Below are 114105 nucleotides of genomic sequence, written 5' to 3'. Positions count from 1 at the left end.
TGTGACTAGCCCAAGGTCACCCAGCTGGCTTCATGTGTAGGAGCGGGGAAACCAACCTGGTTCACCAGATTAGCGTCCGCCGCTCATGTGGAGGAGTGGGGAATCAAACCTGGTTCTCCAGATCAGAGTCCACTGCTCTTAACCAGTACACTACTCTGGTAGTAACAGCAAAATTTTTGGAGTAGCTACAAGTGATTAGATAGACGCCTTGTAACCTCTGGTGCTTTGCACATTTTTTTTCTTTGTCTCCTATCAAAGGTTTCTCCCCCTTCTTTTTCCCTTTATAAAACATGTTTCTGGGGGAAGCAGCCGTGACCGTGATGTCAGAGCCTAAATTACTGATCAATGAATTAATCTCGAGTTCCAGAGTAAGAACTTGTAGAATCACAACATGGACTTGTAACTTAATAATACCCATTAACCACCCTGTCAGATGGAGGAAATTGTTAGAGCCAATTTGCCTGTTACACGAAATAAGGTGCTAGAATTGTAGACTTTACCTCTTCAGATGCAGGGGCGCGGGGAGGAGAACGTCATGATTGTTTCTAATAGTAAACTGGCTGGCCCCTTTTGCTTGTACATATGTAAGCAAAACAAATTGTACAAAGACCTCGCAGGTCTGCAGGCCTCTCACCCCAAGGAAACCAAAGTGGCAGTCCTACGCACGTTTACTTGGCAGTAAGCCTCATTGAATTCATTGGGAGTGACTTCCAAGAAAACATGCATAAGTTCAGGCTACAAACTCAGTCACACTGGCCCCTCAAACTCAGAAATGGGGAGTGCAGAAGCGTTGTTATCCCAGATCAGTGAATCCAGTGTACAACGGCATGATTTTGTATGTGTGTGCGTGGGGTAGGGGCCTTCAGAGTCCAAAAAGTAACATAGAGAAAGGGCGACTGGTCAAGATTTTATTGTTCCGCAGAGATTTTATTGTTCCGCAGTCCAAGAGAGTTAATTGTTTGCAAGGATCTCATCAATCCAGGACCGAAGCTCTGTGACACGGGCGTAGACCCCAGGGCTAGATGTTGCACAGGAACTGCTGCCCCAGGAAACGATCCCCGCCAAGGTCCAGGCGCCGTTCTTCTGGCACACCAAGGGTCCACCAGAGTCTCCCTGCAGACAGGAAGCACAGCAGAGTATCAAAGGAGGTTCGGTGGGAAGGCCCTGCCTCACATATGGGGGTATGGGATGCAGCCATGCGGTGAAGAAGGAGGTTAGATGGCCATTTGTCAGCAATGGTCGCTTACTCTTCCCTATGTATTTCTGACATCCTACTAGCTGTGCGTGTACTGATAGTTTTTCTTTTCTTCCTATTCTTGCTGGGTAATTGCCTACCCTCATTCCCTTAGAATTCAGGATTTCCATTGCAGGGAAATGGCTCTCAGAAATGCAGCACAGGTCTATCAAAGGACATGTTAGGGAGCAAGATGAACAAAGGAATGCACACAAACCTATGAATCAGGGTGGCATGGTCTGCTCTATCCAGTAGCAGCTCTCCAAAGTCTCAGGTTGAGATCTTTCACATCACTGCCTACCTGATCCTTTCAACTGGAGATGTTGGGGAGAGAACCTGGGACCTTCTGTATGCCAAGCAGATGCTCTACCACTGAGCCATGGCCATTTAAGAATAAGCTGGCTCCACTTCTACTGAGACTGTCAATTGGTTGGTCAAGGTCAATACTGGCTGCTTTGATTGGCAGGTCGCAGTCCTTCAACATCATCCTTTCAACTGGAGATGTTGGAGATTGAACCTGGGACCTCCTGTATGCCAAGCAGATGCTCTACCACCAAGCCATGGCCATTTAAGAATAAGCTGGCTTCTACTGAGCCTGTCCCTTGGTTGGCCAAGATCAGTATTGCCTGCTTTGATTGGCAGGTTGCAGTCCTTCACCCCGCCCACTGCCTGATCCTTTCAGTTGGAGATGCTGGTGGTTGAACCAGGGAATCTTCTGCATGCAAAGCAGATGTTCTGCCACACAGCCACAGATCCACCCCAAAACCAGAGAACGGTAGAACAAGGAGATGTCTGGAACCAGTTCAGATCCTGGCAAGAGGAGGTATGCTGCTGAGTGTCCACAAAGGTAAATGGAGATGGGACAGCTGTGGACTTTCTAAGGATGCAAGGTAGGGACATACCATGCAAGAGGAGGCTCCCGCAGCACCTGCACAGACCATGACATCAGCGATGCGGTTGCCCCAGTATTTCTTGCACTCTTCGTTGGTCAGCAGAGGAAGGGCCACCTGCTGTAGCTTCTCTGGGGTGTTCTTGTCTGAAAAAAGACCCAACAGCAAATAAGGTTCTCAAGGACATTTCTTAAATTGGCAAGCTGCGGCATTCCAGATGAAATATAATGCAGCCTTCCAACATCACGTTTATCCACATTCATGAGCTTGAGCCATTTACATAAGAAACATAATTTCATACCCCTTTCTGAGCTTGGTAGAGCTCAGAAGCTAAGCTGGATCAGCCATAGTTAGTATTTGGCAGGAGACCACCAAGGAAGATGATGAAGGCAATAGCACATCCTCTCTGCTAATCTTTTGCCTTGAAAACCCCATGAAGGGGGTCTTCGTAAGTTAGTTGTGACTTGACGGCACTTAATTATTATCATTAACTGCCATGGCTCTCCCCAGAGAATTGTGGCTTGCTAGTGAGAATGTTGTGATTTCTCTGCAAGAGATCCTAGCTTCTGAACTACCGTTTCCAGGATTCCTTGGGAGTGAGAAACACTATTAGACCAGTTTGTAAATATGCCCTTAGAGAACTGACAAAGAATGATGGGCCTTTCCAAGATTACATGTTACCATTTTCATCATCAAGCAATACCTCCTGCCTGCCTTAGCCTGGAAGATATTGGCCAGAAATGGAGGCCAAAGAGGGACAGCCCCACCTGGAGACTTCCCAAAGAGCTACCCCATCTGTTTCTGAAGGCAGTTGGTTTTGCTGAACCTGGCGGTGTCCTGAGTACAAAGACCTAAAGTCCAACAGAAATAGTGGCCTCACAGTGGCTCTAAACCAGTGGTTCCCAACCTTTTCCGAGTCGCGACTCCCTTTTACAATTGCCAAGTAACCTGCGACCCCCGCCACATTCGCATAAAGCCATAAAATGACATTTTCAATAGGATAAAGAAAACACATTAAAATAGATTTTTCAGAATATAATTCCAGCGTAATATTTAATTAACTAATTTCATTAAATAATTAATTAATATTTAATGTGATGGTTGTGCTTGCATCTGGGTAACCAGCTTCAAAATTCGTGGCTGAGTGTTTGTTAAAGCCAACCTCATGTTATCCTCAACATCCTCAATAGGTAAAAGGTAAAGGTCCCCTGTACAACCACCGGGTCATTCCTGACCCATGGGATGATGTCACATCCCGACGTTTACTAGGCAGACTTTGTTTTATGGGATGGTTTGCAGTGCCTTCCCCAGTCATCTGCACTTTACCCCCAGCAAGCTGGGTACTCATTTGACCGACCTCGGAAGGATGGAAGGCTGAGTCGACCTTGAGCCGGCTACCTGAAACCAACTTCCCTGGGATCTAACGCAGATCATGAGCAGAGCTTGGACTGCAGTACTGCAGCTTACCACCCTGTGCCATGGGGCTCATTCGCATTTCTTAAGAGCCCCTTTAAAGTGACCTTTTGTATTTGCTCTGCCCTGCATCGAAGCATTTACTGAAGAAACCATGAAATCACAGCCGCGGCTTAGCTATGCAAACGACCATTGCTAACGGCTATGCAAAGGAAGGAGCAGGCGAGCAGGGTGGTGGTTGTGGTGGTGGTGGAATTTGTTTGACTTTCTCCTCTTGCATCAGGACCCTGAATAGTGAGCGTCAAAACCGAACCTGCATAAATGGCCTGCCCTGAGATCTGCCCCAGTCGGGCAAAAAACTCGCCCATGTGTCAAACTGCAGCAAAGGGACCACTAGTTCAAACGACTCGGGCGACTGCCAAAGCCGGGGGGCCTGCTCCCTTCTACGCGAAATGGCACGTCTACGTCACCGGATGTCATGGGCCCTGCCTTCGGAGCTGAGGACCCGGAGGACTCTGAAGCTGAAGTGGAGGAACAGGTTGCCTCTGGGCCTTCAGTACCTCCATTGCAGTCAGTAGTACAGGAGCCTGAAACAACTCAGCAAGAACCACAGCTAGGCAGAGAGATGGAACAAAGGCAGACAGAAGCTACTCGTCCCCCAACTCCTGCAGTGGAAGCTGAGAATGGCAGCCCTCCAAGCTCACCTGAACCTGATAGGCATATCAGGACTCGCCAGCGTATAGTTTTGCAGGGTAGGCGAAGGAGTGCTCGCCTGGAAAGCCTAAGCAGACAGAGAACTGGTGCTGAGTCGTTGCAGGATGAAGCCTAGCTTGGAAGTGCACTGAGTGATAAAGGCAGTGCAGGCACGCTTTCACTTTGCGGAAGCAACCGTGCAATTTCCCTGCCTTCTTGCTACTGCTATGATTGATCTTTCCGGCCGTTGACTCCTGCCTGTTTTGACGACGCCTCTGAATAATGACCTTGGGAGATAGCAGAATCTTTGTTGACTACTCCGAAAGGGGCTAGATACCTCCGACATGTCTGAGGACTGCGGGCACCGCCCAGCCCTTGGCCTACGCCGGCACACCAGAGGACACGAGGGAGCGCGTCTTTCCCCGCACCACGCCCCGCGGTCCAGAGTTCACTCCTCCTCCTCTTTCTCCTCCTTTCTCACCTTGCTCTGGCTTGCTTTCCTGCGAGACGTGGTGACGACCCCCCAGAAAACACTTCGCGACCCCCTTGGGGGTTGCGACCCATAGGTTGGGGATCACTGCTCTAAACTATCTGGTTCCTGAGGGTATATAGCCAGGGTTTTTTTAAAAGACTGGCTGAATTAGACCAGGATTCAAGTCCCCCCAAATAGTTCCCTCTGCCCATTTCCAAACAGGTATTGAAGCCTGACAGTGGTCTTTGTGTCAACTCAATAAACCCATCAGCGATTGTCTCCCGGATCTCCCGGAATTGAGCAAAGCCCACAGGTTCTAGTTAGCCCGTCTAAATCACCCATCGCCACACCCTAGTAGCCGATCATTAACGCTATTGTCTGCCTTTTGTTTGACATGGGAACCACGAGGGGGTAAGCCCATCATCCCCCAGCCCCAAAAGAGTATAACTGGGGTCGATCTCAAGCCATAAGGACCCTTTCCTTTCCCCCCTCATACTTGCTGTCACTCTATCAGAGTGGGCAGCGATGCTCGAACACACAGGGGACCCCCCCCAGCCCCCATTTTATTCCTCTCTGCTGCATGGAACCTTGGATGTCCCCCTCCCCACGGGACCAGGTACAGTATTGCCCCTCTTCACAGGGAAATCTGCCACATGGGCAAACGTCTCTACTCTACCACCTTTTTATTCTCTAGGCTCTCTCTGTGTGTGTTTTGTAAAAATCTGTTTTGTTTGTGTGTGAACATATAATCAAGTAAACACCTTTTAATTTTAACTCCATTGCTTCTGCCTTATTCTTTGAACCACAGAACGGACTCTGGTAGACACCGGCTTAGATCCTGCAGTTATGCCTATTGCCGGTTATTGATTTGCTAATTCCCCCATATAAATATTCGTAACCGAGCAATTTGGCTAACAGGATGTAGTGTTACCATTGTGGTGGGTAAGGCCCCATCCGGTGGTGACGCAAGACAGGCCCCCAGGGAAGTTATCATTGGCTTCGGGCAGACACACAGGAGACACGCGGGCAGTTATCCTGGCCGGGGTGGCAAGCTTTAGCAACATGATGTCATTTTTGATGGTGAAGATGTTAAACTTGGGATTCTTGAAGACCTGCCAAAGAAGACAATTTGGTTCAAGCTGATGAGTCTCAGCAATGCAACTCTGTCTGCTAGAAAAAACTGCACAGGTCTTGATATTTCTGAAACCAGAGACCACACTTCAGGCCACGTACGTGAAAATAGAAAGCTGGCGTATACCAAATCAAGCCACTGGTCCATCTCCCCCTGCCCCCTGCCCCCAATATACATTGCCAAAGATCCTTTTAACTGGAGATGGAATTTGGGAGATTGAACCATTGAGGTTGCTTCTGCACTAGCACCCTTTTGAATTTCTTACGGTGTTATCCTAAGCAGAGTTACACCCTTCTAAGTACATTGTCATTGACATTAATTACGGATTAAATTTGGAAGGGTCCACCCATCCTGGCATATAGTTTACATCCAAAACATTGTCCTGTCCTAGTTTGCAGTCCATGTGGTGTGGTGGTTAAGAGCGTGGTGTAGAGAGCCAGCGTGTTGTAGTGGTTAAGAGCGGACTCTTAAGTGGTTAAGAGGTAGTTGGTTTCCCCACTCCTCCATTCGCAGCCTGCTGGGTGACCCTGGGCCAGTCACAATTCTCTCTGAACTCTCTCAGCCCCATCTACCTCACAAAGTGTCTGTTGTGGGGAGGAGAAGGGAAGGTGATTGTAAGACACTTTGAGACTCCTTAAAGGTAAATAAAAAGCGGAGTTTAAAAACCAATTCTTCATGTTTTTGAGTGCCTCATACAGCAGTTGCTTAACTTTACCAGGATGTTTCTTTAGGCCTAACATTGGTCATTTCAGACAGAGCCACCCCCACCCCATTTTTGTCACTCTTACCATCCTAGCCCCACCCCCTTCTCCATCATTTTTTTAGGTTTTTCTTTTCAAGACCTCCAGGTTGAACAGAATATATATTCTGTTCATTTTTCAGTAACTTGCACAGATGTCTTTGCAACGCACACTAACACATTTCTCTTTCAGCCTTTGCATATCCCTGCAAATTTAGCAGTGGAGGAAAGAGGCATGTTGCTGATTTGATGTAAAGTTGGCATGGTGTTGGTTTTATTTTATTTTTAAAAACGAAACAAACCATCAATTCGCCCCTAAAATAGCAAAGACAGTCCAGTTGTTTTTGGAATAAGGAAGCACAGATGTACTGAAACTAGAACGCAAGTTGAAAGCTCCTTGAGCATGTTGTGGAAGACCAACAAGGATGTATGGGGGCAGAAGAGAAGTTGGTAACAGGTGGGTCAATTGCAACAGACAGTCATGCACAGTCTCAGTGGGAAAGTTTGCTAAAAGATCTGGGAAGACAAGGACTGGGCAGCATTTGAACTTGGAAGACCTAGATTGTCTGTACCCCCAAAAAAGAGCAAGCACCCTCTGGAGATCGGAAGTCTTGTATTACCTCGGCAATCTTTAGGACTTGAATTTCTTCCGAAGGAGAGCCTTGGTCAAATTCACCCAACACCACGCGATGAGTTTTCCTGCAATGGGGAGAAGGGAAGTTCACAGATGATCCATTAGCCATTACTGAGAATGCCCAAGGTGCTTTATTCCAAGCATCACAGTAATTTTTGCAACAGCTGTGTTACACAGGTCAGTATTATTATTCTCATGTTGTCTGAGGGCTAGGCAGGGAGTGAGTGGCTGTAATATTGTGAGCCACCTTGAACCACAAGGAAAACGAGATGTGTGTGTAAAGTGCTGTCAAGTCGCAGCCAACTTACGGCAACCCAGTAGGGTTTTCAAGGCAAGACACTTAATAGAGGTTATTCGCTAATGCCTTCCTCTGTGTAGCAACCCTGATATTCCTTCGTGGTCTCCCATCCAAGTACTAACCAGGGCTGAACCTGCTTAGCTTCTGAAGTCTGATGAGATCAGGCTAGCCAGGCCAGGACCAAAGGCAAGCTAGAAGTGTTTTAATAAAAATAAATAATAGGACACTTATTGGGGAGCGTGGAGTAACAATTAGGGTGTCGGACTAGGATCAGGGAGACTCAAGTTCAAATCCCCACTCCGCCATGGAAGCTCGCTGGGTGACCTTGAGCCAGTCAGACTCTCTCAGCCTAGCCTCCCTCACAGGGCTGTTGGTGTGAGTGATTAAATGGAGGATGGGGAGAAATGATGTACACCCCCCTGAGCTCTTCGGAGGACTGGCAGGATAAAAATGTACTAAAATAAACACCAAATAAATACTGAATTTATGGCAGAGGTAAGGGGAGCTCAGAGCCTGAGGCACTGCTGCTGTCTCCCCCGGATGATCCCAATGCTTGGGCTGACCCAAGATGCAGAAGGGAAACCTTGACCATGTAAAGTCTCCTTCTATAGGTCCATTTCAGCCGTAGCCGTCTTTACAACCAAGAAGCTGAGCAGCAGAGCACAATAAACATCCAACAGCACAGAGGATGCATGCATGTTTTATAAAGCATTCACTGTCTGAGGTGAATGACTGATTGTTCGACTACTTCTTTAATATTGTGACCGTCTCTTTTCTTTTCCCTCATCTGAAGAAGAAGAGTTGGTTTTTATATGCTGACTTTCTCTAAAGAAGAAGAAGAAGAGTTGGTTTTTATATGCCGACTTCCCCTACCACTTAAGGGAGACTCAAACCGGCTTACAATCACCTTCCCTTCCCCTCCCCACAACAGACACCCTGTGAGGTAGGTGGGGCTGAGAGAGCTCTAACAGAACTGTGACTTCCCCAAGGTCACCTAGCTGGCTTCGTGTGTAGGAGTGGGGAAACAAATCCAGTTCACCAGATTAGCCTCCGCCACTCATGTGGAGGAGTGGGGAATAAAACCCGGTTCTCCAGATCAGACTCCACCGCTCCAAACCACTGCTCTTAACCACTACACCACGCTGGCTCTCTTAAGGAAGACTCAAACCGGCTTACAATCATCTTCCCTTCCCCTCCCCACAACAGACACCCTGTGTTGTAGGTGGGGCTGAGAGTGTGTGACTAGTCCAAGGTCACTCAGCTGGCTTCATGTGGAGGAGTGTGGAAACCAACCCGGTTCTCCAGATCAGAGTCCGCCGCTCCAATCCACCACTCTTAACCACTAAACTATGCTGGCTCCCTGCTGCCACCTGCCATGAGTAGAGCTGAGCTGGTTTGGGGCATAAAATGACAATGTGAAAAGTCAGTTCAGGCAATTGTGCAAGTGGTCGGTTTCAGTAGTTGGCAGCCATACAACTGGGCCAGACCACGACCACACCAGCGGACATTTGCATGAACTGATACGATCACGTGAGCAAACCCTGACAAAGCCAGGATGCACACCGTTGTATCTCAAGCTTGTCACTGGCTTAATTTGGACCAATCAACCAACCAAGTTTCAGCCTCAAATGTGCAAAGTCCAAGGTTCTGAAACGGTAGGGTGGACAGTTAGGAAGGCCTTCTTTTTGGTGCTGGAAATTGCGGTCACATTGCAGCTGGCTTATGGCAACTCTGGAGGGGTTTCAAGGCAAGGAGAGAGAGCCAGCGTGGTGTCGTGGTTAGGAGCAGTGGACTCTAATCTGGAGAGCCGGGTTTGATTCCCCCACTCCTCCACAAGAGCAGCGGACGCTAATCTGGTGAACAGGGTTGGTTTCCCCACTCCTACACATGAAGCCAGCTGGGTGACCTTGATCTAGTCACAGCTCTCTTAGAGCTCTCTCAGCCTCACCTACCTCACAAGGTGCTGTGGGGAGAGGAAAGGAATGTGATTGTAAGCCGGTTTGATTCTCTTTAAAAAGGAAAAGAAAGTTGGCATATGAAAAACCAACTCTTCTTCAAGAGGAAAACAGAGGTGGTTTGCCATTGCCTGCTCTTGCGTAGGAACCCTGGACTTCCTTGATGGTCTCCCATCCAAGTATTAACCAAAACTGACCCTGCTTAGCTTCTGAGAGCTGACGATATGGGGCTAGTTGGGTCATTCATGGCAGGGCCACCTATTTGATCGGTCTCATTCCAGGGCTCTTTAGCAGCAGAGGTTAGCTAACTGTTATGGTTATTTCAATGCCATGGAAACTTTTGAAAGCTGGTTTCTGTATGCCAGCTTGATGTTCAAGGCGCTGTAATAGAGATGTAATAGAGATTTTTTTTTTTTTAATGGAGACCGTAGCAAGCAGTTTAGGGACTGACAGCTGGAACTATGCTTTCGAACACGTGCCAAAACACACAATCATCCTGAGGTGAGAACATGGTGAAAGACATGGAAAAACAATCCACCCAGCACAGAGAGTGCGTTTCTATTCTTCACAACCTCCTAGAAAAATTGGGACTGTAATAAAGAATGGAGGGAGGGAACGGCAGGTCGATGGCCACATCTGGAATCCCACCCACCCCGGTCATAACTGCACGGACAAATGATGGTAACGGTGAAGAAGAAGGAGGAGGAGGAGGAGAAGGAGGAGGAGGAGAAGGAGAGTTGGTTTTTATATGCCAACTTTCTCTACCCCTTAAGGGAGACTCAAACCGGCTTACAATCACCTTCCCTTCCCCTCCCAACAGACACCCTATGAGGTAGGTGGGGCTGAGAGAGCTCTAAGAGAACTGCGACCAGCCCAAGGTCACCCAGCTGGCTTCATATGTAGGAGTGGGGAAACCAACCCAGTTCACCAGATTAGCCTCTGCTGCTCATGTGGAGGAGTGGGGAATAAAATCTGGTTCTCCAAATCAGAGTCCACCGCTCCAAACCACTGCTCTTAACCTCCACACCACACTGGCTCTAATTGTGCTACATTTTGGGATCACTCTGAGGCAGTCCAGAGTGCAACACTCCTGACTATCCCATATGTGGGGTTGGGGGGAGGTCACAGCTGCCAGGGGGTACAGCTGCTTTGGAATCTGGAGCCCCAGCACCTCTGAAATGAATCTCTTGCCCCACTCTTCCAACGAAAACATCTTCTCCTACCTGACATTGCAGTGGGCAGCGGTGATCACCCAGTTCTCCCTGATCAGAGAACCACCACAGAAGTGGAAGCCGGTGCTGTCCTGGAAGGAGGAGGGGAGCAGATGAGTACCAGGAAGGGACCCCCTGAGTGCAGTGCCGGATTTACGTATAAGCTAAACAAGCTATAGTTTAGGGCCCCACTCTCTTGGGAGTCCCCAAAAAATTTAAAGGGAAAAAAACTGGATGTACATTTCCAAAATATAAGATAAAAAACAAATAAAATAAAACCTACATACAGCAACAGTGTTTTGTGTTGTGTAGGCTCCTATGATGTAAGTAATGGGCCCTGCCTGCTATCCTGCTCCCTAAAATATCACTGGTTTGCTCATTTCTATATATAGGGTGCCTACATTCTGCATGGACTGGTTGCATGGCAACATGTAGCATGCAGCTGCAGACTGCAGTGCAGCACAGTTGAATGTAGGTCAAGCTGTTGTACCTGTTATCTGAACATTTAAAGGGCCCCATTACCTTCAATAGCTTAGGGCCTCATCAAACCTAAATCTGTCCCTGCCTGAGTGCTTAGTCTCTGGTGAGGGCAACACAGTGGTCCTCTCTGTCAGTTGTCCAGGGTTGTGCAGCGAATCAGCGCAGTCTAGACTTAGGTTGAATATTGGCAGATTTGTATTGTTGTGTAATGGCAGGTTTGTATTTGTGCATGCCTTACCCAATGTCCCACTCCTGCCAAACCACCCCCACCCCACATAAAGGCCAGAACATAGTAAACAGTGGCATATGACAACCATTAACGTGGATGAATGTTAGACTTGGACTTGAACACTAAGTGGTAAGGAATTTTTATAAAAAATTACACCACATTTGTTGATATGTGACTTTTTCTTTATTTAAGCAATTGGCGGTAGAGCGTGCCAAGATAGGCTGAGGGTTAATGTGCGCAGTGAACAGCTGTGTGTAGAAATTAACCCGGTGAACAGGTTCGAACTTCTCACAAGCAATCGCCGCTTTTCATTTTTGCCACCAAGTCACAGCCAACTTATGGCCCCTCCATAGTGTTTTCAAGGCAAGAGATGGTGGTTTGAGGTGGTTTGCCATTGCCTGCTGCTGTGTACCAACCCTGGACTTCCTTGGTGGTCTCCCATCTGGGTGCTGCCCAGTGCCAACCCTGTTTAGCTTCCTTCCACTATCAGATAAGGTTGGGCTGGCCTCGGCCATCCAGGTCAGGCCATCTCAGCTGCCTGCTGAAAAACCAGCTCGTGATTGGTGAGGGATGTGAGCTGAAGTGGCAGGCTCTCAATCATCTCTACTACTGAACCCTTGATTTCAGGGTCTGCTAGACATCCATTGGCACATGTCGCTGTCACGTGCTGAACCCCTTCTTCTCCCCCGTGGTCTTCCACACTTCCAGCATAGGCTACCAGTCCTGGATTCTTACCTGTAGAGAAACCTGCCAGGGCCATGATCCGGGGACTGCCTCCTCTCCGTTGACAATCCGTGAATAGCCACTGAGGACAGGTTGGATGGCAGGAACACCACAACCTGATGTGAAAGCAAGGGTTAGGGGTTAACCCCGGAGGGATTCCCTAAAACCTACCGTTTTAGGAATTAAGCCCTGGTTCTGTGGCTGGATGAAGCAGGGCAACATCTATTTCTACCAGTACTGGGAAAGAGACCAAGGTGGCCCAAGCAGGCACCCTGCAGATGCCACCCTGGACAGAATGTGTCCAGCCACGTAGGTAGTTCCTTCTTCAGCGATGCCAAAAAGGGTCCGAATCATACAACCTATCCTGTCAGGCAGGCCTTTTAGCAGCACACAAGGCAGAAGCTGGCTCCGGCTCTTAGTCCCCCTTGTTTTTGCCTCACCCTCAGCAGGCCTAGCTGGCACTTACCCCAGGCAATGCCAAGGAGGGCCAGGCAGGACAGGATCCAGATGGTGGCCATGTTGCTTCTTGAAGGGGTTGAGAATGAAGCAAGAGTTACAGACCTTTATATATGTGGCATGGACATGATCCACATGGGTGGCAGGGGATGGGAAAGTGAAGTTTTTCCCCCATCTCCTATCTGAGGACCTTGAAGATAAGCAGAAAATTCCATAGCTTAGCTGTGGATAAAGTGTGGGCAAAGGCCCAGGTGGCCTGATGCAAGGACAGTCTCACCGGCCTATTGCTGAGGCGGAGAAGAACCGGAGCCAGGGCTGGACCCGACCACCACGCAAACCTAGGTGATCTCCTAGGGCGCCACTACACCATGCTGAATGCTGAAGGGCTGCATAGCTTTGTAACTGGCAAAGCTACTGGTTTTAGTTTCAAATCAGGAAATCATGAGCACAGGACGCGCGCCATTTATCGAGATGACAGCAGTTAGTCCACCCAGGAGGGAAACGGGCACAGAAACTGTTCAAGAGGTTCAGCCGAGGCTATGGCATCAGATGCAGCTGCCACTGTTGATGGAATCAATGGGCCGTCTCTGGGCTCTGGCAATACACCTGTCTTCAGGTAAACCTTTCCCAGCCACAGGTGCCCAGAGCAACATGTTCGTCCAGGCATCAGGCAGACTTGACTGGGAGGAGGAGGAGGAGAAGAGTTGATTTTTATATGACAATTTTCTCCACTACTTAAGGAAGACTCAGACTGGCTTACAATCACCTTCCCTTCCCCTCCCCACAACAGACACCCTGTGAGGTAGATGGGGCTGAGAGAGCTCTAAGAGAGCTGTGAGTAGCCCAAAGTCACCCAGCTGGCTTCATGTGTAGGAGTGGGGAAACAAATCCAGTTCACCGGATTAGCATCTGCCACTCATGTGGAGGAGTGGGGAATCAAACATGGTTCTCCACCACTCCAAACTACCGCTCTTAACCTCTACGCCATGCTGGCTCAGCAGTTAGTGCCAGCCTGTCTGAGAGTGAAGAGCATAGAAGCCCGAAGGGGTCCTCTTGACCACAGTGCCTTAAACCATTAGGACCATGGTAGCCAACCTCCAGGTGAGGCCTGAAGATCTCCTGGGATTACAACTGCTCTCCAGACAACACAAATCAGCTCCCTTAGAGAAAATGGCTGCATCGGAGGGTAGACTCTCCGGCATTACATCCCTGCTGAGGTCCCTCCCCAAAAACCACTCTCCCCAGGCTCCACCCCCAAATCTCCAGAAATTTCCCAACCCAGATTTGGCAACCATACAGGGGACTTCAGGGGAGCATATCTATTTATTTAGAAAATGAATACACCTCCTGTCCAGAGACCTACTCAAGACGGCTTACTAGTAAAACAATATAATAAAATAATAAAACAGTAGCATAAAAAAGACAAGCCATATATGTTATTTAAAGTAAATTTATAGAACATGTCTATTATAGAACATATATATTATAGAATTCAAATTACAAGTTACCCTCTTTGCTTCCTGGTGTTTCAGTCATTACAAAATTGCAATTTAATGAATGTTGAAAGAGACAAGAATGGCACAGATACACCCAGATAAATGTTTGCTGTATGTTAGATTGGATTAGAAAATTAAGGCACTGCTGTTTGCATTGTATTCGTGTATTTAATGTATGTTTTATGTGTTTGATGTTTAATGTGATGTTTTGAAAATAAAAAAAATACAAAATAAAAGAAAAGACAAGCCATAAAAAAAACCCAGAATGGAAACAAGCCAGGCCCTAAAAACACATCCAGCAGCTTAAAATGGTAGTCATAATAATAGATTAGAAAATTAAGTTTGAAGTCGGCCATGAAAACAGCCTGAAAAAGATACAAACACTCAGTCAAAAGCCTGGACAAAAAGAAATGCGGTGGCCTGCCACATAAAGGGCAGAAAACTAAATGCCAGGTGAGCCTCAAGAGGGAATGCATTCCAGGGACAAGGTGCCACCACTGGAAAAGCCCTGCTTGCTACCCACCTCAGCTCTGTAGCTGGGGCATGGAAAGCAGGGCTTGTGAGGAGGACCTTAACTGGCAGGCAGGACAGTATAGGAGGAGGCAGTCCTTCAAGTACCCTGACCCCAAGCCATTTAGGGGCTTAAACACAATGCTTTGAACCATGCCTGGGACAGATGGACAGTGCAGGTCTTTCAGCCTCCGAGTGAGATTATTCTTGTATAAAATCCCACCCTCACCTCCTGGATGGCCTAGGCAAGTGGAAGCTAAGCAGGACCGGCACTTGTTAGTATTTGGATGGGAGACCACCAAGGAAGTCCAGGGTCGCTAAGCAGAGGCAAGCAATGGCAAACCACCCCTGAACATCTCTTGCCTTGAAAACCCCATGAAGGGTTGTCCTGAGTCGGCTGCAGCTTGGCTGCACTTTCCACTACCATAAATATCCCAAGCCTGGCAGATGTTTTGGGGGTCAATTAAAGTTTCCAGACATAAGAACACAAAAAGGCCATGCTGGATCAGACCACGGTCCATCAGATCCAGCAATCTGTTCACACAGTGGCCAACCAGGGGCTTCTAGGAAGCCCACAAGCAAGACAACTACAGCAGCATTGTCCTGCCTGTGTTCCAAAGCACCTAATAATAATAGGCATGCACCTCTGATCCTTCACGAACTCCCCTCTTAAAGCCTTCCAAGTTGGCAGCCATCACCCCAACCTGGGAGCAGGGAGTTCCACAAATTAACTATGAGTTGTGTGAAGAAACTGGAAGCAAAGTGTCTTTGCCTGGCACTTTTCTGGTTGTGGTGCCATCATGAAAAAAAATACCTGGTCATTTTCATGAGAAGTAAGCTGGAGTGTGGGGTGTGTTTTAGAGTGCAGAGTCCTTCGCAACATGGATTAATTCCTTAGTGAGTACAAAGGAAAGCAAGAGGGAAGAAAACATTGGGGTCCGTTCCTCGCTGGATTCTGAAATATCTCAAAAAGACAGTGCTGTGGAAACCCTTCAGCTGTGATCAGCCTAAAAATAACTCCTGTTTTCCCACAGCGGGCACTGTGACCAACTCTTGCCAGTTATCGACCACCTTATCGAGGGCCAGCCTTCCTTCTTCCCAAGTAACTGCTGGCTCCCAGCCACCTTTACTATGGGCATTCAGTATAAAAACGATGGTGCCTCTGGCAGCTTTTCTAGATGTGTCACTTTCAGAATTAGCATGAGTATCTTGTGGTTCCTCTCCTGCCTGGCACTTGCCAGAGCGGCACAGAGTAAGTATCTGGGCTGGAAGGTTGGTAAGTCGGTCTTTCTGCAGCTGTGTAATCCAGGTGTGAAAACTGGAAAAGGGTAATTTCCTTGTCCTTTCCAGACTGTGGCGTCCCTGCAATCGAGCCAGTCATCAGCGGCTACACCCGCATTGTCAACGGAGAAGAGGCAGTGCCTGGATCATGGCCCTGGCAAGTCTCTTTGCAGGTAAAAACTGACTGGCAATTTCTTAGGATCGTGTTTGGGTGCTTTGGAACGTACAAAGAAAAATAGAGTTCAGCCCTCGAATCTGGAAAATAATAAAAGGACATTGCTTCTGATCATGCGCAGAACGCACTCCCCCAGTACAGAGCAACTACAGCCAATTTGACTCCTCTAAATCCACTGTTTCTTTATATACAGCATTCATAGATCTGAAATCAGCCTTCAACTCAATATCTACAACCATTTTATGGAATAAATTGGAAGCTTCTACAATTGATAGACGCCTGTTATTTCTGATTCGAGCCTTATATGAAAATACTTCCATACGGATAAGATGTAATCCCTAAGGCCATTTGACAGAGGCTATAAGAACAGAGAAAGGGGTTAAACAGGGCTGCATTCTTGCACCTCTTCTGTTTAAATACAGCCAATTTGTACCTAAACATCTGGGTATCAAAGGTCAGAAGGATGGGGCTTCCACCTTTGCCCTTCTGCAAACAAACTGCCCCTCTCTCCTTGAATCGCCCCCTGTCCCCGATTCCCGTTATCTCTTATGCCTAGTCTCTTCCTAGGCTCTGCCTCTGTTTCCTAGCTCTGCCAGACTTTGGCTGCTTACAAGGGAGTAAGTCCCATTGAACTCAGACTTACTCCTGAGTATGGGTGCATTGCACTGCATGCTTCCTTCCCCTTTTGTGTGTAAAGTGCTGCCAAGTCACGACTATGGTTTTCAAGGCAAGAAACAAACAGAGGTGGTTTGCCATTGTCTTCCTCTGCGTAGAGCCCCTGAAATTCCTTGGTGGTCTCCCACCCAAATACTAACCAGGGCCGACCTTGCTTAGCTTCCAAGTTCTGACGAGATCGGGCTAGCCTGGGCCATCCAGAATAGACTTGCCCTTAGACATCCCTCCCTTTTTGACGACAGAGGGCTGGTTAGATGGGGGGTGGCATCAGAGTGCTCATCAGTGATGCCTCGAACCCCACACTCTTATTTATTTAAAATATTTATACACCTGCCCAGAGTCTAGGGTTGCCAACCTCCAGGTGCAGTTTTGGGGGCTGGTGCTTGGGGAGAGTGGGATTTTGAGAGGGGAGGGGCATCAGCCGGGTACAATGCCATTCCATACAGCCCACCCTCAGAAGCTGTCATGTTCTCCAGGGGAACTGATCTGTGTCATCTGGAGATCCAGGGGAACTCCCAGCCCCACCCAGAAGTTAGCAGAAAAAACAGCAACTTAAGCCACCAACCATATATGTGATTACATTCACAAATACTAAGTCAAAGTTGAATTACATGCAACACAATACCATGTTTAATGCATACCATCAATCTTAGAGAAAGAACTTGTGCAAACGACACTTTGCAACCGAAATGAGATAATCTGAAAAAAGCCTTGCAGTGGTAAGTTCCGTGGAGCAATAGATGCCAGCACAAAATCTTGAGACAATTCCAAGCAACACAAAAACTATAAGTTGTGATGCTAAGTTCCTTGTCAGCACGTTATTTCATTGTTTTTGCTTGTCTCCCACCCAGAAGTTGGCAACACTAGTCTAACCTTCTCCTTCTATTGGCCTACCTTGCAGGAGCAGAGCGGGTGGCACTTTTGCGGTGGGTCTCTCGTCAGCGACCGCTGGGTGGTGACTGCTGCCCATTGCGGGGTGACGTGAGTACAAAGTTCCTGCTGCTCCATTGTTGGGGTATATTATATATATTATATCTGAGCAAGGCTGTTAAAGATAGGACGTTTTGGAGGACATTAATTCATAGGGTCGCCATGAGTTGGAAGCGACTTGACGGCACTTAACACACACACACACACAGGTAGGGTTGCTGTTCCCGTTAACTGTCGTGTAACAGGCTGTCCTCGTTTTGTTCTCTAGGAAGTCCAACGTCGTAGTGCTTGGAGAACATGACCGTAGCTCTTCTGTGGAGAATGTACAAAAACTGGCTGTTGAACAGGTGGGTGAGGAAGTCTTACAGCTTGCTAGGCAGTAGGAATGAAGTAGCTCCTTGCTGCGGTCACCCCTGGAGAGTGCTACCTTTGCAAGTGTAAGAAAGAAGGGCATGAGAGAAGGAGTAAGAACACAAGAAGAGCCTGCTGGATCAGACCAGTGATCTATCTATTCTGGCATCCTGTTTCATACAGCCAGCCAGTTGCCCTGGAGAGCCAACAAACAGAAGAAGAGTTGGTTTTTTATATGCCAACTTTCTCTATCACTTAAGGGAGACTCAAACCGTCTTACAATCACCTTTCCTTCCCCTCCCCACAACAGATGCCCTGTGAGGTAGGTGGGGCTGAGAGAGCTCTAACAGAGCTGTAACTTGCCCAAGGTCACCCAGCTGGCTTTGTGTGCCGGAGTGGGGAAACAAATCCATTTCACCAGATTATCTGCTCATGTGGAGGACTGGGGAATCAAACCCGGTTCTCCAGATTAGAGTCCATCACTCCAAACCACCGCTCTTAACCACTATACCACGTTGGCTCTCAAACAGGGCAGAGGCCAGGGCCTTCCCCTGATGTTGTGTCCTTATACTAGGGTTCAGAGGTTGGCTTTGTTTGATTATGGAGATTCCCTTTACTCACCATGGCTAGTAGCCATTGATGGACCTTTCCTCCATGAATCTGCTTGCAGGCATCTTTGGTCGCGTGGCACACAGTGCGGCACAACCCCCAGCATTAAAAAAAATCAGCTTGCAATGCAAGAAACAGTGGCCAGGAGAGGAAAACAGAAGCCCCCTCCCCATATAACTGAATCCCAGCCTAACTCACAGCGTGCCTCTTTTCCAACCAGGTCTTCACCCACCCAGAGTGGGACCCCGTTGCTATCAACAATGACATTGCCCTGATCAAGCTGGCTACACCTGCCGAGATAGATGCTAGGGTGTCCCCCGTGTGCCTGACAGATGCTACGGACCATTTCCAGAGCGGTGATCTCTGTGCCACCAGCGGGTGGGGCAAGACGCGCTACAACGGTGGGTCTTGCAATGGACTTCCATATTTCTGAGAGAGTTGTGGGATTGCTGCTTTGCCACAATTTTGAGCCAAGAGAGATGTGCCGGTTGCATAAGGTGCTGCAGCCGGGCTGCATTCCAGAGCAAAATGCCTTCTTAGGGTCCACAAAACAAGCCGGGAGGCAGGGATTAGCAGCTCCAGACGACGTGGAGGAGCTGACGTCAGTCTACATTGGCCTACGAGATCTGCTTTGGCCACACATGTTTTCAAAACCGAGTGCTTGTTCTTACCTTGAAGGCCCTAAAGCAGGGGTGTCAAACATAAGGCCCGCGAAGCAGATCCTTGAGAGCCCCTTGAGAGCTCTTAACCAGCCCACAAGCCAGAACAGGCAGCCCCCCACCCCTCAATCTGGGCTGGCGAGGCATGGCACAGCCGACCAAGTGACATTCATATCATATCTGGCCCTCGTAACAATTGAGTTTGACACCCCTGCCCTCAAGTGATTTGGGACCAGCATATTTCAGGGACCCTCTCCACCCATCCTCCCAAGCCCATCATTTAAGACCCTCTTCTGATTCCCTGATCTTTGTGCCCTGCCTGCAGAGCTGATGGGAGTGGGGATCAGAGGCGGGGGCTGTTCAGTAGTGGCCCCTCGCCTTTGTAATGCCCTCCCCCTTGAGGATCACCTGGCATCCACCTTATTTTCCTTTAGGGGCCAAGACAAAAAGTTTGTTCCCTCTCCAGGCTTTTAAGCAAAGGTGTTTCATCTTCTTTTAAGCTGTTTTATTGTCTGCTCCTAGCCTGCGAACTGTTCAATCAAGCTTGTTCTACACTGCTATGAGTCGGTCTACATGTTACACATAATTCTGTGGCAAAATTCGGGACAGTCTCATGTAAGATTGCAGGACATTTCGTCGAAGGCTCCCCCACATTTAAAAATCTTTTTGTATGTACAGAGCAAAACCATATCAGAGAGAGGGGTTTAGTACCTGTTATGCTGATGTATTGAATTTATGGTGGAACATTTTAAAAAAATGGACCCCCTCCACTTACAGTCAGAAGTGGTACAGCCTCCTATCTTCTGCCTTACACTACACATTGTCTCCAAATCCAGGATGGCCAATTGGCAGTCGCTAAACCGGATATGGCTCCAAAGCAATTCTATTTGGGCTCGGAAAGTCCTACTGAAAGTTCTCCATCCCTGGAGAAGAGGGTTACCTGCCCAGAGACCTAGGGATCATCCAGATGGCCACTATGACAGGGACTGGGAGAGCTGCTCCTTCTCCTGTTTTCACATAGTTGAGATTTGCTGGATGCTTCCCTTCACACCACTCCGCCAAGTTTACAGAGTCCAACAGCTGGCTTTCTTGCACTCACCGAAAGCCCTGTCCCTATGTTACAGTGAACATAAGTACATCATGAATGTATGTACATACATCTGTTTGTAAGAAAGCGCCAATGTGCGTTCAGTTAGCAACTGAAACCAGGGACCGGTTTACCTGGATAAACGTGGGGTTCGTATCCCATATAGCTGTGCACGAGTTGAATGTAATTCCTCTACGCATGTATTAAAAACAATGAAGTGCCCACTGTACATGTATTGTATATGCATTCACAATAACTTGTGAATAGGGCTCCTAGGAGTGCATATCGGGTGGAGATTCCTGGGGGAATTAGGCCAATTTTTCTCCAGAGCATTTCCTGTCCTTACCAGGATGAATCTTCAGAGGACTAAGCAAACAGTTCAGTGCTCCGAAGGTCCTTCTTTCAAACTGGATTTTGTTTTGTCATCTTTGTAAACTTGGTGTGTGTGTGAGAGAGAAAGACACACTGATGTTAACCCCGAGCAAGGCTTGCTGGTCCTAGCGGCATACCTGGGCTGCCTGCTAACAGCCGGTCTTCAGCCACCTGGGGGAGGTCTGAAGAAAAGGGTTCTGCATTCTTTGGGGGTGGGGCATGTGCAGGCTGGAATATTTTCTTTCAAGTTTCCACTGTAGGAGTATTTCACTGATTCACTGTAGGAGCATTTCAATGTGGAAGCCCCCCTGTATTCTGACTTGATCCTTTCCCATGCAGCCTTCAACACCCCCAGCAAGCTGCAACAAACAGCCCTGCCCCTGCTGTCCAACGATCAGTGCAAAGACTATTGGGGCAGCAACATTTCGGACCTGATGATCTGTGCGGGTGCGGCTGGCTCTTCTTCTTGCATGGTGAGCGTCCGTTCCCTTCTCCCTTGGAAAACAGTGGAGGGCTGGCACTTCCCATAGGAAGACACTAAATGTGGAATGACTGCCTTCCTAGAGGGAGTACTCAAATTGTATGAATGTAAGAGCACCCCTCATGGATCAAGGCCCTGGAGGGGCTGTGGCTCAGTGCTAGAGCATCTGCTTGGCATGCAGAAGGCCCCTGGTTCAATCCCTGGCATCTCCAGTTAAAGGGAGCAGGCAAGAAGGTGATGTGAAAGACCTCTTCCTGAGACCCTGGAGAGCTGCCGTCGATCTGAGTAGACAATACTGACTTTGATGGACCAAGGGTCTGATTCAGTATAAGGCAGCTTCAGGTATTATTCTTGGGAGGGGCTGTGGCTCAGTGGTAGAGCATCTGTTTGGCATGCAGAAGGTCCCAGGTTCAATCCCTGGCATCTCCAGTTAAAGGGACTAGGCAAATAGGTGATGAGAAAGACCTCTGCCTGAGACCCTGGAGAGCTGCTGCCGGTCTTAAACAATACTGACTTGGATGGACCAAGGGTCTGATTCAGCATAAGGCAGCTTCATGTGCTCATGTGACCACCCCTCACAATGTTTCCAGCATGGTGTAGTGGTTAAGAGCAGTGGACTCTCGTCTGGAGAACCGGGTTTGATTCCCTGCTCCTCCACATGAGGGGCAGACTCTAATCTGGTGAACCGGGGTTGGATCCTCCACTCCTGCACGTGAAGCCAGCTGGGTGACCCTGGGCTAGTCACAGTTCTCTCCGAACTCTCTCAGCCCCACCTGCTTCACAAGGTGTCTGTTGTGGGGGAGAGGAAGGGAAGGAGATCGTAAGCTGGCTTGAGATTCTTTAAAGGTAGAGAAAATCGGAGTATAGAAACCAACTCTTCTTCTTCCACTATGTTGTGTCTTGCAGGGAGATTCTGGCGGCCCCCTTGTGTGCCAGAATGATGGCGTCTGGAAGCTGGTGGGCATCGTGTCCTGGGGCAGCAGCCGCTGCTCTGTCACCACCCCTGCCGTGTATGCCCGTGTCAGTGTCCTCGGTGAATGGGCTGAGAAAACCATGGCAGAAAACTCGGCAGCCTGAGCTGGGAATGGTGGAAGAGCGCAGGGAGTCCAATAAAAGTTTGTTTTCCTTCATGTCCTGCGTGTGTCCTTTTCATGCGACCTTCTTGTCCCACACAACACAATTTAAACACAGACTTGTGCTGCAGCACAACCTGGTCATCCCCCCCACCCCCATCTTTAAGTTTCCCTCTGCAGGGAATAGAAAAGATTTTGAAGTGTAAGGATGTGTCACTGGCCACCAAGACTAGATTAATTCATGCCATCGTATTCCCTATTACTATGTATGGGTGTGAAAGCTGGACAGTGAAGAAAGCTGATGGGAAGAAAATAGATTCCTTTGAAATGTGGTGTTGGAGGAGAGTGTTACGGATTCCTTGGACTGCCAAAAAAACCAATCAGTGGGTTATAGATCAAATCAAGCCTGAACTGACCCTAGAAGCTAAAATGACTAAATTAAGGCTATCGTATTTTGGTCACGTCATGAGACGACAAGAGTCACTGGAAAAGACAGTCATGCTAGGAAAAGCTGAGGGCAGCAGGAAAAGAGGAAGACCCAACAAGAGATGGACTGACTCAATAAAGGAAGCCACAGCCTTCAATTTGCAAGATCTGAGCAAGGCTGTCCAAGATAGGACATTTTGGAGGACTTTCATTCATAGGGTCGCCATGAGTCAGAAGCGACTTGACGGCACTTAACACACACACGCTGCAGGGAATATGGCAACTGCTGGGAGTGGGGTGCTACTGAAATCCAGAAAATGCCATGAGGGAAAGGCGTAACTACTACGGCTAGGGTTGCCAGGTCCCTCTTCGCCACCGGCAGGAGGTTTTTAGGGCAGAGCCTGAGGAGGGCGGGGCTTGCGGAGGGGAGGGACCAATGGCCAAAGCGGCCATTTTCTCCGGGTGAACCGATCTCTATCGGCTGGAGATCAGTTGCGATAGCAGATCTCCAGCTAGTACCTGGAGATTGGCAACCCTAACTACGCCCCCCATCCCAATTGCCTCCCAGTTGTTTTTACTTAAACAAGGGGAGAGAACATGCTCATCCACCTCTTGTATCATATTTTTACTCAGAGGAACTACGCTGACCCCCTGGGAACTGCCCATGACAAACAGCAGCACGGACCTAATACATCTCTTTCAGTGGAGAAAAAGTTAAGGCAGGAAACGTCAGCCAGGGCACGTCTTCCATTACAAACTCAATTTTGTCTAATGCATTTACCCCATCTCACAAAGAAACAGGTAGTGCTCTCGTCTTAGGGAGATGCACAGTGGGGTGTGGGAACCAAACTATTGTTAGGAAGGTTTCAGGGAATTAAGGAGTATTTTGACTCCCCGCTCCCTTTTCCAACATGTATCACCAATTGTTGAAAATCTCTGAACAAACAGGGCCAGTTTCTCAGCTTTTATACTCTCGGAGCCCTGCAAGATGTTCCCTCCTGGTTCTTTTCTTTCTTCACGATTTGAGGCTGTCATCATGCTTTGGTTCAACTGCCGCGCTTTATTTTTAGAGCAGATTTTAAAATAGTTCAGAGTTCTTCCCCGCTCTCAGTGTTTTGGTTCTCCTTTATAACAGAAACAGCTTTTTTTTTCATTTGCATCTATTTCCAGCGTGGTGTAGTGGTTAACAGCAGTGGTTTGGAGCGGTGGAGTCTGATCTGGAGAACCGGGTTGGATTCCCCACTTCTCCACATGACCGGAGGAGGCTAATCTGGAGAACTGGATTTGTTTCCCCGCTCCTCCACACAAAGCCATCTGGGTGACCATGGGCTAGTCACACTCTCTCAGCCCCACCTACCTCACAGGGTGTCTCTTGTGGGGAGAGGGGAAGGGAAGGTGATTGTAAGCCAGTTTGATTCTGCCTTAAGTGGTAGAGAAAGTCAGCATATCAAAACTAACTCTTTCCTTTACTGTAGAGCTGTGTGCATCAAGGCCAATTCATTTCCATGTAACAGAATTTCCCAGCCAATTGTGCCCCATGTAGAGGTAAAATTTGTTGCCTTGGTCAAAGTAGGTAGGACAATGGAAGATCTGTATTGGTATGTTTCCACCGTTGGGCAAATAACTCTTGGGGTTATTTAATCTGGAAAACTGTGCAGGGAGTCCCTTTCCGAATCTCAATCTGATTCCCTCCCCACCCCAAAGCTATTTTTGAGAAAATCATGTTTGGCCCTATGATGGATCAGCTGCATCTTGTCTTCTTGGGTCATTGTAGCAGGCCCACTTTCAATGACTGGAATCAGGAGAGACTTTACCAGTTTCTTCGGAGGTATTCAGAACCGAATATCAAACTACATTGATTTTACCGTAGAAGCTGTTCAGAGTTCAGCAAATACTGGAGTCCTTTTCTCTCCTGCATACATATACAAAAGCCAGGAGCCAGCAGCGCTCCACGATAGCCTCTCTGACACACGGTGCGTGGATAGACAAGCCAGGGCAGGGGTTGGCCAAATCATAGAATCGAGTTGGAAGGGACCACCAGGGTCATCTAGTCCAACCCCCTGCACAATGCAGGAAATTCACTACCCCCCCCCACATCCCATGACCTCTACTCCATGCCCAGAAGATGCCCCCCCCAAAAAAAACACAACCCTCCAGGATCCCTAGACAATCTGGCCTGGAGGTAAATTGCTTCCTGACACCAAAGTGATCAGCATTACCCTGGGCATGAAAGGATGGGGCACGAGAGCCAAACACTGATGCAAACATCACTGCCCTCCCTCTCATGATCTGCCTAAGGTCACAGAATCAGCATTGCTGACAGATGGCCATTTAGCCTCTGGAGAGAGAGGGGGAAGGGGGAAAGTCTGTGGATAGCTTTCCTTGCAGTGGGGAGGGAGGGATTGTAGTCCACCTACTGGTGGCTGAAGGTAGTGCAGAGTGAGCTGCAAAGCTGCCTTCCCTTAGTGAGGCAGGAAGAAAACTGGAATCAGAGGGCGATTCTGGCATGAAACAGGAAGGGGGGAAAATTTATTACTTCCTGCCTACCCTAGCACAGGGAAGAGGAATCACCCATCTGTGTCCAAGATGCCCTCTCTGACAGAGTGAGAAAGAGAGCCCACCACCTGTGGCTCAGTGGTAGAGCATCTGCTTGGCATGCAGAAGGTCCCAGGTTCAATCCCTGGCATCTCCAGTTAAAGGGACCAGGCAAGTAGGTAATGTGAAAGACCTCTGCCTGAGACCCCGGAGAGCCACTGCCAGTCTGAGTAGACAATACTGACTTTGATGGACAAGGTTGGATTCAGTATAAGGCAGCTTCATGTGTCATGTGCCTCTCACCTCGTCTTTGGATGTTACCTTTGGGGGCTATTGCTAACGCAGGTGTTTGGGATCCTGGGAGCTGAACCTTTGAACACATGAAGCTGCCCTATACTGAATCAGACCCTTGGTCCATCAAAGCCAGCATTGTCTACTCAGACTGGCAGCTGCTCTCTAGGGTCTCAGGCAGAGGAGGTATTTCCCATCATCTCCTCGCCTAGTCCCTTTAACTGGAGATGCCAGGGATTGAACCTGGGACCTTCTGCATGCAAAGCAGAGGCTCTATCACTGAGCCACAACCCTACAGGAACCTATTGCCCCTAAGTGAGCCCCTTGCTCTACCTTTCTGACCTCGAGCCTCCCACCTAATAATACACATTGCACAGTGTGTGCCAGCATCCGAAATGCTCAATAATCTGGGCATTCTGGTATTATTGCTGAGCGCAGGGGCGAACTAGCAAGTTCAGAGGAAAGCCCAGCAAGCCCAGCAGCCCCCGTGATGCTACAAGGTGGCACTTCGCAAACCAGACCAGCAGTGCCAACGACGGGTGCTGGCTCACCCACAGTCACCTCCTGCAAACTGTCAGTGGCATAAAGTGAGGACACCGGTGAGTCAACACCAGCCATCCATCAGTGCCACTGAAGGAACTGAGCCAACTAGCCTGTGGCATTATCAGATTGATGGGGGCTTGGCTCTGCTCGCTCCTGGCGAGTAGCCCTGCAGGGTGGTGGTATGCCAGTACCTTTCCCAGCAAGTTAAATGGCCAGTCTGCTCCAGATGTATGCTTGATAGTATTATGACTACTTGAACTGGATAATTACAAGGGTGGGGCCTGCAGGGACTTGTGGGGAGCACCTCATTTGCTCCCTGTATCCCTTAAGAACATAAGAAAAGCCCTGCTGGATCAGACCAAGGTCCATCAAGTCCAGCAGTCTGCTCACACAGTGGCCAACCAGGTGCCTCTAGGAAGCCCACAAACAAGATGACTGCAGCAGCATTGTCCTGCCTGTGCTCCACAGCACCTTATATATTGGGCATGCTCCTCTGATCCTGGAGAGAATAGGTATGCATCATGACTAGTATTCATTTTGACTAGTAGCCATGGATAGCCCTCTCCTCCATGAACATGTCCAAAAGCCTTCCAAGTTGGCAGCCATCCCTTCCTCCACAACTGTCTCTTTCCCTTTCCAGGAAGCACCCATAGTCTCTTCTCTTTTCCTACTTCTTTCATTTTCACCCATTAGTTCGCCTACCTTTATGTGTACCTGTCTTCAACTTTCCCTCCCCCTGGCATGATGGACAGGACAGGAGACGGGTCAGGAACAGGCTGTTTTTGCCTCCAAGTCCACCTCTGCTTCCACACCTATGGGTTTACTTTACAGAAACCAAGGCTTGGAAAGCTCAGCAATATTGTTGTGAGTATTGTGGTTGCTTAGCAACCTCTAAAAGGCAACTGAGAGCTCAATAGGCATTATTTTCTTGCAGCTACAGGTGTTGTTTCTACTATTTTGGAGAGTTTTAATCCCCTGATGTATTAGTACTATTATTCAATGTCAGATTTTTATGCAAACCCAGGACTACTTTAAGGTTTGTAGAGAAATCTCCCCTATTTGTTCCTAGCCCCATTATGTGGATCTATTAATTCACACTCTATGGCCTGGTTCAGACAGATAATGATTCCCCTTAATAAACTACCTCTGATTTCATGATATCTGGATTCTCAGTATTCTTTCCTAACTTATACAGGAGCTTCACCCCATTGTGGTTGACCTCTTTATTGTTGTACGTGGCTGCTGTTGCTCAGATTGGGCTCAAGCTGTGTGCGAAACCTAAAGACAACATCTGCTTCAGTATAAGAGGGAGGTGCAGTGGAAGGATACTTCCCCCCTTGCAATTTGGTGACCCATTGTGACCTTGGACCAAACTGAACAGTGGGACACATTCACTCAGACGTGTGTCTAGGGTACCCTGGTCTTCTTGACCACACAAGATAACAAAAACGCACAACACAAACCTTTCTCCCTCACCCCTCTCACTGCTTCAATTCTATGTCTCTTTATTTGATTTAAATAGTGCCCATTAACCAAACAATTTCAGAATCAGACAGGGAAGGGGAAAAAAAATAATTATTTGCCTTCTGTGACCCTGCCCCTGCCTGCCGTCGGGACTATAAATGTTACTCCTTGCCAGCAGGACAGGATTGGGCCTGCATCAGACTCTCTGGAACTTGCTGGCATGGAAGTCTGTCTACAGAACAATTTGGGGAAAGGGAGGAAGAGGGAGCAGCCAGCCAGCCAACCAAGCCACCCCTCTGTGTAAGGTCAGTTCAGTTGTCCGGTCAGGTATTTACAGGGAATGGCTTGTAAGCGGGCCTCCTCTTCACAGGGTGGGGGGGGGGGAGACGGACAGGTACGAATGGCCTTCACATAGCTGCCAGCTGCCCCAGCACCATCCGGAACTGCTGCGTGCTGTTTGCCAGCTCATGGACCCGCTCCACCATGTCCTTGGCGGCCGCAGGGGAAGGGTACAGGAGGGCAGCCGTCTTGGTGGTCGCCACGATCTCCTTGAGCATGTCGCAAAGCAGGTTGCTGTAGTGGGTGACCTTGTGGCGCACGTCCTGGGCCTTGGCCTGGCGTGACAGAGTGTCCCCGATGAAGACCAGCTTGTGGGCACTCAGGATGACGAACTTGCTGTGCGCCACGAAGATCTTGGGCGGCTGGTTGGTGCTGATGGCGGTGAAGAAGGCGTCCACGGCGTTGGTCAGGGTGGTGAGGTTGGCCTCGCACTGCTCCAGGTAGAACAGCAGCAGCTGCTGGTCGGAGGGGCAGAGGGCGGTGCCGCCCCCACGCACATGGGCGTAGTGCTGCGGTGGCGTCCAGTTGGAGAGGTCATTGTCGATTGGCTGGGTGACCTCCTGTTGCAGCCGCTCAAACTGTTTCAGCTGTGGGCAGAAAGAGTAGGAGGTTGGTTTGGCAGCAACAATCAAATGCACGAAGCTGCCTTGTGCTAAATTAGACCACTGGTCTATCAAAGCCAATTTTGTCTACTCAGACCGGCAGCGGCTCTCCAGGGTCTCAGGCAGGGGTCTTTCACATCACCTACTTGCCTAGTCCCTTTAACTGAAGATGCCAGGGATTGAACCTGGGACCTTCTGCATGCCAAGCAGATGCTCTACCACTGAGCCACGGCCCCACCCCACCCCCACTGGTTCTCCAGCGGTCTCAGGTCGAGGTCTTTGCCATCACACCTACGACCTGACCTTTTACTGGACAGAGCAAAGGTACCAGAGGTCAACAGCAAAGATTCAAAGAAAGAGAATTTTACAAAAAATGGTGTATAAAATTTATGAAAAGTGAAATACAAGAAGAATTAAATTTGTGTCACAAAATTTGAAATTTTGCTGTTTGTAATTTTGCTGTGTGACTGTTTATATTTGTTAAGAATCGTTACTTACTGTGAATGCAATTTTGGATGTGTGACTTTGTAAATAGTGGTCAAGTGTTTTCGAACATTAGATACTGATGTACCGAGGAACAGCACGCACCAAGTTAAAATGGATACTAGTCATGCTGCATACCTATTCTCTCTAGTATCAGAGGAGCAGGCCTATTATTTTAGGTGCTGTGGAATACAGGCAGGACAATGCTGCTTCAGTCGTCTTGTTTGTGGGCTTCCTAGAGGCACCTGGTTGGCCACTGTGTGACTGGACTGCTGGACTTGATGGGCATTGGACTGACCCAGCAGGCCTTTCTTATGTCCTTATGTTCTTAACTGTCTGTCATACTGTGACACAAATTTAATTATTCTTGTAGTTCCATAAATTTTACACACAATTTTTGTAAAATTCTTTTTCTTTGAATCCTTGCTGTTGACCTCTGGTAACGTGTTGCTTTGCTTCTCTGACATTCTGGGGTCTTCCTTTACCTCTTTTCTATTTCCTTTTTTACTGGAGACACTGGAGACTGAACCTGGGGTCTTCTGCATGCAAAGCAGCTCCTCTGCCACTGAGCCGTGGCCCTTCCAACCTCCACTGACTGTGCCTCCATCCACAAGAGCAAACTTGAGACCTGGGCTTGGTCACCGAGCGTCATTGCAGGCCATGGATCCTCACCAGGCCCGACTTAGGGATGAACGACTCAGACAGCCCAAGAAAACAGGCTAGCTATTCACACACACATACACACATTCCCAGCAAACATGGGGAGAGAACCATGGGGTGAGAAGGGTGTCTATGGATGGCTTCTCAAGGTTGGAACCAAACAGAACAGGCCTGAATAGGGGAAGGCAGCATGCATGATTCTTCACTAGGTTCTGTGCTGTAGAAAAGTTACATTTCACTAGCTTGCAGCCCAATCATGTGCAAGTTCAGTCCAAAGCAATGGGACTTATTCCTAAGTGAGCACGCATAGCTGAAATGATTCCCAATGGCACACTGTTTTTTTAACTGAGCATATTCTATACTTGATTCATTTATTAAGGAAAAGACAGATTCACATAGTAGTAAAGGCAAGCTGTTGGTGGAACTGTACTCGTTGGTGTTGAAATACAATTAAAATGTTCCCAACTGGGCCAAGCTCAAAGGGAACCTAACCCGGCTTTTGGCAGAAGCTGGGTTTGCACAGCGCTGACTGGCCAGTCCCAGTGTCAACTGCAAAGCGATGGAAACCCTATAAGTCCATCCTACTGACCTGCTGCTGCTCCAGTTGGCCTTTGCCTTGCCGGATGATGTTGCCTCTCTCAAGCAGCTCCTTCTGGGTCTTCTCAAACTCTTCCTTCCCCTAGTTTCAAAGGATGTAGAAAGTCAGGGGGGCCTGGAGGTCTCCTGGAATTATAACTGATCTACAGGCAAGAAAGATCAGTTGCCCTAGAGAAAATGGCCGCTTTGGAAGGGCCACTCTATGGCATTATACCTCGCCGAGGTCCTGTTGCTCCCCAAACACCTCCCACCCCAGAATCCACTCCCAAAATCTCCAGGAATTTCCCTGCCTAGAAATGGAAACCCTACCCAAATGTCACTTGTAACACAACAAGTTTATACAGCCCTGTGTTTAGTGGTGGCAGATCCCAAAGACATAATCTTCCCAGACCCCAAACGATCAGTTAAGTACAGACTGGGCCAAGAATAGAAACAGCACTGGGATATATTGAGAGATGCTAACTTGAGCCAAATTCTACCCCAACAGCAGTGCTGTCAGCACTAAAAAGGGTGCCCCAAAACTGCTGGGCCCCTAAGGGTGTCGCCTTCAGATGGTGACCTCTAGAGTGGAAGCCCCAGTACAACCAGAACTGGTGGTGCTGGTAGTGGAAAGCTCCCTTTGTGTATCCAATGAAGAGGGCATTAGTACACAACAGGTTGTTGGTGGTGGAAAATGCCGTCAAGTCGCAGCTGACTTATGGCGACCCCATAGGTTTTCAAGGCAAGAGATGTTCAGAGATGGTTTGCCATTGCCTGCCTCTGTGTAGCAACCCTCGACTTCCTTGGTGGTTTCCCATCTCAGTATTAACTAGGGCCAACCTTGCTTAGCTTCCGAGTTCTGACGAGATCAGGCTAGCCTGGGCCATCCAGGTCTGTACTGAATGGGGAACAAAAATGAATAACTGGCATACTCAGGTGGGGAGCCAGATTGGTGGTGACAATGGAGAAGCTTAAGCCACGCTGCTGAACACCAGCTCTCCACTACTGAGTACCTATGTCCCAAATAAGAGGCATTCTTGTGGCCACTGCACCTGGTCCAAAAACGCCACAGCTTCAGGAGTTGAGAGACAGTATGGTGTAGTGGTTAGACTATCAGACTAAGATCTGGGATAAGAACGTAAGAAAGGCCATGCTGGCTCAGACCAAGGTCCATCAAGTCCAGCAGACTGTTCACACAGTGGCCAACCAGGTACCTCTACACCTGCAAGACAACTACAGCAGCATTATCCTGCCTGTATTCCACAGCACCTTAGGCATGCTCCTCTGATCCTGGAGAGAATAGGTATGCATCATGACTAGTATCCACTTTGATTAGCAGCCATGGATAGCCCTCTCCTCCATGAACATGTCCACTCCCCTCTTAAAGCCTTCCAAGTTGGCAGCCATCGCCACATCCTGGGGCAGGGAGTTCCACAATTTCAGATCCTCACTTTGCCATGGAAGCTTGCTGGTGACCTTCAGCCAGTCACTCTCTTTCAGCCTAGCCTACCTCACAGGGTGGTTTGTCATGAGGATTAAACGGAAGAAGGTAGAACGATGCTTTGGGTCCCCATCTGGGGGAGAAAAGCGGGGTATAACAAAATAAGAACAAACAGCCTGGCTTTGTGAACTGCAACGGGAGCAACCCAGTGGGAACCAGAGACAACCGAGGTGGGGCCTGGCCTCCCCGTAATTCCGCTCTTTTGAGCCACGCTATGGAGGGGACAGGGGCAGTCTCGGCCTTCCCTCCCACGATACGGCCACACCTCCCCACCCTGCCTCCTCAGCCCCACCTGCAGGTGCACGTAGTCATAATCTTCCATCCAGCCGCCCTCGCTGTTCTCGTATTGCCCTTCGGGCGAGTCCTGCGGCAGGAACTTGGGCGGAGAGGGCAGGGGCCGGGACTGGATGCTGCTTGCCTTATCGGTTGGGGCGCCGTGGCCGAGGCCGCCGTCCCCCAGGGAGGCAGGGAGCGCCTTGGTCTGTTTGAAGAGGAGGGAGGCGTTGCCGTGCAGGAAGGAGGCCAGGTGCTTGGTGTCGTCGGGCACCCCCCGCGAGTACATGACAAAATGCTCGAGGTCGTCCGGGGTGCCGGGCTTGCTGGGCACCAGGGCGCTGGGCGCCCACCCGCAGCTGTCCAGCGCCTGGCTGTGCCGCAGCAGCGCCTGGTACACCTCCTCCATCTTCTGCAGCTGCTTGCTGAGCTTGGAGTAGAGGGAGCGGTCGGAGGCCTGGGCGGCGTTGCTCACGGCGCCGCGGGCAAATTCCAGCAGTTCCCTGAGTGCCCCCTTGACGCTCTCCGCCGCCCCCTGGAGGTTGGCTGCTTGTGCCTCCAACTGCTCCGGGCTGCGCCAAGCGCCACTGATAAAGGACATGAGGTAGGAGATGGCTGTGCTGACGTTGTTCTGGAGCCGGGCCAGCGTCTCCATGGCAACTGCCTGGTCGAGGTGGAGCTCCTTGTCTGGGGCCTCCTTGACGGGCACCATGTCCAGAGAGGAGCTGGAGAGGTTGCTGCGGGTGCTGCCCGTGCTGGAGGCCGAGAGGCGCTTGCCGTCGCTCATCTTGCCCTCCCTGTCCACCTGGGGGGGCACGTCGTAGATATAGTCGCCATCCCCGTCCTTGCTGCCCACTGGCACCTCTCGCGGGATGTCGTAGACTTCCTGGCTCGCCATCTTTCTCAAGCCAGGTGGGACGTCGTAGATCTCCTGGGCCTCGGGAACACCCTTGTTGGCAGCCGGGGGCACGTCATAGACATCTTCAGGCAAGTAAGGTTCGGCAAGCGGCGCTACATGGTGGGCTAGGATAAGTGGATGCCGAGACGGGTCAAAGGGCTTGGGCTTGCAGAAGGCAGGGGGTACGTCGTAAGTCTCCTCCCGCGTTGGGCCGTCTGGGACATCCTTGCTGACTGACGGGGGGATGTCGTACACCTGCAGGGACATATCGAAGACAGCACTGAACCCAATGTGTTCCATAGCCTACCTCATCCTTTCCTTTCCTTCTTTGCTCCTATGACCCATAGGTCCTGAGCAGTTATTTCTTAGAGTAAATGTTATATTTGAGGAGCCCCATGGTGCAGAGTGGTAAGCTGCAGTACTGCAGTCCAAGCTCTGCTCACGATCTGAGTTCGATCCCAATGGAAGTCAGTTTCAGGTAGCCGGCTCAAGGTTGACTCAGCCTTCCATCTTTCCGAGGTCAGTAAAATGAGTACCCAGATGACTGGGGAAGGCACTGGCAAACCACCCCGTAAACAAAGTCTGCTTAGTAAACGTTGGGATGTGATATCACCCCATGGGTAAGGAATGACCCGGTGCTTGCACAGGGGACCTTTATTTTTTTAATGTTGTATTTGGATCTCTATCCATCAGCAAAAAGGGGACTATGTTGTCTCTTGTTATGGGGGCAGGAATTCTCACCGATATGGGGGTGATCCATTTATCTCGGGTGTTTAAAGAAGGGGCATTCCATCATCTTATGAGATAGGATGTCAATTTTCTTTGAATTGCATGAGCAAAGTCTGTCAGAATATAGTAGATTTCTATATTTTCCGTTTAATACTGCTGAGGGTGCAGCATTTAAACAGGTGCCATAGCCTACCTCAATTACCCTAAGATCTTTAGCTTCTACTCACAGAAACTGCGGGCCATAAAAAGCTGCTGGGCAAACTCAGGATACCAGCTCTGTATCATCTTATGGATGGCTGGGTTCCCCGAACAGCAAAATAGAAAGACGGCACATTGGGGAAAACCCCAGGACTGACTAGGCCCAGCTAGATGGACGAGGCTACATGTACTAAACACTACACAAACAACAGGCAGATTCTTAGACGTCAATATTAGTATGCAGAAGAATATTTCAATATATTTTCCTATTCTTGCGCAATTTATTCTGCTTTGGCCAGCCAGTCAAAGTTTTATAGTCTTGCACACTAGTGGCTTTCAAAGGAAAAATGAGACAAATCTGTGGAGGATTAAGAAGAGTTGGTTTTTAAATGCCGATTTTCTCTACCTTTTAAGGAGAATTAAACCGGCTTACAATCTCCTTCCCTTCCTCTCCCCACAACAGACACCTTGTGAGGTAGGTGGGGCGGAGAGAGTTTTGAGAGAACTGACTAGCCCAAGGTCACCCAGCTAGCTTCATGTGGGGAATCAAACTCGGTTCTCCAGATTAGAGTCCACCGCTCATAACCACTACACCACACTGGCTCTCTTAATGGCTACTGGCCATGATACTTCGTCCCTGACTCAACATTCACAGATGGTATACCACTGAATATCACTGCCTATGAGGAAAATACCAGGGGAGGGCCTCTGGCAGACCACTTTTCGAATTTACACTAATCTGTGAAAACTTCAAGAGTTAGAAATTCATTTTCAAAATCAGCCTGGAGACCAGATACTTGAATCTTGCTGGCCATGCAAAATTTCTGCAATTGTGATAATGCAGAATGCATTGTCAATCTGAAAACCTTGTGCTTGTGTTGATGCAAAGCGGAAACCCAGCAGCCACACATATTGGGAGCACGCGTATCCCTGCGATGCACCTGATTCACATGATTGCTGTATCGTGTAAATAGGGCGAAGCGTGGATTTTCCACGGGGATATAGCTTCTATTTACACAAACCAGAACCCTAAAACACCAGGGTTCTGGTTTATATGAATGGAAGTTGTACCTGTATGGAAAGTCCATGTGTTGCCCTATTCACAGGACGAGTGAATCACGGTCCTCAAAACACTTGGCTGGCAGGCTTCCATTTCTGTGCAAACGGAATGCAGAAAGCCATAGTCTTGCTTGTGTTTAGCCAATAGTGCCAGCGAGGTGTAGTGGTTAAGAGCGGTGGTTTGGAGCGGTGGAGTCTGATTCGGAGAACCGGGTTTGATTCCCCACTCCTCCACATGAGCGGCAGAGGCTAGTCTGGGGAACTGGAATTGTTTCGCCACTCCTACCCATGAAGCCAGCTTGGTGACCTTGGGCTAGTCACACTCTCTCAGCCTCACCTACCTCACAGGGTGACTGTTGTGGGGAAGGGAAGGTGATTGTAAGCTGGTTTGATTCTCCCTCAAGTGGCAGAGAAAGTCAGCATATAAAAACCAAGTCTTCTTCTCTGCAGAATAACCATTGTGTGTTTCCGGAACACTGTTAGCCAGCCTTACCCCCCGATTTCTCTGCCCCCCTAATAAGTATTTGCCACCTGAGCCAATGGAAATGCCATTCCTGTCACTTACCACCTGCAAGCCCTTTTCCACGCTGGGTGGCACGTCATAAATCTCCTGGGAATGCGATAGATCCCGGTTGTTCAGGCCCTTTGCTGCCAGGGTGGGCGTGTCATATACCTGGGAGAAGGAAGAGAACAGTATTTAGATGCTTGTTCTCGCTGAACGCTGCAACAGAGGCCCTGTTTCAAGTGCTGTGGGCCAGTGAGGGAAGAATTAGGGTGACAAGAAACAGGTGCTTTTGGGTGGCGGCTCCATCACTGTAAACTGGCCAGGATAACATGTCAGGAAGGCTGGCCAGATAACCTGTCCTGCTGCTTTTAGATGTTGGTTAAAACCTTACGTTTATTTTAGAAGGTGATTGGATGTCTTCATCAAATACTGTTTTATACATAATTGAAAAAATACATTCCCATATCCCACCGGCTCAGACCTGCGAACCTAAGTAGCAAAACTGTGGAAACAGGGGTTCAGAATGCTCTTCCATGTCCCAAAATGGGGGGACGATGACAACCCCCCCATGCAAACAGAAACCTAGCACAGCAGGAAACAGGGTGGGGAAGAGATACCGCCCCCCCCCCCGATATGAGGTTCTTTTTTCTTCCATGGAGGGAGTTGCTGGGAGGGGGGGGGGTCATTGTTTTGAAATGTGGATGAGAATTCAAAATTGGGAGAGAAGAACTCCTTGTTAGGATCTAGCCTAGCAATTTGGGATCGGGGCCACCCCCATACTGCCACTCCCCGACCCTCTAAAGCAGCGCAGTCTGCTCTACCTACTATGTTTTCTTCCCCCCTGCCTCTGTGCACCCATAGGGAAAGGGGGCACCGCTTACCTCTTGACTGCACTGATTGGTCAGCAGGCCCCGTGTCGGTGGCACGTCGTAGATTTCTTGGAGGTGGCGGGGAACGTCATACTCATCCTGTTCTCCTTTGGGGGAGTCGTAGACGTAGACCTGCCCTACGCGGGTTGGGACCACCACCTGTGCAAGAAAGAGACAAAGACCCCTCTGAATTATAGATCACCTCCAGTCGACAGAGGTCAGTTCCCCTGGAGAAAACGGATGCGTTGGAGGGTGAACTCTATGGCATTGTACCCCACTGTTAGGGAGCCAGCGTGATGTAGTGCTTAAGAGCGGTGGTTTGGAGCGGTGGACTCTGATCTGGAGAACCGGGTTTGATTCCCCACTCCTCCACATGAGCGGCGGAGGCTAATCTGGTGAACTGGATTTGTTTCCCCGCTCCTACACACGAAGCCAGCTGAGTGACCTTGGGCTGGTCACAGCTCTCTTAGAGCTCTCTCAGCCCCACCTACCTCACAGGGTGTGTGTTGTGGGGAGGGGAAGGGAAGGTGTTTGTAAGCCAGTCTGAGTCTCCCTTAAGTGACAGAGAAAGTCGGCATACAAAAACCAACTCTTCTTCTTCACTGAGGTCCCTGTCCTCCCCAGGCTCCATCCCAAAATGAGGAGGAGGAGGAGAGTTGGTTTTTATTTGCCGACTTTCTCTGCCACTTAAGGAAGAATCAAACCGGCTTACAATCACCTTCCCTTCCCCTCCCCAGACACCCTGGGAGGCAGGTGGGGCTGAGAGAGCTCTAAGAGAGCTGTGACTAGCCCAAGGTCACCCAGCTGGCTTCGTGTGTAGGAGCGGGGAAACAAATCCAGTTCACCAGATTAGCTTCCGCCGCTCATGTGGAAGAGTAGGGAATCAAACTCGGTTCTCCAGAACAGATTCCGCCAACCCGGATCTTGCAACCCTACATGGAGAGTACATTCCTGTCCTTAAAAATTCTCCTTTTCAAGGCCCCAGCGGCGCATGGGATGTGTTTAACCCTTATTCCAGGAGAGGGCACTGCTCACTCGCAAACAACGTGTGACTGGCTGGAAGGAGCCTGGGCCACCTTGCAGCAGGCTCTCTGTCTTCAGGGAGGGCCGGGGAATGACATCATGTTCTATTTCTGGATCCGAGTAAATGAGGGGCTTGGAGACCAAAGGCTCCCAAGCGCAATCAGTGCTCCTTCCCCCTTGTGGGCGGCCCCTCCCCGAGAGGAGGAAGGCGGGAGACGGAGCCGCCTTCCCGGGCCGCTGAACCACTCTGCAGAGAAAAGGGCCAGCTAGCGCATGCACATGGACCGTCAAAAACCCAGAATGAGCACAGAAGCACGGCTTTGCAAGTTCTGCCTGGGGCCATGTGTCCTCTGTGTGCACGCCTTCGTTTGCTTATGCTCATGTAGACATAAGAAGAAGAAGAAGTTGGTTTTTAGTGTGCACGCCTTCGTTTGCTTATGCTCATGTAGACATAAGAAGAAGAAGAGTTGGTTTTTAGTGTGCACGCCTTCATTTGCTTATGCTCATGTAGACAGAAGAAGAAGAAGAAGAAGAAGAGTTGGTTTTTAGTGTGCACGCCTTCGTTTGCTTATGCTCATGTAGACATAAGAAGAAGAGTTGGTTTTTAGTGTGCACGTCTTCGTTTGCTTATGCTCATGTAGACATAAGAAGACGACGAGTTGGTTTTTAGTGTGCACGCCTTCGTTTGCTTATGCTCATGTAGACATAAGAAGAAGACGAGTTGGTTTTTATATGCCGACTTTTTCTACCACTTAAGGCAGACTCAAACTGGCTGACAATCACCTTCCCTTCCCCTCCCCACAACAGACACCCCATAAGATAGGCGGGCTGAGAGAGCTGTGACTGGCCCAAGGTCACCCAGCTGGCTTCAAGTGGAGGAGCGATTAGCGTCCGCCGCTCATGTGGAGGAGTGGGGAATCAAACTCGGTTCTCCAGATCAGAGTCCACCGGGCCACCGTTCCAAACCACTGCTCTTAACCACTACACCACACTGGCTCTCACGTGCACACATCACATGCACACACAACAAAGCACCTTAAGCTCTGCTGCTAGGTCAGCTTGAATTCAGTGGCTCAAAAACAAACTTGCAACTTGAACTAATAACGCCGATTAAGCCAGTTTATTTCAACGGCTGGCTTAAGGGACTGAAGAACACACCGTCTTCGTTCTGGGTTTGAAGACAGCTTCCCACAGCCCTGGCCTGTCCCCAACACTAACAAGTCTTCACAATCTGTCCATAGAAGCACCAATTCCATGGCTAACCTAACTGTACAGTTAATGGTCCCAGTGATCACTGGGTGTGTGTGTGATATTTTTAATGAAACACTTCCCAGAATCCTAGGGCATAATTCTCTGATGCAGAGTACAAAGGATTTCTGTCATCCAGGTTGCAAGAGATCAAAAAGCTGGCTACACTGCCACAAAACAGAACCCTCTGCCCATTAATCTGCTCTGCCCCTGGAACTGGGAACCCAGAGGTGGCCCGAGCAAAGCAGATATATAGCAAGTTAGATGCCTGCAGAGGAACAATTCCAACCACCAAGCCAACCCGCATATCACATTCTACCCACAGATCTCCCCCAATCCAACTGTGCAGGTGTGTATATCTGTCTATCTACCTGGATACAGAGAAATTAAGATAGTCAGCGCTTATATTACATTGCCCAGAAAAGCCCACTAAGTTTTAAGTGGTTGTTATTAGCATACTGAATGAAAAGTTTTAAAGGCCATGTAAAATCTTTTGCATTATTTGCTTAGACAAACATCGTTTTAAATCTGTTACAGTGAGTAGTGGTGTGCCAGATTCCAACAGCAAGAGCGCAGTGGCACATTGCTATCTATGACTGTGTCACATGAACACATGACACCGCCTTAAATGAAGTCAAAACACTGGTCTATAAAGGTCAGTATTGTCTACTCTGACTGGCAGTGGGTCTCCAGGGTCTCAGGGCCTCTGACATCACCTACTGCCTGATCCTTTGCTGAGGATAAAAACTGGGACCTTTGGCATGCCAAGCAGATGCTCCACCACTGAGCCACAAACCCCTTATTTAAGGGGCCTCGTACTGAGTCAGACCATTGGTCTACCAAGCTCAACCTTGTTAACCCTGACTGGCAGCGGCTCTCAAGACGTTTCAGGCACAGGCCTTTCACATCACCTCCTACTTGATCCTCTTAACTGGAGATGCCGGGGATTGAATCTAGGACGCCTGGCATGCCAAGCAGAGGCTCTACCACTGAGCCACAGCCTCACTTCCAAGCCACAGCCCCACATTTTCAGCCTTGAAACAAAAGAGGAGCCACTCACTTAACTGGTGTAAGTGACTGATAAGAGATCATTATAGCCCCTGCAGACAACCGTGCAGAAGACACAAGACTTTTCTTCGGCTAAGGTTGCCATGTCGCTTAGATTGGCGGGCAATTGTCCACCATCCAGTGTCTGGCTTGGAAGCAGGGATTGCGTGTATGTGCCGCCGTGCCGATGCGATCCCATCACTTCCGGTTTACACCTGGAAGCCCCGCATAGCAACGGGTCTTTTACCACTCAGTCTTCCAGTATGGCGCTAACCTGGATGGCCCAGGCTAGCCTGATCTCGTCAGATCTCAGAAGCTAAGCAGGGTCAGCCCTGGTTAGTATTTGGATGGGAGACCACCAAGGAAGTCCAGGGTTGCTGTGCCGAGGAAGGCACTGGCAAACCACCTCTGTTAGTCTCTTGCCATGAAAACCCCAAAAGGGGTCGCCATAAGTTGGCTGCGACTTGAAGGCACTTTACACACACACACACTTCCAGTATGAGTGGTAAAAGGCCCGTTGCGATGCGGCGCTTCCGGGTGTAAACCATAAGTGACGCGATTGCATCAGCACGGCCATACATGCACGCAATCCCTGCTTCCAAGCCGGGTGCCGAATTGGCGGGCAATTGACCCCTACCTCAGCTCCGCCCCAAAAACCTCCCGCCGGAGCCGAGGAGGGTCCTGGCAACCCTATCCTCGGCCCAGAATCCAGCCCTGCCTGGGGCGTTTGCTCCCGATCCTCGGGTTCTGCTTGCAGAGCTCCCGCTCGCTTCTCCCGCCCTCCTGCGTCTCTACAATACCCTTCAGCCTACTTGCCAAAGGCAGGAAAAAGCAACCAGGTCAACAGTGGCCGAGAAGCGCGAGCAGGAACCCGGCAGACCAAACCTGGCCCCATGCCAGCCCGCAGCAGCTCTTTCTGAATTATCGACTGCTCTGCCAGGCTGGCTCTATCCAAATCCATTTCAAGGTCAGGCAGCTGCAGCTGCTGAATGGAGGACAAACACACAGCAGGGTGGGGCAGGGTGACTCCTGGCACACACAGACTCCTCGCCGAGACAATGCCTTCTTAAGGGACGTTCCCTGGGCTTCCAGAGGTAGCATGTCAGGCCACTGTGTTGTGGTGGTTAAGAGCGATGGTTTGGAGTGGCGGACCGGGTTTGATTCCCCACTCCTCCACATGAGCGGTGGAGGTTAATCTGGTGAACTGGATTTGTTTCCCCACTCCTCCAAATGAAGCCAGCCGGGTGACCTTGGGCTAGTCACAGCTTTGAGAGCTCTCTCAGCCCCACCTACCTAGAACAGAATCATAGAGCTGCAAGGGTCATCTAGTCCAACCCCCTGCACAATGCAGGAAATTCACAACTACCTCCCCCCCCACACCCCCAGTGACCCCTACTCCAAGCCCAGAATATGGCCAAGATGCCCTCCCTCTCATTATCTGCCTAAGGTCATAGAATCAGCATTGCTGACAGATGGCCATCTAGCCTCTGCTTAAAAATCTCCAGGGAAGGAGAGCTTACCACCTCCCGAGGAAGCCTGTTCCACTGAGGAACTGCTCTGTCAGAAAATTCTTCCTAATGTCTAGACAGAAACAGGGTGTCTGTGGTGGGGAGGGGAAGGGAAGGGGATTGTAAGCTGGTTTGATTCCTCCTTAAGGGGTGGAGAAAGTCGGCATATAAAAAACCAACTCTTCTTCTTCTAAATCCTTAGGGCAGAAGGCTACTGTGTGGGCACGTTCTTTCCTGCCTCTTATCTAAACCCATATGGAAGAGGGCCTGGCACAGTGCCCCCCTCGGGATCCAGGTCGGCTAAAGATCGCCCTAGCTGGGGAACTGTTGACATGGGCTACGGAGGAGGCCTCTAGCCCTAACTGAGGCCATTTCCTTTCCCAGGGAAACAACAGGAAAACGGTTCACCACACCCGACTGCGACACCCTGCACATGGTAAAATCATGCAGGCGCAAAACCCTACCGCCACTGAGCGCTTTCAAACCTGGATGCCCAACAGTGAATCCTGATGCAGAGGGTAGGGTTGCCTTGGATTATGCCACCAAGGAACGCTGTGGAAGGGGCAACCGCCATCGGCACCTCTGAGCTCATTTTTATTTTATTAGATTTTTATGTAATCATTTTTTATCTAATCATGAAGCTGCCTTATACTGAGAGTCAAAGTTTGTAGTGGTTAAGAGTGGTGGACTGGTGAACTGGGTTGGTTTCCCCACTCCTCCACACGAAGCCAGCTGGGTGACCTTGCGCTAGTCACAGTTCTCTTCGACCTCTCACAGCCTCACCTACCTCACAAGGTGTCTGTTGTGGGGAGAGAAGAAGAAGAGTTGGTTTTTAAATGCCGGCTTTCTCTACCACTTAAGGGAGACTCAAACCGGCTTACAATTGCCTTCCCTTCCCCTCCCCACAACAGACACCCTGTGAGGTAGGTGGGGCTGAGAGAGCTGTGACTTGTCCAAGGTCACCCAGCTGGCTTTGTTCACCAGATAAGCCTCCGCCGCTCATGTGGAGGAGTGGGGAATCAAACCTGGTTCTCTGGATCAGAGTCCACCGCTCCAAACCACCGCTCTGAACCACTACACCACGCTGGAAGGGAAGGTGATTGCAAGCCAGTTTGAGATTCCTTAAAGGTAGAGAAAATCGGGGTATAAAAACCAACTCTTCTTCTTCTTGTCTGCGGAGGGGAGGCAGCATTGGGGGCTCCTGGCTTCAACTAGCAATCTGCGCCCCCAAAGGCAGGGACCCAGCCTATGGCCAATGCACAAACCACAAGAGTACACAGTTTGGGTCTAGGGTCTTTACCCTGTGTAACAGACACGTTAATAAGCTTCTCCTCAATTCCTTTGTGTGGGGAGCCTGATTCAGACTGGGACTGCAGTGCATGTGGAAAAAAAGACTTCAGTCCCTGCCTCGCCTGTGACATTTTCTCAAACTGAAATGATCGGAGGGGGGCGTTATTTGGCCCACTGCTCCCCTGGGACTACTTCTGGTCTGGTCACCCAGCTGGCTTCATGTGGAGGAGTGGGGGAAACAAATTCAGTTCACCAGATTAGCTTCCACCACTCATGTGGAAGAGCGGGGAATCAAACCCGGTTCTCCAGATCAGTCCACTGCTCCAAACCACTGCTATCAACCTCGAAGTGATGGTATTGCTTTACTCTGCTCTGGTTAGACCTCACCTAGAGTATTGGGTTCAGTGGAGTAATGTGTTACTCCTCTGAAGATCTCCTCTGAAGATGCCGGCCACAGCTGCTGGCGAAACGTCAGGAAAGAAAATACCAAGACCACGGTTACACAGCCCGGATAACCTACGAGAACCAATGAACTCTGACCGTGAAAGCCTTCGACAATATTGGGTTCAGTTTTGGGCACCACAATTTAAGAAAGATGTAGACAAGCAGGAACGTGTCGAGAGGAGGGCAACAAAGATGGTGAGGGGTCTGGAGACCAAGTCCTATGAGGAAAGGTTGAAGGAGCTGGGGATGTTTAGCCTGAAGAGGAGAAGACTGAAAGGGGATATGATAACCATGTTCAAGTATTTGAGGGGCTGTCATATAGAGGATGGTGCTGAGTTGTTTTCTGTTGCCCAAGAAGATTGGACCAGAACCAACGGGTTGAAATTAAATCAAAAGCGTTTCCGTCTAGACATTAGGAAGAATTTTCTAACAGATAGAGCAGTTCCTCAGTGGAACAGGCTTCCTCGGGAGGTGGTAAGCTCTCCTTCCATGGAGGTTTTTAAGAAGAGGTTAGATGGCCATCTGTCAGCAATGTTTATTCTGTGACCTTAGGCAGATGATGAGAGGGAGGGCATCTTGGCCATCTTCTGGTCACTAGGGGTGTGTGGGGGGGGAAGTAGTTGTGAATTTCCTGCATTGTGCAGGGGGTTGGACTTGATGACCCTGGTGGTCCCTTCCAACTCTGTGATTCTATGCTACACTGCCCTGGCTCTCACGCTGGGTAACTGTTTACTTCCTCCTCTTCCACTCTCTCCTGTTCATTGCAAAATTACCACCATCGCAGCACGAGGGGTGCCGGCATTTCAAACGGCCCTTGCCCATGAAACCAACCTCAACAGCACAAAATCAGCCAGTGTCTCTTGTCCGGGCTTTGCCGCCTGCTAGCATCTTTACAACCAGCTTCAGTTAAAGCCAGACACGATGTGTTCCTTTCTTTCTGGCTAGCTGGCAACCCTAGATGCTAAAGTGACCAAACCGAGGCTACCGTACTTTGGTCACATCATGAGAAGACAAGAGCCACTGGAAAAGACAACAATGCTAGGAAAAGCGGAAGGCAGCAGGAAAAGAAGACAACCCAACATGAGATGGATTGACTCAACCAAGGAAGCCACGGCCCTCAGTTTGCAAGACCTGAGCAAAGCTGTCCATGATAGGACGTCTTGGAGGTCATTCATTCATAGGGTCATCAGAAGTTGGAAGGGATTTGATGGCACTTAACCCACACACAGCTGGAAACCACAGTCCTCTCTCTACCACCATATCTCCAGTTTAAACAACTCCTTGTCTGGGCAGGGACTATGTCACCCCCACAACACAACGCCAGAGCTCCCAGTTAAGTGAAGAAGGACCAGTAGTGTTTGGCAAGATTACCTTTCCTTGGGGCTTGGGTGCATCCCAGACCCGGCCATCCAGAGAAGGGGGCACTTGGTAGACATCCTGCCCCAGCCCAGCGGGAGCTGGGGGGACTTGGTAAATGTCCTGGGGTGGGCTGGCGGGTCCAGCCGGCATTTGGTACACTTCCTGGCCTTGAGGGGGGGTCGGCTTCGGGTAAGCGGGCGTCTGTTTCCCTGGAGGGGTCTGGAACTGGCCGGCGGGCACAGGGCCCTGGTGTAGGCCCCCCTGGGTCTTGTTTGGCGCTGGCACTAGATAGACATTGTCCTCTTGGGGCAGGTAGGAGGAGTGCATAGACGTGTACTGAGATGCAGGAGATAGGGGTAGATACCCCCCTTGATGTGGGTAGGCCAGAGGGGTCTGCCCCGCCGGCGGTGGCTGCTGCTGTTGCGAAGGTTGAGGCGTGCCCTGGACGGTCCCGGGAAGCTGCTTCTTGTCATACATGCCCACCAGGATCTTGAGGCGGTTGCCAGGCACGATGCCTTGCCGTCCATGGAGCGAACAGAGCCACCACCCTTCCAGGCCCTGCGTGTTGCGCTCCAGCACAGTCATGATGTCTCCCTTACGGAACGAGAGCTCGTCTGGGGACTCGGCCACATTGTCGTAGAGGGCCTTGGCCAACACGTTCTGCAAGAGAGCCAAGACAGAGTGAGAGAGAGTTAAAAGGGCAGGGCGGCGGAAGGAGAGACGGACAGCGGTGGCATTCAGACAGTGAGCAGAAAGGCCTGCTTCCCAAGGGACTTAAACGCTGTGGGGAATGTTTAGGAAGGGGGGTGTCGGCAAATGAACCAAAGGCAGTCTTGAACATAGCTGGGGAAAAATCTAGTGCTGCAAACTCCATGGGTAAGTTACACACACACACACTCGACCTAACCCGCCTCACAGGACTGTTGTGAGGATAAAATAGAAACGAGGAGAAAGATGTACGCTGCTTTGGGTTCCCGATGGAAAAGAAGGGCATCAATAGGGTTGCCAGGTGCCTCCTTGCCTCCGGTGGGAGGTTTTTGGGGCGGAGCCTGAGGAGGGAGGGGTTTGGGGAGGGACTTCAACGCCATAGAGTCCAATTGCCAAAGCGGCCCTTTTCTCCAGGCGAACTGATCTCTATCGGCTGGAGATCAGTTGCAATAGCAAGATACCTCCAGCTAGTTCATGGAGTACATTGGCAACCCTCACCATCAATTAAGTAAATAAATAAAATGAGACCCACGAAGGAATCCACAATGACCTTCGAAGAAGAGTTGGTTTTTATATGCCGAATTTCTCTACCACTTAAGGAAGAATCAACCCGGCTTACAATCACCTTCCCTTCCCCTCCCCACAACAGACACCCTGTGAGGTGACTAGCCCAAGGTCACCCAGCAGGCTTCATGTACAGGAGTGGGGAAACCAACCTGCTTCACCAGATTAGCGTCCGCCACTCATGGGGAAGAGCGGGGAATCGAACCCGGTTCTCCCGATCCGACTCCACCGCTCCAAACCACCGCTCTTAACCACTACGCCACGCTGGCTCTCTGAAGAAGACTACATTTGACAGGGGCTATGGGGGGGGGGGATACACGTTTTTATGCCACACGTCCTTCAAACACTCAGGGCAGTTCCCCCTTTCCCATTTCATCTTCAGAGCAACTTGTAAAAGTAGGTTAGGCTGGCAGAGGGTGGCTGGTCCACGGTCGCCCCGTCTAACCACGACGCCGCGCTGGCTCTGCGCACGCTTTCCGTTTCAACTTTACGGCCATATGTTTTCCCCGAAGCTCAAAATACGCTAAGTAAATTGCCATAAATATTGGCGTTCAGTTTTAAATTGTGAAGTATTAAATGCTTAACAGATGGGGGGAGGAAGGGGGATTAATCTTTTCCCAGCCTCTTATTGGAAAGGCTGCCTGCTGCTAAGGAATGGGACCCTCCTTCCAGCACACTCATAGACCCCCCCGCGCCCTTCTCCACCCCCCCCCCAGGAAGTGCCAGAACTGCGAGTCAATCAGAAAATAGTACTAGAATGAGTAATAGGCAATGTTTTATCCATTATGTTCCAACCATTCGTCATGTAACTCCTGGGTTTTCAAACGGTATAATACACTTATATGCAATAAGTAGATAAGTGCAATAGGTAGATAAGCTGATTGATTTTTATATTTTTACAATTACATATTTAGATATATTTTATTTTACATGATTAATATTCATGCTTGTTATATGGTATTGTATTCGACTAAGTTTATTTTTCTATTGAATTTGCTATATTGTTTTTGTGTATCAAACGGTTTTTACCCTTCCCTTCTTTTCCCTTCTGTATCCCCTTAATCATAAAAATAAACCTTTAAAAAAAGACAGAAAGGAAATCCCTTTTGCTCCTCCTCCTTCAGTTGTGGGACAGGCTGAGATTCACAGCACTCTTTTCAGCGCTGGGGTTTTCAGTGGAGTCAGGCGAGGGGCAGAGAGCCCTTGGGGACAAGTACTTGAAGGGCTGTCGTATAGAGGAGGGTGCCGGGTTGTCTTCTGTCGCCCCAGAAGGTCGGACCAGAGCCAACGGGTTGAAATTAAATCAGAAGAGTTTCCGTCTAGACATTAGGAAGAATTTTCTGACAGTTAGAGCGGTTCCTCGGTGGAACAGGCTTCCTCGGGAGGTGGTGAACTCTCCTTCCCTGGAGGTTTTTAAGCAGAGGCTAGATGGCCATCTGTCAGCAATGCGGATTCTATGAATTTAGGCAGATCATGGGAGGGAGGGCATCTTGGCCATCTTCTGGGCACGAAGAAGAGGTCATGGGGGTGTGGGGGGGAGGCAGTTGTCAATTGCCTGCATTGTGCAGGGGGTTGGACTAGATGACCCTGGTGATCCCTTCCAACTCTATGATTCTGTGACATTTTTCTCACTGTGCAGCAGATGCTAAGGTGTACCAGTTTGTTTTACCCAGCAGGAATTTAGAACGTACCTGTTTGCCAAGCAAAAAAAATATTCAGCTTATTTGCCAGACATACCAAGTTTGCTAGTTCAGAAAATTACAGTGTTTGGAAGTAAGCTGGTACGGCACTCAGGAGAAATATGCAGATTGGTGGCATTTAAATATTCGCAAGGGAGTGTTATTATAGGGAATTAGGTACTAGATTCTACAGCAAGGAACTTCACAACGCTGCCCATCCTTAATCTGGTTTCTAGTTCTACATTCGTTTGGGCTTCCTGTACTGCATTTCCTCCCAGGGGACCAGAGGCACATTTCTGCCAGAATAGAGTGTTCTGTTTGCAACTTTGGGAAGGCCCAAGGCCCCTCAGACTAAAATATCCAAGACCGCCTCCAAAGACAGCTCTCAGATGCCCTCTTGCTCTGAAACGCATGGGGGGATTGTGGGGCCAGCCATTTTCTTGCTGCCTCGCCTACCTCACAGGGTTGTTGTGAGGATACAACGAGAGGATGAAAGAACCACGTATGCACCTGAGCTTCCTTGGAGGAAGGGCAGGCTAAAACTTGTATGAATAAATAAATGCTAAGAACTACCCTGCTGATGGTGGCATCAAAAAGCATGCACTGTCCTGTAGGATAGATGTCTCTAAGCCGCTGTGGTACACGTGAAGCTACCTTATACTGAATCAGACCACCAGTCCATCAAAGTCAGTATTGTCTACTCAGACTGGCAGCGGCTCTCCAGGGTTTCAGGCAGAGACCTTTCACATCACCTACTGCCAAATCCTGTAACTGGAGATGCCAGGGATTGAACCTGGGACCTTCTGCAAGCCAAGCAGACGCTCTTATCACTGAGCCATGACCCCTCCCCAAAGGGGAACATGTTGTTCCTAGCATTCCCAGAACGCTTTTTAGTTCATCCCCCCCCCCGCACAACTATCTTTGTTGCACGTGGAAAGATGGGGCCATAAGGAGACACGGATGCCCCTAAAAAAGAAATACTATCATCCCCCTTCCTTCTTGAATTCTGAGCCAACCACGTTGTTTCCAGTGGACAACAGGATACCTCTCACTGGTGTGCCACACAACACAGATGCAAACCAGAGCTGGAGAATCGCCACGTAGGGGAGCTGGCTCTCAAGAATGTGAAATATTTTCCAGGCCTGACCAAACAGTACCAAAAGAGGCCTTCCGGAGGGGAAGGCTGAATCTGAAAGCGAGAATATCTCAGGCAGCGGGATACACGCCCCATGGGAAAGAGACGGAAGGCAGAGGGAAGCGGGGCCTCGAATGGGTAGAGATCTGCTGGCTGGCCAGAGAGGGACAAGAAAAGGGTCGTGGAGTTAACGCTAAGGGTTGAAGCATCACCAACACCTTTCGGGACTCATTCCCCCCATAGACGACCGGCTTTGTCACAACCCCCCTTCCCACCAATGTTACTGATTCTATGCCACAAGTGAGAATAATTAGGATTTTTTTTTGTGTGTGTGTGTGTGGAAGGGTGTATTCACACACACACGCACACCTACATAATTCACCTGATCTCACAGGGCACACTGTGTTGTGTTGCCAGGAAGGCATGAGCTACACAGTTCAAATTTTGCCTTGTTACACATTCATTCTGTGCCTTTGAAGCTAATTCTCTTAGGCCACCTTCGGCACACGGATAATCGTACCGGCCTACCTTTCAGAGTGGTGGAGAGGCTTCATGTGCTGAAGCGTATAAAGCGCTTTCAACACTTGAAATGTTCGGTGTAAAGGATAAATGGTGGCATTATTGTTATTAAAGCGAAAGGTAGTCCCCTGTGCAAGCACCGGGTCATTCCTGACCCATGGGGCGATGTCACATCCCAACGTTGCCATAAGTCAGCTGTGACTTGACAACACACACACACAAGATCAGTGTTCTTTCTGAATTCCTTGGAGGAAGGGCAAGATTAAATGAGCTTGATTCCTTTTGATGTGTTTTTGTGTGTGTGTGTGTGGGGGGGGAAACCCAGGTGCTGAGTGCCTGCATGCAAATGCAACAGCAGGCAGGTTGTCTATTTCCAGATCTAGGCTTTTTTTTACGGGGTGGTTTGCAAGTGCCTTCCCCAGTCATTTTCCCTTTACCCCCAGCAAGCTGGGTCCTCATTTGACCCACCTCAGAAGGATGGAAGGCTGAGTCAACCTCGAGCCGGCGACCTGAAACCGACTTCCGTCAGGATCGAACTCAGGTCGTGAGCAGAGCTTGGACTGCAGTACTGCAGCTTACCACTCGGCGCCACGGGGCTCTTATTATTGTTCTAACTAGCAGAGGGTAAAAAAGGCTCAAAGTTAAAACTTTATGTAGAAGAAAGCATATTTATTATTATCATTATTTTAAAACACACCCTCAGGCAGCTGACAGGACATCCTCCAGCGCCAAAGGACCAAACTCCACTAACCAAGCGCTGCCAACTGGTGTTATCTTGAAATGCCACACGAAAAGGACTAAGGTGTGCCAGGTACAGAAGTGCCTTGTGGGAAAGGAATGTGAGGCAATGGGATCTCGATATCTCCCAAGAAAATGAGTCATGCCACTTAATCGCAGGCAGAGATCCTCCCTCTACCCTGATTTCCCCAGAGAAGCTCAATTTCCCCCCTTACTAAATGGATTTCCCAACAATAACGGGATTGAATTTGGAAACCAGGTGGAACAGCAAGCAGAGTTTTCTGCATTCCTCCCCACCCTGCTTCCTAACCCCCAACTCCTCCCTGAAGACCCCTCCTTTCAGCGGGAAGGTAGAAATTGTTCCATGCTGGGTCCTGGGATGGGGTTTACGTGCATCTCCTGCTCACCTCCGATCAGCCCCCCCGCAACAGACCATATAGATCTGGAGATAGACAACCTGCCTGCTGTTGCATTTGCATGCAGGCGCTCAGCACCTGGGTTCCCCCCCACACACACACACACACAAAACACATCAAAAGGAATCAAGCTCATTTAATCTTGCCCTTCCTCCAAGGAATTCAGAAAGAACATTGATCTTGTGTGTGTGTTGTCAAGTCACAGCTGACTTATGGCAACCCCATAGGGTTTACAAGTCAAGAGACATTGGTTTGCCATTCCCTGCCTCCGTGTGGTCTGAGAGAGTTCAGAGAGAACTGTGACTGGTCCAAAATCACGCAACAGGCTTCATGTGAAGGAATGGGGAATCGAACCCAGTTCTCCAGATTAGACTCCGCCACTCTAAACCACTACACTGTGGACTCTGATCTGGAGAACCATGTTTGATTCCCCTCGCCTCCACATGAGCGGCGGAGGCTAATCTGGTGAACTGGATTTGTTTCCCCACTCCTACACACAAAGCCGGCTGGGTGACCTTGGGCAAGTCACAGCTCTGTTAGAACTCTCTCAGCCTCGCCTACCTCACAGGGTGTCTGTTGTGGGGAGGGGAAAGGAAGGTGATTGTAAGCCAGTTTGAATCTCCCTTAAGTGGTAGAGAAAGTCAGCATATAACCAACTCTTCTTCTACACCACACTGGCTCTCAGACAGAACATTGTTCTTACCTCCTCTTATCCTACAACAGCCCTGTGAGGTAGGTCAGGTCAGAGCAGAATTGGCAACCCAAGGAAAACTTTGTGGCAGAGGGCGGGATTTGAACCCGAGTCTCCCCAGCCCTACACTAATTGAAGATGCAATACACAGAGTCCGAATATTGCTGGCCAGTTCTATGCAGCAACGGCTCCAGAGATTGGAAGCAGCTAAGATCCGAGTCAGGGGTATTTAACTGCAGATTCTCCCTGACACCTGCAACATGCCAAATACCCCAAACAGACAGCACAATCCTATTCACTTTAGGACCACTGATTTTAATGGTCTCAGACTGGAGTAACTCTGCATAGAATTATGCTGTCAATTATGCTGAATGAGGCCGCTGACTTGCTGAGTCCAGCAGTGTCTGCCTTGAGCAGCAGCAGCTCTCCGAAATCTCTGGCAGAGATCTCTCCTAGCTTTAGAGAGATCCTTTTCATTACAGATGGTGGGAATTGAACCCAGGACATCGGGGGGAGGGGGACATGCAAAGCTGAGCAGTTCTGCCAGCTGCTTTCTGGAACATGGGGGTTACTTGGAATATTGACAGAATTGCACCTCAATCTCATTTCCTACCAAATAGAGACTATTGAGGCCTGTGGTTTTCAAAGGAGTAGGGGGTTATGAAATAGTACAGACACTGACTGGAGCCATAGTGGAAGAAATCTCCGGATGAATGCAATCCAGAGCTGACCCGCAAGACCACCTTTGGATTTAACAGAATTTCATAACCAGTCATCTTTAGAACTTGAATCCAATATTTTTATATAAATGGGGCACGTCGAAAATGTGCGACATAAATCTGCCCCTGAAGCATTACATCTCCAGAATAAATCTATAGGAACATTGTATATTCGTATCAGCTTGTAATGAATCACATACCAGCCTAGCATAATCTTTAAAACATTTTTTCCCTTAAGATCCAATACTATCACTTTTGGGGAAACAACCTCCCATATCCAGCACCATCCACTCTCTGGATTTCCTTGCTGCTGGATCTTTCCCCACCTTTTCATATAATTGTTACTCGCTGGTATTTGATATGACAAGGAACCATACATTTCAGACAATCCTCCCGAGACTACTGACTACTCTTTCAAAACGTCTTTTAGTATACCGGTACCTGACTTCTTCTTTAATGTAGACAAACACGCCTCCCATTCCTCAGTTTTTATTACCATTACTTCTGTTCTGATTACATTTTAATCTGTTTGCATACAGCTGCTACTATTTTAAGGTTAAGATTATAAGGAAGGTGACATTTATAATAGGGAGGGGGATATATATCCGATTGCATTTCACGATTGTGAGCAGCCTTGGACATTTTGCAGGAAAGACAGATTTTTCAATCAATAAACCAAACAGTGTTCTACAAGCAGTCATCCACGCGGCGAAAGAGGTGCCAACGGGTTCACAACTGGCAAGCTCATTCGTGGCATTTGCTGACTCACATCTTCTCCCCCCCCCCCCGCCAGCACTTCTAAAAAAAAAAAAACCCCACACAGAATCCTGCTTCCACTGCTAGGACCATAATTACGAGAGTTAACAGCTTGTCTTGGGTATTTGATGTTGGAAAAAACAGAAGGAAAACAGCCGGCATCTCTCGGTGAAGAAAACAAATGCCCAAAAAGAAAAAAAAATAAAGGATGAAATACTGCCCTCCTGCACCCAAACCTCTCCTTAAAGAAGCTTCACAGGGTTGACGGAGTTAAGGAATGTATGAGTAATTCAGCTTTTGAAAGGAAAAGATACCAAGCCGCATCACGGAGCACACGTTAAGGGCCGGATTCTCAGACAGGAATTATAACAGAAGGTTTGCGACTCATGCAATGAGTCTCTAAACTATCTTGCGAACACAAACATGGCAGGGTACAACTCCGAAAGCCACATGAGTCATTTCTATAAAATCTCTTCTTCAAACAGGAGCCTCATTTCCTGTGAGGTCGGGCTCTCCTAAAAAGGTCTTCCAAACGGAAGGTCGGTCGGTTCCAGCCCGCCCCCATCCCTGATGCTTTTGAGACAGGCGTGTGTCAGTTACTTGAGTAAAAGATGCAAGTTAGGGAAGAATCATAGCTCAGTGGAAGGCAACTGCTTTGCACGAGGAAGCTCCCAGGTTTAATCCCCGGGCATCTCCCCTTAAAAGGATCAGGTAGGAGGTGATGTGATGTGCAAATCCTCTACTTGAGATCCCAGAGAGCTGCTGCCAGTCAGAGTAGTAGACCTTGTTTGACCAATGGACTGATTTACTGGTTCATTAGCTGTTGGGGGCGCGGCTCAGTGGCTGAGCACCTGCTTTGCATGCAGAAGGTCCCTGGTTCAATCCCCAGCAGCTCCAGTTAAAAGGATCACCTAATGGGTAATGGGATATGAAAGGCCTCTTCCCGAGACCCTGGGGAGATGCCACAAGTCAGAATGGACACATGAAGCTGCCTTATACTGAGTCAGATCATTGGTCCATCAAGGTCAGTATTGTCTGCTCTGACTGGTGGTGGCTCTCCAGGGTGTCAGGAAGAGGTCTTTCACATCACCTACTGCCTGGTCCTTTAAGTTGGAGATGCTGCAGGTTGAACCTGGGACCTTCAGCATGTCAAGCAGATGCTTTACCACTGAGCCAAGGCCCTTAAAAGAAGATGCTGCCTTATACTCAGTGAGACCCTCGCTCCATCAAGGTCAGTATCATCCACTCTGCCTAGCTAGCAGTGGCTCTCAGGCAGCGGGTCATCCACATCACCTACTACCTCCTGTTTAAAGGGGAGATGCTGTGGATTGAACCTGGGACCTTCTGTATGCCAAACAGATGCTCTTCCACTGAGCCATGGCCCCTTCCATGCATAATACTGACCTTGGCAGACAGAGTATAAGGCAGTTTCAGGTGGATACATGAGAAACTCAAAAGCACCCAGGTGGAAAAAGGTAGCAGATAGGGGGTCTGTGTCTTTGGCTCAGTGCTGGACAATATTTTAATTCATTCATTCATTCAGTGTTGGGCAAGCCTATGGGAGAATATTCTGTTGGAAACCTCCATTTCCAACTCAACAATTTCTCCTCTTCACCCTACTTGAGAAAAGATCCCCCCACCCTGCACCCTGATCCAGTCTGAACAGAACAGAACCAAGGCCTGGATGAGTTCTTTGCAAACCATTAACCAAGAACTCTGCAAAATTAGCTCCAAGCCAAATAGAGAAAGAGCATGCACAGGAGAATGCAGCAGCATTAATAGCACATCAGGATAGCACTAAGCAGGCCCTGGGGGGGTTCAAATGACTTTCAATTCAATACTGCTCCGAAATACTTACAACAACCTTGGAAGGTGGACAGAGAGAGTGTGTAGTTTGCTTAAGAATGAGAAAAAGAAGAAGAGTTGGCTTTTATACCCCGCTTTTATCTACCTTTAAAGAGTCTCAAAGCAGCTTACAATCGACTTCCCTTCCCCTCCCCACAACAGACACCTTGTGAGGTAGGGGAGGCTGAGAGAATTCAGAGAGAACTGTGACTAGCCCAAGGTCTTCCAGCTGGCTTCATGTGTACGAGTGGGGAAACAAACCCAGTTCTCCAGATTAGAGTCTGCCGCTCTTAACCACTATACCACGCTGACTGTCTATGAACGACTGATCACAAGCCAGAGGAACTCCAGGAAGCTGGCTTACACAGGTGTAAATGTTCAGATAAATGCTTATGAGTTTCACAAGGCACCAGGTCTGTCGAAGGAAAGCAAGCTTCAGCTCCATTGGATTCCTTTCCAGGCAGGGCTGTTGACCTTGTGAGCTGGGTTTGCATCCAGCAGGTTCCCCCAAAACACGTTGGGTTGGATCCTGCCTAAAATTTTCAAAGAAGCTTGACCCCTCAACCTCCTTCCTCCCAGTGCAGGCCCAAACAGCCCCCAAACTGCTGCCAGAACATTAGGTGGGATCCAACCCAATGTTTTTTTCATAGCTGGGTGTAGTTGTTTTTTAAAAATAGTTTGCATTAATTATTTCAATGCTCTTTTAAGACAACAGTCTTTCTACTCTCTCAGCTGCCTCAATAAGCATACAAAATGTTCTAAATAAATGAATTAATCCCTCTGGGGGGGGGGAAATGCATTAATGGGCATGTGTGTAAAATTAGCAGCAAAAAAAAGCAGGTTCTCCCCCCCACCACCACCAGCGTCAGTGACCATGTGCGGCTTCTTCCAACCAAAGGGTGAGACTGACTTGATGTTTTGATGGTCTGACAAACGCGCAAGCCACTGATCCTGTTAAAGCTTGCTCGGGACAGCTGGTTGTACTAGAGAAAAGCCAACCACTTTGCGTTTGGCGTCAATGAAACAGACAGTGCTTCTCACAACACTGCAGCATCAATAGCCCATTGTTATGACACACACAACCCCAGCCAAGAGAATGACAAACCTACACACTGCAACCGACAACACTACATTCAGTCGTCCTTAAAACAGTCTGCACAAGAGTAGCCAAAATCACCCCAGCACAAGAAGAGCTAACAGGTAGCTCTTGTAGCCCAGAGGCTAACAGTCTGAGCTACATGTCAGGAAGCAGGGGAGGAGCTGTGGCTCAGTGCTAGAGCATCTGCTTGGCATGCAGAAGGTCCCAGGTTCAATCCCTGGCATCTCCAGTTAAAGGGACTAGGCAAGTAGGTGATGGGAAAGACCTCTGCCTGAGTCCCTGGAGTTGCTGCCGGTCTGAGTAGACAATACTGACTTTGATGGACCAAGGGTCTGGTTCAGGATGAGGCAGCTTCATGTGTTCCATGGGTCCCCAGACTGACCCTTGTCATTTCCAGAATTGTGGTAGACGTTTATCGGAGCTGACAAGGCTCTCCTCTTAACAACAAAAAAGATTCACCGAGACGGGATCTGGTAAGAAATTTTCATATTCATGATCCAGCTTCGTCATTTGGAACCAAGAGGCTGATTTTAGGCTACCCAACAAAGGTCAGGACGGTGCTGAATAAATGCAATCCCTCAACCTCTTATTAAATTCTAATTGAGCAGCCGCTCGCTTAGAACAAGAACGATAAAGCTGACAACACTTCATTGCGTTGAATGCTTCACCCTTCCTGGAGATTTCCCCCCTGCATATCCTAATCTGTTGTCGATATCCAACCATTCCCCAACAGGCCCTAACCCAAGCAGGCACTGCTCCAGGCCAATCGCCTTCCAGTGAATCCCTTCTGCTTAGGAGTTTGAGAATATATTTCAGGACTCCCAACTTTCTGGAGATCATAACTGGGTATTTGGGTCTTCTCCGCTGTGTCTTAAAGCCCTAAGCACTGATCCTCTGCAAAACAGCATCACGTGGGGCCAATTTGTAGGGAAGAAGAAGCAGACCGGCAGGACAGGTATTTAACCCTTTTCCTCCCCACCACTTTCCCCCTTAACTTCCCTTTCAGCTCCATTTGCCCCAGACAGGACTCCAGAGCCATATTTGCAACCAGAGGGTAACTTCACCCTTCCCTCCCCCAACATTTCATTATTTATACCTCGCTTTTCCGTCCAAAGCAGCTTACAACATCATTCTCCTCTCCTCCATTTTACCCTCACAACCACCCTGTGAGGTAGGCTGGGCTGAGAGAGAATGACTGGCCTAAAGTCACCCAGTGAGCTTCCAGAGCAGTGTGAGGATTTGAACTTGGGTCCGTCCTCCCTGCGATTCCCCTTTCAGCTACTTTCCTTCCAGGCAGAATTCCAGAGCCATATTTATAAGCGGAGGGGAACCTGACACTCTTCCTCATCGTTTTTCCTTTGGCAACTGCCTTATGCAACCACTTTTCTCCCAGGCAGGACTTCAGCTCTGGGTTTGGAATTGAAGCACGGGCTGGAAACCCTGAATGAGTGAAAAACAGCTGGGACAGCATCGCAGGGAGATAGCTATTCGCCTTCCTCCGGCCTCGAACAGCTCTCTGCAAATCCTCCCCTCTCTTTGGGAAAGCAGCAGCAAGCTGGTTCCCAAGAGATAAAACAAAGGCAGATGGCAGCGTTCTCTCCTCTGGGCTGTTACTCGAAGACACCCACTCCTGTTTACGCAGACTGGGAACTGCAAAGGTGTTTCAGCCACGGCCCCTCGCTGAACCACCGTAGGTTACTCAGCGGTTGCAGTTTGTCTCGGTGCAGCTGCGGACTCCACCCACTCCTGTCTCCGAGACTCGAGATAAAACCTGTTGATGTTGACAGGGGCGCTTACGAAAGGCAGAGCCGAATCGCCCAGTCTCTGATTTCCAGCCACTGCCCTCGTAAACAAGCAAGAGGTGGGTGTGAGTCAAGGGGCTTCATCCTGCGAGACATGCCGGTGCTGAGGATCTGCGTGAACGCGAATCAAGTTCAGACATGAGCGTGCGGCCAGCTGAGAAGCAGGGCAGCAACCCACACACTTTTCGCCTTCGCGACATTAAAGCTCTAACTGCCCATTGCAAAGTCCCTATATCATGTCTGGCACGAGAACATTCTATCAGATGTGAGCTGCCAGTTCCCCACCAGGAACTCGATTCCCAGGCAAGCGAGATGCCTGATTGAACAAGGACAGGAGCGTGTGGGATGGAGGATGCCTGTTGAGTCTCTGCTTGATTTACTGCATAAGAACATAAGAAAGGCCATGCTGGATCAGACCAAGGTCCATCATGTCCAGCAGTCTGTTCACACAGTGGCCAACCAGGTGCTTCTAGGAAGCCCACAAACAAGACAGGTGCAGCAGCATTATCCTGCCTGTGTTCCAAAGCACCTAATAGAACAGGCATGCTCCTCTGATCCTGGAGAGAGTAGGTATGCATCATGACTAGCATCCATTTTTACTAGCAGCCATGAATAGCCCTCTCTTCCACGAACATGTCCACTCCCCTCTTAAAGCCGTCCAAGTTGGCAGCCATCACCACATCCTGAGGCAGGAAGTTCCACAGTTTATGTTATTGTGGCCTCTGGATTTTAGGAAGAAGAAACAACAAGCCTTAAATATGTCACAGCAGACTTCATGTTCAGCTTTGTAGTGTACGCAGAATTCCTCTCACATCACTGAGCAATGAAGGGTTTCTCAAGCTTGTGCGAAGCCAAGCATGGTGGTTCAATTTACGCAAGGATGATGGCACATAATCTATGGCAGGGGTAGGGAACGTCAGTCCCGGGGGCCGTATAAGGCCCGCAAAATCATTTGGTCTGGCCCTTCGTGGATCCTGGCAGATCTCTAGCTCAGAAGGATCTAAGACTGGCCAACCAGGTACCTCTAGGAAGCCCACAGGCAAGATGATTGCAGCAGCATTCTCCTGCCTGTGTTCCAAAGCACCTAATATAATAGGCATGCTCCTCTGATCCTGGAGAGAATAGGTATGCATCATGACTAGTATCCATTTTTACTAGTAGCCATGGATAGCCCTCTCCTCCATGAACATGTCCACTCCCCTCTTAAAGCCTTCCAAGTTGGCAACCATCACCACATCCTGGGGCAGGGAGTTCCACAATTTAACTATGCATTGTGTTAAGAAGTACTTCCTTTTATCTGGTTTGGATCTCTCACCCTCCAGTTTCAGCAGATGACCCTGCGTTCTAGTATTATGAGAGAGGGAGAGGCTGACTGGCTTTGCATCCTGCCATTCAGCCTCTGCTGGGATTGGGCAATTCTACCTGGTAGAATTGCACGGGATACAGACACAGAGCAGACGTGTCCACCCTCCGAGGAGTCTGGTTGTTGCACCTCTGCACGAGTCCTGTGGGAGTGAGTGTTACCTCTCTGAACGAGTCCTGTGGGAGCACAATCATGAATGGAAGGCCTGCCTCCTTCCAGCTGCGCCATGAACAATGACTTCCACAGAAACAAACAAAGGAGGGCTACATGGAGACCGGGGAATTCTTCTTCTGACAGCAGTGTTTTGGGTGTAAGAATGAAGTGTGTTCTCAGTCCAGGAAATGGGTGACTCAGAAGCTTGGGAAACACCAGGCTGAGCAAAGGATCCAAGACACCAGAAGCCCGGCTCTGGTGGATCGCGAGGCGTCGGCTTCTCGTCCTGCCTTCTCCAGCCACACATTCCTCAGCAAGCTAGAACATAGCTGTGGTTATTCAGGCCCAGGCTGGAGCCCATTGGCAGGCACTGGCGCAATCCATCCATCCACCCACCGACTCCTGGGGCCCCCACGCAACAATGTGCTTTTTGTGTCCGTCACTGCAGACAGCGCGGGGATTGTCCTAGAAAGCTGGCGGTACAAGGCCCGAGGTTGGGGGGGGGGGGGGAAGAGAGAAAAAAGGGGTGAGGAAGATGTTAAATACCTGCAAGTTTGCAAACATGCTCATTTGTTCCTAGACACCTGGTGTGGGTATTGGGGGGGGGGGGAACACAGCAGGGCCCAGACTCCAGGGAACGCAATATCCAGCAAGGCTACCGCAGTGACTTACAGGACACGTGCAACCGCGGATGCCTGCACTGGCTCATTTTCATGCGCTCTGGGCAAGGATATGAAGGGGTTTGTGTGGCGTCCTGGGCCCCATCTCTGGGTGTCGTCGCCCAGCGTCTCCCCCAGTGAGTACTCCACCTCCCCCATCCTTTGTAGGGAAGCCCAGTACGTCCACTTGGTCCGAAACCACCCAGCGTTCCCCATCCCAACCTTCTTTTTGTTTTGTGATCAGAACGGACTACACTTCTCCTGTGCCATCTCACGGCTCGATTCCTGGCTACTTCAGAGAGCCAGCATGGTGTAGTGGTTAAGAGCAGTGGAGTCTGAGCTGGAGAACTGGGTTTGATTCCCCACTCCTCCACATGAGCAGCGGAGGCTAATCTGATGAACCGGGTTGGTTTCCCCACTCCTCCACATGAAGCCAGCTGGGTGACCTTGGGCTCGTCACTCTCTCTCAGCCCCACCTACCTCACAAGGTGTCTGTTGTGGGGAGAGGAAGGAGATTGTAAGCCTGTCTGAGTGTTCCTTAAGTGGTAGAGAAAGTCGGCATATAAAAACCAACCTTCTTCTAAAAGGATCTGAGAACCAGAATACATGTTGTATTTGCTAACCAGCTGGGTGTGGGAGATGTGGGCCAAATAACTCCCCACTTTGCAGCTTCAGCTTGGGAAAATGACGGGGGGGGGGGGAAGCTCCTTCTCCCCACGTCACAGTCCTGAGGCGAATCCGGCTCTTGCAGCTACGTGGCTGCAGGGAAAGTCCTCTCTCTGCCCCACACCTTGGAAAACTGCTGCCAGGCGAGACAGACAAGGCAAGGCTAGATGGATCACTAGTGGAGCCTGCCTGCCTGGGGAGAGATTGTTTCATCAAGGCCAGAGTGGCTGCCATCTGCTCTGCCTTATGAACGACTTTGTCAATAGCAAGAAGTCATTGTGAAATTTGGCTTCATTTCCGTGAAACTGATGGCCTTTTTGTGTGTTTTGTACATTGTAAACAGCTTTGGGTCCATATTGCATGGAGAAAAGCAGGCTAAAAGTGTTCTAAATAAGTATGCCTTAGTAGACCGGTTCATGCATAAGCCCAAACCAGAGCTTGCTGCGCTGCAAATGAGCAGTGCTGTGAATGAGCTTCAGGAATCCTTGGGGTCTTGCACACTCCCTCTTTCCATCACTCGCCACAATCTAATGTGTTACTTTCAATAATAACTGGCAAACTACGACAAACCGTGATTGAGCTTGGCCAGCAAACTAGGAAACAAACCACTGTTTGTAAATCCCATCTTCTAGGACCAAGTGCAAACAGAGTTAGCCACTGCAGATGTGCAGTGTAGTGGTTAAGAGCAGTGGACTCTAATCTGGTGAACCGGGTTGGTTTCCCCACTCCTCCACACGAAGCCAGCTGGGTGATCTTGCGCTAGTCAAAGTTCTCTTAGAGCTCTCTCAGCCTCACCTACCTCACAAGGTGTATGTTGTGGGGAGAGGAAGGGAAGGAGATTGTAAGCTGGTTTGATTCTACTTAAAAGGTAGAGAAAGTCAGCTTATAAAAACCAACCTTCTTCTTCAAACTGTAGATTGCCACAAAAGAGGAAAAGCTAGTTACTTATAATGCATCATACAAGGGCAGAGGGGCAGGAGCCCTGGAGATCAAGAATCCCAAATGCTTTTTCCTTTAACACTAAACTGTGGCCTGCTGTTACATCTGTATTAAGGCACTTCAGATGTTCACAGGCACAAAGCCATCTCTAGGGTCCAGCCCTCAAGGATGACTCTTCTGGTAATTCCTTGAAGCTAACTATCTATTGTGGGGCTTTGGCTCAGTGGTAGAGTGTGTGCTTGGCAAGCAGAAGGTCCCAGGTTCAATCCCCGGCATCTTCAGTTAAAGGGACTAGGCAAGTAAGGTGATGTGAAATACCCCTGCCTGAGACCCTGGAGAGCCACTGCCAATCTGAGTAGACAATACTGACTTTGATGGACCAAAAGGTCTGATTCAGTTTAAGACAGCTTCATGTGTCCTCTCTACAAACAGTATATGCAAAGGTCAACTGAGCATTCAAAGTCTTGCACCATGCTATCGGGACGCTAAGCTAAATATTCCCCCCTCCAACCCCAACCCCCAACTTAGACCAGATACTTCTCAGGCTTGACATTTGAGTCAGACAAGAGATATGTGAACTTAGTTGCCTCAGGTACAGGCATCAGGAAATGTGGATTCAAACTTCTGTTCCAGAATTGTGGATAACCACATTTTGTTCTCCAGTGTCAGGAAAAAAATCGTACGAAACCATCCAAGAGAGAAGGACTCTAAGTCCCTTCTCCGATGTGAATGTGGTGGGAATTTCTCCTGCGGGACCAAGCGCCAAACAAATACTATGTAGAATCTGGCAATGGCTGAAAGTCATTTGGCCTCTATCTTAAGACAACAAGCACACACCAAGGCGATGGATCCAGAGGCTGGCTCTTGCGATTCTGCCTCAATATTTGCTGCCTGCCACCTTATCTAGCCACAGATTTAACAGATCCCCTTATCTGTCGAAATATCCTGCTCTTTTGTAGCATGTTAGCTAATTATGAGCCAAAGGGGGCACTTAGCAAGCCAGAGAGTAGGTGAACTAAGAAATAAACCTTAAAAACCTTACATTTCTCTATAACAGGTTGTTTGCGCTGGGAACAAGAGCACCCGTTTGCACAATGCTGTAGGGTGTGCACAAAAAAGGTACATTTCCCGACTCCTTGACCAAGCGTGTGGGCTAACTGCACCTAAGCAGGGATGCTATTGGTGCAAACTGGATTCCCTGGGAAGGTGGCATATTCGCTTCACAATTGAGCCTGTGGCCTGCAGCTTCAGTTTGAGCTTTGCCCTCCAAAATGCTCGTTTATTATAAACCAACAAATCGTTAGAGCATTGCTTGGAGAACACCAGCTCTCTTGTCATGCGCCCAGTTCTAGCTCTTGTATGCAGGAGACTCGCTCAACTTGAACTTCATTGCTTGCGTTTCAATACTCACTCCAATGTTTTTAAAAGGTTCTCAGCCATGAATTTTGAGGTTCAGTTAACAATCCAATGACAGAAGGGACTCGTACGAGCGGAGAGCCGCCAATAAGCTATGCCCCAGCCGGGAATCCTCCCAAGGATGCTGCCAAAAGCTTGAGGATCCAGGCCAAAGTTTGTTGAAACGATCTGGTAACCTCTCTAAACAAGCAGGAGCCCTGCTCAACAGGTGTTCACTTTACAAATGAAACCAGGAACCAGCCCCGGAATAAAGGCAGGGTTTGAATCATACGTTCAGCTTTATTTGCATTGAATGTAACATGAGAATTATTCAGCATATGTGCAGAGAAAAATCAAGTCTCCAATGTACACAGATTGTACGACGGTTTACTGTAACTTGTAACAGAGCTTTGACGTAGTCTCATACGGTTCCCACCACACACACACACAAATTAACAGGATTGTGTCAGGGAACCCATAGCTACCTCTAGTATCCGACACGTACAGCATTTTAACCGTTCCTCTTTACAACTTCCTGGAACATTCCTATTTTACCAATGGCAAACACAGGAAGAGAAATCACAACTTACCCAAGACCACAAAATAAGTCACAGGTAGACACAGGACTCGAACCTGGATCTACCAACTCCAACTCTCCGCTTAGCGCACTATGCCAATTCTGAAGACATCTCAGAAACTGCCTCTTCAAGCCGCCCATGTTCATCTGTAGCAAAGGCCTCAACTACACAAACTGGAGCAGGATGCTATAATCTCAAGGAGGTATAATTCACTTGAGACTGGAGGTGGGAAGAAATCATATTATCAATGCTGCCTCCCCGAAAATGTGTTCCTGCAACTGTAAAAACACATCAGAAGAGAGATCCTAGCCTTCCCTGATCGACTTAATTTCTACTTGCAGGGAGTTTAGTTAAACATGGGGAGTATTTAACATTTTGGAACCCTGATTGCAGTCTGAAGCGGTACACTGTACAAGTTAGAACTGTAACACCTCCCTCTGCAGCTCAGACAGTTCTAACCAACGCTAACTCCACCGAAACAGCCGGGCTTTGCCCCTAGAATACCCCTCACTTCCTCTGCCGCTGGGCCTCCCAGCAAACTCTCGGCCTCGCCAAGTCTGGGATTAAGACACGTTGAAGGCAGGAAGCAGCGAGGCCAAGTCTTCACTCCCCCAAATTGGATCTGTCCCCGTGAGTCAGAAAATGAGGCAGCTCAGCATCTGTACTCCTCCACCACCGCCCAGATTCGAGAGGCGTGCGACTGGAATCTGAGGCAGCTCGCTCGCCCAGCCTGGAGAATGAGTGCATGCGGGGAAGGAAGATGCTGTGCAGTCTCTTTGTGTGACTGCCAAAATGAGAGCACCTGCCTCCTCCCCTCCCTGGGACTGGGGGCTGCCTCGTTCAGCTTCTGAAGCAGGCCTGATCTCGTCAGATCTCGGAAGCTAAGCAGGGTCGGTACTTGGAAGGGAGACCTCCAAGGAAGACTCTGCAAAGGAAGATGGCTCAGTGGTAGAGCATTTGCTTGGCATGCAGAAGGTCCCAATCCCCGGCATCTCCAGTTAAAGGGACTAGGCAAGGAGGTGATGTGAAGACCTCTACCTGAGACCCTGGAGAGCCGCTGCCCGTCTGAGTAGACAATACTAACTTTGATGGGCCAAGGGTCTGATTCAGTTTAAGGCAGCTTCATGTATTCAAGGTCATGGCAAACCACCTTGGCTTCTCAAGTGCCTTGAAAGCCCCTTGCTGGGGTTGCCAAAAGTCAGCTGTGACTTGATGGTACTTATGTGGATATGCTCCTAAAGAGTAGCCGCACATCTCTAAATGGAAAAGCACCACCGGCCCTCCTTGACTAGCTCTCCAAGGGAACTGCAGATCTAGCCGAAGCCATTTCATCATCCCAATAAGCTGACCAAGGGGACCCAAGGGAGGCATTCTGCCCCCTCTCTCTAATACCAGAACATGTGTGTGTGTGGTGGGGGGAGAGGTGTTCAGCCACTGAAGATGTGGAAGAAAAAAGAGGGGAATAGAACCCAAATAATGTTTGAATAGGTTGATACTTGCACACAACTTATGTGGGAGACATATACAGCCCAGCATAAAAACCTAGAACAATCTTACCAGATGTTGGTGTAATTGGTAATATATACAACCTATTACATGTCTGGTCTGTTTTATATTGCCTGTGTATGTAAATATATTTGTAATGTGTGTGCATGTCTTACATGTAATTCAAATAGACCACTGAGGAAGGCCATATAGGCTGAAACGTGTTTGGCTTGTGGTGACAGACATCAACCTTAAGACATGCCATTGGGCTATTTTAACGGTTTTTAAATAATTTTAAGTCTAATAAATTATATACTTTCATCCCACCCAACCTTGGGTACCCAACAACAGCCACTGAAGATGACCAGAAGCTAGTTCCGGAAGGACAAATATATGGATACAGATATGTTTAACTTATCCCACTGCATGATGTGCTGATAACCAGTAGTCTGATTTAAAGAAGACGGGGAATGTGTTTATAGTTGGGGCCATGAGTTCCGACATTTATTAGCAGCAACACTCCAGGAATCCATGGCCTCGGGCACATGTTAGCCAATGTACTAGTGCTCCCAGTTCCAATGCCTGTGGCCATAGCACGCTGGCACACCATTTGCCTGAGCCATGGATTCCTGATGCGCTAACGCTGCAGGCATGAGAACTGGTAAGCCCAATTTAAACACTCCCAGGAGTGCATTATCCTGGCACCAAGCTCATGTCTTAGGGGAGAGAAATAACAGGGAGAGAAAGCACACAGTAGGGGTTGAGGGACAAGCATTTCAGGACTGGAAATGAAAAACTGATGCATGGGTGTAACAGCGTGAAGGAGCCAAAGAAAAGGATGACGAGGGGCTGTGGCACAGTGGTATTGCACCTGCTTTACATGCAAAAGGTGTTAGGTTCGATTCCCTGGCATCTCCTGTCAAAGGAAACTTGGTAGCAATTCCTGGAAAAGAGCTGATCTTGGAAAGCCGCTGCCAGATAAGAGCGGGTGATGCTAAGAGGGACGGCTTAATGGACCCACCCCGTGAGTCATCATACGAGAAATGACTGAATCGACGGGAAACATGGCAAGAGAGAGCACCAAAAAAAAGTTGTACTGCCATATCAGTCCGTGCAAAGTCTAAAAACAAGAACATCTGTGTATAGCCTTTGGCTGGGCCGACCAAATTAGCCCAAAACTCTGCGCAAGAAGTCATTTATAAAGTGGTGCATCATGAAGTGGTACGGGCACACCAGGGGACCACAGACTCCCCAATCAGGGATCCCAGCATTTGTCCAAAGGTTTTCAGGAGCTACCTTTCATTGCGAAAACCACCACCGTTGACATCAGGATAGCTGTGGCAGATGCAGCTGTTTGGGACACACTTTCTCGTGGTCCCGTTTTGTTTCCCAATGGATGCCAACGCAGATCTTTCACGGCACAGCAGCTCTCACTAGGCTTTTCAGCGGACAAAAAGGAGTCAGGGGTAGGGTGCCCGGTGAGGTCAGGGGAACCTGGTTCTGCTGAAAGCTATCAGCAAGGCAGCTGGTCAGGGATCTCATGCCGGCTTCCTAACAGCCTGTCCGAACATGAATGCGGCGCTGCGTAAGCCATTCCTCACTCCCAGCCTGTAGCTGCAGGCTGCCAATGCAGTACACAGCGGCATGCCTGTGCTTATCCCTGCTCCTACTTCGGGAAGGACAGCCGATAGCTCGGGAAGCGAGGGAGGAGAGAAGAGAGCCACATCCTTTTCGTTCCCCACCCCCAAATAGTTCCTTCCCCCATCCTGCCACCCTGCGCCATATCTGAGAACCTTGCGCAGGATTCCACGCGCCATCACAGCAAAGACGGGATGCGGCTTTCTGACTCCGTTCGGCACTACACGGCTCAACCCGTGCTGTGACCCAGCTCCCATATCGAGTGATCAGTGCATCTGAAGCTGCAGCTGTCGCAAGCAACAGCTTGTACTGTTTACACCGACCAGCCCTGCGGTGGAAGTCGGCCGCTTCCAGTCCGCATGACCCAGCTTCGTTTAGCCAGGGACAGATCAGAGTTGGGCCCTGCACCCATCCATCAATGTTCACACGCAGTTATCTGACCAGCACCCCAGTTCTTGTGCAGCAGAACTCTGCCTCTCAAGCCAGCCCAAGTAGTACTACTTAGAAACATGCTTTGCACCAGGAATACGAACGTAAGAAAGGCCATGCTGGACCAGACCAAGGTCCATCAAGGCCTGCAGTCTGTTCACACAGTGGCCAACCAGGTGTTTCCAGAAAGCAGCAGCATTATCCTGCCTGTGTTCCAAAGCACCTAATATAGCAGGCATGCTCGTCTGATCCTGGAGAGAATAGGTATGCATCATGATCAGTATTCATTTTGACTAGTAGCCATGGATAGCCCTCTCCTCCATGAACATGTCCACTCCCCTCTTAAAGCCTTCCAAGTTGGCAGCCATCACCACATCCTGGGGCAGGGAGTTCCACTATTTAAGTTATTGTGTAATTGTGGCCTTTGGATTTTCGGAAGTAGAAACAACAAGCCTTAAATATGTGACAGACTTTTCATGTTCAGCTCTGGAGTGTATGCAGAATTCCTCTCACGTCACTGAGCAATGTCGGGTTTCTCAAGCTTGTGCGCAGCCAAGCATGGCGCTTCAATTTACGTAAGGATGATGGCACATCATCTATGACATACACTCCCACCTCAGGTGTCTTTTCAGGCAATCGGTTAAGGATTTTGCTTTTTATTCCTGACCACCTTTTAGTATTTTTAATTGGCTACTGGTTTTTTAAATTATTTACTTACTTTATACCCTGCATTTCCCCCCAATGGGGGATCCAGAGTGGCTTACAGCAGTCTCCCCTTCCATTTTATCCTCACGACGATCCTGTGAGGTAGGGCCGAGTGTAAGTGGGCCAAGCTCTCCCCGTAAGCTTCCACAGCAAAACGGAGATTCAAACCTGGGGCTCCCAGATCCTAGTCCGACATTAACCACTACCCCATGCTGCCTCTCTTAACATCAGCTTTATGGCTGAATATGATTTTGAATCGGCTTTCCCACTTTTTTGGTGCTTTGCACTCTATTTTAGCTTCTTGTCTTTGTACAGCTGAACTGTTGTTTTATTGCTTGATTCCGTGCTTTGCTGTTGAGTTTGAGTTTATTGCTTTAAGCTGGTCCTAGAGTTGCTTCAAATTATTCCTGCTGTTTGGGGTGTTTTATCACTTTTATTACTGGTTGGTTAATTGTACTGTTGAGAGCTTTTTTTAAATGATTTATGTGGTTTTGATATTGTTAGCTCCCTCCAACAGCTTCTGTCCTGGAGAGACAGCAAAGAAATATGCTAAAATGTGTTGACTGGAGTGGGCTGTAGGAGCCACATCACTCCTGCCTTGTTCCGTCTACACTGGCTCCCAATTTACTTCTGGACTCAATTGAAGGTGTTCTGGTTTTGACTTTTTAAGCCCTACACAGCTTGGGCCCAGAATACTTTAAGGACCACATTCTCCCCTATGAACCTACCTATCCACACTGGTCATCTTCAGAATCCCTCCTTTAGGTCCCCCCACCATCTGAGCCTAGGCAGGTGGCAACCCGAGAAAGGGCCTTTTCGGTCATGGCACCAAAACTTTGGACCTCCTTCACCAGGGAGATTCATCAGTCTCCCTCTATTGGTGTTTTCTGCAGGCAGGTGAAGACTTTTTTTGTCAGTTTTGGTATGTGTGTATGGTAGGTGCTATCAAGTTGCTCCCGACTCACGGTGACCCTATAATTCAGTGTCCCAAATGTCCTATCATTAACAGCCTTGCTCAAATCTTGCAAATTGAGGGCCGTGGCTTCCTTTATAGAGTCAATCCTTCTCATGATGGGTCTTCCTCTTTTCCTGCTACCTTCAACTTTTCCTAGCGTTATTGTCTTTTCCTATGACTCCTCTTCTCATAATGTGACCAAAGTATGATTCTATGTATTATTTTAAATGCTGTTTTAACGTTCAAATGTTTTCATGTTCGCCGCCTCGGGGAACTCTATTTGGGTGGAAAGGCGGTGGCATAAAAATGTTTTAAATAAATAAAATATCAGGGTAAAGGGATTTGGGAGATTCCTTTTACCTATTGAGATTCCTCTTACTCCTTTCTCTTGCCTGATTGAGCGGTTATTCCTGCTAGGGATGGGGAGGGACTCAGCTGACCACTATCAGAGTTCCAGCAAAGAATCCACACCCAGGAGGTGCCTTGCAAAGATGGGGGGGTCTCTTCCCACAAACTCCAGCCAGGGTGGGAACGAATTCCAGGCACGGTTAGTTCTCATTACTTTGCATCAAACAGCTCAGAACTGTCAGCATCTGTTTTCTTTTCTTCATTTATACCCCACCTGTCTACCCAAACAGGGACCCAAAGTAGCTCACATCACTCACCCCTCCTCCATTTTATCCTCACAACGACCCTGCGAGGTAGGTTAGGGTGAGTGTGTGTGACTGGCTTACAGTCGCGCAGCAGGCTTTCGTGACAGAGCAGGGATTCAGACCTGGGTCTCCCAGATTCTTCTCTGACGCTCCAACCACTCCACATGACGAAGTATGACTACAAAACAGCAAAATTGCCTCTAGAGGACTGTTTTTCACTCATAACCGAGTTATTTACTCTTGGAACCGAATTGATTTACTTGGAACTGAGCTTCGGTTGGAATCAAGTTGCTACGGTTGGAACTGAGCTGACTTAATGTGGAAGTGCGTTATACTTTTCGGACTTTCACTGTGTATTAGGTAGTTATTAAGGAATATTATTGTATGACATTATTGTATGAGATTGGTGACTTGTTAGGGTATGTATAGGTGTATTCATATATATATTATTGCATACTTAAAACTATTGTTTTGTGAATATAATTTTATAGTGTTTGGCTTACCTATGTGGTTTGCATTGGTGTTTGCAGTACGCAGTGCATAGAGGTGCGTGTTATTGTTTGCTCCAACCGCTGTGGCACGCTGCCTCTGTTGCACCGGGAAACGCGAAATAAAAGCACAAAAGCAGCCCCCAATCCTCAGCGGGAGGGTTAAACCCGCCTTGCACTGCATCTGACCCCGCAAATAACCGACGCCTCCCATTCCCTTCCTGTTAAGACTTGCTTGAAGCCTGGCGCAGATGTTTTCGTGTTTTGTGGCCGTCGTCATGAAAAACGCTGGGAGCCACACTGGTGACGGGCGAACCGTAAGCGTTCCCTCCATCTCCCCTCCCACACTTCTGTCGCTGCTTCACACTTGGCCTGACTTCCCATTCATACCCTGAATGGGGTCGCAGGGGTCCTCTTCCCGGTGCGACCCGTGAAGGGGGGGAGCATGCCAGAGGGTCGCAATGAAATCTGCAATCCAGCATCCTCAAAAATAATTCGGCATCACGGCTAAAGCGTAGTGACTATAGCACTGGATGGAGAAGACCTGGGTTCAAATGCCCCCGCTTAGGCAGAAAACTTTGTGTATGACCTTGAAACGGTCACTCTGTCTAATCTTCCCTGCAGGACACAAAGATATATGTTTCTCTATCTCCCTCCAACTTCTTGCAACATTACACGGAACCTCTACTCCCGCATCGGCCAAAAGAGATCCAACCTGCCCCGTTTCCCTCCACAACTCAACCTGGGACCTCAAGCTATCCACAACAACCATCTGGGGCACAAAGGTCCACAGCCCTCAGAAAACCTTATCTCTGTATGGGTGCATAACACAACTTCCTTCACGAACACACACACATACACACACACCCCTTGGGAAAAGTGGAGATTCCCAGCAATGTATGCCCTTTGAGGCAGACTCAAGGGCAAGACATCAGGCAGTGAACCTTGACAAATTTTGCTCCAAATGTGTCACCCGTTGCTCACTGCAGCTTTGGCTCCAGCCTTCTGCAGTTGCGAAGGGCAGAGACTGTGGTTACACACGCACACACCTCTTTTCAATGAGCGTTGCCACTGCGTTAAGAAAAGCGTAGTCATACGTCTTTTGATTTTGACCGTTGGCCTCCAATCAAATAGGATCGGTAGGTTTTTGAAACTATACAAACACCCCCCTGCAAATCCTGGTTAATGGTGGGGGGAATGGGATGACACCCATGAACAGTGATACCCCTCCCCTGTCAAACGGCCGCAAGTCTCTAAAAAGGCCATGCTCAGAACCACACACTAAAAAGGCCATGCTTAGAGCAACACACACACATACACAATGGTATGAGAAACAGGAGCTAGTACCCCCATGACATCAGCAACACCTGTGTGTTCTCCCAAAGGTGTGCATGTGCTGAGAGCCAGTGTAGTGTAGTGGTTAGAGTGTCAGGCTAGGATCTGGGAGATCCAGGTTCGAATCCCCACTCTGCCACATAACAGAGGACAGGAGAATGACGTTGTAAGATGCTTTGCTTCCCCATTAGGGAAAAAGCAGGGTAGTATAAAATTTACTTTGTTTGCGCTTCACTCCCCCCCCCAATTGGGGACTCCAAGCAGCTTACAGCAGTCTCTCTTCGAAGCAGATCAAGCCGAGAGGGCAAGACTGGCCCAAGGCCACCCAGCAAGCTTCCACAGCCAAGGATTCGAACCTGGGGTCCCCTACATCCTAGTCTGACAAGCTAAATGCTACACCCTGCAGTTACAAACAAAGAGAAACTTCCCTTCCCCATTCAACTGCAGCCAGAAAGCCGCACTAGCTGGGCTTGAAGTACCAAACATCCGGGTCAGAAGTGGCAAGGAAGGTTTCCGCTTCTCTTTTTAGCAACGTGATACCGCAGCGGGGTGGGGGGGGGGAGAGAAGCCAAGTGCAACGCTCTCTCCGCACACAGACCGAGGCTGGCTACGGGCCAGACAGATACTGTGCGGGGAAGGCCCCATGCTTCGGTTCAGCTCCGGCGCATCGCATTGGGACCCCCCCCCCCCCGACGCAGCCCAGAGAGCGGCCGATCACTAGTCCGGTCCTCTGCTGGTGAATCATTAACTGCCCAGTCCTGCGGCAACCTGACCGGCTTGCACTTTGGCTCCTCCGAGGAGGCCGGCTCTGCCCAGCCAATTCCTCACCTGGCTCGGCCTCTCCCCCACCAGCAAGAGGCGAGCCTGCTGGTGCCAAAGGAAGGAGAGCCAGGAGAGTCAATGGCACAGGAAGCCGCATGGATGGTAGGGTAGGTGGGGGGGGGGGGAGAATAGCACAGCTGGCACGGCTCTTTCTACAAAGAGAAATCGACCAAAATGGCATGGGCTTGAGTCCGTCTAGAAATTCCAGTGACGGTTGCTGTTTTTTAATTTTACTTAATTTGTAGCCCACTTTTCTCCCCAAGGAGGAGCCAAAGTGGCTTACAACATTCTCGGTTTCATCCGACGTGAGAAATACAAGCAGTGATACCAACTATGAGAAGTTCTGTGAAAAGTGGAAATTATTTTATAAATATGTCGAGGTTTAATATTAATAAAAAATAGAACAAGACAACAGAGATTGGCCAATAGTAACAATAGCTAATTTCTATCCAAATTTATTTTTATGTTTAAATAATAAATGTATGAATACAGAGATCTACCCGTGGAGAAATAACTTTAACGACAAAGATAAAGTGAAGATATCTGATATGTTTAATAATTTCATAAGGTGATCATTCTTAGCTTCATTAGTTTCTTCTTACTTAACAGTTAGAATAAATACTTGATTATAATGCAGAAAAGCAGGGCAATGTAGTCTGACTAACCTATATTTGTATGTTGGATATTCTTATTTTTTTACCCTATCCCTCTTTCCTTCTGTACCCTTCTTTATAAAAAAAAAAGTTTTTTTTTTTAATTCTCTATTTTATCCTTACAACACCCCAGGTAGGTTAGGATGAGAGTGTGTGACTGGCCCGAGGTCACCCGGTGAGCTTCCATGGCAGAATAGGGATTTGAACCTGGGTCTCCCAGATCCTAATCTGGCACTCTAACCACGGTCCCATGCCAGCTCTCAAGCGCTTTCCACACCAGTTCTCCAGTGTGGGGAGACCCTCTGCAGGTATTCAGGATGGAACAATGCACTCGCCTAGGAATCCAGCGTGGCACAGTGGTTAAGAGCGGTGGTTTGGAGCAGTGGACTCTAATCTGAAGAACCGAGTTTGATTCCCCACTCCTCCACATGAGCGGCGGACGCTAATCTGGTGAAGTGGGTTGGTTTCCCCACTCCTCCACATGAAGCCAGCTGGGTGACCTTGGGCTAATCACAGCTCTCTTAGAGCTCTCTCAGCCCCACCTATCTCACAGGGTGTCTGTTGTGGGAAGGGGAAGGTGACTGTAAACCGGTTTGATTCTTCCTTAAGTGGCAGAGAAAGTCAGCATGCTGCTGCAGTCGTCTTGTTTGGGGGCTTCCTAGAGGCACCTGGTTGGCCACTGTGTGAACAGACTGCTGGACTTGATGGGCCTTGGTCTGATTCAGCAGGGCCTTTCTTATGTTTCTTATGTTCTTATGCATAGAAAAACCAACTCTTCTTCTTCTTCCTATGTGCATGCCAGACTTGATCCTTGGCACAAAGAAAGCCCTGGTCATTCTGAGAAGGTTTTCCACCTGGGGAAGACCTCGCCCACAAGTCCTCATTCTGCCTCCCTTCCCCCCTTTCTCTCTCCCCTGGGTTCCTCATCTCCAACTAAACGGACATCTGTACACAGCCTTGCTGGGAGGGATGCAGTACAGTGTAGTGGTCAGAAGGCCAGTTCAGGATCAGGGAGACCCAGGTTCAGATTCCTGCTTTGCCTTGGAAGCTCACTGTGTGACTTTGGGCCAATCTCACAGCCTAACCTACCTCGCAGGGTTGCTGTTAGTGAGGATAAAACGGAGGAGGGGAGAACAACAGACGTCGTAAGCCAGAAAAGCAAGGTTTAAACACCTAAAATCTAAGAAATAAATACACAAAGTCTACTTTTACTCCTGGGTATTACTCCCACACACGCCAACACACGAAGTTCTCCCCGCTCTCCATGTACTCTCAAAAGGTCAATTCATCCCTGTCTAGACATTTTGGAGGCACTGTGGAAGGCAGGAGCGTCTAGACATCTTTGCCAAAGAATCCAGAGTTCCAGTCCAGCTGGTACCATGACGTGTTGGCCAGTACTGTTTAAGTTCCGAACTCAAATTTCAGCTTGTCTTCTCCCCCAAAGCCAGGGCTAAATCCAGCGTAGTCGGCAGAGGTGTGGACAAATCTCCGTGTTCAGAAGTGAGCAGCCATCTTCTGAAGGCCAGAGAATGTGAATCCAAATGTGAATCTCCCTTTGTTGAGATTCCCAGAGATCCCAAGAGCCTGAAGCTTAGTGGCTGAGGATCTCTTTTAAACGCAAAAAAATCGCAGGATCTGTCCCCAACAACTCTAGCTAAAGGATCTCCGGGAGCAGGTGTTGGGAAGATCTTTCCGTAGCCGAGACACCCTGGAGAACAATACTGAGAGAAATGGGAATTGGGAGAAGGACGCTTCTTATTTCAGAGGCATCAGCTGGCTAATGCTGGAAACGGGATTGGCCTTGGCCAAGCCACAAAAGCAGACTTCACAATATCAATTATATGGAAGGAAGAGAAATTCAGATGCATTTTTATAAGGATGCTTTCCAAAAACTGAGAATTCTGCTCAACAGCACACTTTGGGGGTGGGGGGAACCAGCGATTCCTTCAAATCATGTTCAATTCCTTCAAATTCACGTTTTCAAGTCTGGCCATTGCCACGAATTTATCAAACAGACTCAGATGAGTTCAGGGGTCTGCATTCCTAACTTGTAAATGTGAAGCATGGGGGGGTCCTACCTGCACCTAACCTGGAAAACACTCTGCCAATTTAAAAACACACAGCACAGGAACGGGCAGAGAAAGATGTTCCTGGCGGAGCAAAATGAAGGGACAGACCAATTCCCTGAGACAAATGGTATCAGCCTCCCTCCTGTGACCACAGCTGAAGATGGTGCTGAGGCTGGAGGGTGAGAGATTCAAATCAGATAAAAAGTATTTCTTCACACAACACATAGTTAAATTGTGGAACTCCCTGCCCCAGGATGGGGTGATGGCTGCCAACTTGGAAGGCTTTAAGAGGGGAGGGGACATGTTCATGGACGAGAAGGGTATTCATGGCTACTAGTAAAAATGGTTACTGGTCATGTTGCATACCTACTCTCTCCAGGATCAGAGGAGCATGCCTATTATATTAGGTGCTGTGGAACACAGGCAGGGCAATGCTGCTGCAGTCGTCTTGTTTGTGGGCTTCCTAGAGGCACCTGGTTGGCCACTGTGTGAACGGACTGCTGGCCTTGATGGACCTTGGTCTGATCCAGCAGGGCTTTTCTTATGTTCTTATGAGGGCAACCCTGTCTGTTCAGAAGACCCAGTTCACAACAGGAAGAGTTGTGAACACACAGACAATCCTAGACTTCCAGTCTGATTCCCTGCCATCTTTTCCCCAAGTCGTAAATTGCCTGCCACCTTTTCCTGCTCAAGCCACCATCCAAACGTTCACTCATGAGCGAAAGACACTTGAAACCAAGACCCCTTCCCTTTGGCTCAGTAAAGTGCACAAACTCCTTGTGGGTCACTCAAGAGGTGTACAGCAGGCACCTAACATTCTGGCCCAGCCCTGGCAAGGGGCATCTACCAAGCTGGTCCGTTCTGGCACCTCAAAAAGGGAGGCGTTCTTGGTGATTCAGGCCCCAAAAGCCGTTTCATGAGCATCCCAAGCCCAAGCATCCCAACAAGAAGAGTTGGTTTTTATCTGCCGGCTTTCTCTACCACTTAAGGAAGAATCAAACCAGTTTACAATCACCTTCCCTTCCCCTCCCCACAACAGACACCCTGTGAGGGAGGAGGTGGGGCTGAGAGAGCGTGACTAGTCCAAGGTCACCCAGCTGGCTTGGTGTGTAGGAGAGGGGAAACAAATCCAGTTCACCAGATTAGCCTCCGCCGCTCATGTGGAGGAGGGGGGAATCAAACCCGGTTCTCCAGATCAGAGTCCACCGCTCCAAACCACCGCTCTGAACCACTACACCACGTTGGCTCTCTGGTGAGAAATACAGGTAAGAGGATTTTGTGCACGAAGAGCACCTTTTCCTGGCGAAAGGCAGGTGCAAGGTTTTGTATGACACAGAACTCCTCGGCGGGCCATACTGCTGCTGTAATACCCTCCATGGACCTAGCCGCATGAGATAAACGTTAAGCAGGTCCTCTGTCCTTCACCAGCTAACGTTATGGCAGAAATTCTCAATAACAACAGTCTCCTTCATTGGCATAAAACTGAAACATGGGGTGACTGCAAAGTAACATAGAATTGTTGCAGTTGAGCATTACTGACCTTCTCATCTTCCATTTAGCCTGTGCATAACTTTCTTCCCCAGGAAGCAACCAGATGCCTGGGGGGGGGGGGTTCCCAAGGCCTGGCTCCATCTGATTAATCCACCACCCGGGTTTTTAAAAAACCAAACTCTCCATGCCATTTCCCACATTCTTAGAGACCCCTGAATGAATTTCCTCGCGTTTAAGCTCTGCTGTTAGCGGCCGCTGGCCCAACGGAGAAACGTAAATCTATCCGGCCGAGGCAGAGTCCCTCCCCGCTTCAGCAGGCCAACTCCAGAGAGCCCCGACGCAGGAAGAGCTTTTCAAACGCACAAATCACAGCGTTTGTTGCCTCGGCAAATACCGCACAACGGGTAGATGCTGCCCGGGTTGCAGGATGTCAGCTCCAATAAACACCCAATCGGGCCTACTGCAGAACACAAACGCATCTAAGATTGTGCTGAAGGAGAGATCAAGGGGTGTGTTGCATTAAACCGGAAAGGAACTGGAGGATCAGGATTTAACCCTAGCAAAAGCTGTCCAATTGAAAGGTTTCCTTCAATGCCCGTCATGGGGATTTATCTGAACCTCATTCATTAGCACTTCGTGCCTCTCTGGTAACAGAATAGCGCATAGAAACACACTGCCTGTTCTTCCTCCCAGAAGCACAGAGTAGCATTCATGCTTCTCCTCTCCTTCACTGTATATTTTCAACAATCCTGGCAGGTAGGCCAGGCTGGGAGAAAGTAATACAGAGTCACCCAGCCAGAGAATTTCACAGACAATTGGGGATTTGAACCCAGCCCTTGTCAAACCGCTATATTACAATGTCTCTTAAGCAGGTGGCTCTTCTTATGGGTCAGGCACATTCCAAAGGCCCCAACATCATAGCCATCCCCATGGGGCAGAGAGATCAAAGGCCATAGCAATTTGTCAGATTGCATGCCCCCCTTCTCCCAGGTTAAGGGGGCCCATTGGTGGCGTTTTGCCAAAAGTCCCCCCCAAACCAGGGATCTAGCGCTTTCTCCTGCTGAAATGAATGGGGGTTTTAAAATTCTGAACTTTGGCTGGATCATGCCCAGAGGTGGAAGGATCACGTGGCCTATCGGCCGCAAGTCGGGAATCCCTATCAGCTTTCTCCACCCCACAACAACTTACCAGCTCCAGAACGCCTGCAGAAAACACAGGCATACCCGCTTCGAATCAGGGCTGCCCAGAAAAGAGCTCAAGACGACTCAAGGAAGCGAGCCAAACCACATCACAGCAAGACAACGATCACACGCACCCTGAGCTACTTACGGGGCGGGGGGAGAGAGGTCGTTCCTAAAGAGAACTTGAGTAGGAACCAAACGCAAACATCCCAGTGACTTTCCGCTGGAGCACAACTTGAGGCCAGGGAGATAAGGCAGGGCAGAAAGGTTTTACACCAATAAATAATAAATAATCTCACAGGAGCCACCCAGTAAGTCCCAGATGCGAAACACCCAGAAGCAGGGGAGGGGGGAGACTTCCATCTCCAACATTGAATGCAAGTCGAGGAGTGAGACGGTGGGGGGAGGAATGGTTCTGGGTTCCTGAACCGCAGAGTCCCTGAGCCAGATCTTCCCCATACGTGGCGCTGGCGTGCCCTCCTGCCTGAGGCTCAATGTACCCTCCAAGATGCCCCAGGACCCTGTCTCTTGCCCTTCCTTCCAAAGGGGGGGGGTTCACGGAGGGGCGGGGGGAGGGGTCGAGCTTAGCTTGGACCCCACGCAGCCCCTGGGCCAACTCTCCCGGCCAACCGCGGCAGGCCCCGGGGTGGGAGAGCCCGGACGGGAGCGGAAAGGAAGAGGAGGCCGGCTCTCGTCTTGGCTCCCTTTCCCTCCCGCTCCCACGTCCGAGCGCAGGCCTGGCCCATCCCATTTCCCCCGGCGGAGGGGGGGGGAAGCCTTTGCGCTTCCCGGTCCCGATCCCGGTCCCGATCCTGGTCGAGAACCGCCTTCACATCTGATGGGTGGGGGGGAGAAAGACACCCCAGGGTCATTTCCCCTTGCGGCGGCCAGGGCCCCCCCGTCTTCCTCCCCCCCCGCAACGCCTCGCGGACGAGCCTCCTCGAGAGCAAGCCTCCCCGCGGAAAGGGGCCAAGGATCGCAGGCCGCCCCCTTCCCCTCCAGCCCGCCGGATCGCCGCCTCCCGGCCCCCGCCCGCTCCGGCCACGGCGGGGGAGACCTCGGCCCTTTCCGCACGGGAGGCTTCGCCGCTCTCCCCGCGCCCCCTCGCCCCCAGCCGCCTTCTCCAAACTCTGCCTGGGGGCTGCCCGCCCGGACGGGGGCGAGGGGGGCACCCGGGGCGCGGCGAAGCCGAGGCCGACCCCCCCCCCCCCCGTGCGCCAAGGGCCACACCGACCCGCGGAGCAGTCGCGCCCTCTCCCAGCCCGGGCTGCTCGGGAGGGGGTCCCCCAAGAGGGGCATCCTCTCTCCCGCCCCCGGCGGCCCCCTCCGGGACGAGACCCCCGCGCGCGCCCCCGCTCACCAGGTAGTTCATCTTCCCGGCCTGGCGCGGCCGCGGTGCCCGGCCGTGCGCTTTAACGCATGACCCCGCTGGCGGCGCCGACTGAGGCCCCCCCGCCGCCGCAGCCGGAGACGAAGGGAGAGGGGGCGAGAGGGGGGCGGGAGGGGGCGGGCGGAGCTCCCTTCCTCCCTCCCTCCCTCGCCCCCGAAGCCGCCTTCATTGGCTGCCCGGCCGCTCCGAGGGAGGAAAGGAGGCGGCGCCGGCGGGGCCAGGGACGGCTGCCTCCGCCTGGCACCCAAGGGGCGGGGGGAAGAGGCGGATGGCCTGATGCTCGCCTCGCACGGCGGCCCCGTCGAGCGCGCCGGGGAGGGAGAAAAGGGCTCCTTTCGGCCGGGGGGGGGGGGCTCCCGCTCCACTTCGGGTTGCCAACCTCCAGGCGCTGCAGGAATCTCTGGCAAGAACAGCCCGCGACACTGACGATGCTCGTGAAATGACGAGGTGTATTTGCGCATTAAAGGACAGCAAGAGGACTAACAAAACATATACATACATACATACATACATACATACATACATATCTGCTGTATCTGAAGAAGTGAGCTGTGGCTCACGAAAGCTCATACCCTACCAGAAAATATTTTTGTTCGTCTTTAAGGTGCTACTGGACTCTTGCCCTTTTTGACTAATACATATATATATATATATATATATATATATATATATATATATATATATATATATATATATATATATATATATATATATATATATATATATATCTGTGTGTGTGTGTGTGTGTGTGTATATGTTTTATTAGTCCTATTGAAACTATTGAAACTATTTGTGTGTGTGTGTGTATACACACACATATATATGTATACACACACACACACACATATATACATACATACACACAAAAATAGTTTCAATAGTCCACCTAGGTACAAAGTTCCAAAAACTGCTGCAATGGCAACGTAGTAAAGGCTTTTCTTGATTAAAGATGAACAGGAAGACGATCGTTTCTTTTTTCTTCTTCAAATGCGATTTCTTTTTCTCCCATTCAGGATGAAAGAGCAACTATGTAGACTTCGATACATTAATCCCAATGCAGGATTCATTGTATCGAATACATAGTTGTACCGACGTTTCTACTAGATGAACTGGGAACTGATCTCTATTGACTGACCCCCCAGCCGATAGAGATCCGTCCCCCTGGAGAAAGTAGCTGTTTTGGCCAGTGGACTCGATGGCGTTGAAGCCCCTCCCCAAACCCCGCCTTCCCCCGGGCTCCGCCCCCAAAACCTCCCGCCGGTGGCGAGGAGGGACCTGGCAACCTTAGCTCCCCTCCCGCCCGGCTCGGGCGGCCCCAGCGGCTGCAAGCCGAGGGCACGGGCTTGCAATCAAGAGCCGAGCAGGGAGAAACGGGTCTCTGAACATGCGCAGAGTTACGCAGCGGAGGGATCGGGAGGCGCCTTTCCCGCCGCCCACGGGCTGCGCCTTCGCGTTTGACGGAGGAGGAGCCGGCGGGAGCCCCTGGGTAGTTCTTCGCCGCGCTGTGCAAAGTGGTTAGAAGCTGTGAACGGGGAAATCCCCGGTTTCAATCTAAGGCCATTTATGCCTGGGAGGTTTTGCCTTGGATTTGCTGCTCTGTAGATGCACATTTTCCCCATCCAACATGCTTAAAACTCAAAAATAACCCCCCCCCCATATAGAGTTCTGAGAATTCGGATGGGGAAAATGTGTATCTATAGAGCAACAATTCCAAGGCAAAACCTTCCATGCATAAGTGACCTATCTTTCGTGAACTCCCAGTCAGCGACTTCTAAATACACCCATTTCCACGATAAGGGACATAATCTTGCTGTGCTACTTTACAGGGGTGTGGTGAGGATTGGCCAGCTAATGCGTGTGAAGTGCTTTGAACAATTTTCAAGGATCTGGTTCTTATAGGTTATCCGGGCTGTGTAACCGTGGTCTTGGTATTTTCTTTCCTGACGTTTCGCCAGCAGCTGTGGCAGGCATCTTCAGAGGAGTAACACTGAAGGACAGTGTCTCTGTGTCTCAGTGTTACTCCTCTGAACACAGCCCGGATAACCTACAAGAACCAATGAACTCTGACCGTGAAAGCCTTCGACAATATTTTCAAGGATCTCTTTTTTGCTAGATTGTTGTTAAGGGGGAGCAGTGTTGGGCATCGTCTTGCCACAGCTGGCATGGTTTTTGTTTTGTTTTTTTGGGTTTTTTTGCAAGTCATTTTAAGTGTCTCCTGCAGAACTTCTGAATCATGCCACATGTACAGGAAACAGGTTTGTTTTCCCCATTCCACTTAATAACTTGCATCCGGATCAAAGGGTTCACATTTACCTAATCTGAAATATTTTTTGCAGCCTTCACTATGGAATGTATTCAGATTTATTAATTCAGCATATGCCAATAAAACGATACATAGATGTGAGATAAAGGCAATAAACAACTGTATCAAAAATAGAACAGTTCCTATCTTAAAATAAAACATTCATTGTGACACTTTAAAGTTTGGAATTGTTAACTATATTCAACCTTGCAAGGCGGAATTTGAATGTATGGAATATATGCATGTATTTATTATTACAGAGCCAGCGTGGTGTAGTGGTTAAGAGTGGTGGACTCTGATCTGGAGATCCAGGTTTGATTCCCCATTCCTCCACATGAGTGGCGGAGGCTAATCTGGTGAACTGGATTTGTTTCCCCACTCCTACACATGAAGCCAGCTGGGTGACCCTGGGCAAGTCACACTCTCTCAGCCCCACCTACCTCACAGGGTGTCTGTTGCGGGGAGGGAAAGGGAAGGTGATTGTAAGCCGGTTTGATTCTCCCTTAAGTGGTAAAGGAAGTCATCATATAAAAGCCAACTCTTCTTCTATTATTCAATTTCTATCCCACCCTTTCCCAGCACTAACCAGGCTCAGGGCAGCTAACAACAATATAAAAATGTACAATTTACTAATATATTTAAAACAAAAACATAAATATATCTACATCTTAAAGCCAACCAATTTAAAAGGCACCTAAATAATGTAACTGACTGGATGTGTCTGTTTTCCTGATCCTATTAAATAATGTAATCTTCACATGTGTGCACTAATTTTTTTGTCATCAAGTCACAGCTGACTTATGGCAACTCCGTAGGGTTTTCAAGGCAAGAGGCGTTCAGAGGTGGTACCCTGGCATTCTGTGGAGGTTTTCCTTCCAAATACTAGCCAGGGCTGACCCTGCTTGGCTATTGAGATTTGAAGAGATCTCAGTAGATCAATCAGTATTATTAGTGCCACAACTGCCAAAGAAAAGTAAGGATGAGTTTTGTTTCTCAGGATGCTCATGCATCTGCTGACGCGTCTCACTTTCTGTTCGCCGGTTGCAAGCTTGCAGCCAGTTGTGCAGTTTGGCCGTTCATAAGCAGTTTGAATCTGTTTGACAAGTTACTTTCCGTGTATTCAAGCAGTGCAACACAATGAAATTGGCATCATTTCACAGGTGCACAGCCTGATAGGAGTCCAACTCCTTCCCCCAGAGTTATTGCTTCTGTGAGCACCTCTGCAGCCAATTGTTGAAACAGAGTATGCAAACCAGTCAGTTCTTTATAAAACTTTTTCTTAAAAGTTTTACTGTTTTTCTTAAAACTTTTTCTTAAAAGTTTTACTGTTTGGTGTTTGTCTCAGTCCATGTTATTGTTATTTTGTGCATGCATTTTTTGCACAGCCTTATGGGGGTTGTAGTCTTTCCCCCACCATTGACATTTAATTACCTGACCCAGCCATTCATGATCCTAAGGAAGAATCAGTTTGATCTACAGCAGTGGTGTAAAAGTAGCCGCAAGGCAGAAGGAAATGAAACTTTGTTACCATGCTCCTGCAAAGGTGTTTGACGCATTGTCTGGCTCGGATAGTGGCGAGACAAAAGGATCCGAGACACAGTTCATAAGTGATCGCAGTGGTCAAAACGGTATGTTTGCCTGCCAAACACATTCACTGTAAAGTTCTCTGCATCCCTCAGTGTACAAAAAGTTAATATTGGGATTTAAATATGGACAGTTATCGCACTGTCACATGAAGAAGAAGAAGAGTTGGTTTTTATAAGCCAACTTTCTCTACCACTTAAGGAAGACTCAAACCAGCTTCCAATCACCTTCCCCTCCCCACAACAGACACCCTGTGAGGTAGGTGGGGCTGAGAAAGCTCTAAGAGAACTGTGATTAGCCCAAGGTCACTCAGCAGGCTTCATGTGGAGGAGTGGGGAAACCAACCTGGTTCACCAGATTAGCCTCAGCTGCTCATGTGGAGGAGTGGGGAATCAAACCTGGGTCTCCAGATCAGAGTCCACCGCTCTTAACCACTACACCACACTGGCTCTCCAGCATGAAATAAGACAACTGAATCCTCAACAAATCCTCAAGGATTTGTGGCTGAAGACAGAGAGGCAGCTGCCTGATGCGAGGGAGGCGCCAGGGTGTCAGCTGGCCAGCCTCAAGTGAAATCATCCCAAATTCTGTCAGGCATGAGAGCATCGTTCTTGTGGTTTGCTCAAGTGACACCAGAGGCAGATGTTCCAGAGGGTGCGGGGACGTGTGATCCTCTTTGGACATAACCCATCCCTCCCACCATGAAGATGTACAGGCATCCAAAAAGACAAACTCTTGAGACTGTTAACAATGCCCAGCTGTCACAGATTGAACTTGCCATTTGAGTGGCACCTGAAAAGCAACTGGGAGCCAGATCCTGCCTGCAGAGATCAGGAGCTATGTGCCAGCAGGGTGCTTCAACAGGAGAATGGTTTTCTGCTTGCTTAGGCTTCCAAATGATGGGAATGGCAGTTTGCAGCAGAACATGTCACAGCTCTCCAGTCTGGAGATGGCAAGGATGCGGGCAGCTGTGGCTGCTTCCACATGGCTATTTTGCTCTGCTGTGGCTCCCAAATAGAGCGGTCTTTTGCCCAGCCTAACCTACCTAACATGGTTGTTGTGAGGATAAAATGGCAGCGAACGATGTAAGCTGCTTTGGGTCCTCGTTGGGGAGAAAGGTGGGGTATAAATGAAGTAAAATAAAATAAATCAGGGGCATGAATGCTTCTGAGACATATTGAGCAGGGGTAATGTCCATGTGTAGATAATTTGGCTATTCCCTATTACTATGTATGGGTGCGAAAGCGGGACAATGAAGAAAGCTGATAGGAAGAAAGTAGTTTCCTTTGAAATGTGGTGTTGGAGGAGAGCGTTACGGTTACCGTGGACTGCCAAAAAAAACAAATCAGTGGGTTATAGATCAAATCAAGCCTGAACTGACCTTAGAAGCTAAAATGACTAAACTGAGGCTATCGTACTTTGGTCACATTATGAGAAGAAAAGAGTCACTGGAAAAGACAATCATGCTAGGAAAAAGCTGAAGGCAGCAGGAAAAGAGGAAGACCCGAGATGGATTGACTCTATAAAGGAAGCCACAGCCCTCAGTTTGGAAGACCTGAGCAAGGCTGTTAAAGATAGGACATTTTGGAGGACATTGATTCATAGGGTTGTCATGAGTCAGAAACGACTTGACGGCACTTCACACACACACACACACACACACACACACAGCTAATTTGGCACCCACCGACCCACCCACCATGAAGTGGCTCATGCGCTGTAGAGCTGGTTGTATTTTCCATTCCACTAAGATTGGTCCATGAAGACAGGTATCCCTAATATGGCTAAGATGACTTACTTGATGAAAAATGCAAAATGTCAAGCAATTTAATGAGAAATGGTTACCATGGTATATCTATATGTCTTCAAATATTTAACTCTAACTTAATCTTTCTCCTTTTTAAGTGAGCAAAAGTTCTCTTTATGTATAAATACCTTAACGATGATTATCTTTAGAGAAATTGACCATGATTTATCTTTAATACTATCTTATTTAGACCGGCTGTCTAATATGCATAAAAATATATCCGATTACTTTTTTATCAAGCAAAAATAGAATATAAATTAATATTCTGAATCAGCAGTACTAAGTTTAAACTTGGTACTATGTGTGTATATTAATGATTGAGACAATATCGTTTGCTGCAAACAGATGCAAATCTTTTCCCCTTCCCCTTCTTTCCCTTCTGTATTCCCTAAAACATAATACAAAAATTATATATATATAAAAAACAGGTATCCCTGAGTATCCCAACCGTGTTGAACTCATGGGCACTTTTGACATTTTGAGAACAGTCATTGGGCACCACCACAGAACAACTGCAATGGGGAAATATGGCTTCTACACAGACTAGGGCCAATCACAAATGGTTGGGAGGTTCCAAGCCAAGCATCCTCCTACAATGGGGGCAGTTGTTTCCGAATGGGAGCTCCCTGTACACACAACAGTGATGCCTCCTGAGCTCTTCTGAAGCACCTTATGTTCCAGTGAAATTCAGGGGACTAGAGCAACTGCCCTATGAGAAGCGGTTAAATCGCTTAGGGCTGTTTAGCTTGGAAAGGCAGCAGCTAAGGGGAGACATGATAGAGGTCTATAAAATTATGCATGTTTTGGAGAGAGTGGACAGAGAGAAGCTTTTCTCCCTCTCATAATACTAGAACGCGGCGTCATCTGCTGAAGCTGGAGGGCGAGAGATTCAAAACTGATAAAAGGAAGTATTTCGTCACACAACGCATTGTTAAAGTGTGGAACTCCCTGCCCCAGGATGTGGTGATGGCTGCCAACTTGGAAGGCTTTAAGAGGAAAGTGGGCATGTTCATAAAGGACAGGGGTATTCATGGCTACTAGTTAAAATGGATACTAGTCATGATGCATACCTATTCTCTCCAGGATCAGAGGAGCATGCCGAATATATTAGGTGCTGCGGAACACAGGCAGGATGGTGCTGTGGCAGTTGTCTTGCTTGTGGGCTTCCTAGAGGCACCTGGTTGGCCACTGTGTGAACAGATTGCTGGACATGATGGGCTTTGGTCTGATCCAGCAGGGCTTTTCTTATGTTCTTACAGGATTGGCTCTTTTTTTAGAGAAGAAGGATGTGGCACCAGGAAACACATGGTGGGTGCCACGGCACCCATGGGCTCCATACTGGGGATCACTGGTGAATCCTTCCACAACAGGCAAGGCTGGATATTTTCCAAGTGGGAATCTGGGTCCCAAGACAAGGTGTTCCACCCTAGAACAATGCCACGGAGTCAGATGCTCAGAATAGTCACCTTATACGTCAAATTCCATCTGAACATTGGAGTCACCTTGGACAGTTGCACATGGAGTGTGGGAGGTTATTCTTGGTAGAACAAAGCGACTGCGTTAAGCAGAGCTGTCACTCTTCTTTCTTGTTCTGCTCAGTGAGCATGGCAGGATTCAGCCTCTGGCTGGGAGCAGGTTTGACCAACTGAGTTGTTTTAGAGTCGTGTGCTTCCCTAGCGTTCAAAGTGTGTTACTCGTTCTGTCTGTCTGTCTGTCTGTCTGTCTCTGTCTCTGGGGTTCTTGAAGCAGAAGATGAGAGGGACCACTTAGACCCCTTCCTTGCCAGTAGTCCATACTGGCCTGTACCAGCTTACTTTTTCCCTTGATGTACGCACATCACTCTTCTTGTGGGGACAGAACAGAGAAGCGCAGCACTTCAAAACCCAACATTCATCCTGGACAACGTTTGCCTTCAAGTTACAGTCCTGGGAAATGGATGTCATGTGTGGAAACTCCCTTTACCTTTCCACCTTTTCCTTTTATTTTCCTGAGTTTATATTGTATCCTGATTTCATTTTCCTCAACGGGTGGTGCAGGAAGGGCTTTCCCCATGTTATCTGCTGTCTCCCAAGCATCCTCCCGATTTCTCTAGGGCTGTTCTCCTGCCTGGTGAAGCCAGATGCCTGGTAACGCAGAGGCACAACATGTCTGTACTCAGGAAGGGCAGGGACTTCTTCATGTCTCTGCTGCCACGAGCATCTCAGGGTGTTTCTGCGTGAGGCTTAAATAGCCTTTGAGCCTCTCTGCTTTCCATTTACATTAATACTTGATCCACCATTCATCAGTGCCATAATTAGTAGTTTTCCATGCCTGCGGCAGGCTTCCATTTCTAGCTCCTCTCTTTGTAGGAACCAGCACCCTACAAAAGCAAGAGGATTATTTGGGTGATTGGGTAGGGAATAGTAAAGATTTACTGTGTTTGGCTGCAGGCAAAGTCCTGTTTAAATCAGGCCCAGCTCTGGGGATGGGCGAGAAATAGAATAGAGATCACCAAAGTGCTGCGCTTTGTTTGTTCTTCGCGTTCCTCTCGGTTTTGATCTATTTTCCACTCCGGCCAAATGGACTTTATGCAAAGCCCCCTCCTTTTAAAGACTCAGCCTCTGATCGCCCCTTGAAAGAGCACAATGTGTCTTCAGTAGGGGCCGATGGCATGCGCCAGCCTGCTCAGTCCCCTGAGTCCCTGCCTTGTGAAGGAGGGAAAAGAAAATCCCAGCGGAGACCCAAGCCCCAACAAGCTCCGTATTGTTGTCTCCCTGGGCAGAAGACTCCAGATCAGAGGAAGCCACACAGCCACAGGATGGGGGCTCTCGAAGCCTGGAGTCTAGCCCTGGGGGCCCACTGCCGCCATCATGAAGTGACTTTTTTTTTTGCATGCCTACATCCTCTCCAAGAGCCCCGTGGTTCAGAGTGGTAAGCTCCAGTACTGCAGTACAAGCTCTGCTCACGACCTGAGTTCGATCCCAACGGAAGTTGGTTTCAGGTAGCCGGCTCAAGGTTGACTCAGCCTTCCATCCTTCCGAGGTTGGTAAAATGAGTACCCAGCTTGCTGAGGGAAAAGGGAAGATGACTGAGGAAGGCACTGGCAAACCACCCCACAAACAAAGTCTGCCTAGGAAATGTCGGGATGTGATGTCACCCATGGGTCAGGAATGACCTGTTGCTTGCACAGGGGACCTTTACTTTTACATCCTCTCCATATGTAGAACAGAAGAACCTGAGAACAGAACCTGAGAATAGAAGACATGATAGAGGTCTATAAAATTATGCATGGTGTAGAAAGAGTGGATAAAAATCTATGGTGAGACCACACTTGGAATACTGTGTACAGTTCTGGTCACCACAGCTAAAAAAGGATATTGCAGAGCTTGAGAAGGTGCAGAAAAGAGCAACCAAAATGATCAGGGGACTAGAACAACGTCTCTATGAGGAGTGGTTAAAACGCTTAGGGCTGTTCAGCTTGGAAAGAAGGCGGTTAAAGGGAGACATGATAGAGGTCTATAAAATTATGCATGGTATGGACAGAGCAGACAGGGAGAAGCTTTTCTCCCTCTCTCATAATACTAGAATGCAGGGTCATCTGCTGAAGCTGGAGGGTGAGAGATTCAAAACAGGTAAAAGGAAGTATTTCTTCACGCAACGCATGGTTAAATTGTGGAACTCCCTGCCTCAGGATATGGTGATGGCTGCCAACTTGGAAGGCTTTAAGAGGGGAGTGGACGTGTTCACGGAGGAGAGGGCTATTCATGACTAGTAAAAATGGATACTAGTCATGATGCATACCTATTCTCTCCAGGATCAGAGGAGCATGCCTGTTATATTAGGTGCTTTGGAACACAGGCAGAACAATGCTGCTACAGTCGTCTTGTTTGGGGGCTTCCTAGAAGCACCTGGTTGGCCACTGTGTGAGCAGACTACTGGACTTGATGGGGCCTTGGTCTGATCCAGCATGGCCTTTCTTATGTTCTTACGTTCTAACCTCCCCGGGAGCCATCCTCTGCTGTTCTTGGAGAATGTCAGCTTGAGTTCAAATCCGCCGATGATCCCTTCATCCAGTCCTAGTCCAAGGGTAAATATAGCGATTTAGGGGCTTTTCTTGTCAGCACCAAGCAAAATTCAAAGGTCAGATCAGTGTTTCCAGAACTGATTTTTAGAACTGCCCCAAAATGTTCTTTTTTCAGACCTCCCCATTCCCTTCCCTGTATTTAAAAGTCCCCATTTCCTGTCCTAGATTTATACTTGGGGAAATTTTGGAAAAGCAACATTTTCAGAGCATTCATGTGAGTCACTAGATCAGCCATTCTAGAGGTTACGTGGGGGAGGCATGAAGGTGGCATACTTTTGTCTCTCTGTGTACAGAAAACCAGCGCAGTGTAATAGATAGCAAGCTGGGCTAGGATCTTGGAAACCCAGGTTCAAATCCCCACTCTGATAGAGCTATTCCGCCAGGCTTATAGTTGAGGACAGCAACAGTTTGTTATCAGTGCTGGCCTCCCTAACCTCCCGCTGTATATTATTGTCAACTTATACTGGACGTCCTGATTGCTTTCCAGGCCACTATGCCCCTATGGTTTTATGTTTAAATGGGTTTAATGGGTTTAAATTGCAGATGGAGAGGTACCAGCTGGATATTAGCACCAAAAAAAATTACAGTAAGAGTTGTTCGACAGTGGAATCGGCTACCTAGGGAGATGGTGAGCTCCCCCTCACTGGCAGTCTTTAAGCAGAGGCTGGACAAGCACTTGTCAGGGATGCTCTAGGCTGATCCTGCATTAAGCAGGGGGTTGGACTAGATGGCCTGTATGGCCCCAACTCTATGATTCTATGATCCTATGTTGAGCAGCACTGTTTTAATCATTTTACTGAATTAGAAATTGGAACCATTTTTAATCTAAAGCTATTGTATATGATTTTATTGTATTAAGCTTGTATTATGATGGATGTATTGTGAGCTGCCCTGAGCCCAGCCTTGGCCGGGGGTTGTGGGTTATAAGATAATAATAATAATAATAAATAAATTATAATAATGGCACCAGACAGAGCACAGTGTCCTGTTTCATATACTATGGCTGATATAGGCTCATTTTGAACAATTGAGATGTGGACAATTATGTACTTCTATTATGTAAGAACAAAGATGCTCTTTGGTTTCTGATGAGTGCCGGACAGCTTACAACAGAGTAAATGAATGCAAGAGGTACAACAGCGATGTATTACTGCCAGGCATGAAGCTTGGGCACTAATTTTTTCCTGCAAGAACATGAATATCTCAGGCGTGCCCTTAGAGCTCATTTTCAAAAGGTATGCTCCAAGGAGCAACTCTGTCCAGCTCTGCTTAGATCAAGGCTACAGGGCCGTCTTCTCAACAGGTGCCCCTGGAGGTGGTGTGTTCTGCTTGTGTTTGTCCCACTGCACTTATACCATTTCAGAGAATCTCCCTGGCATTAAGAAATGGAGGTGGGGTAAGATGGCGGACAGATCAGCAGCTGTGCTTTGAGGGTCCCCCACGACTTTGTTTTTAGTTCTTTCTAACTCTTTTGGAAAGCTGTCAGAGCAACTTTTGGCTGATTAGAGCTTGTAAGAATTTATAAGAGCTTCCGTGTGCCTGTTTGGCTTCAACCTCAACAGTAGCTACGGTAGCCGACAAGCCATGGGTGCAAAGAAACACCATCACTGTACAACTGAGGAGATAGGAATTAAAGCAAGAAAACAACTAAAGATGGACGGTTTCCTTGGAGTTATGGATTTGGAGTCCACCATAGTTATGGATTTGGAGCTTCAAAACTCTGAAGAAGAGAGCAACTGAGAACCTAGTTAGTATGGCGCACATGCATTTGGAAGCTAATGTTTCTAAAAGGCTAAGAGTCAGTGGTGTCTACCATGTGGCATGTCAGACTCCAACATAGTGAGTTCAAATCCCACCTTAGGCAGTGACTCACAGGGGGAGCTGGGCCGGGTTATTCTGTAAGGGCCAGTCTAGCCAAACAGTAGCTCACATGGTAGGACAGTTCCCGGAATCTTGTTTTCACACTGTTTATACTTATTTTGAATAATTATATCCCAAGTTTTCTCCCAATCAGCAGGCTTCAAAGCATCTTAAATCACTAAAAAAAATCCCATCTCACAAAAGCATAATACAAACAACAAGATGAAAGTAGTCCATGTACCCTGTCATAATTACTGACATCTACTCACAAGCTTCCAAAAGCACGTTGGGAAAGTTCTGCCTTACAGAAGGGGTACCCAGAGGGGCTTATAACATCATTCATTCATTCATTCATTCATTCATTCATTCATTCATTCTCTCTCTCTCTCTCTCTCTCTCTCTCTCTCTCTCTCTCTCTGTGTGTGTGTGTGTGTGTGTAAAGTGCCGTCAAGTCGCAGCCGAATTATGTCGACCCCAGCAAGGGGCTTTCAAGGCAAGTGAGAAGCAGAAGTGGTTTGCCATTGCCTTCCTCTGCAGAGCCTTCCTTGGTGGTCTCCCTTCCAAGTACCGACCCTACTTAGCTTCTGAGATCTGACGATATCAGCTATACTGTGCCACCTTCCCTCCAAACATCATTCTAACTTTCTAACTTTACCCTCACAACAACCCTGTGAGGTATGCTAGACAGAGAGAGAGAGTGTGTGACTGGCCCGTGGTCACTCAGAAGGCTTCCATGGCAGAGTGGAGATTTGAATCGCCCAGATCCCAGTCTGATGCTGTAACCACTACACACACTGGCTCTATGCCATGTGGTTGCGTTTCAGTGCCAATCCACTGTCGTTCTTTTACGGTTCCCAGGGCAGACCCTGTGAGGTGGGGAGAGTCATAGGTCAAATCTAACAGAATCTGGTCTTGTCTTCTGTCTGGACATGCTAATTTTCTAGATGCTAGATTTCTGTTTTTAATAGGGAGCATTGTGTGTCTGTGTGTGGGGGGGAGGAACAAGGTATAAATATCTGAATGAAAGCACCATGGAAATTGTTTCAGTTGTGAAGTGATGTGGCATCTCCCCCCCCCCACCCACAGCCCTCATAGTGGCTACTGGTGGTTTTCCTCCAACAAATGCTGCTTCCTTCCTGGGGAGGGGCTGTGGCTCTGTGGTAGAGCCTCTGCTTTGAGGTCCCAGGTTCAGTCCCCAGCACCTTCAGTTAAAGGATCTGGCAGCTGGTGAAGTGAAAGGCCTCTGCCTGAGACCCTGGAGAGCTGCTGCCAGTCTAAGTAGACAGTACTGACTTTGATGGACCAGGGGTCTGATTCAGTATACAGCAGCTTCATGTGATCGTGTCTTCCTTCTCCTCTAAGGGCACCCAAGGCTCCAGTGAGTTGGCTGCAGGGGCTCAGGGTGAAGGAAAAGAGTTCTGTGCATGCCCACGGGAAATCTTTTTCCCCCCCCTACCTCACAATTGAGCCCTGGACTTAAAAGCAGTCCTGAAGTTGGCTTCCCTGGGAATCCCTGACTTCTGATGGGTTTCGTTTATTGCACCGATACCCCATCTTTTTTCCATGGAACTCAAGATGGTGTCTGTAGGATTCCCCACCATGCACTGACCAGACCTGGCGAGCCCACCTCAGCTTTGGAGAGATGTCTTCACATTTAAGCCCTGCTTGCTGGAAAGTCTATTTGAGGGAAGGGAAAGGGCAGAAGGAAAGGGAAGTGGAAAGGCCATGAATGGGGAGGGGAGGCAGGGACCAAGTAGAAATGAAGACAAACGGGAAACGGAGGAGGAAGGCAGGGTTGGGCGGAGGAAGGATATGTCAAAGAATAAAAGAATTGTAGAGAATAAGGAATGACAAAGTGGAAGGAGGAGGGTGACAATGGTGGGGGGAGTGTGTCAGAAGCGGGGGCCAGATCCAAGTCACATGGGAGGAGTAGAAACCTGTTTTCTTTCTGGCTCCCTTGAATAACCCAAGTGCCAGTTGCCTGGCCCAGTTAGCAAGTTACCTGTGGAAGCTGGGTGCCTGGATTTTCCCATTAATCATTAATGTTCCTGCCTCATAGATGGAAAACCTAAGCTTGCCTGTTGCTACCTGGGGAAAGCCAGCATGATAAAGAAGCTAGAGTATTGGACTAGGATCGGGAGAGCCAGGTTGGTATCCCCACTCTGCTATGGAAGCTCTCTGGGTGACCTTGGGCTAGTCACACACTCTCATCCTCACCTTCCTCACAGGGTTGTTGCTGTATGGCTAAATTGAAGATAGGGGGGAAAGCCTCTTTGGATTCTGACTGGGGGAGGGGGAAAGGTGAAAGGTAATGGTAGTCCCCTGTGCAAGCACTGGGTCATTACTGACCCACGGGTGACATCACATCACAACACTTATTAGGGAGACTATGTTTACGGGGTGGTTTGCCAGTGCCTTCCCCTGTCATCTTCCCTTTACCCCCAGCAAGCTGGGTCCTCATTTTACCGACCTCGGAAGGATGGAAGGCTGAGTCAACCTTGAGCCGGCTACCTGAAACCGACTTCCTCCGGGATCAAACTCAGGTCGTGAGCAGAGCTTGGACTGCAGTACTGCAGCTTACCACTCTGTGCCATGGGGCTCCTGACTGGGGGAAAGGATGGGCATAAATATCGAAATGAACAAAAGACCTGTGCAGAGGACGACCTGGCATGTTGAATGAATACATGGGGAGGGGGGTTAGGATTGTGTCCGCTGGTGCTGCCCCAGCCTCTATCCATTCAATCAGCCTCCTACACAGACCAAGTATGAACAGGGTTACTGACCTCAAGGTGGGGCCTGGAGCTCTCCCAGAATTATGTCTGATCTCCAGGCTACAGAGATCAGTTCCCATGGAGGAAACAACAGCTTCAGAGGGCTGACTCTATGGTGAACCAGAACCAACGGGTTGAAATTAAATCAAAAGAGTTTCCGTCTAGACGTTAGGAAGAATTTTCTAACAGTTAGAGCGGTTCCTCAGTGGAACAGGCTTCCTCAGGAGGTGGTAAGTACTCCTTTCCTGGAGGTGTTTAAGAAGAGGTTAGATGGCCATCAGTCAGCAGTGCTGATTCTATGACCTTAAGCAGATGATGAGAGGGAGGGCATCTTGGCCATCTTCTGGGCATGGAGTAGGGGTAACTGGGTGTGTGTGTGTGTGGAGGGGGAGGTAGTTGTGAATTTCCTGCATGCGCAGGGGGTTGGACTAGATGACCCTGGTGGTCCTTTCCAACTCTATGATTCTATGATTCTGTGTACCACAGAATCTAGGAGAATCGGAAGTCCTAGAATGGCCTCATATCCTACTGAGCTCCCTCCCCAAACTCTTCCCTCCCCAGGTATCACCCTCAGATCTCCAGGAATTCCCCAAGCCAGAGCTGTCATTCCTTTGTATGAAGGCTCCCTAGAAAGAAACCAAATGAATGTAAGGAAGTCAGGGATAGCCCTACAGAGGCTATCCGGAGCTCTGTCGATCCACAGGATCCATTAGTCGGTTCCACCAGCTAGGTGGTTCGACGCTTTGCCACCCTTCAAAGGAAAGCTGAGTCCGTTTCTCCAGCGCCACGCTTTTACAGCAGCTGGAACTTCTTCAGACGTGCCTCGATATACATACCTACTGAGGAATCCTGAGGCAAATGAGGGCTATACAACCTTAATCTTCCATAGAGGATAAAAACATTCCTCACAGAGGACTTTGTGGAGCGCTCGAACAAATTATTTGTGTATTTAATTTAATTAGTATAGGATCACTTATGTATAGCATAGCATATAGAGTTGTTAAGAATGTATAATATGTGTTAATTTGCACTTAATGATTTTAGGTATCACATTGCACACCACTTGTTATAATTTTTGATGGTTAATATACAATTCTATTGGCAACCTTGCTGTTTATTTTTTACAAACCTCCAGGCAATTGCTGGAGATATCTCCTGCTGTTACAACTGATCTCCAGCCGATAGAGATCAGTCCCCCTGGAGAAAATAGCCAGTTTGGCAATTGGACTCTATGGCATTGAAATCCTTCCACTCCCCAAACCCCACCCTCCTCAGGCTCCACCCCCAAAAACCTCCCGTCGGTGGTGAAGGGGGACCTGGCAAACCCTATGCAGCATCCTTGTGCCAAAGCAGCTATGGTGTCTGCACAGAGCTACAAGTTGCCCTTGGGATGAAAACTGGTTTCTATGGGAGAAAAGCCACGTTTCCCTCCCCTCTGGCTCTCCTCTTGTCCCTGCCATTAAGATTGGAATTCCTCCTTGGGGCCAGCCAGGCTTTTTGCTGTCCGCTCTTTTCTTCCCCAGCTCTAATAAGGAACAGCTGTCCCTCCCTGGGCCTCTGATTTTTCCATTTGCTTGTGCAGGGCTGGAACTCTCGGCTCACGATCAGAGCACCGGAGTTCCCCCGGCAGCTGCTGTCCTCCTGGTGCAAAGGCAGCTCTTCTGTCCATCCCTGCTTGGAAATTCCCAGCAGTTATGGCTGTGAAAGAGAACTTCACCTGCACATCCAGACAGTAGGTCTATCTTGGGTCTGTAGCGGGAAATGTCGTGGCGGACTTTGGGGGGGGGGCTGAAGGTGGAGAGAGGTGTATGTCGTCATAAATAGGCTTGCCAACCTCCAGGTACTAGCTGGAGATCTCCTGCTATTTCAACTGATCTCCAGCCGATAGAGATCAGTTCACCTGGAGCAAATGGCCGCTTTGGCCATTGGACTCTATGGCATTGAAGTCCCTCCCTTCTCCAAACCCCACCCTCCATAGGCTCCGCCCCAAAAACCTCCTGCCGGTGGCAAAGAGGGACCTGGAAACCCTAGTCATAAACTCACATGGAACAGGAAATATCTAAATACTGACATAGGATCTTTATAGCGAGTCATCCCATTAAATTTATGTATTTATTTAATTAGACTCATATCCCGTCCTCAATCTCCGGCCAAGGCTGGGCTCAGGGTGGGTAACAGCATATCAACAACAATAAGTACAATAAAACCATAAAACATCTTCCATTAAAACTATTAAGACCACACAACAATATTAATAAATAGAACAAGAGGGCACTTGCTCAAGCATAGAAGCTGCTGAGGGCCCAGCAGAGCAGTCAGGGCCCCCACATAATTGATAAAACTGAGGGGGGCGGGTAGAAAGGCCAGCACAGATGAAAACCTGCTGCTGCTGAGAGCCAGTGGGGTGTAGTGGTTAAGAGCAGTGGTTTGGATAGGTGGACTCTGATCTGGAGAACTGGGTTTGATTCCCCACTCCTCCACATGAATAGTGGGTGCTAATCTGGTGAACTGGGTTTGTTTCCCCATCCCTGCACATGAAGCCAGCTGGGTGACCTTGGGCTAGTCACAGCTCTCTTAGAGCTCTCTCAGCCCCACCTACCTCACAAGGTGTCTGTTGTGGGGAGAGGAAGGGTAGGTGTTCGTAAGCCGGTTCGATTCTTCCTTAAGTGGTAGAGAAAGTCGGCATATAAAAGCCAACTCTTCTTAGAATCATAGAATCATAGAGTTGGAAGGGACCACCAGGGCCATCAAGTCCAACTCCCTGCACAATGCAGGAAATTCACAACTACCTCCCCCCTCCACACCCCAAGTGACCAGAAGATGGCCAGGATGCCCTCCCTCTCATCATCTGCCTAAGGTCACAGAATCTGCTGCTGCTGCTGCTTCTGCTTCTTCTTTTCTGCCCTCAGTTGTAGGCTTAGTGGAATAACTCCGTCTTACAAGCCCATCTTAAATAATTGAAATGTGATGAAATTTTAGAGTTCGTAAAGGTGCCTTATCCTGAGTTAGACCCTCGGTTTATCAAGGTCAGGCATATGTACTCTGACTGGCAGCGGCTCTCCCTGGTCTTAGGTAGAGATCATTCATATCACTGACTACAACTTGGACCACACAAGACGTTTTTTGCATGAGTCGGGTCAGGGACCTTCCCATCTGACTCACATTCCCCACAACCAGATGGCAGCTGAGGGGAACTTACTTCCACAGTCACTGAAGGGCTCAATTGGGATCAGCACCACGGTGTGGGGAGTAGGATTGCCAACTCAAAGTATGCCTACTTGGATACTCCTTTCAAGTTTTCTTTCTTTGTTAATGGACACCGCAGTTCGCAAGTATGACAACAAAGGCTCTTATATTTTTGCTGCCAGCGCACAGTAGAATCTTCTGGAATCTGCCCATGTTATTAATATCTTTATATTCGCAGAAATGAATGGGCACTGTGGATCAAATGAGACAAAATGCTGAATTGGATTCCCAAAAAGAACCACTGAAGAACATCCACTCAAGCATGCTAGGGAAGATGACGGGGCTGTAGAATTCCTGTGAAGGATTTAGGGCTTATAGTGGATAATCAAACAGAGCATGAATCACAAGCTTCGTAATGTGGCATAAACAGCCAAAGCAATTTGCAGTTGTATGTCTGAGATGGTGAACGCGCTGTATCCATTTCTGTTATCTGTCTCATGCCAGCATTAAAGAATGTCAAAAGGAAAAGAGTGATTGAATAGTATAGGGTTTAGAATGATGGTACCGTAGATAGGCAAAGGTCAAATAACAGAGGGTGGGAAACCCCCTCCTTGTAGGATTCTGCCCTGTCGAGCGAGGAAGCACATGAAGCTGCCTTATCATGAGTCAGACACTTGGTCTATCAAGGTCAGTAATATTTACCCAGGCTGCCACTGACTCTCCAGGGTTTTAAGCAGAGGTCTTTCATATCACCTACTACCTGATCTTTTTACTTGGAGATGCTGGGGATTGGACCTGGGACAAGGGATTGAACTGAGAATGACTAAAGGCATCAAAAAGAGCCACTTGCTAAAAGGTAGCGGTGCTCAGGTTATCATGCACCTTATGGACAGGGTAGGATACAAATATACCCCCCTGGCTGTAGTCATGTTGTGCCCAAGCAAACCCCAGAAGGTCGGAACAGAACCAAGAGCTTGAAATTAAATCAAAAGAGTTTCCGTCTAGACATTAGGAAGAATTTTCTAACAGTTAGAGTGGTTCCTCAGTGGAACAGACTTCCTTGGGAGATGGGAGGTGCTCCTTCTCTGGAGGTTTTTAAGTAGAGGCTAGATGGCCATCTGTCAACAATGCTGATTCTGTGACCTTAGGCAGATCATGAGAGGGAGGGCATCTTGGCCATCTTCTGGGCGAGGAGTAGGGGTCACTGGAGGTGTGTGGGGGAGGTAGTTGTGAATTTCCTGCATTGTACAGGGGGTTGGACTAGATGACCCTGGTGGTCTCTTCCAGCTCTATGATTCTATGATTTCTGTGTGCCAGAAGTCCAGCTGGGAAGCCCCAGGAGATCTGCATGGTGCTGGCATAGACGGAAGGCTATTTATATTGACTGCTCCTAGTCCAGGGGTTCACAAACTTTAATAATGAAAGAGCCGAAGTATGTCAAAATTCAACAAAGAGCCAGCAGAAGGAAGCCCATTTGCATAACTTAATATACACAGCTTGACATTACTGATAATTAATGTGGCGGAACAGCCCTGCTGACCCGCGAGCATAATTCTGTTTGGACTTCTGAGGGGTTTGGGGTTAGAGTATTCATCCAAGTGCCTCTCTTCCAGCTCACTCAACCCTCAGAGGGGTCTCCTCTCTCTCTTCTTCAGTGCGCTGCCACCAACTGGTCATTTTAGGAAGAAGAAGAAGAGTTGGTTTTTATATGCCGACTTTCTCTACCACTTAACAGAGAATCAAATGGGCTTACAATCACCTTCCCTTCCCACAACAGACACCTTGTGAGGTAGGTGGGGCTGAGAGAGTTGTGACTAGCCCAAGATGACCCAGCTGGCCTTATGTGTAGGAGTGGGGAAACCAACCCGGTTCACCAGTATAGAGTCCGCCACTCATGTGAAAGAGTGGGGGAATCAACCCCGGTTCTTCAAATTAGAGTCCACCGCTCGAAACCACTGCTCTTAACCACTACACCATGCTGGCTCTCATGAATCAAGAGGCCAGTACTATCAGCTTGCCTTCCCATATTGTCATTCTAAGGCTCCACCTAGTGCCTGCATCTCCTGCTACCCAGTGACTGCTTACAGGGGATGATTTGCCACACTTATGTACTCCTGGGGAAACAGCAATTTAGCAAATGATCGCTTCCCTTCCCTTGGCATGCGTTTCAAATAGCATGGTTGAATGGTGGAAGTCTGTGTGGTATGGAAAACAACTACTAGCATTCCAATTAGTAAAGAATTTATTAAAAGTAAACAGTACACACACACTTTCCACAACAACAGAGTGAGCAAGGAATACAAATGAATGGTATAAACACACAATTAGCCTGTGCTTCACTCTGTACATGCCCTGGCTGAGCTTGTTCTAAGGCAGCTCTTTAATTTAGAAGTTACAGTGTTCTAAAAGCTTCCCATTACTTTGGAGTCTTCGTGTAGGCGTTTGTGCTTAGGTGTGAGAGCTCTTTCCTCCAGATGTATTCAGCCAAAGGGGACCTGCCAAAATGGAACCTCTCCCTCTGTGACAAGGGATTTTAACTCTTCTGTTTTCCCACCCCCTTGCAGGCCAAAGAATCATTTCCTGAAATCTACCGGAAGATACACTCTGTCTAGCCCCTTTCACCCCAAGTCTCCATATCCCTTCTAGGTGTCAAATTTCAGCCAAGGCCCACTGGTAAGCAGAAACTCTTTGTCTCATTCTGTGCCTATCACTGGTGTGAACAGGGCGGATTGCCTGTAGAACCAGTTCAGTAACAGATCAAGCTTCCTAACAGTGCAGACAGGTTAACATTTTAAGAGCAGCAGAGCAGAGCCAGTTTGGAAGTTCCCTCACTACAATCAGTCCAAATATATCTTTCCTCTCTTGAACTCTGGGGAGGGAAAAAAAACAGTTCTGCCAGTTTACTCCAGAACTCAGCTCTGTACAGCACTGATGGACCAGTGCTTATACCGTCAACAGGAAACTTCCCTCTTCCCCATCCCCAGAGCAGTTTTGCTTAAAAAAAAAATCCAGCATGTTTTAAAAAAATTATTAACAGGACAACTGAACAGATAAATGCAGCACTTTTAAAAATAAAAAAGACAGACAGTCCTGCCCTGATCAATTAATAGGGGCAAAGGGCTAGTTATGTGTGGCTGTTTCTTGAAAGGCAAAGCTGGCCTCACCGAGCAGCCACGGCCCTCACACAGCGAAATCTCATTTTTTATTCTGTAGCAGATTTGGTTCTCCTAAACTCTAAACAGCCACTGAATTCCAGGGTTTTCTGGAATTTGGCAGGCAACGCAATCTGTGCGTTTCATTGTTCAAAAGGCTTGCATGGATAAGGGGTTTCTTTGTAAGCAGTCCTGTCCACTTTGAGGCCAGAGAGCCTCCCCTCCCCCCCCCCGGACCTCTTGCCATTTAGCATTACTTCTTTCATTTGTTGGAGGGAAGGATGAGGCACCCCACCCCAGATTTGGGGGTACCAACAAAGGGCAGCAAATTATTGTATTATATGGCGGGAAGGGGGTGTGGGAGTTCCATTTAGTTTTTCTACCTCAGGCCTCGGGCTATCTCAGTTACAGATTTTTTAAATAAAAAAACCCCAAAAAACTGATTTTCAATCTCTCCCACCCTAAATGTGTCTTGAAAAATCTTTCTCATGATACCACGGCCTAATTCTCTCAAGTGGTCAGCATGTGTGTGGACTTTATCACGTTGGGTTAAGAACATCAGAGCCCTGCTTAGGGTTGCCAGCAGTGGGTTGGGAAATTCTTGCAGATTTGGGGGTGGAGCCTGGGGGAGGCGGGGTTTGGGGAGGGGAGGAAGCTCACCAGGGTATAATGTCATAGAGTCCACCTTCCAAAGCACCCATTTTTGCCAGGGGACCTGATCTCTGTAGTCTGGAGATCAGATGTAATTCTGGGAGATCTCCAGGCCCCACCTAGACTTGATTCAACAGTAGGTGTGGGGTGTGTGTAGGGTTGCCAGGTCCCTCTTTGTCACTGGTGGGAGATTTTTGGGGCAATGCCTGAGGAGGGCAGGGTTTGGGGAGAGGAGAGACTTCAGTGCCATAGAGTCCAATTGCCAAAGTGGCCATTATCTCCAGGTGAACTGATCTCTGTCAGCTGGAGATCAGTTGTAATAGCAGGAGATCTCCAGCTAGTACCTGGGGGTTGGCAACCCTAGGTGTGTGTATTCTTCCCTCCTCCTTCTGGTTCTCTGGCTCAGAACAGTTGGTGTCATGCAACCATTGTGTTGGTGAAAGGGTCAGTTCTCTGTACCCGGGAGTTCAGTTGTAATTCTGGCAGATTTCCGGGCCCCACCTGGAGGTTGGCAAGCCCAAGTAACCACCTCTGTAGAGCTAGGCCCAAATTCTCATATTGTAACCCACCCCTGTTCAGGCTAGATTTAACAAAGAAATCAATAACGTCCTTGGGGTGTCAGGTCAGCCGCCCTCCAAGCGAAAAGATCCTTGCTGCCCTCTCCCCCTCCTCAAGGGAACTCAAGGAATGGGTCCAGAGCACTGAGTGCTATACTGATGGAATGACAAACACTGGCCTGCCCTCTGCCCACCGCCCCCCCCACAGCCATCTGTTCACTCCCTGTTCCCCCCTCCATGGCAACAAGGATCATTTTGTGTCCAGTCAGAGGACAGTTGCACAGACCATCTGTTGCCCACCAATCCTGGCTTACAGAGGAGGCTGTGACCAGCCACTAGCTTCTGGGGGGGGGGGGGAATCATTGCCAAGTTTGCACCTTCCTCCATCCTCCCAGAATTCCTCTACTGCCACCCTCTGGACTCTGTAGCGGGCACATAGTCCATATAGGCTCAAAGAGCCAGCATAGGGTTGCCAACTTCCAGGTACTGGCTGGAGATCTCCTGCTATTACAACTGATCGCCAGCTGACAGAGATCAGTTCACCTGGAGAAAATGGCCACGTTGGCCGTTGGACTCTATGGCATTGAAGTCCCTCCCCTCCCCAAACCCCACCCTCCTCAGGCTCTGCCCCAAAAACCTCCCACCAGCGGAGAGGGGGGACCTGGCAACCCTAAGCCAGCATGGCATCATGGTAGAATCTCCATTCTGATGTGGAAGCTTGCTGAGTGACCTTGGGCCAGTCACACAGGGTTATGAGGATAAAATGTAGATAGGGTTGCCAACTCCCAGTTGGGAAATTCCTGGAGATTTGGGGGTGGAGCCTGGGGAGGACAGGGTTTGGGGAGGGGAGGGAACTCACCTGGATATAATGCCATAGAGTCCACCCTTCATAGCAGCCATTTTCTCAACGGGAACTGATCTCTGTAGTCTGGAGATCAGCGGTAATTCTGGGAGATCTCCAGGCCCTGACTGGAGGTTGGCAACCCTAAAAGGAGAGAACAATGTAAGTTTATTTGGGTCCCCATTGTTGAGAAAGTTGGGGTATAAAAGAAGTAAGTAAGAACATAAGAACATAAGAAAGGCATGCTGGATCAGACCAAGGTCCATCAAGTCCAGCAGTCTGTTCACACAGTGGCCAACCAGGTGCCTCTAGGAAGCCCATAAACAAGACGACTGCTGCAGCACCGTCCTGCCTGTGTTCCACAGCACCTAATATATTCAGCATGCTCCTCTGATCCTGGAGAGAATAGGCATGCATCATGACTAGTGACCATTTTTACTAGTAGCCATGAATAGCCCTCTCCTCCATGAGAAAGAATGTCGGACTAGAACCCAGGTTCAAATCCCCAGTTAGTCATGAGGCTTGTAAGGTGACCTTGAGCTATCCATTTTCTCTGTGGTTAACCTGCCTTACAAGATTGTTGTGGTGGGGCAAAATGGAGGAAGGGAGAATCATATGCACCACCGTGAGCTCCTTGGAAGAAAGGTGGAACAAGAATATGAGAGAGGAGCGTCATCTGCACCAATGCAGGCAGCCAGGCAACCCTGCAGATCCCAACTTCTTGACAACAGAGGAGGAGTCTGCAGGCTTACAGGCTGGTATTACTCAAGGTTGTAGAAAGGCTGGTCTGCCATCCTGGCTTCCCAACTCGGACTGTAGTCTCCAGTTCCAAAGTCAAGGATGTGCCAGCACTGATGAGTGTCATTGGCTCCTGCTCTAAAAGCAATCCTGGCTTAGTGGTTGCAATCTGATAAGGTCATGTGCAACGTAAGCTACTGATGCAAGCGCTACCATAGATGGCTCTAGAGGGGCACTGGACAGATTCGCAGAGGAGAGCTCCATCGAGGGCTACTAGGCAAGATGACGAAAGGGGACCTCTAAATGCCGGTTAGGAGGTAGCATCAAGGGGAGGCCGTGGCCTCTGTGCCCAGTTTGTTGGCCCTCCATACCAGTTGCTTGGTCACTGTGTGAAACAGGATGCTAGTCTAACTCAACCACTGGTCTGATCCAGCAGGGTGTGGTGTAGTGGTTAAGAGTAGTGGACTCTAATCTGGACAACCGGGTTTGATTCCCCATCCCCACTCCTCCACATGAGCAGTGCTCTAATCTGGTGGGCCAGGTTGGTTTCCCCACTCCTACACCTGAAGCCAGCTGTTGCTCCAGAAGGTCGGACCAGAACCAACAGGTTGAAATTAAATCAAGAGTTTCCGTCTAGACATTAGGAAGAATTTTCTAACAGTTAGAGTGGTTCATCAATGGAACAGGCTTCCTCAGGAGGTGGTAAGCTCTCCTTCCCTGGAGGTTTTTAAGCAGAGGCCAGATGGCCATCTGTCAGCAATGCTGATTCTGTGACCTTAGGCAGATCATGAGAGGGAGGGCATCTTGGCCATCTTCTGGGCATGGAGTATGGGTCACTGGGGGTGTGGGGACGGGAGGTAGTTTGGAATTTCCTGCATTGTGCAGTGGGTTGGACTAGATCACCCTGGTGGTCCCTTCCAACTCTATGATTCTATGACCTTGGGCTAGTCACAGCTCTCTTAGAGCTCTCTCAGCCTCACCTACCTCACAAGAGTTTCTGTTGTGGGGAGGGGAAGGGGATTGTAAACCGGTTTGATTCTCCTTAAAAGGTAGAGAAAATTGGCATATAAAAACCAACTCTTCTTCTTCTTGTGATCTTAATCTGGGACTTGGTTGCATGTAAAACGTGAGTACTGCTATGAGCTTTGACTCCTCCTTTCAAGAGTACTGAGGACCACCTCAACCCCACCTTGGCTTCTGAGATATCACTTGGAACTGCCCACAAATGTTCAAGGTTACATGTGACCCCCAGAAAGGCTGTGAAGTTGTCTTAGGAAAAGTAAAGAGGAGATCTTCCGGGTTCTGCACCTGATCCCCATTCCTCTGCTTGCAAACTGGGAGTGCAGAATATTGAACACAAACACCCTGAAATGGGCTGTAAGCATTTCGCAAACTGCCAAGGCAATCTGCCAATAGCAGCCACAAGGGACAGTGGGAGAGAACGAGCATCTTTCTGTCACGGCTGGTCCCGTGCTGCTCCTTTCTGTTTTTCATGAAGCAAAAAACCATAATGCAGAAATGCTTTTGGCCTTTTAAGCCCCATCTCAATAAGTGGAGGATTCAGGAAATGACGCCTTGCCTATAGGTTGCCCTGGCAACTGTTGCCATGGAAGACATCCCATGGTGAAGTTGACAATCACCATGATGAGTCCATCATTGTCCTCCCGAGATGTCCTTTGTCTCCTGGAAGAGGTGGTTTTATGGCAAATGCCTTACCGCAGGGGTGGGGAATGTCAGGCCCGGGGGCCTTATAAGGCCCGTGAAATCATTTGGTCTGGCCCTTTGTGGATCCTGGCAGATCTCTAGCTCAGAAGGATCTAAGACTGGCGATCCACCCCCTCCTGCAGACAGGGACAGCCTCTATTCAAGGCAGATGTGAGTTTGTTTTGCCGAGAAAAGGAACCTTCTTTCCCCCTTGGAGAAGAGTCATTAGCTATGGAGCTGTTACGACCGCCCAAGAAACTATATTAACCCTTTCCCACCCGGGAAAGAAATCTTTTCCTCTGTATTACAAGAGGGCTGGGGGCGGAAGTGGCGACAATGGAGAGGTTAAAGGGGGCAGGGCCAGAATGCACAGCCCGTGAATGATGTTATAAATATCCAAATGACCCTTGGAAGAAAAAAGGTTCTTCACCCCTGCTTTACAGGGCAATCCTAGTTACACCCTCCTAAGCCAATTGTCTTTAATTAGGGTTGCCAACTTCCAGGTGGGGCCTGGAGACTTCCTGGAATTACTACTGATCTCCAAACTACAGACATCAGTTCCCCTGGATGCTTTGGAGGGTAGCCTTTATGGCATTTATACCATGCTAGGTAAAATGAGTACCCAGCTTGCTGGGGGTAAAGGGGAGATGACTGGGGAAGGCACTGGCAAACCACCCCGTAAACAAAGTCTGCCTAGGAAACGTCGGGATGTGATGACACCCCATGGGTCAGGAATGACCCTGTGCTTCTACAGGGGATCTTTACCTTTTTAAGGTCCTTCCTCTCTCCATATCCTGCCCTCCCCAGGCTCCATCCCTGAAGCTCCAGGGATTTCCCAACCTGGAGTTGGCAACCCTAACTTTAATGGACTTAGAAAGGTGTAACTGAGTTTAGGATGACACCGTATAGTACCTAAAAAGCTGCAAAAAATGTCCTTCAGATGAGAGACACAGTTCCATCTAAAAGGTCTTCTTGGCAATTAATCCAACATTACCCAGTGTGGGAGTCTTGCCCAAAGGGAGAATTTCAGCAGATACTTCTTGAAAAAGCTGCTCCTGTTTACATCCTCTCACTTTTTTATTCAACTATTAAAGAGGGATAAAATATGGCATTTCTACAGATCATACAGGCTGACCATGGGGCTGAGAGCTGTACACTGCAATAGTCTCTCTGCTCCAGGGGACACAGAAGAAGAGTTAGTTTTTATCTGCCAACTTTCTCCACCACTTAAGGAAGAATCAAACCGGCTTACAATCACCTTCCCTTCCCCTCCCCACAACAGACACCCTGTGAGGTAGGTGGGACTGAAAGAGCTCAAAGAGAGCTGTGACTAGCCCAAGGTCACCAAGCTGGCTTCATGTGGAGGAGTGGGGGGAAACCAACCTGGTTCACCAGATTAGAGTCCACCGCTCATGTGGAGGAGTGGGGAATTGAACCTGGTTCTCCAGATTAGAGTTCACCGCTCCTTATCACCGCTCTTAACCACTATACCACACTGGCTCTCTATGGCTATGAAGCTATGGAGGCCTAGAATATGAAACTTTTAAAGTACAACAAAGAAGGTAGCAGATAAGATCATAATAAAGGATGAAAGAATAAGAACAAAATGGCACATTAAATTCAATTAAGTGTCAAGTGTTGCACGTAGAGGTTAAAAAATAAAATCCCAATTTCATATAAACAGTGATGGAGTCTAAACTGGGGAGGCTCAGGAAATAGATCCTGGGGTCATGGCAGGTAGCACAATGAAAATGTGAGCTCAGTATGTGGTATAAAGTTGCCAAGCAAAACTTGGGAAATTCCTGGAAATTTTGGGCTGTGCCGGGTAAGGACAGAGTTTGGGGAGGGAAGGGAACTCAGTGAACATATGAACATAAGAAAAGCCATGCTGGACCAGACCAAGGCCCATCAAGTCCACCAGTCTGTTCACACAGTGGCCAACTTGGTGCCTCTAGGAAGCCCACAAACAAGACAATTACAGCAGCACCATCCTGCCTGTGTTTCACAGCACCTAATATAGTAGGCAAGCTCCTCTGATCCTGGAGAGAATAGGTATACATCATGACTAGTGTCTATTTTTACTAGTAGCCATGAATACCCCTCTCCTCCATGAACATGTCCACTCCCCTCTTAAAGCCTTCCAAGTTTGCAGCCATCACCCCATCCTGGGGCAGGGAGTTCCACAATTTAACTATGCGTTGTGTGAAGAAATACTTCCTTTATCTGTTTTAAATCTCTCACCCTCCAGCTTCAGCAGATGACCCCGCATTCTAGTATTATGAGAGAGGGAGAAAAGCTTATCCCTGTCCACTCTGTCCATATCATGCATAATTTTACAGACCTCTATCATGTCTCCCTTTAACAGCCTTCTTTCCAAGCTAAACAGCCCTAAGTGTTTTAACCGCTCCTCATAGAGAAGTTGTTCTAGTCCCCTGATCATTTTGGTTGCTCTTTTCTGCACCTTCTCAAGCTCTGCAATATCCTTTTTTAGGTGTGGTGACCAGAACTGTACACAGTATTCCAAGTGTGGTCTCACCATAGATTTGTACAGGAGCAGTATTTTGCACATTTGTAGATTTGTACAAGGGCAGTCAAGGAAACGAGAAATAAAAGGACAGGGTAGGGTTGTGAGCCATCCCTTAAGAGGACATCAGAGGGTAACTGTTAAATTTTCTCCCCTGTCTGCCTTGTGGAATACTGTGCCAGAACTGCATAATTTACTAAGCATGCTTGAACAAAGGGTTTATTTTGAAGGTTATTGGCATACTTGTATAAGCTTAGCATCTAATAAGCCAATTAATTTTGTTAACCCACAGTAAGGTTCTGTGTGCTGTATTTTGTTTGGGGTGCCTCTAGAATCATAGCGTTGGAAGGGACCACCAGGGTCATCTAGTCCAACCCCCTACACAATGCAGGAAATTCACAACTACCTCCCCCCCACACCCCCAGTGACCCCTACTCCATGCCCAGAAGATGGCCAAGATGCCCTCCCTCTCATGATCTGCCTAAGGTCATAAAATCAGCATTGCTGACAGATGGCCATCTGGCCTCTGCTTAAAAACCTCCAGGGAAGGAGAGCTTTCCATGTCCCGAGGAAGCCTGTTCCACTGAGGAACTGTTTTAACTTAGAAAATTCTTCCTAATGTCTAGACGGAAACTCTTTTGATTTAATTTCAACCCGTTGGTTCTGGTCCGACCTTCTGGGGCAACAGAAAACTGGGGCACTAAGGCAATACTGATCCCCAAATATTCCCTTGAGCCACCAAATCCCCTCTTCAGGCACTCTTCCCTGTGAGGAAAGGCTAAAAAATTCACAGCTTATCAGTTTAGAGAAAGGTGACTTGGGGGGATGATATGTAGAGTGTTACAAAGTTATGCACAGGATAGGACAGTAGCTAGAGAGAACATTTTCATCCTCTTCCATAGCACTGGAGCTCATGATCACCCAATGAAACCAAACGGTAGTAGATTCAGAAAAGCAAAGTATTTCTTCACATATCACATAATTATGTTAGGGCAATTCCTGGCCACAAAATACAGTGATAGACAGCCGCCTAAATGGATGCTAGAGAAAGTCATGGAAGAAAGGTGCACTGGTGCCTTTGGACATAATGGCTCACCTCCATGTCCAGAGGCAGTGTAACTCTGAATACCATTTTCTGGAGATCAACAGCAGCAGAAGGGCTACTGCCTTCATTGGGCTTCTCTGCTTGTGCACACCTGAAGCTGCCTTATACTGAATCAGACCCTTAATCCATCAAAGTCAGTCTTGTATACTCTGACTGGCAGTGGTTCTCCATGGTCTTGGGTAGAGGTCCCTCACATCACCTCCTACCTGACCCTTTAACTGGAGATGCCATGGATTGAACCTGGGACCTTCTGCCTCCCAAGCAGGTGCTCTGCCACTGAGCCCCTGACCCCTCCCCTTTCCTGGGCATCAATTTTGCCAGTGTGGGAAACAGGACTAGGGTTGCCAGTTTCTGGTTTGGAAATACCTGGAGATTTTGGGGGTGGAGCCTGAGGAGGTTTGGGTTTGAGGAGGGGAGAGACTTCAATGGAATATGATGCCATAGCATCCACTTTCCAAAGCGTCCATTTTCTCCAGGTGAACTGATCTCTGTTGCCTGGAGATCAGTGGCAATAGTGGGAGATCTCCAGCCACCACCTGGAGGTTGGCAACCCTAGACTAGATGTACTTCTGGTCTGAGCCAGCAGGGATCTACCTCTGATAAAAGAGGGGGAAAAACCCACCAGATGTGCCCGCTGAAGAAAGTTGTTTATTTAGAAAATTTGTATGCCATATCTCCCGACCTGCTCAAGGGACCTCACAAGAACAATAAAGCCGGAACCAAGATGATAAAAATCAAGTCAATACAAACAAATCATGTCAATAAAACAAGTCAATAAAATAACCTTATTGTGCCCTCCAGAAAGAGAATGAGGTTAATTTAGATTCAGAATCGCACAGAGACCCAGCCAAAATACTTGCTGGAGAAGGAGAGCCGCCATGCAGCAGTCCTGGGAGAGCTGCTGTGGGGTCCTCCTTTGCTTTTGCAGAGCCCAAATCCAGGGATGGTCTTAGCCAATGGGCAACAGGCGCTACTGCCCCCAGCCCCACACCAGGAGGAGCCCCAATCACCCACAGCTACACCTCCCCAAGGAGGAGAAAAAAGAAGAGCACACTCCTGCCCCACTCAGAACCACCCCGTCTAGGGCTCAGGCAAGTTGGTTCCCTCTGGTGGCTCCTGCCCCACTCTCACAGGGTGAGGGCCACCCCTTGCTTGGTCTCGGTGGGGGTCCCAGCAGTGAGGTGGCAGTGGTTCTGCGTTGCCATTCTGGACTGTGGCCCAGGGCCCCAGAATCTCTAAGACCACCCCTGCCCAAATCAAAAGTTAAGGATATAATGAAGAAGAAGAAGACGACGACATGTGGATCTGGCTTAAGTGCTTTCAGGATCAGGACTTGCACTGATGCACCAGACAGAGTGGATCTGCAAGATCCACTAACAGAACTCTTCAGTTGCTAACTTTCCCTGCTGGACAGCTCCCCTGCCTAGCTCACTAGCCTCTAGTCCAGGGGTGAGGAACCTTTTTTCCGCCAAGGGCCATTTGGATATTTATAACATCATTCGTGGGCCATACAAAATTATCAACTTAAAAATTAGCCAACCAAGCCCCAAGCAGGCAGCGGCCCCAGTTGAGTGGGGAATCGAACCCGGTTCTCCAGATTAGAGTCCGCCACTCTTAACCACTACACCACGCTGGCTCTGCCGCTAGCTTGTTTGCCTATCTTCTCTCAGGGCAGCTGAACCTAGACACCACAAACAGGCGAATAGTGGCAGACAGACTTACTAGAAGCAGAGCAGAGGAAGGAAGTGGGGGACCCTTGGTGGACTTTACACCCAGGGAAAGAGGCGGGCTCAGTCCCTTTGGATGCCCGATTCTGCCATTTCTCTTGCTGCAGTGGTAGTCACAACCGTGGGTCTTCCAGAGGTCCAACAGTGGGGGTCACAACAGTGGGCCTTCCAGAGGTCCAAGTCCATGCCACTGCTTGACCCCGCTGACCTTTGGTGCCAGTCCATGAACTTCATGCCACAATAAGTCACTACTAGCTGGTGCTTAAGATGCCACAAGATTCCTTTTGGGGTTTGCGAAAAATGTACAGAGAAGAGTATGGGGTTTAGCAGAGTGCACGAATGGGCCGGGAAGCAAGGCAAACTCAAAGAGCTTAAAAAGATTATGCATTTAGAAAAAGGTGGGAACCAGGCAACCTAAGCAGGGCACAAATCCCCTGGGGAATCTAGAACTTGGCACAGATTTTGGATTCCTGTGAATATCAGCATTCATTTATTTTAAGGGACAAGACGGGCTTCTCCTGAATTGATTGCCCATTAATGCCTAGTGTTTTGGGAGAGGGAGAAAAAAGTTCTGTCTGCTTTCTTCACCCCACTCTCATGCAAAATTTTATAATTATAGGCTTCTGAGAAGACCTGTTAAGGATAGCACTGTAACACAGCTAGCCCTTTGCAATTAATTGTATTAACTAGGGTTTAAGCAGAGGTGCCACCTTTCTTAGCCACCAGAGGCGTTCAGCGGCTTAACTTTGAGATAGTGTTATCACTTATTATAACCGTTTTGAATGATCGCTGTACTTATCTTGTATACTTTTGAATTTGGCATCAATATTTCAGCATTTATCTCTTGCATTTCACGGCCTTTTAATCCCACAGTTAGCAATTTGTTTCCCTCTGCATGTGTGTGTATCTGAAATAACATCTGTGGACTGAAGCTCACTTCATGCATCCAATGAAGTGGGCATTAGTGCCACCAAGTTGCTGCCGACCTATGGCGACCCCGTAGGGTTTTCAAGGCAAGTAATGTTCCCTAGATGACTGGGAAAGGTACTGGCAAACCACCCTGTAAACAAAGTCTGCCTAGTAAACGTCAGGATATGATGTCACCCCATGGGTCAGGAATGACCCGGTGCTTGCACAGGGGACCTTTACCTTTTAATGTTCAGAGATGTTTTGTCATTGCCTGCCTCTGCGTTCTGACCCTGGTATTCCTCAGTGGTCTCTCATCCAAATACTAACTAGGGCCGACCCTGCTTAGCTTTTGAGACCTGATGAGATTGGGCTTGCCTGGGCTGTCCAGGTCAGGGTAAAGCTTATTCCTCAGTAAATCAGTGGGGAAACACTGTTTAAAAAAAAAAAAATCAATAAATGAAATCTATTTACTTTGCTTCTTGTATCTCTTCTGAGCCCTGACTAACCACTCTATGTAATTTCCCTGACCACACTTCTCATTTGCAAAGCAATAAACTGTGAACGAGCCACACAAAATTTTGGTCCTGAACACCAGGATCCAGGAATCCCATTGGCAACTGTGTGTGTATCTTCAGAGGCACTGAGCAGATGTTCCTTTTGCGACCTGTTAGCTCTATTCAGTATTAAATTGCAAAAAATAAATAAAAAAAAACCAATGCAATTTAACAGCAGTTCTTCTGGTTCCCTTTAAAAATAGACTTCATATAACTATAGCAATGTTATCAATGCAGGCAAGATGGTTACCTTTTTCTTAAAAGCATTAGTGGCTGTAACATGCCATAGGGGAGGGATTGTGGCTCAGTGGTACAGCATCTGCTTTGTATTTAGAAGGTCCCAGGTTTAATCCCCAGCATCTCCAGTTAAGGGGATCAGGTGGAAGGTGATGTGAAAGACCTCCACCTGAGACCCTGGAGAGCCACTGCTAGGCGGAGTAGACAGTACTGATCTTGATGGACCGAAGATCTGATCAAGTAAGGCAGCTTCATGTGTGTTCATATTTAGACCAGGGGTGTTGAACTCATTTGTTGCGAGGGCCGGATATGGCATAAATGTCTTGGTTGGGCTGGGCCATGCCTCGTCAGCCCAGATTGGGAGGCAGGGGGATGCCTCGATTGGCGAGACTGCAGTGGACTACCTAGCCCAGATCGGGACTGAGGAGGGAGGTGTCTGCCTTGGCTGGTGACTCAGCAGTGGGCTCAGCAGCCCAACTCTAGAGTGGGGGTGGGGGGCTAGGGTTGCCAGGTCCCTCTTCTCAACTGGCAGGAAATTTTGGGGGCAGAGCCTGAAGAGGGGGGGATTTGGGGAGAGGAGGGACTTCAATGCCATAGAGTTCAATTGCCAAAGCAGCCATTTTTCTCCAGGTGATCTGATCTCTATTGGCTGGAGATCAGTTGAATTAGCAGGAGATCTCCTGCTACTACCTGGCAGTTGGCAACCCTAGGGGGGGCTGATTCGCCTAGCGAGCCCACATTGGGCTCCAAGCCCAGATTGGGACTGGGGGGTGGGAGTTGGCTGCCTCGGCTGGCTATAGGGTTGCCAACCTCCAGATACTAGCTGGAGATCTCCTGCTATTACAACTGATCTCCAGCCAATAGAGATCAGTTCCCCTGGAGAAAATGGCCGCTTTGGCAATTGGACTCTACGGCATTGAAGTCCCTCCCCAAGCCCTGCCCTCCTCAGGCTCCACCCCAAAAATCTCCTGCTGGTGGTGAAGAGGGACCTGGCAACCCTTGCTGGCTTGCCCGCAGCCGGCTTGCCAGCCTAAATCAAGAGTGGGGGGTGGTGGCTGCCATGGCTTGTTCACGGGCCAGATAATAGAGGGAGCCAGCGTGGTGTAGTGGTTAAGAGTGGTGGTTTAGAGTGGTGGACTCTGATCTGGAGAACCAGGTTTAATTCCCCACTCCCCCACATGAGTGGTGGAGGCTAATCTGGTGAACTGGATTTGTTTCCCCACTCCTACATTCAAAGCCAGCTGGGTGACCTTGGGCTAGTCACAGCTCTATCAGTTCCACCTACCTCACAGGGTGTCTGTTGTGGGGAGGGAAAGGGAAGGTGATTGTAAGCTGGTTTGAGTCTCCCTTAAGTGGTAGAGAAAGTCGGCATGTAAAAACCAACTCTTCTTCTTCTCTCGAGGGGCCGGATCCAACCCCTGGGCCTTACGTTTGACACCCCTAGTTTAGATGGATTTGAACTGGCGTTCTCCGGAGACAAAATTATTCATTTCGAAAGAATCCTCTCCGCTTCCTCCGAATTTCCTCTTTGGCTCTGGCACTCGGGGCTGGCTCCTCGACAATCACGCCGCCCTGCAGCTGCCCGGATGGCAAAGGTGTTTCCTTTCTGCCTTGCCGGAGTCAGCAGAAAAAGAGGGCAGAGAAGCCGGGCTCGGAGCAGCAAAACAAGTAGCAGCGGAAGCCCCCCTAGGCTGTGTGCCGCCCGGGCAGCAGAGCGCATCACACAAAGCCTCGCCAGCCGATCTGACCTGCTGGCCTGTCTTGGCTTCCCTAATATTATCTGACAGGCTTCAGCTTCCAGGATGCGACTTGTCTGCGGTCAGGAAGGGGAGCAGTGGGTCAGAAGCAGCCTTCCAGCCAGCCCGTCTTGGCGGAAACGCTGGAAACCTTTAGAACAAGCCCAGAGCAACATCTTGCTGAGTCCAGTCAAAGCAGGTTGGCAGAGGGGTTTCTCGATCTTCAGGCCTGTGGTCCTCCTGTTTCTGGGGGAATGACGCAAGAGAGCTTTATCTCCTAGTCTTCTGAAGGTCAGGAATGCCCGCTCCACATTGGTAGCCAGGAGACTGTTTTCTTGCTAAGGATCAAGTCCGATGTGATCAAGATCTTGAACAGGCAAATGTAGGAAGCTGCCTGACCCCAAGCCACACCCTTGTGTGTCCATTTTAACTGGCAGGGGACGCTCCAGGAGGGCGAGAGATTCAAAACAGATAAAAGGAAGTATTTCTTCACACAACGCATAGTTAAATTGTGGAACTCCCTGTCCCAGGATGTGGTGATGGCTGCCAACTCAGAAGGCTTTAAGAGTAGGGTTGCCAACCTCCAGGTACTAACAGATCTCCTGCTATTACAACTGATCCCCAGTATTCAGTTTGATGGTCTATGACAGCAAATAAAATGATGATGATGATGATGAACTGATTTCCAGCCAACAGAGATCAGTTCACCTGGAGAAAATGGCCGCTTTGGTCATTGGACTCTATGGCATTGAGGTCCCTTCCCAAACCACACCCTCCTCAGGCTCTGCCCCAAATACCTCCCGCCAGTAGCAAAGAGGGACCTGGCAACCTTACTTAAGAGGGGAGTGGACATGTTCATGGAGAGGGCAATTCATGGATACTAGTCAAAATGGATACTAGTCATGATGCCTACCTATTCTCTCCAGGATCAGAGAAACATGCCCATTATATCAGGTACTGCAGAAGACAGGCAGGATAATGCTGTTGCAGTTGTCTTGTTTGTGGCCTTCCTAGAGGCACCTGGTTGGCCACTGTGTGAACAGACTGCTGGACCTGATGGGCCTTGGTCTGATCCAGCAGGGCTTTTCTTGTGTTCTTAAGTTCAATGGCAAACCGCCCCTGAACGTCTCTTGCCTTGGAAACGCCATGGGGTTGCCCTAAGTCAGCTGAGACTTGATGGCACTTTACCCACACAGGCATTGACACCAGTTGAAAATGGACAATGCTTCTTTTTTGATCACGCACAGCTCTCATCGCTGAAGTGCTTACTTATAAGTACGTCGGCTCAAATGGAGAGAAAGAGAACAAAGGGAGTGTTATTCTGTGTGAGTAGGGATGTAAGGCAAAAAGAAAGGGAAGAATGAAGAGAAAAGCCAGAGCTGACTACTTTTCTTGCCGGTACTGAACAACGCTGAAGACCCTTCATTTGAGTGGAAGTGGGAATGGGGCTCCTGTTGTTCTAGTCCCATCAGACTGGGGAACATCCACCTGACTGAGGAATTCAACCTTGACATAGGGATTAGACTGTGGAGAAAGGGAGGGATAGAGATGTCAGATAGCTAAATGCCTTGGGGCATCCTGTTTCTTTGGATTCCCTTTGCAGCCTCTTGGCTTGGATCTGTGACCCTGGAAAATGATACAACTACCAGTAGAAGAAGAAGAGTTGGTTTTTATATGCCGACTTTCTGTACCACTTAAGGAAGAATCAAACTGGCTTACGATCACCTTCCCCTCCCCCACCCCACAACAGACATCCTGTGAGGTAGGTGGGGCTGAGAGAGCTCTAAGAGCTGTGACTAGCCCAAGGTCACCCGCTGGCTTCATGTGTAGGAGTGGGGAAACCAACCCGGTTCACCAGATTAGCGTCCGTCTGCTGCCCATGTGGAGGAGTGGGGAATCAAACCCGGTTCTCCAGATCAGAGGCCACCGCTCCAAACCACCGCTCTTAACCACTACACCACACTGGTAGGGCAAAATAATGGATGGGTGTACTGTCCACTCAGTGCAAGTCTCTTTGAGCTGGGACACAGGGGAGGGGCCGTGGCTCAGTGGTAGAGCATCTGCTCAGCATGCAGAAGGTCCCAGGTTCAATCCCCGGCATCTCCAGTTAAAAGGACTAGGCAAGTAAGTGATGTGAAAGCCCTCTGCCTGAGACCCTGGAGAGCCGCTGCCAGTCTGAGTAGACAATACTGACTTTGATGTACCAATGGTCTGATTCAGTATAAGGCAGCTTCATGTGTTCATGTGTGTT

General features: G+C 48.9%; 3 protein-coding genes across 4 annotated transcripts; 1 reads left to right on the top strand and 2 right to left on the bottom strand.

Moving 5' to 3' along the window:
- Positions 1-951: 951 nt before the first annotated feature.
- On the bottom strand, positions 952-12656 carry LOC130488963 (chymotrypsinogen 2-like). Of its 2 annotated transcripts, XM_056862654.1 has the most exons (7): positions 12570-12656; positions 12116-12219; positions 10684-10763; positions 7194-7272; positions 5634-5814; positions 2137-2270; positions 952-1113 (listed from the first exon to the last, which is right to left on the bottom strand). In XM_056862654.1, the coding sequence occupies exons 1-7, from the start codon at positions 12619-12621 to the stop codon at positions 952-954; spliced, it is 792 nt and encodes a 263-aa protein (XP_056718632.1). In that variant the 5' UTR covers positions 12622-12656. The 2 variants fall into 2 exon arrangements, with proteins under 2 accessions (XP_056718632.1, XP_056718633.1); XM_056862655.1 differs by lacking the exon at positions 2137-2270 and having other exon boundaries at positions 1019-1113.
- Positions 12657-15765: 3109 nt separating this feature from the next.
- LOC130488701 (chymotrypsinogen A-like) lies at positions 15766-22262 on the top strand. Its single transcript, XM_056862340.1, has 7 exons — positions 15766-15817; positions 15916-16019; positions 17598-17677; positions 17895-17973; positions 18807-18987; positions 21044-21177; positions 22092-22262. Exons 1-7 carry the CDS (start codon positions 15766-15768, stop codon positions 22260-22262), a joined length of 801 nt encoding a protein of 266 aa, XP_056718318.1.
- A 5654-nt stretch (positions 22263-27916) lies between these two features.
- On the bottom strand, positions 27917-77867 carry BCAR1 (BCAR1 scaffold protein, Cas family member). Its single transcript, XM_056862538.1, has 7 exons — positions 77817-77867; positions 44141-44788; positions 36222-36368; positions 35401-35508; positions 31971-33104; positions 30191-30280; positions 27917-28443 (listed from the first exon to the last, which is right to left on the bottom strand). Exons 1-7 carry the CDS (start codon positions 77826-77828, stop codon positions 27925-27927), a joined length of 2658 nt encoding a protein of 885 aa, XP_056718516.1. The 5' UTR covers positions 77829-77867; the 3' UTR covers positions 27917-27924.
- Positions 77868-114105: the final 36238 nt, after the last annotated feature.

This window comes from Euleptes europaea, chromosome 17 (genome assembly GCF_029931775.1).
Source record: "Euleptes europaea isolate rEulEur1 chromosome 17, rEulEur1.hap1, whole genome shotgun sequence".
Classification (NCBI taxonomy): Eukaryota; Metazoa; Chordata; class Lepidosauria; order Squamata; family Sphaerodactylidae; genus Euleptes; species Euleptes europaea.
Note: the sequence above shows the minus strand (reverse complement) of the source record. Positions and strands in the feature narration are given on the sequence as shown.

Coding starts and splice junctions, on each gene's coding strand:
- LOC130488701 (XM_056862340.1), top strand. CDS start 15,766: ATGAGTATCTTGTGGTTCCTCTCCTGCCTGGCACTTGCCAGAGCGGCA. Junction 17,678..17,894: donor GCTGCCCATTGCGGGGTGAC/GTGAGTACAAAG, acceptor TTTGTTCTCTAG/GAAGTCCAACGTCGTAGTGC. Junction 21,178..22,091: donor CTGGCTCTTCTTCTTGCATG/GTGAGCGTCCGT, acceptor TGTGTCTTGCAG/GGAGATTCTGGCGGCCCCCT.
- LOC130488963 (XM_056862654.1), bottom strand. CDS start 12,621: ATGGCCACCATCTGGATCCTGTCCTGCCTGGCCCTCCTTGGCATTGCC. Junction 12,220..12,569: donor CCTCCTTGGCATTGCCTGGG/GTAAGTGCCAGC, acceptor CTTTCACATCAG/GTTGTGGTGTTCCTGCCATC. Junction 7,273..10,683: donor GCTGCCCACTGCAATGTCAG/GTAGGAGAAGAT, acceptor TCCCCATTGCAG/GAAAACTCATCGCGTGGTGT.
- BCAR1 (XM_056862538.1), bottom strand. Junction 36,369..44,140: donor CACCCAAGCCCCAAGGAAAG/GTAATCTTGCCA, acceptor TTTCTTGCACAG/GTGGTGGTCCCAACCCGCGT. Junction 33,105..35,400: donor TGGAAAAGGGCTTGCAGGTG/GTAAGTGACAGG, acceptor ATGTCCCTGCAG/GTGTACGACATCCCCCCGTC.